Source organism: Salmo trutta, chromosome 36 (assembly GCF_901001165.1).
Source record: "Salmo trutta chromosome 36, fSalTru1.1, whole genome shotgun sequence".
Classification (NCBI taxonomy): domain Eukaryota; kingdom Metazoa; phylum Chordata; class Actinopteri; order Salmoniformes; family Salmonidae; genus Salmo; species Salmo trutta.
This window is the reverse complement of record NC_042992.1, coordinates 25,264,643-25,406,613: the sequence shown is the minus strand read 5'-3', so window position 1 is coordinate 25,406,613 and position 141,971 is coordinate 25,264,643. Positions and strand designations below refer to the sequence as shown.

Below are 141,971 nucleotides of genomic sequence, written 5' to 3'. Positions count from 1 at the left end.
GTCCCATTTCGACAATTTCCAATAAAAATGCAGAGTGCCAAATTCAAATTAAATTACTATAAATATTAAACTTTAATGAAATCACAAGTGCAAAAGATCAAAATAAAGCTTAACTTGTTGTTAATCCAGCCGCCGTGTCAGATTTCAAAAAGGCTTTACGGCGAAAGCAAACCATGCGATTATCTGAGGACAGCGCCCAGCACACAAATGCATAACAAATAATTTTCAACCAGGGAGTTGCGACACGAAAGTCAGAAATAGCGATATAATATATGCCTTACCTTCTTCTGTTGGCTCTCCAAAAGGTCCCAAGTTACATTACAAATGGTCCTTTTGTTCGATAATGTCCTTCTTTATATCCATAAATACTCAGTTTAGCTGGCGCGCTTCAGTCAATAATCCACTCGGTTTCCCTCCTTCAAAATGCATACAAAATGAATCCCAAACGTTACCAATAAACTTATCCAAACAAGTCAATCAACGTTTATAATCAAACAATAGGTACCCTAATACGTAAATAAACGATAAAATTTAAGATGGAGAATCGTTATTGTCTTTACCGGAGAAAAATACCAAAGAACTCGCTCTCATTCACGTGCTTGGAAACACTACAGCCAAAATGGGAGCCACCTAGAAAAACTACAATTTCTGGCTCATTTTTCCAAATACCAGCCTGAAACTCTTTCTAAAGACTGTTGACATCTAGTGGAAGCCCTAGGAACTGCAATCAGGCAGAATTTCGCCCTATTATAAAAGTGCCAGCCATTGAAATCAATGGAGAGATGATTTTTTTTGGGGGGGATGGTTTGTCCTCGGAGTTTCGCCTGCCATTTCAGTTCTGTTATACTCACAGACATTATTTTAACAGTTTTAGAAACCTTAGAGTATTTTCTATCCACATCTACCAATTATATGCATATCCTAGCTTCTGGGCCTGAGTAACAGGCAGTTTACTTTGGGTACGCTTTTCATCCGGACATCAAAATACCGCCCCCTATCCCAAAGAAGTTAATGTGAGAAAATTGTATTCCCTTTAAAGTTTAACTAAGTCACTGGCCTGCTCCTGTGAGCACAGACATGATCAGGCATCATAGAACTGCCTTTTCTACTGTTATGCATAAAACCCCCTCCTGAGGGAATCCTCTTCAGACCATGCATATCGGGGTGTAAGCGGAGGTGGCACAGGTTTGAGTACCAAGACTAAGCAAACCCACAGCGTAATCTGTGATTGTGAATAGTTATTGAATTCCTAACCATACCACGTGGAGCATTGGCTACACGCCTGGAAATGGTTCAACTCTGAGACTATTGATCCCTACAGAATAAGAGCAAATCTAAGATACTAATTACTAGTCTGCAGCTAGAAATGATGTAAACCTGGGATGCAAAGACTGACAACCGCCGAAACAACTATTCTATGGTAACATTTCTGAATGGTATCCATTCTAACCACAAAAGACTTTGATCTTCAGGGAAGCAGAGAGAGAGAGAGAAAGAGACGTGGATGAACTAACTCTCCAACAGACGGACCAGGTTGCAACAGAAAAGATCAGGAAACATGGGTGTAAATATATATATTGATTGCAATTATTCCCGAATGAGTGAGTGTTCATGTGCAAAGGATTAGCATTTCAATTAATATAATTATAGTAGTACTGTGTGTAGTGATCCCTCTGGTCTTTCCCGCTCTCGCTCAGTCCACACACACTTCCATTTGTCAACCAAGCCACCATATCGGCTTAGCCCACTAGGGAATCCCTATCATTTGTTAGTAACATACAGTTGAAGTCAGAAGTTTACATAAACTTAGGTTGGTGTCATTAAAACTCGTTTTTCAACCAATCCACAAATTTCTTGTTAACAAAATACAGTTTTGTCAAGTGAGTTAGGACATCTACTTTGTGCATGACACAAGTAATTTTTTCCAACAATTGGTAACAGACAGATTATTTCACTTATAATTCACTGTATCACAACTCCAGTGGGTCAGAAGTTTACATACACTAAGTTGACTGTGCCTTTATACAGCTTGAAAAATTGCAGAAAATGATGTCATGGCTTTAGAAGCTTCTGATAGGCTAATTGACATCATTTGAGTCAATTGGAGATGTGCCTGTGGATGTATTTCAATGCTTACCTTCAAATTCAGAGCCTAAGTGCTTGACATCATGGGAAAATCTAAAGAAATCAGCTAAGAAATCTGAAAATAAATTGTAGACCTCCACAAGTCTGACTCATCCTTGGGAGCATTTTCCAAGTGCCTGAAGGTACCATGTTCATCTGTACAAACAATAGTATGCAAGTATAAACACCATGGGACCACGCAGCCATCATACTACTCAGGAAGGATACGCGTTCTGTCTCCTAGAAATGAACGTACTTTGGTGCGAAAAGTGCAAATCAGTCCCAGAACAACAGCAAAGGCCCGTGTGAAGATGCTGGAGGAAACAGATACAAACGTATCTATTTCCACAGTAAAATGAGTCCAATATCGACATAACCTGAAAGGCCGCTCAGTAAGGAAGAAGCCACTGCTCCAAAACTGGCATAAAAAAGCCAGACTACATTTTTCAGCTGCACATGGGGACAAAGATCGTACTTTTTGGAGAAATGTCCTCTGGTCTGATGAAACAAAAATAGAACTGTTTGGCCATAATGACCATCGTTATGTTTGGAGGAAAAAGGAGGAAGCTTGCAAGCCGAAGAACACCATCCCAACCGTGAAGCACGGGGGGGGCAGCATCATGTTGTGGGGGTCCTTTGCTGCAGGAGGGACTGGTGCACTTCACAAAATATATGGCATCATGAGGGAGGAAAATTATGTGGATATATTGAAGCAAAATCTCAAGACATCAGTCAGGAAGTTAAAGCTTGGTCGCAAATGGGTCTTCCAAATGGACAATGACCCCAAGCAGACTTCCAAAGTTGTGGCAAAAAGGACAACAATGTCAAGATATTGGAGCCGCCCGCCAGCCCGGTGAGTCCTGTGCCTGCGCCTAGGGCCAGGCCTCTTACATGTCTCCTCAGCCTGGTGAATCCTGGGTCAGTGCCGCCGGAGCCGCCAGGGACGCCCGCCAGCCGGGCGCAACCAGGGTCGCCCGCCAGCCGGACGCAGTCATCGCCGCCCGCCAGCCGGGCGCAACCATCACCGCCCGCCAGCCGGGCGCAACCAGGGTCGCCTGCCAGCTGGGCGCAGCCATCGCCGCCCGCCAGCCGGGCGCAGCTATCACCGCCCGCCAGCCGGGCGCAGTCAGGGTCGCCCACCAGACCTTCGGCGCGGTCAGGTGCGCCACCTAAGAGGGCGACGCCGAGGGTGGAGCAGAGGCCACGTCCCGCACCTGAGCCGCCGCTGTAAGGCCCACCCGGACCCTCCCCTTCAGAGTCAGGTTTTGCGGTCGGAGTTCGCACCTTGGGGGGGGGGGGTACTGTAACGCCCTGGCCATAGAGAGGGGTTTTTGTTCTTTATTTTGGTTAGGCCAGGGTGTTACATTGGGTGGGCGTTCTATGTGCATTTTTCTATGTTGGTTTGTTTCATTGATTTTGGCTGTGTGGCTTCCAATCAGGCACAGCTGTAGAGTGTTGTTGCTGATTGGGAGTCACACATAAGGAGCATGTTTTTCCTTTGGGTTTTGTGGGTAATTGTTTCTGTTAGTGTTTTGCACCTGACAGGACTGTTTGGCTGTCGGTTTTGTTTCGTATAGTGTTCTTTCTGTTATTAAATGCAATGATGAACACTAACTTCGCTGCACCTTGGTCTACTCTCTCTCACGACAGCCGTTACAGAATTACCCACCACAAGAAGACCAAGCAGCGGAGAAGAGGGCAGATGGAAGTCAAGGAGGACTATAGGAAGCAGCGCGCTCGGGAGGAGATGGCATCCTGGTTGCTGGAAGTATTGGAGGCAAGACAAGACTGGACTTGGGAACAGCTATTTGACCATTGCAGCAACCTGCCGGGGAAGCAGGTGGAGGTGAAGAGGCAGCCCCAAAAATAATTTGGGGGGGGGGGCACACGGGGAGATTGGCGGAGTCAGGCGTTAGACCTGAGCCAACTCCCCGTGCTTACCGGAAGCAGCGTGGTACTGGTCAGGCGCCGTGTTATGCGGTGGAGCGCATGGTGTCTCCAGTGCGCGCTCATAGCCAGGTGCGCTACATCCCAGCCCCCCGCAAGTGCCATGCGAGGATGGAACCAGAGCCAGTCGGGGTGAAGCTGGAGGTGAACGAAGGGAGCGAAGCAGAGACAGTGAAGGAGTTGATGGGGAGATTGGAGGAGAGAGATATGAGAGAGCTGCTGTGTTGGTGCATGAGGCACGACATTCACCCTACGGAGCGTGTCCTCGAGTTGATGTCACCTGAGTCAGCTCTCCATACTCGTCCTGAGGTGCGTGCTAGCCATCTGGTGAAGACTGTGCCAGCCCAACGCACCAGACCTCCTGTGCACCTCTCCAGCCCTGCACGTCCTGTGCCTGTGCCCAGAACCAGGCCTCCTGCATGTCTCCCCAGCCTGGTGAATCCTGTGCCGCCTCCACGGACCAGGCCTCCAGTGGGTCTCCCCATCCTGGTCTCTCCTGTGCCGCTTCCACGGACCAGGCCTCCAGTGGGTCTCCCCATCCTGGTCAGTCCTGTGCCTGCTCCACGGACCAGGCCTCCAGTGGGTCTCCGAATCCTGGTCTCTCCTGTGCCGCTTCCACGGACCAGGCCTCCAGTGGGTCTCCCCATCCTGGTCAGTCCTGTGCCTGCTCCACGGACCAGGCCTCCAGTGGGTCTCCCCATCCTGGTCTCTCCTGTGTCGCCTCCACGGACCAGGCCTCCAGTGGGTCTCCCCATCCTGGTTAAGCCTGTGCCTCCTCCACGGACCAGGCCTCCAGTGGGTCTCCCCATCCTGGTCTCTCCTGTGCCGCCTCCATGGACCAGGCCTCCAGTGGGTCTCCCCATCCTGGTTAAGCCTGTGCCGCCTCCTAGGACTAGGCCTCCAGTGGGTCTCGCCAGTCCAAAGCCGCCAGAGCTGCCCGCCAGTCCGGAGCCGCCAGAGCCGCCCGCCTGTCCGGAGCCGCCAGAGCCTCCCGCCAGTCCGGAGCCGCCAGAGCCGCCCGCCAGTCCGGAACCGCCAGAGCCGCCCGCCAGTCAGGAGCCGCCAGAGCCGCCCGCCTGTCCGGAGCCGCCAGAGCCGCCCGCCAGTCAGGAGCTGCCAGAGCCGCCCGCCAGTCAGGAGCCGCCAGAGCCGCCCGCCAGTCCGAAGCCGCCAGAGCCGCCCGCCAGTCCGGAGCCGCCAGAGCCGCCCGCCAGTCCGAAGCCGCCAGAGCCGCCCGCCAGTCAGGAGCCGCCAGAGCCGCCCGCCTGTCCGGAGCCGCCAGAGCCGCCCGCCAGTCAGGAGCCGCCAGAGCCGCCCGCCAGTCCGGAGCCGCCAGAGCCGCCCGCCTGTCCGGAGCCGCCAGAGCCGCCCGCCAGTCAGGAGCCGCCAGAGCCGCCCGCCAGTCCGGAGCCGCCAGAGCCGCCCGCCAGTCCGAAGCCGCCAGAGCCGCCCGCCAGTCCGGAGCCGCCAGAGCCGCCCGCCAGTCCGGAGCCGCCAGAGCCGCCCGCCTGTCCGGAGCCGCCAGAGCCGCCCGCCAGTCAGGAGCCGCCAGAGCCGCCCGCCAGTCCGGAGCCGCCAGAGCCGCCCGCCAGTCCGAAGCCGCCAGAGCCGCCCGCCAGTCCGGAGCCGCCAGAGCCGCCCGCCAGTCAGGAGCCGCCAGAGCCGCCCGCCAGTCAGGAGCCGCCAGAGCCGTCCGCCAGTCAGGAGCTGCCAGAGCCGCCCGCCTGTCCGGAGCAGTCAGAGCCGCCCGCCAGCCCGGTGAGTCCTGTGCCTGCGCCTAGGGCCAGGCCTCTTACATGTCTCCTCAGCCTGGTGAATCCTGGGTCAGTGCCGCCGGAGCCGCCAGGGACGCCCGCCAGCCGGGCGCAACCAGGGTCGCCTGCCAGCTGGGCGCAGCCATCGCCGCCCGCCAGCCGGGCGCAGCTATCACCGCCCGCCAGCCGGGCGCAGTCAGGGTCGCCCACCAGACCTTCGGCGCGGCCAGGTGCGCCACCTAAGAGGGCGACGCCGAGGGTGGAGCAGAGGCCACGTCCCGCACCTGAGCCGCCGCTGTAAGGCCCACCCGGTCCCTCCCCTTCAGAGTCAGGTTTTGCGGTCGGAGTTCGCACCTGGGGGGGGGGGGGGGGGTACTGTAACGCCCTGGCCATAGAGAGGGGTTTTTGTTCTTTATTTTGGTTAGGCTAGGGTGTTACATTGGGTGGGCGTTCTATGTGCATTTTTCTATGTTGGTTTGTTTCCTTGATTTTGGCCGTGTGGCTTCCAATCAGGCACAGCTGTAGTGTTGTTGCTGATTGGGAGTCACACATAAGGAGCATGTTTTTCCTTTGGGTTTTGTGGGTAATTGTTTCTGTTAGTGTTTTGCACCTGACAGGACTGTTTGGCTGTCGGTTTTCCTGTTTTGTTTCGTATAGTGTTCTTTCTGTTATTAAATGCAATGATGAACACTAACTCCGCTGCACCTTGGTCTACTCTCTCTCACGACAGCCGTTACACCACCACAAAGCCCTGACCTCAATTCTATAGAACATTTGTGGGCAGAACTGAAAAAGTGTGTGCGAGCAAGGAGCCCTACAAACCTGACTCAATTACACCAGCTCTGTCAGGAGAAATGGGCCAAAATTCACCCAACTTATTGTGGGAAGCTTGTGGAAGGCTACCAGAAATGTTTGACCCAAGTTAAACAATTTAAAGGCAATGCTACCAAATACTAATTGAGTGTATGTAAACTTCTGACCCACTGGGAATGTGATGAAAGAAATAAAAGCTGAAATAAATCGTTCTCTCTACTGTTATTCTGACATTTCACATTCTTAAAATAAAGGTGTGATCCTAACTGACCTACGACAGGGAATTTTTACTAGGATTAAATGTCAGGAATTGTGAAAAACTGAGTTGAAATGTATTTGGCTAAGGTGTATGTACTATGGCGTATGTAAACTTCTGAATTGAACTGTATCTACTGTGTTGTTTGTCCACCATGCCGTAATATCGGCTTAGCCCACTAGGGATCCTCCCCTATCATATCCTTTGTTAGTAACCATATCTACTATTGTTTGTTTATGCATTTCTGTGGTTATTTAGTTCATTAATAAGTAAATGATTAAGCCAATTGGTGTATGAGTGCTTCATAGTACAGGCTGGGTTTGTGCAGATAACCAACAATTTATGACGTTTGGAATGAGACTGACATGAGGTAAATAATAATTCATTAATAAGAAGACTAATTGATCAGATATTAAAATATCTGAAGAGTTATATTAGGAAAATTATAACTTTGTAATCTGAAGATTTTCCTTGGTGCCCCGACTTCCTAGTTAATTACATTTACATGATTAGTTTAATCACATAATAATAATTGCAGAGAATTGATTTGATAAAATAACAGTCTTCACTTTTAATGATGCCAAAGACATGACATTATGGTGCCTCCTGTGAGGAATCTAAGATAGAACTGGACTTTGCTGTTGAATTATAAATATATATATATGGTGCAAACAGAATTGTACAAACAGATTGCATTGTATACAGATTGGTTATGTGTGTGTTTCCATTTGACAAGCTACGGGGAGTGCCTCCGGTGTCGATAGCATCAGAATAATGAGTTGTAAATTCCAGATTTAGTCCGTTTGGCCAAAAGGTACTATTTCTGTCAGTCAATATTAATTTCTAGAGCAAGGGCATCGAGCCAGTAATGTTCAAAATTAGAGTGATCTGTTCTGTGACAGTGTGAGTAGGCCACGGGCATATCTGTTTTGATGTACTATGCACTCCTGTAATATAATGCTAGCAAATAGTATGCCGAATGGGTTAATGTGAGACGTCACTAATAAACCCCCTTTTCATGGTGAAGGGGACCTTATTTTGTGCTTGGAATTGAGATTTCTGAACAGATAGGATTAGCTTAGGCAGAGGTGCTAAACTAACAAAGGTTAAACATCATTTTCTTTTTCCTGTGTCACGTTGAATTCCTCCGCCTTGCAGACGGAAGTCCCGCCCTTTGTACTTCCGTTTGAGTTCAGATTTCTGTGCTCAGTGATCCCTGGTTGTGAAGAATCGGCAGTACATTTTCTTCAAAAGGAATTAGGTAACACCCTGTTATAGTGTGGACACTATATAAATAATTACATGGTTATTATTGGCATTGACCGTGACCTTTCCCCTTTGATGATGTCATCCCTAAGAGTGAGTTCTGTGCAATGTGATTCTACCACCGGTTGAGTGGGCTACATAGTTCTGCTATATTTGTACCGTTTGTACCTGGCTGTACACCTTTTAGTTATTGGGTTGAAAGTAAAGGAAAGTAATATAGAAATGTGTGTGGGCATTCCTTGTCAAGTTACTACACACCCAAACATGGATCACATTAAAATATCCAGCCAATCGCAATTGACTGGATCTCGATGTCTCATTCAATTGAACTAATAAGTAGAATCTCCAGATTTCCCTTTTCAGGTGGATCTTTTAAATAATATCCAAATTTATTGGTTTCCTACAATGTGACAATTTAAAGTTTTGATTTATCATTTAAATTGATCAATCAGTAAAATCTCCTTTTTCAAAGCACATTCAGTAAACCCCAGTACTGACGGAAGTCCCGCATCCAGCGGGAATCCCATGTGGCTTCGGCCTTAGGGAGAGGTGAACCGAGTGGTGAATGTAACCTAACATTTAAACTACTGTTTATTTTATGATAATCCAGACAATCCTAATTGATTGGATACCATCGTCTCATTCAATTTCATAAGTTAAATTGTCGAACATACCTTTTAGGTTCTTTCAAATTAAATGAAACATTTTAAACTTTGCAATAGTAACCTAGATGAAACAACTTCCCAGGTTAAGTAAAGTTTAATTCACAGATAGCATATCCAGGTATGATTAATTACTTCAATTTGCTTTTGCAAATTAATTCACGCCCAACTCCCATATTACTGGTACAGTACTGATGGTTCATTAACGTCTATAAATAGATTAAAATCGTCTTTGCAGCTTCCAACATGTTCCAAACCAAACTTTGGAAAATTAGGAAATGTGCAAGCTATCAGAGGGGGTAGTCCCCACTCACCCGCTAATTAGTGAACCTCCACTCATAAAATGATTGATCTCTGACCTCAGCAGCGATGCCAACCCTAATTATCCCATTAGTGGAAAAACAGCAGACATGGTGAACAACGCTCTCCAAAATCAACAATCGGGCGCAGGCCTTGTAAAGTTCTCTCCAGTCTAGCCCGGATGTCTTGCCATCCGAGATTGGCATCGGTCCATTTCCGCAGTGCACAGCTGAAGCACGAGTAGGTAACGGTAGACATAAAGGGGCAGGTGGAGAGAACCGAGAAACCAATGACAAATGCAGAAAAGGAAAAATTTCTGCTAGCTATGGAACTGCGTTTGAAAACGTAACAATTAAATGTAATTGCAAAAACGTATGATCATGAACAAGCACAAACTCTTCAACAAAATTGTCCTCTACAGGAACAAAATCGTATGTTTCAGGAACAACTCAATTTGGCCAAAACTAAATACGATGTCCACGCCAAACTAGGTAAATCTGAAGAGTTATCTACAAACAGGAGCGCTCAACTTGATAACATGCATGCAGTTTTGTTGAACGTTACTCAAAGTAACACGGTTCTACTCAAAAGGCTGCAGACCAAAGACGATCAGTTAATGAACACAGGTTGGTGCAGAATCGGATCCAAGGCGATATTACGATATCTCGACACAATCCATCAGCAAACCTGATTTAACATTCTTTTCATGATTTCGAGCCAGCGGTCTCTGTGAATGAGCAACTTCCCTCCTCCTTGCAGTCGTGCAATACAGTAGTTTAGATCAACTTTTCTTGCCCTTCGGACACTTCCACAAGCACTGTGGCCGTCTCAGCAATAAAAACATTGATGCACAGAGTGTACTCTGCTTCCGATGATACACCTCCCGCTTTGTGGGGGACTGCCACCCCTTACAATGACACTAATGGCATCAGTCCAGCAACTGACCCGATGCCTCCCACTGTTGAAACACTTTGCGATATCACAGACCGATATCCTCATCTCAGTTCGCAGGTACTGAAGAGGTTGCCACACGTGGACGCTGTGGTGACTGACAGGCCTCGACAGCCACTGAGCGTTTTGAAGCATAAACCCCAGGAGATTTGGTTGAAAGGTTACAGCCATTCTTATAACAACACGGCCACTGACAACTCGTACATAGGGTCTGACCTTTTTGTTTGTGCCTCGGGTACCAACACCACCCACTGGTGGTGTGGTCCCGAGACACAAAGGAGGGGAATAGTAGGCTAGACCCATGATGAGCCTGGTTGGTTGGGGGGGGGGGGGGTCGAGACTACGTGCAACACCGTACAAGACCGCCAGAGCATAAAACAAATTTAGTTGTAAACTCCCCTATGAGAACAGTGAGGAGCAGACAGGCCCCTAGACGGGGATAATCTTAGAACACATCTAAGATATTACTGAGGTGTACCACACTGATCGTAGAAGAAGTCCAGTGGACTTCCACCTCAAACAAATGCCAAAAATAGTCATGCCTGGCCATGTGTAGGTTCAACTACATTACAACTAGTAAAATGCTCTAATCATGTGTTCCGGTAGGATAATATTTCAGAATAAATCGGTAGGATAACTGGTCCCCTTGAGTACCAGTACCAATGCCAGCAACAGTCAGACCAGCTACAATCAGTAAGAAGGTTAGATACCTAACCAATCAAATTACCCTTGACAACAGCGACAGAGTAGTTAGGAGTCACTCAGAGTGCAACACGGGGAAGGGGATCTCCAGTGCACTCTTCCAATGGTTAACACACATGCCACTAATAAATAGAACCCTCCATTCAGGAGGAAAGTTATTAGAAGTCATGAACCATGATCACACCACGTACGACTGGTCCAATACTTAAAGAGTACTTCCGTCGTGAGGTTAGCTCCTCTGTGGATTACATAGCTATGAAATAGACTTCTTCATACCTATCGCCACTACAATAGTGGAAGACACAGTGACTCGTAGTAAATTCACTAGACTCCCTCGACACCAATTCTGACTGACCTCAAGGCATTGACCTGAAAAGTACCTGATTACATCAGACTCATTCTGAACAAATTGTAGTCTGCAGGATACTTGGTTTTCTTCCCTTGACATTCGCGCTTGTGTAAGCATAAACGCACATGTACAACTGAACATTCAATTAGGATTTATGCTAGGATCCAAACAAAATACCAGCCAAAGTAAAGTTGAACATTTATTTTGAGGAATTTTACTCTGCAGCTACAGTACTCACCAGTTTTTCCCAGCGAGTTGGCACGTTATATTCTATACCAGAGAGTTGCCCGGTTATATACTGAAAGTTGCCAGGTAATGTTCTATAACAGAGAGTTGCCATGTTATATAATATGTCAGAGAGTTGCCTGGTTATATACCATACTAGAAAGTTGCCAGGTTAAAAACTATAGCAGAGGGTTTTCAAGTTATATGCTGAGAGATGCCACGTTGAATACAGAGTTGCCAGGTTATATACTATACCAGAGAGTTGCCAGGGGGCCTTTCTATACAAGAGTTGCCAGGTTAAATTATACTGCTCAAAAAAATAAAGGGAACACTTAAACAACACAATGTAACTCCAAGTCAATCACACTTCTGTGAAATCAAACTGTCCACTTAGGAAGCAACACTGATTGACAATAAATGTCACATGCTGTTGTGCAAATGGAATAGACAACAGGTGGAAATTATAGGCAATTAGCAAGACACCCCCAATAAAGGAGTGGTTCTGCAGGTGGTAACCACAGACCACTTCTCAGTTCCTATGCTTCCTGGCTGATGTTTTGGTCACTTTTGAATGCTGGCGGTGCTTTCACTCTAGTGGTAGCATGAGACGGAGTCTACAACCCACACAAGTGGCTCAGGTAGTGCAGCTCATCCAGGATGGCACATCAATGCGAGCTGTGGCAAGAAGGCTTGCTGTGTCTGTAAGCGTAGTGTCCAAAGCATGGAGGAACTACCAGGAGACAGGCCAGTACATCAGGAGACGTGGAGGAGGCCGTAGGAGGGCAACAACCCAGCAGCAGGACCGCTACCTCCGCCTTTGTGCAAGGAGGAGCAGGAGGAGCACTGCCAGAGCCCTGCCAAATGACCTCCAGCAGGCCACAAATGTGCATGTGTCTGCTCAAACGGTCAGAAACAGACTCCATGGGGTGGTATGAGGGCCCGACGTCCATAGGTGGGGGTTGTGCTTACAGCCCAACACCGTGCAGGACGTTTGGCATTTGCCAGAGAACACCAAGATTGGCAAATTCGCCACTGGCGCCCTGTGCTCTTCACAGATGAAAGCAGGTTCACACTGAGCACGTGACAGACGTGACAGTCTGGAGATGCCGTGGAGAACGTTCTGCTGCCTGCAACATCCTCCAGCATGACCGGTTTGGCGGTGGGTCAGTCATGGTGTGGGGTGGCATTTCTTTGGGGGGCCGCACAGTCCTCCATGTGCTCGCCAGAGGTAGCCTGACTGCCATTAGGTACCGAGATGAGATCCTCAGACCCCTTGTGAGACCATATGCTGGTGCGGTTGGCCCTGGGTTCCTCCTAATGCAAGACAATGCTAGACCTCATGTGGCTGGAGTGTGTCAACAGTTCCTGCAAGAGGAAGGCATTGATGCTATGGACTGGCCCGCCTGTTCCGCAGACCTGAATCCAATTGAGCACATCTGGGACATCATGTCTCGCTGGAGGCCATACACACACTACTGAGCCTCATTGTGACTTGTTTTAAGGACATTACATCAAAGTTGGATCAGCCTGTAGTGTGGTTTTCCACTTTAATTTTGAGTGTGACTCCAAATCCAGACCTACATGGGTTGATAAATTGGATTTCCATTGATTATTTTTGTGTGATTTTGTTGTCAGCACATTCAACTATGTAAAGAAAGAAGTATTTAATAAGATTATTTCATTCATTCAGATCTAGGATGTGTTATTTTAGTGTTCCCTTTATTTTTTTGAGCAGTGTACTAAAAATGTTCCGTTTTTTCTATACGAAAGAGTTACCTGGTTATATTCTATTAATGAGAGTTGCCAGGTTAAATTCTAAACCAGAGAGTTGCCAGGTTGTATACTACACCAGACAGTTGCCACGTTATATTCAATTCCTGAGAGTTGCCAGGTTATATACTGAAAGTTGCCAGGTTATATACACTATACCAGATAATTGCCATGTTATATACTATATCAGAGAGGAGACAGGTTATTTTCTATACCAGAGAGGAGCCAGGTTATTTTCTATACAAGAGATGTGCAAGGTTATTTACTGAAAGTTGCCAGGTTATATTCTATACCAGAGAGTTGCCAGGTTATATACTGAGAGTTGCCAGGATATATTCACTACCAGAGAGTTGCCAGAGTATATACACTAAACCAGAGAGTTGCCAGGTTATATTCTATACCCCAGAGTTGCCAGGTCATATTCTATACCAGATTATATACTGAGAATTGTCAGGTTATATTCTATATCAGAGAGGAGCCAGGTTATTTTCTATACCAGAGAGGAGCCAGGTTATTTTCTATACCAGAGAGGAGCCAGGTTATTTTCTATACCAGAGATGTGCAAGGTTATTTACTGAAAGTTGCCAGGTTATATTCTATACCAGAGAATTGCCAGATTTTATACTGAGAGTTAGCACGTTATATTCACTACCAGAAAGTTGACTAGTTAATTCTATACCAGAGAGGTGTGAGGTTATATTCTGAGAGTTGCCAGGTTGTATACTACACCAGAGAGTTGCCAGGTGAATTTATATACCAGTTAGTTGCCAGGTTAAATTGAAGGTTATATACCAGAGAGCTGCCAGGTGTTATACTATACCGGAGTTATGAAGTTAATAATCTATACCAGAGTTATGAAATTATATTCTACACCAGAGAGTTACCAGGTTATATTCTATACCAGAGAGGTGTATGGTTATATACTGAAAGTTGGCAGGTTATATTCTATACCAGAGTTGCCAGGTTATATTCTCTTCCAGAGAGTTGCCAGGTTTAATTCTGAGAGTTGCCTTGTTATATGCTATACCACAGAGTTGCCAGGTTAAATACTATAACAGAGTGGCCAGGTTATATTCTATACCAGAGAGTTGTCAGGTTATATTCTCTACCAGAGAGTTGACAGGTTATATCCTATACCAGAGAGTTGCCTAGTTAATTCTATACCAGAGAGGTGCCAGGTTGTATTGTATATTCTATAACAGAGAATTGCCATGTTATATAATATTCCAGAGTTGCCTGGTCATATACCATACCAGAAAGTTGCCAGGTTATATAATGACAGTTGCCTGTTTATATACCATACAAGAGAGGTGCCAGGTTTTATACTGAAAGTATAAATATATATATATATTTATACACACACACACACACACACACACACACACAGTTGAAGTCGGAAGTTTACATACACTTAGGTTGGAGTCATTAAAACTCATTTTTCAACCACTCCACAAGTTACTTGTTAACTATAGTTTTTGCAAGTCAGTTAGGACATCAACTTTGTGCATGACACAAGTAATTTTCCCAACAATTGTTAACAGATTATTTCACTGTATCACAATTCCAGTGGGTCAGAAGTTTACATACACTAAGTTGACTGTGCAGCTTGGAAAATTCCAGAAAATGTCATGCTTTAGAAGCTTCTGATAGGCTAATTGACATAATTTGAGTCAATTGGAGGTGTACCTGTGGATGTATTTCAAAGCCTACCTTCAAATTCAGAGCCTCTTTGCTTGACATCATGGGAAAATCTAAAGAAATCAGCCAAGACATCAGAAAAAAAATTGTAGGCCTCCACAAGTCTGGTTCATCCTTGGGAGCATTTTCCAAACACCTGAAGGTACCACGTTCATTTGTACAAATAATAGTATGCAAGTATAAACACCATGGGACCACGCAGCCGTCATACCGCTCAGGAAGGAGACGTATTCTGTCTCCTAGAGATGAATGTACTTTGGTGCGAAAAGTGCAAATCAATCCCAGAACAACAGCAAAGGACCTTGTGAAGATACTGGAGGTAACTGGAACAAAAGTATTTATATCCACAGTAAAACAAGTCCTATATCGACATAACCTGAAAGGTTGCTCAGCAAGGAAGAAGCCACTGCTCCAAAACCGCCATAAAAAAAGCCAGACTGCAGTTTGCAACTGCACATGGGGACAAAGATCGTACTTTTTGGAGAAATGTCCTCTAGTCTGATGAAACAAAAATAGAACTGTTTGACCATAATGACCATCGTTATGTTTGGAGGAAAAAGGGGGAGGCTTGTAAGCCGAAGAACACCATCCCAACTGTTAAGCAAGGGGGTGGCAGCATCATGTTGTGGGGGTGCTTTGCTGCAGGAGGGACTGGTGAACTTCACAAAATAGATGGCATCATGAGGCAGGAAAATTATGTGGATATATTGAAGCAAAATCTCAAGACATCAGTCTGGAAGTTAAAGCTTGGTCGCAAATGGGTCTTCCAAAGGGACAATGGCCCCAAGCATACTTCCAAAGTTGTGGCAAAATGGCTTTAAGACAACAATGTCAAGGTATTGGAGTGTCCATCACAAAGCCCTGACCTCAATCCCATAAAACATTTGTGGCCAGAACTGAATAGGAGTGTACGAGCAAGGAGGCTTACAAACCTGACTCAGTTACACCAGCTCTGTCAGGAGGAATGGGCCAAAATTCACCCAACTTATTGTGGGAAGCTTGTGAAAGGCTCCCCGAAACGTTTGACCCAAGTTAAACAATTTAAAGGCAATGCTACCAAATACTAATTGAGTGCATGTAAACTTCTGACCCACTGGGAATGTGATGAAAGAAAAAAAAGCTGAAATAAATCATTCTCTCTACTATTATTCTGAGATTTCACATTCTTAAAATAAAGTGGTGATCCTAACTGACCTACGACAGAGAATTTTTACTAGGATTAAATGTCAGGAATTGTGAAAAACTGAGTTTAAATGTATTTGGCTAAGGTGTATGTAAACTTCCAACTTCAACTGTATATATTCTCTACCAGAGAGGTGCCAGGTTATAATCTCTACCAGAGAGTTGCCAGGTTGTATACTATACCAGAGTTGCCAGGTTATTTTCTATACCAGAGAGTTGCCAGGTTATATACTATACCAGAGAGTTGGCAGGTTGTATACTATACAAGAGAGTTGCCAGGGGATATTCTATACCAGAGTTGTCAGGTTATATTCTATACCAGAGAGTTGCCAGGTTATATATTATACCAGAGAGTTGGCAGGTTGTATACTATACAAGAGAGTTGCCAGGTGAATTTCTATACCAGAGTTGTCAGGTTATATACTATACCAGAGAGTTACCAGGTTATTTTCTATACTTGAGAGTTGCCCATTTATATCCTATAGTGCATTCGGAAAGTATTCAGAACATTTTGACTTTTTCCACATTTTGTTACATTACAGCCTTATTCGAAAATTGATTAAATTGTTTTTTCCCCCCTCATCAAATCTACACCCAATTCCCAATCAAGACAAAACAAAAACAGGTTTTTAGTAAGTTTTGCTAATGTATTTAAAATAAAAAAACAGAGATTTCACATTAGTATTCACACCCTTTACTCAGTACTTTGTTGAAGCACCTTTGGCAGCGATTACAGCCTCGAGTCTTCTTGGGCATGACCATACAAGCTTGGCACACCTGTATTTGGGGAGTTTCTCCCATTCTTCTCTGCAAATCCTCTCAAGCTCTGTCAGGTTGGATGGGGAGCATCGCTGCACAGCTATCTTCAGGTCTCTCCAATCGGGTTCAAGTCCGGGTTCTGGCTGGGTCAGTCAAGGACATTCAGAGACTTGTCCCGAAGCTTCTCCTGCATTGTCTTGACTGTGTGCTTAGGGTCATTGTCCTGTTGGAAAGTGAACCTTCGTGCCAGTCTGAGATCGAGCGCTCTGGAGCAGGTTTCATCAAGGATCTCTCTGTACTTTGCTGTTAATCTTTCCCTCGATCCTGACTAGTCTCCCAGTCCCAGCCACTGAAAAGCATCCTCAAAGCATGATGCTGCCACCACCATGCTTCACCGTATTGATGGTGCCAGGTTTCCACCAGACTTGACATTTGGCATTCAGGACAAATAATACAATCTTGGTTTCATCAGACCAGAGAATCTTGTTTCTCAGGGTCTGAGAGTCCTTTATTTGCCTTTTGGCAAACTCCAAGCAGGCTGTGATGTGGCTTTTATTGAGGAGTGGCTTCTGTCTGGCCACTACCTTAAAAGGCCCGATTGGTAGAGTGCTGCAGAGATGGTTTTCCTTCTGGAAGGTTTGCCCATCTCCACAGAGGAACTCTGGAGCTCTGTCAGAGTAGCCATCGGGTTCTTGGTCACCTCCCTGACCAAATCTCATAGCGAAGGGTCTGAATACTTAAATAATGTAAATAAGGTATTTCTGATTTTATTTAGAATAATGCTGTAACAAAATGTGGAAAAAGTCAAGGGGTCTGAATAATTTCCGAAAGCACTGTGTACCAGAGAGTTGCAAGGTTACATACTTAGAGCTGCCAGGTTAACCTGCCAAGCCACTGGTATAGATTATAACCTGACAGTAGCTCTCTATACTGAGAGTTGCCGGGTTATATTCTATACCTGAGTTGCCAGGTTATATTCTATCCCAGATAGTTGCCAATTAATCCTCCTCCTGGGGTGCTAGTAGCTATCCTCCCTCCTGCATGAATCTGGTCTGACCCTACTACACACGTGATTCTAAATCTATAGTATTAGATCGATGACCTTGAGTAACTGAATCTGGAGTGTCAGAGGTTCTGGTGAAAACCTACAAAACGGTAGCTCTCCAGGAACTGGATTGTACAGCACTGCTCTAGAATATACATTTTCCCTCTACCTGTGTTCACCTGAACCTACAGGATGTATCCAGATGCATGGGAGTGCTCATCCCCAGTGAGAGCATGATCCTAACTGATTTATGCAACAGACCTTTCCCGGATTCTCTCCTCTACCGCACCACAGTGGAGGCCCCAGACAGTCATGGCGTGTTCCCTCAGCCAGGCAGTTATATAACAGCATTATGTAGGCTAGGTCTGCATGCCTGCTGTGAGGGGAACTCCACCACTATCGAAGTTTGTCACAGAGACCCAGGATCACCACACTAAATAGGTCACCCACTCATCAAGATTATATAAATATAATTACTAGTCCACAGGACTGAAAAACACTCAGATATTTCCTATAAAAGAGCGAAAGGAAGGATCTCAGTGATTAAAATGAAAGCATGTGCACATAAGCCCAAACTTAACAGACCACCATAAAGCAGTCAGCTGAAATGAATATGGCATGGCACTATTTTCCACTGTCTGTACTTCAGTGTGTGTCAGTGTTTATTCTGCTATGCGTAAACTAACACTCAAAAATCGGTCTGACGGCAGTGATTTGATTCAAGGACTGGCTACAGACCCATCTCGCTGTGTTCCTCCTCCCCAGCCAAACCCATTTGGTCCTCAATAAATACACCGTTGGGCTTGTGTAAAACCCCCTCATGCCGATCTTGTGATGGGAACTCTCCCTCCTTCGAGAGAGAAATCCTGCGTCACAAGGAAATAAGAATAATCCTGTTCGAGCGTGATTGTGGTGAGGTGATCAGGGTGATGGAATGAAGCCAGAGGCTATGGGAGGTTCTGGAATCCCTGTTGGCTTAGACTGATGACATCATGTGATGACGTCTTTGGTCTGTTTCCTTTACTTCTGTGTTGGAATGTCCCACTGACTGAATGAAGTAGGAGTAGTGTTGAACAGAGTAAAGCACTCGATTGCTGCAGCCATTACATGGGAAATGCTATTTCATTAGTGGACGGCATTAGTTGTCCTGGTGAATTGAGCTAACATTTTTCACTTTTGACGGAGAATGGCAGAGACACAATTCTTAAATATGTCCCAAAAGAAGCACTAAGGGCACTTTCTACTTATATGAAAAGAGGTACATAGAACTAATCATCTCAAAGAGAATCATGCAGAAATAGAGTAATTTGAGGGCCAACAGTCCAACCTACAGGACACCATGAACACTTAAAATAGAACACGAAGACATTTCAGAGATCAGATTTATTACATTTCATTATAATAAGGAGGCATTATAGATACAACTCTGTTAAGGTATGACAAGACATATACAAATTTGAATATAAAAGCTAGTTTGTGTAGGAAATCTGTAGGTTTAAAAGGCACTTTTACATTTTAGTAGATTCGCTGACCAGATATGTTAAGAAATATTATTAAAGCATCAAACCAAGCTCATTATTTTTATATGTATATAAAAAAACAGAATGATAAAACCAACCTCAAGTATGGCTAACAACAACCTGGACTCATAGGTAGACTTAAAATAGTAAACGGAAAACAAATTAGTATGATGTTTGGTATTCATTTGTGTATGTCAATCATCTATTTCGTATGATTTTATGAATTTCAATTTGTATACATGTTACCAATTGTAATTTGTACAATATGTTACGAATATGCAAGGTTACAAATTCCAATTTGTGACTAATGTTAACTAGGTGGCTAACGTTAGCTAGGCTAGTGGTTACCCCCTACAGTAGACATCCTCACCCCCGCGGAAATCTAGTTAGCATAATAATTTCAACAAAAAACCCCACCAAAGCTGTCTGTTAAAGATACGTTTTTTTTGCGTGGGCTAAGACTCAATCCACCACACACCAATGGCAGCCTTCTGCATTTGTGGTGGAAGGTTGCCAAGCTGGAGGTGTTTGCCAGACCATGAGACATCCTTGGGAAAAAATAAAAAGTCTGTAGCGGCCGAACGGGCCGGCCTAGAAACTAATATGACCACCACAGAAAGATGACTCATTAACACAATCCCCACGGGACTTGTCTGAAGTGACTAATATGACCCCTCGATGAAGAAGTGACTCTCCCGAACACGTCGGTTGTTTTGCTCTAGGATGCCCACAAGCCTCGTCTGAAGGTAGCTCGGTACCAGTAAAAACATTTATGGAAGTATGCAATGTGTAACTTTTTGGGCTACCCGGCCAAATTCACATAGAAAAGTGACAGATCTATACCACACTTCTGTGTGTGCCATTTCTATGTTTCCCATTCTGAAGTTTAATTTGTGTGTTACTTTCGGTTTTATACACCATCTTCAAAACAGCTGAAAATACAATATATTTTGTTATGGAAAAAAGTATATTTCACAGCGGTTTAGATGTTACATTGATTCTCTACACCAGGGTTTCCCAAACTCGGTCTTCGGGATCCCAAGGGGTGCACGTTTTGGTTTTTGCCCAAGCACTACACACCTGATTCAAATAATTAAAGCTTGATTTCATTATTTTATGTATACCGAAAGGGGTCCTAAAATTCTAAATCAAGTTGCTAAATGATCCTTGGTATGGCTATCTAGACGCTTAAGGATTAAGGTTAAAGGTAGCTAGCATGCTAAGTACTTGCAAAGTAGCTAAAAAGTATTAAGTAGTCGCAAAGTTGCCAATTAGCTAAAATTGTCTGTGATGATTCACCCACCCAGCCAACCACCCTCCTTTCGTTTTTGCCTTAAATACCGGTTTTATGTAATCATACCAAATGTTGCATATACTCATTTGAGTGTCCCAGATTCTCGTTTAATATGTTACGTCTAGTCAATGAGACAAGCCTGGACGTTAAACATTTTTTTTTAAATGACAGTGGTCCCCTTTTTCAAGCAGCACAATGAAAATGTTTTTACCCAGTAGTGTGACTCAAAACATGCCAAACAGTAAAGCAAATCTGAAAAGACACCCACCCTATTCCTACTTAGGAATTAAGGTACCATTTGGGACAGCCCTGGATGGAATGTGTATGCCTTTAGTTGAAGTCTCGGTTAGAGAGGATGAGAGGAGCTACCAAGGTCCAGAGGTAGAGAGCCAAGCCTATCCAGCTAGAGCTAATCTTCACCCACACTGCTGGCATACTGCTCTGCATGGCCTGGTAGTCTGCGTCAGGTCTGGGGAGAAATCAGGATCAATCACATTTTATTTACCATCTCAAAAACACAGACGATGTGTTGCGTTTATATTTTTTTAATTTTAAAATCGGGTTGTCTGAGTACCACAAGACTGTTAGCCTGCTGACCTAAAGCCCTGGCATTAAATTGGGGAGCTGACGCATGTATTCAGGTCTTAAACAACGTGAATCACCTCAGTTATACCTGTACACATTCCTATTCCTCTATCCCATCACATATAACCAAAGAAAAACAGAGCTACTTACTGGTACCAGTTGGTGAGTGTCATCATGATGTATAGGGAGGCCAGGCACAGGCTGAAATGGAAGAAGGAGTAAGAGTAGGTGACCGCATCTTCCTCATTGTCCACAGCCCGTCTGACCCCGTCCTCCCCTGTGGCCGCCTCATGGTCGTCTGCAGCCAGACCCTGGTCCTCCTCTGTCTGCATCAGCCGGTTTACCTGGGTGTTGTTGGATGAACGGATACTGCAGGCGAGGAGAGGGAAAGAGCAGGAAACCCGTCAGGAAAAAAAGGTAAGTGATGTGGACAGGTTTGAAGGGTCTGGATTTCATTTGAAAGAGCTCTGAACCAGTGTTTCTCAAATCCAGTCCTGAGGATCCACAGGCTTAATCAAGCACAGTACTTCGATCAGGTGTCTCTGGTCTGGGCTGCTACAAAGAGTACCTGGTCCAGTCCTGTAAAGTAACAAAGTATTTCTACTTTGTTACTGTACTTAAGTAGTTTAGGGTATCTGTACTTTACAAATTTATACACTGCTCAAAAAAAATAAAGGGAACACTTAAACAACACAATGTAACTCCAAGTCAATCACACTTCTGTGAAATCAAACTGTCCACTTAGGAAGCAACACTGATTGACAATACATTTCACATGCTGTTGTGCTAATGGAATAGACAACAGGTGGAAATTATAGGCAATTAGCAAGACACCCCCAATAAAGGAGTGGTTCTGCAGGTGGGGACCAAAGACCACTTCTCAGTTCCTATGCTTCCTGACTGATGTTTTGGTCACTTTTGAATGCTGGCGGTACTTTCACTCTAGTGGTAGCATGAGACGGAGTCTACAACCCACACAAGTGGCTCAGGTAGTGCAGCTCATCCAGGATGGCACATCAATGCGAGCTGTGGCAAGAAGTAGTGTCCAGAGCATGGAGGCGCTACCAGGAGACAGGCCAGTACATCAGGAGACGTGGAGGAGGCCGAAGGAGGGCAACAACCCAGCAGCAGGACCGCTACCTCTGCCTTTGTGCAAAGAGGAGTAAGAGAAGCACTGCCAGAGCCCTGCAAAATGACCTCCAGCAGGCCACAAATGTGCATGCGTCTGCTCAAACAGTCAGAAACAGACTCCATGAGGGTGGTATGAGGGCCCGACGTCCACAGGTGGGGGTTGTGCTTACAGCCCAACACCGTGCAGAACGTTTGGCATTTGCCAGAGAACACCAAGATTGGCAAATTCACCACTGGCGCCCTGTGCTCTTCACAGATGAAAGCAGGTTCACACTGAGCACGTGACAGACGTGACAGCGTCTGGAGACGCCGTGGAGAACGTTCTGCTGCCTGCAACATCCTCCAGCATGACCGGTTTGGCGGTGGGTCAGTCATGGTGTGGGGTGGCATTTCGTTGGGGGGGCCGCACAGCCCTCCATGTGCTCGCCAGAGGTAGCCTGACTGCCATTAGGTACCGAGATGAGATCCTCAGACCCCTTGTGAGACCATATGCTGGTGCGGTTGGCCCTGGGTTCCTCCTAATGCAAGACAAATGCTAGACCTCATGTGGCTGGAGTGTGTCAGCAGTTCCTGCAAGAGGAAGGCATTGATGCTATGGACTGGCCCGCCCGTTCCCCAGACCTGAATCCAATTGAGCACATCTGGGACATCATGTCTCGCTCCATCCACCAACGCCACGTTTCACCACAGACTGTCCAGGAGTTGGCGGATGCTTTAGTCCAGGTCTGGGAGGAGATCCCTCAGGAGACCATCCGCCACCTCATCAGGAGCATGCCCAGGCGTTGTAGGGAGATCATACAGGCACGTGGAGGCCATACACACTACTGAGCCTCATTTTGACTTGTTTTAAGGACATTACATCAAAGTTGGATCAGCCTGTAGTGTGGTTTTCCACTTTAATTTTGAGTGCGACTCCAAATCCAGACCTCCATGGGTTGATAAATTGGATTTCCATTGATTATTTTTGTGTGCTTTTGTTGTCAGCACATTCAACTATGTAAAGAAAAAAGTATTTAACCTGTTTAGGATAGGGGGCAGTATTTTCACGGCCGGATAAAAAACGTACCCGATTTAATCTGGTTATTACTCCTGCCCAGAAACTAAAATATGCATATAATTGTTTGATTTGGATAGAAAACACCCTAAAGTTTCTAAAACTGTTTGAATGGTGTCTGTGTATAACAGAACTCATATGGCAGGCCAAAACCTGAGAAGATTGCATACAGGAAGTGCCCTCTGACCATTTCTTGGCCTTCTATAGCCTCTTTATGGAAAATAGAGGATCTCTGCTATAAGGTGACATTTTCTAAGGCTCCCATAGGCTCTCAGAAGGCGCCAGAATGGGGAATGATGACTCTGCAGTCCCTGGCTGAAAAACAGTAGCGCATTTTGATAGTGGTCGATCTGAGAACAATGAAACGGGTGTGCGCGTGAAGAGTCCATTTTACATTTTCAGTCTTTGAACGAAAACAACGTCGCCCGGTCGGAATATTATCGCTATTTTACGAGAAAAATCGCATAAAAATTGATTTTAAACAGCATTTGACATGCTTCGAAGTACAGTAATGGAATATTTTGAATTTTTTTGTCACGATACGCGCCGGCGCGTCACCCTTCGGATAGTGTTTTGAACGCAAGAACAAAACGCCGCTATTTGGATACAACTATGGATTATTTGAAACCAAAACAACATTGGGTGTAAACTAGAAGTCCTGGGAGTGCATTCTGACGAAGAACAGCAAAGGTAATCCAATTTTTCTTATAGTAAATCTGAGTTTGGTGAGTGCCAAACTTGGTGGGTGTCAAAATAGCTAGCCATGATGGCCATGCTATCTACTCAGAATATTGCAAAATGTGCTTTCACCGAAAAGCTATTTTAAAATCTGACACCGCGATTGCATAAAGGAGTTCTGTATCTATAATTCTTAAGTTTTTTGTGAACGTTTATCGTGAGTAATTTTGTAAATTCACCGAAAGTTTTCGGTGGGTATGCTAGTTCTGAACATCACATGCTAATGTAAAAAGCTGGTTTTTGATACAAATATGAACTTGATTGAACAAAACATGCATGTATTATATAACATAATGTCCTAGGAGTGTCATCTGATGAAGATCAAAGGTTAGTGCTGCATTTAGCTGTGGTTTTGGTTTTTGTGACATTATATGTTAGCTTGAAAAATGGGTGTTTGATTATTTCTGGCTGGGTACTCTCCTGACAATCTAATGTTTTGCTTTTGTTGTAAAGCCTTTTTGAAATCGGACAATGTGGTTAGATAAAGGAGAGTCTTGTCTTTAAAATGGTGTAAAATAGTCATATGTTTGAAAAATGGAAGTTTGGGGATTTCTGACGTGTTTGTAATTCGCGCCACGCCCCATCATTGGATATTGGAGCGGTGTTCCGCTAGCGGAACATCTAGATGTAAGAGGTTAATGAGATTATTTCATTCATTCAGATCTAGGATGTGTTATTTTAGTGTTCCCTTTATTTTTTTGAGCAGTGTATTTATGCACGCGCGCAGCCGGTTTCGTGAGGACGAACACCCTTGGCTGTATCTAAAATAAAATGTTTTATTTTCTCAGGATGAATGCTTTATTCCATTGGAGGAAATGTCTTATGTTCACCAAAAGTTCAGGAAATACTAGCGTCAAAGAACTCGCCATTATTAGCTAAACTAACTGGCCCATGTTTGCTAATGCAACAAGCAGTGTTAGTTGATGCTAGCTAATCCTATACCTAAATAGTTTAACTACCTACTTTAGCTGGCTAAAAATGTGCCCAGATTTGGGGAGCTTTGTTAACGCAATCGAACTGACATAGCCAATTCCCCCCCCAACATCAGACAGCCCACAACTTGACACACTAGCGGTTGGAGGACTAAGTAAACTTGAGCGCAACGTTTAAAATGGACTGGAAAATAACATTACGTTTTGTGACTAAAGACACCCTTCTAGATTTTATTGCAATTTATGTAAGTTGAGTTTTCAAAAAAGTAAAATGTATACACATTGTTGGACACGCTGTATATTGCAAAATTCAACTGCTCGACATACCACACATTTAATATTGAATGTTTTACCTCTGACATACAGCTAACGGATTTGCTAATGTTGGTATCAAAAAGCTGATAGTTGTATTTCCACTGAAATGTCAAACATGCTAATTGCTAACCCCTTAGCTAACATTTTTACAACACCAATAATCACAAAACATTGATGGCTTGATCACAAGATTACCAACAGTTATGTTTCTTAAACAATGTTAAAAATACCGGGTACTACGCTAGTCCGAATCGGGTCACATTTCCGTCAGCTAACATGGAACCCAAACTGGCTGTGCGCGTGCGCCATCATACATTAATTTGGTCCCCCCACACCAAAGGTGATCACGACACGCAGGTTTAAATACCAAAACAAACTCTGAACCAATTCTATTAATTTGGGGACAGTTCGAAAAGCATTAAACATTTATGGCAATTTAGCTAGTTAGCTTGCACTTGCTAGTTAATTTGTCCTATTTAGCTAGCTTGCTGTTGCTAGCTAATTTGTTATTTTACCTGAAATGCACAAGGTCCTCTACTCTGCCAATTAAGCCACATAAAACCGGCAACCGAATCGTTTCTAGTCATCCGTCTTCCTTCCAGGCCCTTAATTCTCTTGACTTTATATTGCGATTGGCACCTTTCATAAATTAGGTGCATTACCGCCCCCGACCTCATTCGTCTTTGTCACCCACGTGGGTATAACCAATGAGAAGATGGCACGTGGGTACCTTTTTCTATAAACCAATGGGGAGATGGGAGAAGCAGGACTTGCAGCGCGATGTGCGTCAGAAATAGAACCGATTTCTATTTTAGCCCTTGGCAACGCAGACGCTCGTTGGCGCGTGCGAGCAGTGTGGGTGTAATAATTGAATAAAATAGATTTGTAAATTTATTTTGCGGTGTGGTCAGCCTGTGACGTTAGTCAAGCCAAATACCCGTTTCTCTAAAACACTCCTGGTCAAGCTAGCTAACGTTAGCAAACATTTGGAAACCTAACACCCACTAGTTTAGCTAGAAATGTTATTCCTTGTGTTAGTTTATAAAGTTGTTCTGCTCACCTAGCTAATTACTGTAGACTTACATTAGCTAGATCAATGAACATTGTTTTTTCCTCATTGTAATATTCATATGTCAAACTCAGTTAACTAAATGTTGTTTATAGCGTTAAAATTAGGATCCTATACCTTAAGTATTTGGTGATGGTAGTTACCTAGTTAAGTAACTGTCTTTTATTATTATTATTATTATTATTATTATTATTATTATTATTATTATTATTATTATTATTATTATTATTAAAGCATGCACACCATCTTAGGAACTGACAGCAAACACACTAAAGAGAACATGCCTCTGACACTCCCTCCACCATCAAGCAGAGCACATTACTGAAGGCAGCATCTCAAATCCATCGACAAAGCTGTGGTGAAGTATATGGTCCAAGGGCTCCAACCAGTCGCTGTAGTAGAACAAGGACCATTCAGTTTGCAGGATCTGCAGCCTAACTCAACGATAATGTCAAGGCCCACACTGCACTCCAGCATTAATGAAGCATCCAAGGAAATGAAGGTGACTGAGGCCATGAGAGGAGTTGACCACGTCGCCACCACCGACTGCTGATAGACCCTGACAGTCTCAGATGCTCTGCAGCCTCGGCCTGTAAACAATTGAGAGGATCGCACACCTTTGATGTGTTGGCAGGCGCCCTAAATGACATCCATTCTGAGTTCGAAATCCGGAGTAAGATTGTCTGTTCTCACAATGACTACCTTATTCAAAGCTTTCCAAGTTTTTGGAGAAGGTGAAAACAACGAGGCAGTCGAAGCAGTGGGTGGTGGTGAGGCAGCTAGCCAGGACGATGGTGAAGAGGAACAAGAGGAGATTGAAGTGAAGTTTGATGTGGCAACGATCCTGAATGAAGATGGTTGAAAGCACCAGCTGCTGAAGCACCAGTGTTGTGCTTGCTACCTACTCAACTAAGGCTCTACAGGCAATGCCCTGAAAGCAACATCCAGTGAGGCTTAAAAAATAAAAAGTCTTCTGTTCAACATTTGGCAAGTGCCACACACTTTAGAACAAATGCAGATCTACACTTGCAGCCGAAACCATTGAAGATAATTGCGACCTTCAGCTGCTACGCCCGAATGCTACAAGGTGGAACTCCTGGTTCATGGTTGTAGAAAGACTCCTGAGGATCATCAAAGGAGAGGCGGCCGTCAGTTCTTTGCACAGACTTCAAGGTTCCAATGTAAGTAAGGATTGTATTTTATAATGTAAGGTCTTGATTATCATAAATATGTTGCAGTGTTTCCTGACCCTTTGCTTGGGGACTAATAACCGTTTCACATATTGTAGCCATACACTATCATTTAGTCAACTACTCATCCAGCCATTGATTACGGTTGTTAAATCAGGCAAAATGGTTAGTGGTCCCCTTTGTAGGTTAGGAAACAGTAGTATTTTTTATTTTTTTCTTCCGCAGGTTCAATCCAGCTGAACTCACCTTTCTCACAGAGTATGCTGCCCCTGGGCTCATGGTGGCAAAGGCCATCAACATCCTGCAGGCTGAAACCAATGTCCAGGTGGGGTGGCTACTTCCAGCTATCAACTTGCTGATCACAAAACTTGACCGAATCAAGGTTGTCCCTGAAGTACTGTAAGCCTCTAGTGGATGCGCTAAAGCTGGGACTGAAGAAGCACGTCAGCCACGTTTCAAGACCCTGAGCTGATCGCAGCTGCAATCCTTTTCCCCAAATTCACAACAACTTGGAAGAAGGATGACGCCACCATCAGAATGGTTAAGACAAAAATGTGGTTAATTAACAATATTTTATTCATAAACAACTTTTCTATCGTGTACATTTTGACACTTCATAGATTTGAGAAGCAGCCATTTAAACTACAAACCTGACTTTGTAGTTCAGTCCAATGGGTAGCCTACTTAGCCTTGTTGCTTGATTTATATAGATGGGGGATGGATTAATGTAGGCTCACAAAAAACATAACTGCATGATTTCTATTGTCATCTTCCTTGTATTTCAGGAATGTACTACATCAAGGACCACATGGAAGAACCCTGCAGCTAGGTGATGGCACCAGTTCAACAGAAGGACTTCTCTGCCATGAAGGTATCTCAAGCACAATAAAGCTCCAAACAGCTGGACAGATACCTGGCCTGTTCAGCTGATCATAGGGAGTTTCTCAAGTCCTTCCCAGCAGTCTGTAAGCTGTCTGAGGTTGAACACACCCTTACCTGCCTCAGCTGCCTGTGAAAGGCTGTTCAGCATTGCAGGACTTGTTTTCAGCCCCAGGAGAGCAGGGCTGGATTCCAGAAACTTTGAAAACCATCTTTTACTGAAGATGAACAGCAAATTCTTCAACTTCAAGTAATAACACCTTAATGCTAGCAAGCCCAAGGAAAGGGATGCCTTATGCGTTTTGTTAAGTCACATTTAAAATTCACAAGTTATAGGTGTCCATGTTAAAGGTATGACCTGACACACTGATTTCTAATACAGTTCCATCAGTGGTGATGTCCTCATATTCCTACAGTGAGGCTGTGTGCAGATCTGTACATGTACTTTTGATGAGTTACCTTAACACAATGTATAGGGTACTATACTTTTTTTCTCAAGCAAAGCGACTGATTGTAACTGCTTATGTTTAGTGGCTATATTTTGTCTGTAAGATGTATTTTTAAGTGTTATCTGAGCACTTTTTGCATCCGTAAGACTTACCTTTCAGAAAAGCTCAAACCAAATAAAAGATCTGTCTGTTCTGCTTTTCGGATTTACGGCTCTTACGTTTCATACTTAAAGTAGCTGATATTAAAATGTACTTCAAGACTTTTACTCAAGTAATAGTCTAATGAGTGACTTTTCTTCTAATGAGTCGTTTTCCAGTAAGGTATCTTTACTTTTACTCAAGTATGGCTTTTGGGTACCTTTTCCACCACTACCTGTGGGAGAGAACTGGAGAACCTTATTCCAGGTTGTGATGTCATACCTGGCATACAGAGTGCAGAAGAAGAAGATGACCAGTCCTATGATGCCCTGTGCATCCCACCACTGGACCGCTTGTCCTGGGGCAGGTGTAGGGCTGGGGGTGTTGTTGACCAGACTCAGCAGGCTGGGGTTACACTTACGGTCTGTAGGAAGAAAGATAATACTGCCATACCGATGTTGGCCAAAATGTTATGCTTTTAACCGAGAGAGTCACATCTATTTTTCTATTTCTCGTGATTTTTGTCTGCAACTCATTTCATGTTGGATGAAGTGATCACTGACCCAAGCTGATCTTTCAGGTAAAATATGCTTCTTCACATAGTCTTTGTTGCAGACTTCCCATTAAGTGAATTCCATGAGTCAGTATGCAGCCATGTGAGTCAGGGTTACGAGCATTGTGAACCATGATTACGAACAGGGTCATCAGTAGGGTCGTGATGAAACTTACTGGGGTTGTTGGTCATGGCAGACCATGTGACATACATTGTGTAGAGGGAGATGAGGGAGGCCTGGAGCAGGCCTGAGCTAGGCTGGGCCTCCTGGGGGAAAATAAATACATAAATAAGTAAATAAACAAGACAGACACACCACACATTAGTCTAACGCTGTTCAACAAAATTCACATGAACAAATTGTTCACAGGTGCAATATGCAGAAATTGCACCGCCATTTCCTGGTTGCTAAAATTCAAACAGTTCACCAACTTCTGTGTGAAACACAAGCAGTCATTGTGTAGAAAATCCTTGTATCACTACAGTTGTGAAATATAATTTCCATGACCAAAAATATTGTATTTTCAGCTGTTTGAAACTGGTGTACAAAATCAAAAGTAAAAGACATAAACGAAACTTAAGCATAGAAATAGCGTAGATCTACCACTTAAACGTGCTTTCAATGAGAATAACAGATCTATAACTCAGATATTGTAGTTAACATTTTGATGATCTTTGCTAATTGCAAACATTGCTAATATTTACACTCCAGAATGAACTTCAGTATGTGTATGCATTTCAAAGAGTGCAGGCTGTTTCAGTCTTGTTCCTCAAAGAAACATTGTACTCGATAAAACTGTGGGAACTTTCAGTGTGCATGTTTCGATCTTTCGAGACTGAAACCTCACCTGAACTTTGGGCAGGACTGCAACAATGGAGATGATGATGCAAAAGATTAAATTAAGGCTGATGAAGATCTTGTGTTCAGTGCAGTCATCTCCCGTGGTGTAATAGACATAGAACAACACCACAGCAGAGAAGGCCAGGGCATAGTGTAGCACCGTGAATGACAGGAGAGCTGTGGGAGGGGAAACATAAGAATATCACATTATAATGTTATGAAATTATTTTTCATTTCCACTAGAAAACCAGGGTCAGGGTCAATTTCACTTCAATTCAGGAATTAAACTGAAATAGCCATTTTTGTCAGGAACTTTCTCAGGGAAATGTCAGTTTACTTCCTGAACTGACTGAATAAAAATAGAACTGACCCCAAACCTGGAGAAAACATTGACAAAATGTGAATTTAAATGGAGGTAGACAACACCAATTTAAAATTAGCAGACTGTATTAACGATCAGTACCTGCAAACCAGCACTTGCTGTTTCCCTCCTCAGCATTCTCCAGCCAGGACTGGTTCCAGGTGTGAGAAAAATCCACCAGCAGGATCAGTTGGATGATGATGAAGATGAAGGAACCCACTATGCCAAAGTAGAACCACACTGGAACACACACGGTGAGTTGTTAAAAGACAAAATGTGCAATGGGTGATTAATTGACTACACGTTATTGGCAGTGGCGTTGCATCAGTTGGGCCGGGCCCACCAATATCCAGGAGATTTGCATGCAATTCTGTTATTTCATGTCACAATAATATATCAGTTAGCAAACAATTTAATTGTATTTAAAAAAAATTGCTTGATCTAATAAAGTATATGTGGTCGCTTTCCCATTGTATTGGTACATTTTCGTTGAGTCAGGCAGCCCCAAAATGCAACTGTTCCAGCCTCGTTCAGTGCTTTCTGTGGTGGAGGGTCAGACAAAGAAAGTACAGAGCGCAGGCGTCGTTGAACTTCTGGTTGCGCGTGATTGGCTGAGGGTATGGCCACTCATGGGGACACTACCTGACCGCAGCACCTGCTGGGAGAGCTAGCCATCAAAAGCCCTTATTCAGTGCTCCACTGATTTACAGTAGAAGTGCCAACCCATGAAGGCTCATTGCTATTGGCCACAGATAAAGCAAGGTCTTATGCTGTGTAATTTTGATTGGACTGATGTGTCAACATCATAGCTAGCTAGTTGTTTACCATGTCTTCAAACTAGGTGAAACATGTCAACTAGCTTTGCCATCTCCTAGCAAATAATTTTCAAACTTAGCATTATGTGGTTGGTGGTGGATCATGAAGCAGTGGCTAACATCTATTTTGAGGTAGGCTAGCTATAATATCCTATAGGCTATATGTCTTATTGTTGATGTTTGATGGCAAACTAATACCCATGGAACCACATGTAGAAGAAGAGTTATAAATCTCTTTGATAGAACTGTAACTGTTCAATAGATGAACGGAATAGCATTATAAATGTTGCATATTGTTAACCAGGCCCCTTTGTAACAGGCAGGCAGACACACGCAGTGTTGCAGACCGATTACTAGCCAAGTTTACTCTATAAAAGTATGCATGACTACTGTGGTCTTTCGTACAATATGAGCTAAAGATAGGTGAAGTAGCCATAAACTGTTCATAACCCAAATGTTGTAACATTTGTGTGGCTCAAAACTAATTTCTGGGATTGGTTATTAGTGCATTCTATGTGTAGCCAGTGTAGTAGTTTTGATGCACGAGCTTCGTCGATTGCGTTTTTCCCACCAATATTTTTGTTAAAATTGCCACTGGTTAGTGTTTAGAGGAAGCTATTTAACATTGAAGTAATATAATAGAGTATACCTGTGTTGAATGTCCCATCTGGAATGAAGAAGGCTCCTACAGTTATCCCCACCAGTATAAGGAACTTGAAGAACCAGAATCTGAGAGGACAAAGCCACAGGCATTCATTCAATACATCACTTCATACAAAAAACAAGTCCTGTGTCTGTGAGCCATTAACAACAACAAAAAACTGGTCATATTTTATAGGGGAATATCACAATGTTTTTTCCATGGCTAAAAAAAATGAATTTAGCAGACCAACCTATTTGCTCCTGCTGTATGTAAAACATTTTGTGCTATAGGTTGGAAAATAAACAAATGTGACTCTGGATGAGACCACAATTTTGTTTCCAACATTAGTGTTTTTTTCCTAAAGTTAAATCCACTTTGTGTTTTGTTTCCTTGCCATGATACAAACGAGAATGCAATATTTTATACTGGTACGTAAACAAAAGGGTGTGGGGGGGATGCTTCACTGCCCTGGCCTGGCCAGCAGAGGGCAATGTAATCCCGAAGATCATTATCCACTACTATAAAAGTCGGCTACATACCCGTTCTGTATTGAGGCTCGGGGGTCCTTGCTGCTGCGAACACGGATCATGATGATGGAGAACAGGAAGAAGAAGCAGGCCATGGCAAAGCACATGCGGTACACAGACTTGTAGCCCACGATGACATCACAGTTCACCTTGTTTTCAATGCCTGGTATGGTTATGGAAGTTCCACCAACACAGAACCCTGGTATCTGATAGATCAGTGAAGAAACAGTAAGAATTGAACCAACAAGCTACGTAACACAGGTCAAAACGTTGTCAACCACAGGGCCTTCTACACCAGCTTGTGACACCAACTGGGTTCGATCCAGAGTCTCCTGCAAGCCACAAGTCTGTGTTAGCCCGCTGAGCTAAAACCTTGGCACTAGTTCAGGGAGCTAACACATGTGTAGGTTTCAGGCAAGGCTCCACATCAAGCAACCAAGACCAGGGTTGTGTTATGTGGTGTTACCTTCTTGAGCTGAGCCTCCATGCCAGGTAGGATCATGATGACAGAGACCAGGGACCCCAGCAGCAGCAAGAAGGAGAAGGCCAGCCGGGACACAGTGGAGTTGTAGGTGGAGGGACAGCATCCTGACAGCAGACAGGGAGCGGAGCCACACAGACATGATGCCTAGATAGATTGCACAGACAAGTCACATTTTTGGTGTGCCAGAGAGAGATGGCATAATCTGGCAAATACATGCATGGTTTGTGTGTTTGCAACTAATCTACTGTGCGCCACTGCCTGTTATTCCCTTTCTACAGCTCCATTCTTGTGCATTTTCTTCCTCGTGTAGGTTACCATTTTATATTAAACTCTGCATTGTTGGGAAAGGTTCCTAAGCAAGAGTTTCACTGTAAAGTGACATAAAATTTGATAAACTTTTTTTTTGTCATGGCAACCATTGCATTTCCCATCCAAATGAGCTCGGACAACTGTTAGTTGTATTGAAGGTAATCCGGCCAGTGACAATGACAGAGGCTGCCACTCATACAATTACAGTACAGCAATGAACACTAACACAGCCCCTGTCTGACGCGTGCTCTTTCTCAAGAAACATCTTTCCACGATTCCTTGTCTTCCCTCATAACATATTGGTGGAGATCCAAGGTCCCTTTTCAATGCGTTTTAAGAAGAAGCGTGGAGAGGATGGGAGCAATCAGGACAGATGAATTGAGGAAGACCCCAGTGGTGTGTATGTGTTGTATGAGGTCACAGAAGGATAATGCTCCTTGGGAGGCATCTCTGCTCTCTGATGATTCATGAAGACTGTCAAGTCAAGAGATGCTGTGTGAACTATTGGGGCATAGGCTAGATCAGCCCAGAGCTGGGTGAAGCATAGTTTAGTTGAGCACAGCCTACGATGTGGTAGCTGGGAAGGATCAGCCATCCGTCATTAAATGATTGCAAGTTACAGTGCATTCAGAAAATGTGATTATTCCCCCCTTGTCAACCTACACACACACTCCCCATAATGACAAAGCAAAAAAGCAAGTTTAGAAATGTATATAACATAAAAATCTCACATTTACATAAGTACTCAGACCCTTTACTCAGTACTTCGTGGGGGGGGGGGCAGATCAAGGAAGAATCTTGGTGGTTCCAAACATCTTACATTTAAGAATGATGGAGGCCAGTGTTCTTGGGGACCTTCATTGCTGCAGAAATGTTTTGTTACCTTTCCCCAGATCTGTGCCTCGACACAATCTTGTCTCAGAGCTGTCAACTGTGGGACCTTATAAACTGGTGTATGCCTTTCCAAAACATGTCCAATCAATTGAATTTATCACAGGTGGGCTCCAATCAAGTTGTAGAAACATCTCAAGGATGATCAATGGGAATAGGATGCACCTGAGCTCAAGTCTCATAGCAAAGGTACTGAATAAATATGTAAATAAGGTATGTTTATTTTGAATACATTTGAAAAAATGTCTAAAAACCTGTTTTCACTTTGTCATTATGGGGTATTGTGTGTAGATTGAGATTTTTTTTAATCAATTTTAGAATAAGGCTGTCACGTAACAAAATGTGGACCATGTCAAGTGTCTGAATTCTTTCCAAATGCAGGCGGTATGCACCAGGATAGGACATGAAGTGGCGCAGTAGTTACAAGCTTTTTCTCAGAGGGTGTAACCATTGTAGGTAAATCAGATACAGGGCTTTATGGTGAAGTGAGAATGTGGTATAAACTCTTCAATAGAAAGGGTTAATAGGCCTATAACCCTGTGCATGGTAATTTTAGGGGTGTGGGGTCCCCAAAATTGGATGAAATTCAAGTTCTATTGCTCAAGTAGGCTTAGAAAACGTTCAGTGACTGTCAAATATACTAAACATGATTATGGAACTCGCCCGCAACATGGCATTAAACATGAAAAGGAATCATTTTAGTCACGCAGATGATTTGGGGTGGGAGAGGTCAGCGTGACGCACTGAAACTGTATAGAAACCGGAAGTTAGCCTAACATGAAACTGCTGACTTGTTCAGCAAATAAAACCATGTTAATTGACCGACAAAACAAGTGTCTGTTTACCAAACGAAAGTATTTAAAACCACTTCAGATCAACATAACATATTAGAATATACTGGGAAAACAGTGTCTGTGTTTACATAAGCCCTCAAAAACAAACGTCGTTGCACACTCTCTAACAAAGTGAGCAAAATGACAAATAGGAAGTTAAATAATTTATACTTACACAGCTGGCGATTGAACACAATGCCATACACGCTCCCATTTCAGTTTAGAACGAATACCCCAGTCCTAATTAAACGTAGAAAACCCCAAAACATCAACAAGTTAGACTTGAAAACGTTGTTGAACTAAAATGTGTAATTTCCTTCAATGCCAGCCAAGCAGCAACAGGGCGTGTCTGGAGAATTAGGTACACCCTTTTGTTCGTCGGTAACTCAACACCGTCTACGGTGATAGGACCATGGGTGTCTTCAATCCAACTTCTGGACTAATCAGCTGCTGATGCGTTTAATCATTTAATCATATAAATAGCTCACATTCTAACTGAGGCTTAAAGTTCAGAATTACATTTTTATATTAAAAACAACCGTATACTGTAATAAGTGGTAGACATACACATATAAATCATCTTCATGCTTGTTGATAAATCCTGGACAGTCAATGTGTAAATCACCTCTTTTCCTGATTATTCAACATCAGAAAGGAGAAGCATCAGCATTAAAACGGTCCATTTACCCCAGTTGGACTTGTTTGCACTTGACACTTGATGTTATGTTGTTAGAGTAGTTAAGAAGTAATCTGTAGCAGCTACTTACAGATTCCTTACTCAACTGAAAAATCTATCTATAGTAATTGGGCTGGCAAATGAATAGGCAGGGGCAATTTCTCAGATTGTTCTGGCAATTCTCAAAAATAGGAACATCATGAGAGTTAGGATGTTTGATATGCTTTTTCATGTATTGTAACAAAGTCAATAAAATAGAAAAACATGATAAAAGTGGCCATTTTAGGACTATACGTTCCCCCTGTAAGACCAATGATCTGTGAACTTACAGTTGAAGTCAGAAGTTAACATACACTTAGGTTGGAGTCATTGAAACTCGTTTTTCAACCACTCCACACATTTCTTGTTAACAAACTATAGTTTTGTCAAGTTGGTTAGGACATCTACTGTGTGCATGACACAAGTCATTTTTCCAACAATTGTTTACAGACAGATTATTTCACTTATAACTCACTGTATCACAATGACAGTGGGTCAGAATTTACATACACTAAATTGACTGTGCCTTTAAACAGCTTGGTAAATTCCAGAAAATGTCATGCTTTAGAAGCTTCTGATAGGCTAATTGACATAATTTGAGTCAATTGGAGGTGTATATGTGGATGTATTTCAAGGCCTACCTTCAAATTCAGAGCTTCTTTGCTTGAGATCATGGGAGAATCTAAAGAAATCAGCCAAGACCTCCACAAGTTTGCTTCATCCTTGAGAGCAATTTCCAAACGCCTGAAGGTACCACATTCATCTGTACAAACAATAGTACGAAAGTATAAACACCATGGGACCACACAGCCGTTATACCGCACAGGAAGGAGACGCATTCTGTCTCCTAGAGATGAACATACTTTGGTGTGAAAAGTGCAAATCAATCCCAGAACAACAGCAAAGGACCTTGTGAAGATACTGGAAGAAACGGGTACAAAAGTATCTATATCCACAATAAAACAAGTCCTATATCGACATAACCTGAAAGGCCACTCAGCAAGGAAGAAGCCCCTGCTCCAAAACCACCATAACAAAAGCCAGACTACGGTTTGCAACTACACATGGGGACAAAGATTATACTTTTAGGAGAAATCTCTGGTATAACGAAACAAAAATAGAACTGTTTGGCCATAATGACCATTATGTTTGGAGGAAAAATATGAACGCTTGCAAGCTGAAGAACACCATCCCAACTGTGAAGTACGGGGGTGGCAGCATCATGTTGTGGGGGTGGCAGCATCATGTTGTGGGGGTGCTTTACTGCAGGAGGGACTGGTGCACTTCACAAAATAGATGGCATCATGAGGCAGGAAAATTGTGGATATATTGAAGCAAAATCTCAAGACATCAGTCTGGAAGTTAAAGCTTGGTCGCAATTGGGTCTTCCAAATGGACAATGACCCCAAGCAGACTTCCAAAGTTGTGGCAAAAAGGACAACAATGTCAAGATATTGGAGTGGCCATCACAAAGCCCTAACCTCAATCCTATAGAAAATTTGTGGCCAGAACTGAAAAAGCATGTGTGAGCAAGGAGGCCTACAAACCTGACTCAGTTACACCAGCTCTGTCAGGAGGAATGGGCCAAAATTCACCCAACTTATTGTGGGAAGCTTGTGGAAGGCTACCTGAAATGTTTGACCCAAGTTAATCAATTAAAAGACAGTGCTACCAAATACACTCAATTAGTATGTCAACTTCTGACCCACTGGGAATGTGATGAAAGAAATAAAAGCTGAAATAAATCATTCTCTCTACTATTATTCTGAGATTTCACATTCTTAAAATAAAGTGGTGATCCTAACTGACCTAAGACAGGGAATTTTTACTAGGATTAAATGTCAGGAATTGTGAAAAACTGAGTTTACATACACCTTAGCAAAATACATTTCAACTCCGGACTTCAACTGTATATGATACAGACAACACCTTGGTGTCATTATACTCCTAATTGTGTGCTCTAAATATGGAGTATCACTACATTCTGAAATACAATTTTACACATGAATTTATTCAACACGAATCCCCCTGGTGATGACATTATCTGGAACTTGTGAGAACACCAACTTGTTTGAGTAGACCATAGAATCTGAGGGTTCCATAAAGAGAATTGAGATCATGAGGGGTTTTGAATTCTGAGAGCCATTTTGTTCTGTGACCTAAAAATGGGTGTATTCATTAGTCGGATTCCATTGCAAAACATTGTCTGTTACTCCAAACGGAAAACGTTCCGTTTGTGCTGTTTGGTTCCTAGAGTAAATGATAAACGGTTTTCCGTTGCAAAACGTTTTGCGACAGACAAAATGTTTAGCAACGGAATCCGACTACTGAATACAGCCCAGTTCATCCAGAGACACATTGTGGCCATTGCTGTTGAGGTACGAGTTTATCGATATGATCATAGTCGTCCTCAGTATATTCTACACAGACGGTGTAAGCCCCAATTGACGGCACTCCTTGACCTTCTTCAAAATGCTTCAGTTAGGTTACTTTATTTTCTCTGTCCATGCATCTATCATCGGCCCATCTTTGCAACAAACGAATGCAGCTTTCTACACTAAATGCCAATGACAAAATGAACACCTCAATGATGACAAGTTCATACATCCTCATACTTTTCTTCACCAGCAACATAAGCAAAAGAAAACAATAGAAAGTGATTAAGAATTAGACAGTGGTTTCTTCAATGGAACAACACTCCTAATCTAAAGTATAAACTCTCCAGTCAATACAAAGAACAATGAGTGTCCAATTGTATTTGATGAGGGAGAAAATATTCTGATACCCTGCCACACATGAATGTTTGACGAAACCAATGCCGGTGTGGGTGAAGGCTTTTTGTTCCAGCAAGCACTAACACAACTGATACCAATCAAGTCGTGAATGATGACTATGGTTGACAGAATCTGGGGTGTTGCTGATTGGCACTCAACTGCTTACACTGTCCCTAGAGTTCAGGGCCTGTATTCACATAGCTTCTTAGATTGAAGTGACTCAAATCCTATTCTTTTGTATATCTGATTCGAATCGGTTCATTTTCCTGCAGTCTGAACAGCCAAAAATCACATGGAATCAGATATTTCAAGCCACATTTCGAACCACCTTCGTCTATCCTTTTGTGGGCCCTAAGCGAGATTTGGTGGTGGGGCAATCTTTTTTGTGCCCACCTGTTGACAGCAGAGAGAAACATTTGTCTTTTAAAGTTTTTCCTGTAATTCTACATATTTTGCCATGGGGCGTAGAGAAAACGTTGCAGTTTTAAAGGAAGTCTTCTGCAGTTCTACACATTTTGCCATGGGGCGGAGAGAAAATGTAGCAGTTCTAAAGCAAATTTCCTGCAATTCTACACATTTTGCCATGACTTATGCCAGTTGTAAATGAGAACTTGTTCTCAACTAGCTTACCTGGTTAAATAAAGGTGAAATAAAAAACATACAAAAAATGATATCTGAGTGAGAGTGACTAACAAAATCAATGGAGCCCCATGGAAGTCAGGGCTCCTGTGCACATGCCCTGCGTGCCCAGTTGGTATTAGGCCATGATTACAAGTTTAGATAACTGGGGAGACTAATTTACCAATCAATTTGAATTTGCTGACATGGCTAATTGAGTGACTGTCAGTGACTGACAAAACAAGACAAAAACTGCTGATGCACAAACAAATGTCAAACTTGCACTTTGTGTATTCTACTATTCTAACTCTCAACAGTAAATTGAGTCTGACTAAGTTCCCCAAAAAATATATACAGTATCAGTCAAAAGTTTGAACACACCTACTCATTGAAGGATTTTTCTTTATTTTTACTATTTTCTGTATTGTAGAATAATATTGAAGACATCAAAACTATGAAATATGGAATCATGTAGTAACCAAAAAAGTATTAAACAAATCAAAATCTATTTTATATTTGAGATTCTTCAAAGTAGCCACCCTTTGCCTTGATAACAGCATTGCACACTCTTGACATTCTCTCAACCAGCGTCACCTGGAATGCTTTTCCAGCAGTCTTGAAGGAGTTCCCACATATGCTGACCACTTGTTGGCTGCTTTTCCTTCACTCTGCGGTTCAACTCATCCAAAACCATCTAAATTGTGTTGAGGTTGGGTGATTGTGGAGGCCAGATCATCTGATGCAGCAATCGATCACTCTCCTTAGTCAAATAGCCCTTGCACAGCCTGGAGGTGTGTTTGGTTATTGTCCTGTTGAAAAACAAAACAAATCAAATGTTATTGGTCACATGCACGTGTTTATCAGATGTTATTGCAGGTGTAGCGAAATGCCTGTGTTTCTAGCTCCAACAGTGCAATAATATCTAACAAGTAATATTTAACAATTTCACAACATATACCCAATACACAGAAATCTAAGTAAAGGAATGTAATTAAGAATATATAAATATATGTACGAGCAATGTCAGAGCGGCATAGACTAAGATACAGTAGAATAGAATACAGTATATACACTACCGTTCAAAAGTTTGGGGTCAGTTAGAAATGTCCTTGTTTTTGAAAGAAAAGCAAATAACATCAAATTGATCAAAAATGCAGTGTAGACATTGTTAACCTCTCTAGGGTCGGCGGGACGAAATCGTCCTTTCAAAATTTTTACAAAATAAAATAAATTACCAACTATTAATGTTGTAAATGACTATTGTAGCTGGAAATGGCAGATTATCTATGGAATACCTACATAGGTGTACAGAGGCTTATTATCAGCAACCATCACTCCTGTGTTCCAATGGCGTGTTGTGTTAGCTAAGAAGCTAATTGATCACTTGAAAACCCTTTTGCAATTATGTTAGCACTGCTGAAAACTGTTGTGCTGATGCAATAAAACTGGCCTTTAGACTAGTTGAGTATCTGGAGCAGCAGCATTTGTGGGTTTGATTAAAGGCTCAAAATGGCCAGAAACAAAGAACTTTCTTCTGAAACTTGTCAGTCTATTCTTGTTCTGAGAAATGAAGGCTATTCCATGCGAGAAATTGCCAAGAAACTGAAGATCTCGTTCAACGCTGTGTACTACTCCCTTCACAGAACAGAGCAAACTGGCTCTAACCAGAATAGAAAGAGGAGTGGGAGGCCCTGGTGCACAACTGAGCAAGAGGACAAGTACATTAGAGTGTCTAGTTTGAGAAACAGATGCCTTACAATTTCTTTACTGACTGCCTCATTAAATAGTACATGCAAAACACCAGTCTCAACGTCAACAGTGAAGTGGCGACTCTGGGATGCTGGCCTTCTAGGCAGAGTTGCAAAGAAAAAGCCATATCTCAGACTGGCCAATAAAAATAAAATATTAAGATGGGCAAAAGAACACAGACACTGGACAGAGGAAGATTGGAAAAAAGTGTTATGGACAGACAAATCTAAGTTTGAGGTGTTCGGATCACAAAGAAGAACATTCGTGAGATGCAGAAAAAATGTAAAGATGCTGGAGGAGTGCTTGATGCCATCTGTCAAGCATGGTGGAGGCAATGTGATGGGCTGGGGGGTGCTTTGGTGGCGGTAAAGTGGGAGATTTGTACAGGGTAAAAGAGATCTTGAGGAAGGAAGGCTATCACTCCATTTTGCAATGTCATGCCATACCCTGTGGACGGCTCTCAATTGGAGCCAATTTCCTCCTACAACAGGACAAAGACCCAAAGCACAGCTCCAAACTATGCAAAAATGATTTAGGGAAGTAGCAGTCAGCTGGTATTCTGTCTATAATGGAGTGGCCAGCACAGTCACTGGATCTCAACCCTATTGAGATGTTGTGGGAGTAGCTTGACCGTATGGTACATAAGAAGTGTCCATCAAGCCAATCCAATATGTGGGAGGTGCTTCAGGATGCATGGGGTGAAATCTCTTCAGATTACCTCAACATATTGACAACTAGAATGGCAAAGGCTTGCAAAGCTGTAATTGCTGCAAAGGTAGGATTCTTTGACGAAAGCAAAGTTTGAAGGACACAATTATTATTTCAATTAAAAATTATTATTTATAACCTTGTCAAGGTCTTGACTATATTTCCTACTCATTTTGCAACTCATTTCATGTATGTTTTGATGGAAAACAAGGACAATTTCTAAGTGACCCCAAGCTTTTGAACGGTAGTGTACATATGAGTAATGCAAAATATGTAAACATTATTAGTGACTAGTGTTCCATTTATTAAAGTGGCCAGTGATTTCAAGTCTATGTATAATGGCAGCAGCCGCTAATGTGCTAGTGATGGCTATTTAACAGTCTGATGGCCTTGAGATAGCAGCTGTTTTTCAGTTTCTCGGTCCCAGCTTTGATGCACCTGTACTGACCTGGCCTTCTGGATGATAGCAGGGTGAACAGACAGTGGCTCAGGTGGTTGTTATCCTTGATAATCTTTTTGGCCTTCCTGTGACATTGGGTGCTGTAGGTGTCCTGGAGGGCACGTAGTTTGCCCCCGGTGATGCATTGGGCAGACCGTACAACCCTCTGGAGAGCCCTGAGGTTGCGGACGGTGCAGTTGCCGTACCAGGTTGTGATACAGCCCAACAGGATGCTCTCAATTGTGCATCTGTAAAAGTTTGTGAGGGTTAAAGTGCCAAGACAAATTTCTTCAGCCTCCTGAAGTTGAAGAGGGTGCTTTTGCGCCTTCTTCACCACACTGTCTCTGTGAGTGGACCATTTCAGTTTGTCAGTGATGTGTACGCCAAGGAACTTTTAGCATTCCACCTTCTCCACTGCAGTCCCGTTGACGTGGATAGGGGTGCTCCCTCAGCGGTTTCCAGAAATCCACGATCATCAGGTTATTTTCCTGCCACCACACTCCCAGAGCCCTCAACTCCTCCCTGAGGGCTGTCTCATCATTGTTGGTAATCAAGCCTACTACTGTTGTGTCGTCTACAACTTGATGATTGAGTTGGAGGCGTGCGTGGCCACGCAGTCATGGGTGAACAGGGAGTACAGGAGGGGGCTGAGCACGCACCCTTGTGGGGCCCCAGTGTTGAGGATCAGCGAAGTGGAGGTGTTGTTTCCTACCTTCACCACCTGGAGGTGGCCCGTCAGGAAGTTCAGGAGCCTGCTGCAGAGGGTAGGGTTGAGACCCAGGGACTCAAACTTAACGATGAGCTTGGAAAGTACTATGGTGTTGAATGGAGTTCAAAATGGAGTTGTGGTCAGATTTGCCGAAAGGAGGGCGTAGGAGGGCCTTTTAGGTATCCTGGAACTTGGTGTAGCGGTGGTCGAGTGTTTTAGCAGCGCGAGTACTACAGTCAAAGTGTTGATAGAACTTCCGCAGCCTTTTTCTCAAATTTGCTTTGTTAAAATCCGCAGCTACAATAAATGCGGCTTCAGGATATGTGGTTTCCAGTTTGCATAAAATCCAGGGAAGTTCCTTGAGGGCCGTTGTGGTTTTGGCTTGAGGGGGGATATACACGACTGTTAATATAACCGAAGAGAACTCTCTTGGGAAATAACACGTTCGGCATTTGATTGTGAGGTATTCTAGGTCGGGTGAACAAAAGGACTTTAGTTCCTGTATGTTATCACAATCACATCATGAGTCGTTAATCATGAAGCATACACCCCCGCCCTTCTTCTTCCTGGTGATATATTTATTCCTGTCTGCGCGATGAACTTAGATCACAGCTGGCTGGACAGACACAGACAGTATATCCCAAGAGAGCCATGTTTCTGTGAAACAGAGTATGTTACAATCCCTGATGTCTCTCTGGAAAGAAATTCTCGCCCTGAGCTCGGCATCTTTATTGATCAGAGACTGAACATTAGTGAATAGTATACTCGGAAACGGTGGGTGGTGTGCGCGCGTCCTAAGTCGGACTAGAAACCACTCCAAGTAACTCGTGGAATCAGTTCAATTGCCCTGGGGGGTGCGAACAAAGGATCTGATTTGGGAAAGTCGTATTCCTGGTCGTAATGGTGAGTTACCGCCTCTCTGATATCCAAAAGTTCTTCTTGGCTTTATGTAATAACAGAAAACGTTTTCTGGGCTAATAATGTAAGAAATAATACATAAAAAAATGAAATACTGCAAAGTTTCCTAAGAGCTAGAAGCACGGAAGCTCTCTGTCGGCGCCATTTTCAGGACACAAAGTGCAAACCAGATGGAAAGGCGTATCGCTGCAGAATGCTGTGGTGGCCATGCTGGTTAAGTGTGCCTTGAATTCTAAATAAATCACAGTGTAACCAGCAAAGCACCCCCACACCTCCATGCTTCACAGTGGGAACCACACATGCGGAGATCATTCGTTCACCTACTCTGCGTCTCACAAAGACATGGCTGTTGGAACCAAAAATCTAAAATTTGGATTCATCAGACCAAAGGACATATTTTCACTGGTCTAATGTCCATTGCTCGTGTTTCTTGGCACAAGCAAGTCTCTTCTTATTATTGGTGTCCTTTAGTAGTAGTTTCTTTGCAGCAATTTGACCATGAACGCCTGATTCACACAGCCTCCTTTGAACAGTTGATGTTGAGGTGTGTCTGCAATCTGAGGTGCGATTAACTCAAATGAACTTATCCTCTACAGCAGAGGTAACTCTGGGTCTTCCTTTCCTATGGCGGTCCTCATGAGAGCCAGTTTCATCATAGCGATTCATGGTTTTTGCGACTGCACTTGAAGAAATGTTCAAAGTTCTTGAAATTTTCCAGATTGACTGACCTTTATGTCTTAAAGTAACGATGGACTGTCCTTTCTCTTTGATGATTTGAGCTTTTCTTGCCATAATATGGACTTGGTCTTTTACCAAATTGGGCTATCTACGTTGTCACAACACAACTGATCGGCTCAAACGCATTAAGAAGGAAAGAAATTCCACAAATGTACTTTTAACAAGGCACACCTGTTAAATGAAATGCATTCCAGGTGACTACCTCATAAAGCTAGTTGAGAGAATGCCAAGAGAATGCCAAGAGTGTGCAATGCTGTCATCAAGGCAAAGGGTGGCTACTTTGAAGAATCTCAAATATAAATGGATTTGATTAACACCATTTTGGTTACTGCATGATTCCATATGTGTTATTTCATAGATTTGATGTCTTCACTATTATTCTAAAAATAGGAAAAAATAAAAATAAATCCTTGAATGAGTAGGTGTGTCCAAACTTTTGACTGGTACTGTATATATGTATAAACCTTTTTGGGTCGGGGGCCCCTAAGCGACCGCTTATGTCTGGACCTGGCCCTGACCTTCCAAGGTGGTTTGAAATCAGATACAAATTTGATTCCCGGCCATGCGACTTGTGTCTAGCGATCAAATCTGATCTATTTGCCCTCGTGGTTTTTAGACTGCTATTTTACATATCTTGTTGCTTGCTAGTTACTCGGTTGACAGTTTGACAAGAACATGTATTGCTTACAGACAAATTAGTGAATGTGCTAGAAAGCTACCTAGCTAGCTAGTTGACTGCTGTGGTGAGCCATAAAGGACTCGTATTGAAAATAGTTTAATTGTCCTTTGAGGCTTTAAGTGTTCTAACACTATGATTTTGAACATTCAAAGAAACTGGGAACATCCATGGTAGGCTTTGTTATCACCTTAGCTTGGAGAGTCAGCATTCCAAAACACAGCAGCACCCACCTGTAGCACATGCTCCAGCAGATATATTTCACTGGTCACCCCCAAAGCCAATTCCTCATTTGGTCACCTTCCCTTTCAGTTCTCTGCTGCCAATGACTGGAACGAATTGCAAAAGTCACTGAAGCTGGAGACTCATATCTCCCTCACTAACTTTAAGCACCAGCTGTCAGTGCAGCTCACAGATCACTGCACCTGTACATAGCTCATCTGTAAATAGCCCATCCAACTACCTCATCCCCATACTGTTATATTTTGTTGGTCCTTTGCACCCCAGTATCTCTACTTGCACATCTATCACTCGTGTTTAATTGCTAAATTGTAATTATTTTGCCACTATGGCCTATTTATTGCCTTACTTCCCTTGCACAAATTGTATATAGACTTTTTTTCCTATTGTGTTATTGACTGCATGTTTGATTATTCCATGTGTAACTCCGTGTTGTCTCACTGCTTTGCTTTATCTTGGCCAGGTTGCAGTTGTAAATGAGAACTTGTTCTCAACTAGCCTACCTGGTTCAAAAGGTGAAATAAAAAATACATGTAAGACAGATGTGAGCACTAGGCCTTGCAGTGTGGCCTAAAAGGCAAAACCGATCCATTGATAAGCTGTTCTATCCTCCGATGCGCTTTGGGAATATGGGCCTAGAACCCTAAGGCCATTGGCTGCATTTAAACAGGCAGCCCAATTCTGATCCTTTTTTCACTAATTGGCCTTTTGACCAATCCGATCTGAAAAAACATCTTTTGCGATTGGTCTTGACCAATTAGTAGAAAAAGATCAGAATTGTGCTGCCTGTCTAAATGCAGCCATATAAATTGTGTGAATTGGCACCCGATCATTTCTCATCTCTTGTTGAAATCAGAATAGGTGCTGTGGCAATCTCGTGCGCATTTCTGACCGTAACGCCTGCCCAACTAGATGCTTAAGCGTTGCATCCAGTGGTTGTGCCGCGTCCAACAGTGCATCAGATTGCTGTATGTGGTTAGCCGAGTTAAATACATTACCAGGCATTTTAAGATCTGGCATACATCTGCAATGTAGTCAGGGAGGAACGTGACCAAAGCCTTTCCATTGACTGAGGCTAGGCGTACACCAGACGAAACCCCAAAACGTGGGTTTTAGCACTAAATTATCCTTGTGGATAATAATGGAAGTCTCACAAAGGGGCGGGGTTTAAGGAAAAGGACCAGTTAGAAGTGCCAGTGCCGATTTCTGGTTCCAGGCCGCCAGTGGAGGTTGAGGCAAACACGGGTTTGATACCATTCCACTGCAGTTACCACAAGCCCGGTCTCCCCAATTAAGGGGCCACCAACCTCCTGTGCAGTCCACCCATTCATCAGACCCTTTATAGCTGGAGTTCACATTGCAAGCCCAATTTCTCAGAATGCCCTGTAACTTACATGCTCAATCAGGAACCTTGGGACAGAGTCACACTAATCCAGGATGTGATGTCTGGCTATGCAAACACCAATACAGACCAAAGACTACGCTAGGAAATGTCAGTTGGCAGCAACAGTGAAGGGGTTCCATACCAAGTGCAACATTCTTGTTGGTTGAGCCTACTACTGAATATGCGTTGCCCTTCTACATTGCTGGGCACTCACTTTAACAAATGAAGGCAATATTTCAGATTACTCTAGCATGTAGTGCATAATGGTGAAGACAGAAAGTCAGTCGAAGTAGCATTAAATCATTTATTTTTCAAAGAGATTAACAGGCATCATCTCAGTGTTGTGGTAGTCCCTTCACTGGTTGAGTTCGCCAGGAGCAGATGTGGTGGTGCTCATGTCACTTTGTTGTAGGGGCATCCTTGTGTGCTGGGACATCAGGACTGGCACCAACCTCAGTGAGTTGGTGTGCTGCTGCTTGGAGCAAGTCTATTATGGGCCACCACGACAACAGCGCCTTCCAGTTCTAGAAATAGATAGTGGACTGGGAACATATTCCTTCTTTATGAAACACATCAAAAGCTCTGAAGTCAGATATTTTAAAGTGATACTGGCAAGTGCCATGTGCAGGTTGACATTTATCGAGACGGTATTGTCCTGGAGGCAGAACTTAGCGATTACCACTAGATGGAAAGTCAAAGTTGGCTACATTGTAACAATGTATGCTTTTAATTTAATGTTAAGCATTAGGGTTGGCAGTGAGGTTAATGTTTAAAAATCATATTTTATTACTTTGTGGCTGTGCCAGCTAGTGAACATTCTGCGGAGCCATCCCAATAAGTGCTAACCTGCTTGCCATGTGCAGGTTATTTAACTCTAAAATAGCAGTACCATCATCCCATACATACCCTTTCAATAGGTTCCAATCTCATTCTGATCCTTCTCTTCACCCAGACCCTCTTTCTCTGTGGTAACCTCAAGGTCTCCAATGGGCTCAGGTGTAGGAATCAACTCAGGGTCTGGGGTGGCCTCCAGCTCTGAGAACAGACTATTTAGCACAGAGCCTACATGCAATTATCATACATGCAAAACAGTAAAGTACTGTCATTACCTCTTTGGGCGATTAGTTCTTTCTGCTTGATGAAGCCATCATATGTTGCAGAGCTAACGAGACCGTGCTTGTTGTTGGGTCCAAACCTCAGGCCCAAGGGACTAGCCGCATTTTGGGATTGGGCGAAATAAGGTCCTGGAATTAAATGGAACAGATTAACACAGCCAGTGTTGGCAGAATTGCTAGCCTATAGGGATAGGAAAAGACAGGTGTCCGAAGTGGCACCCGATGACCTATAGAGTGCACTACTTTTGGCCAGTGCATCATGGTCTGGGCAATAGTCGAGACATCCTGGTTGCCTCCCACACATTTTAAAAACTGGCTTTACACTTCTGTACCTACTGGAATGTGAGTTTGGCATAGAGGAACTAAGTCTGCCTATGTCACTACCTGATCCGCTTGAATACATACAAAATAGTAGCTGCAAGATGGAGATCAGTTCTTTTTAATGAGTGCATTATGCAAGTGGCTAGTTTGCCTCAACTACCTTCACTAAAACCACTGCAAAGGTATTCCCTGCAAAATTTGGTTTCAAATCATGACCTTCTGCTATGTCTGCCTCGTGATTTGTTGGGAGAAGTTGCCAAACGAGTCAGTCATTGAAACCAGACCCTAGTCACTGCTGTTGCCTAGGGTTGGGTTATCAAGACTACCTGTTCAAAGGTAGTGCACTACATAAGGAATAAGATTATGCCTTGTCAGAGTCAAATTACCTCTCTTGAAGTCCATGCCACTCCAACGACTGCCAGGTGATACGGGCTTCCTGTCCCCTGTTGAGGCAGGGAAGCCAGGTATATCGATACCTCCACTCATCCGTGGAGATAGAGGTGTACTCTTCTGTTTACTTGGGAGGACCATCATGGGGCCCAAAGTAGTATCCTGGTCCCATACTAAAAGGACAACACATTAATTAAACACATGCAAGCACACACCTTTGCAGTCAAGACACTTTCAATTAGTCTTCTCCAATATGGTTGAGATGGAAATTGAGGGAAGGTCCCAACCCTGCAATGTGTTTTGAGAAGGTGGTGACAGAATAGAGGGATTAAGATGTCAAATACACCTTTCTTGGCCTTCATCCCAATACTCCAATTGTCACCAGAGACTGGGGGTTTGTTGCGGTAGACACGAGGTTCAAGTTGGCTACCACCTAGTCTTGGACTGAGGGGACGTTGTGCTGGAGCTTGATCAACCCCCTTCTGTCTACTCAGGCTTAGACAACGCCCACATAGCAAATCATTCTCATCAGCAGACCTCCATCTGAAATGTATGAAAGATCTACTCATGGACCAAGAACACAGCATTTTTTTTAAATGGTATGGTTATTCCAGTGAATAGGTCACAGCAGCTAAGGAAATATGACTTATCCCACCTGCCATCAATGAAGGAGCATGCCTTGTTGCTAGGCTCTGCATGGTCCATGACAGGGACTGCCATAAGGTGGCAGGTGATGTACAGCTGTAAAAAACAGGATGAGCAAAACAAAGATGCAGAATCACAGTAGCCTACATAATGTCTGTAAATTATGTTACTGTAGAATAATTTTACTACAGTACCCGTAATGGCCTCTACAACATCTGTTCTTTTTTTAAATACCGCCCTCACCTCTGCCCTGTCCTCCTGGTAGAACCTAAAGGCATCAATGTGGAACCCGAGCTTGTTGTCCTGGGTTCTACGCATGAAACCAGAGCGGGAACCAGGCAGCTGGGAATCCGTCAAGCACCTGGAGGGAGATACATATTGGGGCATCTGCCTTAGTAACCAATTAAGAAGTCTCAAAGAAACCACCAAGCACCAGTTGACTACTTTAAAAATGGTGGAAGCCCTCAAATGGCATATTCTATCGTTCTCTACGGGCCAGCCGGAGAATAGTCGTTCTAAGCCATTTTCCCCCCTGCTTACCCATCACTCTCAATGAAGACATATCTGGGGACAGAGTTGCTATCAGGGTCCAGTGTGGCCACGCAGCTGCTAACAAAGACCCTGAGCCTGGTGTGGTGAGCAACCCTGACAGACGCCTCAATGTTGATGGGATCACCCAGGAAGTAGACTCCAGAACCCCGCTCATAGAGCCAGTCACCTGGAAAGGAAATGGCAGTAAAGACAGGTTATCCAATAATCAACTAAAGGAGCCTAACATTACTCCTTATAGTCCAAGGACCATCTGTTTAGATGTGACGTGGCCCTGGCAGCTAAAGCCTCTATTGCAGTATAGTTCAAGAAACAAAGCCCTCTTGCATATCGCATCAAAATCACTTCACACGCGCAACACTTAGTTACTCTACACCATTTAGTTGTAGCCGACAGTATTTCAGTGACAACACGTTTGTGGCGTCAATCTTCCGTTTATACACAGGTGTTTGAAGACGCAGATAACTAATTAGCACAGGTACGCCTCTGTCTTCTGTATGTCAACCACGAAAATGTGTCGCTGATGTGAAAGACCGTACTGCAAGCGATGCGTTTTAAAGTTACGAACGCGAGTCGCTATTAAAACTACCCCGGCCAGAACTTATTGTCAATAGGCGCTAAACTAGTGAGCATCTAATAATGGATTCAAATGAGGGGTTTGTTAACAGGGCCATGTTTAGTATGCAAACTGTATAACATTGCAGACAGAAGTGTCCCCCATAAGTTGTCTGATGTGATTCCGTATTTTGCATGTCAGAAGAGCATTTGTGCTACATAGTACATTTATATCTGAACATTCAATTCACGGGTTTTACCAAGCTTCTGGGAGAGCGCCATTGTACCCTTTAGATTATCTGAATGTTCAACAAAATAGTACCCTGCGAAGCGCAGCCCAGGATTCATATACCCACTTGTCATAAGCTTCAATGAGAACTGCAGGGTGTCTTCAGCAGACACTGTGGCGGTGAAAGGGATCCAGGTCGGCTGGAGAGAATAACTGTCCAAACTGTACTTCCTGAAACAGAAAGTACAGGCCGGTAAATAAACCAATAGGTCAACGCAGGATTCATATGATCATCATACAACAGTATAGCCTAAACTCACATTTCATAATGACACTCAATTGGGATTACAGCACCATCCATTCGAATAACCCCATCTGGTGTGGTTCTGGGTGTATATCTGAGGAGGTTTGTGTAGATCAATGAGTCTTCGGTTATCTGTGGATTCACAAAGCAGCATTTAAGAGAAGGTTGTTTCAAGAAGTCAACTACTGAAAAAAATATATATATATATATATTACCAGGTTCTTGGTTCCACAGTCCGAAAGTGCTGCAAATATTCTGTACTCATCTCCGGCTGCTGACGCTGTTGCCCTACAGGGCTCTTGGTCTTGGTACTGTTCAACTCCAAGTCGCAGGTCATCCACGTCGATTGGATTACCGAGTTGAAACAGATCAGCCTTCACGACTATCTCCATGTAGTCTGAATGGCACGTCACAGCGACAGTTTCTACTCGAACTGGCCTTGAAACTGTTTGTTGGAGTGGAGGCTGTTTAAAGCGGGGACGATTGTCAAATTGCCTTGGAAGTTGTTGCCATGTGTCAGTGCTAGAAGTATATGACAAAGCAGGAGAGATTAAGAAGTTTTCCACAAGTAAAAACCAAACCAGTTGCTTGAACAATAACCTGAGCGCGTTTGCCATCATGAGTCCCATGCCAACAACTAATGTGACTCTGTAGGTTAGAGGACAGCGTGCCTCTGCTATGCTACAATTGATGAAACTGAGGTAGCTTTTAACAACCAACCAGGCTGCACACCTGGGCTGGATTATGCCCTAATTGGGCCTTGCATCTGATTAGTCAAGATCTTTAATTGGCACGCATGTTCAAATCAAATCACATTTTATTTGTCACATACACATGGTTAGCAGATGTTAATGCGAGTGTAGCGAAATGCTTGTGCTTCTGCTTCCGACAGTGCAGTAATATCTACCAAGTAATCTAACAGTTCCCCAACAACTACAACTAATACACACAAATCTAAAAGGGGTGAATGAGAATATGTACATAGAAATATATGGATGAACGATGGCTAAGGTGCAATAGATGGTATAAAATACAGTACATAAATATGATATGAGTAATGTAAGATATGTAAACATTATTAAGTGGTATGGTTTAAAGTGACTAGTGATTGGGTCTCGATTGGGTCCACGATCTTCTCCTTTTTTTTGTTGATGTTGAGTGAGACGTTGTTTTCCTGACACCACACTCCGAGTGCCCTCACCTCCTCCCTGTAGGCTGCCTCGTCGTTTTTGGTAATCAAGCCCACTACTGTTATGTCGTCTGCAAACTTGATGGTTCTGTTGGAGGCGTGCATGGCCACGCCGTCGTGGGTGAACAGGGAGTACAGGAGGGGGCTGAGCACGCACCCGTGTGGGGCCCCAGTGTTCAGGGTCAGCGAGGTAGAGATGTTGTTTCTTACATTCACCACCTGGGGGCGGCCCGTCAGAAAGTCCAGGACCCAATTGCACAGGCGGGGTTGAGGCCCAGGGCCTCCAGCTTGACGATGAGCTTGGAGGGTACTATGGTGTTGAATGCTGAGCTGTAGTCAATGAACATCATTCTTACATAGGTATTCCTCTTGTCCAGATGGGATAGGGAAATGTGCAGTGTGATGGCGATTGCATCGTCTGTGGACCTGTTTGGGCAGTATGCAAACTGAAGTGGGTCTAGGGTGGCTGGAAGGTGGAGATGATATGATCCTTGACTAGTCTCTTAAAACCTGTTGGGGATAGGGGGCAGTGTTTGCACGGTCAGATAAAAAACGTACCCGATTTAATCTGGTTACTACTCCTGCCCAGTAACTAGAATATGCATATAATTGTTTGATTTGGATAGAAAACACCCTAAAGTTTCTAAAACTGTTCGAATGGTGTCTGTGAGTATAACAGAACTCATATGGCAGGCCAAAACCTGAGAAGATTCCAAACAGGAAGCGCCCTCTCTGACCATTACTTGGCCTTCTTGATCATCTCTATCCAAAACAAAAGATCTCTGCTGTAACGTGACATTTTCCACGGCTCCCATAGGCTCTCAGAAGGCGCCAGAACGTTGAATGATGACTCTCCAGTCTCTGGCTGAAAAACAGTAGCGCATTTGGTAAGTGGTCGATCTGAGAACAATGAGACTGGTGTGCGCGTGCACGAGACGACTCCATGTTTTCATTTTCAGTCTTTGAACGAAAACAACGACTCCCGGTGGGAATAGTATCGCTTTTTTAAGAGAAAAATGGCATAAAAATTTATTTTAAACAGCGTTTGACATGCTTCGAAGTACGGTAATGGAATATTTTGACATTTTTTGTCACGAAACGCGCCAGCCGCGCCACCCTTCTTTACCCTTCGGATAGTGTCTTGAACGCACGAACAAAACGCCGCTATTTGGATATAACTATGGATTATTTGGAACCAAACCAACATTTGTTATTGAAGTAGAAGTCCTGGGAGTGCATTCTGACGAAGAACAGCAAAGGTAATCCAATTTTTATTATAGCAAATCTGAGTTTGGTGAGTACCAAACTTGGTGGGTGTCAAAATAGCTAGCCTGTGATGGCCGGGCTATCTACTGCAATCAATATGCTGATAGAATTTAGGTAGCCTTGTTCTCAAATTTGCTTTGTTAAAATCCCCAGCTACAATAAATGCAGCCTCAGGATATATGGTTTCCAGTTTACATAGAGTCTAGTGAAGTTCCTTTAGGGCCATCTTGGTGTCTGCTTGAGGGGGAATGTACACAGCTGTGAAGATAACTGACGAGAATTCTCTTGGAAGGTAATATTGCCGGCATTTGATTGTGAGGAATTCTAGTTTGGGTGAGCAGAAGGACTTGAGTTGCTGTATGTTGTTATGATTACACCATGAGTCGTTAATCATGAAGCATACACCTCTGTCCTTCCTCTTCCCAGAGAGGTGTTTATCTCTGTCGGCGCGATGCATGGAGAAATCCGATGGCTGAACCGATTCCGACAACATATCCCGAGAGAGCCATGTTTCCGTGAAACAGAGAATGTTACAATCTCTGATCTCTTTCTGAAAGGCAACCCTTTCTCGAATTTTGTCTACCTTGTTGTAGTATACTCGGGAGCGGTGGGTGATGTGCACGTTTACGGAGCCTGACCAGGAAGCCGCTCCGTCTGCCCTTTCTGCGGCGCCGTTGTCTTGGGTCAGCTTCTGGGATCAGATCCATTGTCCTGGGTGGTGGTCCAAACAGAGGATCCGCTTCGGGAAAGTCATATTCCTGGTCGTAATGTTGGTAAATTGGCGTCGCTCTTACATCCAGTAGTTCTTCCCGGCTGTATGTAATAAGACTTAAGACTTCCTGGGCTAAGAAATAATACATTAAAAAAATAAAATACTGCATAGTTTCCTAAGGACTTCAAGCGAGCCGACCATCTCTGTCGGCACCATCAGAGGAACGCGTTCTTGTTGGCCACGTTCCTCTGCCCAGGCGTGGCACGTGATACGTGGCAGATCTTAAAACGCCTGGATAGGTATTTTACATATCAGCTAACACATCATATGTTATAGCAATCTGTAGTGATGGGAAACCAAATCTTTCTGTAGGCTTCAGCGCTTTCACCAAATTGGGCCCAAAAACGGTTAATTACTCGGAGCGTCATTGTCTGTTCACAATGCACATTAGTGACATCTGCTGGTCAGCAATAAATATTTTAGATTCTTCAAAGTAGCCACCCTTTGCCTTGATGACACCTTTGCACACTCTTGGCATTCTCTCAACCAGCTTCACCTGGATGCTTTTTCTTGAAGAAGTCTTGAAGGAGTTCCCACATATGCTGAGCACTTGTTGGCTGCTTTTCCTTCACTCTGCAGTCCAACTCATCCCAAACCATCTCAATTGGGTTGAGGTCGAGTGATTGTTGAGGCCAGGTCATCTGATGCAGCACTCCATCACTCTCCTTCTTGGTCAAAAAGCCCTTACACAGCCTGGAGGTGTGTTGGGTCATTGCCCTGTTGAAAAACAAATGATAGTCCCACTGAGCGCAAACCAGATGGGATGGCTTATTGCTGCAAAATGCTGTGGTAGCCATGCTGGTTAAGTGTGCCTTGAATTCTAAATAAATCACAGACAGTGTCACCAGCAAAGCACCATCACACCTCCTCCTCCATGCATCACGGTGGGAACCACACGTGGAGATTTCCGTTCACCTACTCTGTGTCTGACAAAATCGCGGCGGTTGGAACCAAAAATCTCAAATTTGGACCATTGCTCGTGTTTCTTGGCCCAAACAAGTCTGTTCTTCTTATTGGTGTCCTTTTGTAGTGGTTTCTTTGCAGCAATTCAACCCTGAAGGCCTGATTAACGCAGTCTCCTCTGAACAGTTGATGTTGAGATGTGTCTGTTACTTGAACTCTGTGAAGCATTTATTTGGGCTGCAATTTCTAAGGCTGGTAAGTCTAATAAACTTATCCTCTGCAGCAAAGGTAACTCTGGGTCTTCCTTTCCTGTGGCGGTCCTCATGAGAGCCAGTTTCATCATAGCGCTTTATGGTTCTTGCGACTGCACTTGAAGAAATGTTCAAAGTTCTTGAAATGTTCCAGATTGACTGACCTTCATGTCTTAAAGTAATGACGTCCTTTCTCTTTGCTTATTTGAGCTGTTCTTGCCATAATATGGACTTGGTCTTTCACCAAATTGGGCTATCTTCTGTATACCACCCCTACCTTGTCACAACACAACTGATTGGCTCAAACGCATTAAGGAAAGAAATTCCACAAATGAACTTTTAACAAGGCGGCAGGTAGCCTAGTGGTTAGAGCGTTGGACTTGTAACCGAAAGGTTGCAAGATCGAATTCCCGAGCTGACAAGGTAAAAATCTGTCGTTCTGCCCCTGAACAAGGCAGTTAACCCAGTGTTCCTAGGCCATCATTGAAAATAAGAATGTGTTCTTATCTGGCTTGCCTAGTTAAATAAAGGTAGAAAAAAAGGTACACCTGTTGATTGAAATGCATTCCAGGTGACTACCTCATGGAGCTAGGTGAGAGAATGCCAAGAGTGTGCAATGCTGTCATCAAGGTGGCTACTTTGAAGAATATAAAATATATTTGTTTAACACCTTTTTGGTTATTCCATGTGTTATTTCATAGTTTTGATGTCTTCACTATTATTCTACAATGTAGAAAATAGTAAAAAATTAAGAAAAACCCTTGAATGAGTAGGTGTGTCCAAACTTTTGACTGGTACTGTATATATGTATAAACCTTTTTTGGTCGGGGGCCCCTAAGCGACCGCTTATGTCTGGAGCTGGCCCTGACCTTCCAAGGTGGTTTGAAATCAGATACAAATTTGATTCCCGGCCATGCGACTTGTGTCTAGCGATCAAATCTGACCTATTTGCCCTCGTGGTTTTTAGACTGCTATTTTACATATCTTGTTGCTTGCTAGTTACTCGGTTGACAGTTTGACAAGAACATGTATTGCTTACAGACAAATTAGTGAATGTGCTAGAAAGCTACCTAGCTAGCTAGTTGACTGCTGTGGCGAGCCATAAAGGACTCGTATTGAAAATAGTTTCACTTTCCTTTGAGGCTTTAAGTGTTCTAACACTATGACTTTGAACATTCAAAGTAACTGGGAACATCCATGGTAGGCTTTGTTGTCACCTTAGCTTGGAGAGTCAGCATTCCAAAACAACACAGCAGCACCCACCCGTAGCACGTGCTCCAGCAGGTATATTTCACTGGTCACCCCCAAAGCCAATTCCTCATTTGGTCGCCTTTCGTTCCAGTTCTCTGCTGCCAATGACTGGAACGAATTGCAAAAGTCACTGAAGCTGGAGACTCATATCTCCCTCACTAACTTTAAGCACCAGCTGTCAGTGCAGCTCACAGATCACTGCACCTGTACATAGCTCATCTGTAAAGAGCCCATCCAACTACCTCATCCCCATACTGTTATATTTTGTTAGTCCTTTGCACCCCAGTATCTCTACTTGCACATCTATCACTCGTGTTTAATTGCTAAATTGTAATTATTTTGCCACTATGGCCTATTTATTGCCTTACTTCCCTTGCACAAATTGTATATAGACTTTTTTTCCTATTGTGTTATTGACTGCATGTTTGATTATTCCATGTGTAACTCCGTGTTGTCTCACTGCTTTGCTTTATCTTGGCCAGGTTGCAGTTGTAAATGAGAACTTGTTCTCAACTAGCCTACCTGGTTCAAAAGGTGAAATACATGTATTTTTTAAGACAGATGTGAGCACTAGGCCTTGCAGTGTGGCCTAAAAGGCAAAACCGATCCATTGATAAGCTGTTCTATCCTCCGATGCGCTTTGGGAATATGGGCCTAGAACCCTAAGGCCATTGGCTGCATTTAAACAGGCAGCCCAATTCTGATCCTTTTTTCACTAATTGGCCTTTTGACCAATCCGATCTGAAAAAACATCTTTTGCGATTGGTCTTGACCAATTAGTAGAAAAAGATCAGAATTGTGCTGCCTGTCTAAATGCAGCCATATAAATTGTGTGAATTGGCACCCGATCATTTCTCATCTCTTGTTGAAATCAGAATAGGTGCTGTGGCAATCTCGTGTGCATTTCTGACCGTAACGCCTGCCCAACTAGATGCTTAAGCGTTGCATCCAGTGGTTGTGCCGCGTCCAACAGTGCATCAGATTGCTGTATGTGGTTAGCCGAGTTAAATACATTACCAGGCATTTTAAGATCTGGCATACATCTGCAATGTAGTCAGGGAGGAACGTGACCAAAGCCTTTCCATTGACTGAGGCTAGGCGTACACCAGACGAAACCCCAAAACGTGGGTTTTAGCACTAAATTATCCTTGTGGATAATAATGGAAGTCTCACAAAGGGGCGGGGTTTAAGGAAAAGGACCAGTTAGAAGTGCCAGTGCCGATTTCTGGTTCCAGGCCGCCAGTGGAGGTTGAGGCAAACACGGGTTTGATACCATTCCACTGCAGTTACCACAAGCCCGGTCTCCCCAATTAAGGGGCCACCAACCTCCTGTGCAGTCCACCCATTCATCAGACCCTTTATAGCTGGAGTTCACATTGCAAGCCCAATTTCTCAGAATGCCCTGTAACTTACATGCTCAATCAGGAACCTTGGGACAGAGTCACACTAATCCAGGATGTGATGTCTGGCTATGCAAACACCAATACAGACCAAAGACTACGCTAGGAAATGTCAGTTGGCAGCAACAGTGAAGGGGTTCCATACCAAGTGCAACATTCTTGTTGGTTGAGCCTACTACTGAATATGCCCCCTGATAATGTGTTGCCCTTCTACATTGCTGGGCACTCACTTTAACAAATGAAGGCAATATTTCAGATTACTCTAGCATGTAGTGCATAATGGTGAAGACAGAAAGTCAGTCGAAGTAGCATTAAATCATTTATTTTTCAAAGAGATTAACAGGCATCATCTCAGTGTTGTGGTAGTCCCTTCACTGGTTGAGTTCGCCAGGAGCAGATGTGGTGGTGCTCATGTCACTTTGTTGTAGGGGCATCCTTGTGTGCTGGGACATCAGGACTGGCACCAACCTCAGTGAGTTGGTGTGCTGCTGCTTGGAGCAAGTCTATTATGGGCCACCACGACAACAGCGCCTTCCAGTTCTAGAAATAGATAGTGGACTGGGAACATATTCCTTCTTTATGAAACACATCAAAAGCTCTGAAGTCAGATATTTTAAAGTGATACTGGCAAGTGCCATGTGCAGGTTGACATTTATCGAGACGGTATTGTCCTGGAGGCAGAACTTAGCGATTACCACTAGATGGAAAGTCAAAGTTGGCTACATTGTAACAATGTATGCTTTTAATTTAATGTTAAGCATTAGGGTTGGCAGTGAGGTTAATGTTTAAAAATCATATTTTATTACTTTGTGGCTGTGCCAGCTAGTGAACATTCTGCGGAGCCATCCCAATAAGTGCTAACCTGCTTGCCATGTGCAGGTTATTTAACTCTAAAATAGCAGTACCATCATCCCATACATACCCTTTCAATAGGTTCCAATCTCATTCTGATCCTTCTCTTCACCCAGACCCTCTTTCTCTGTGGTAACCTCAAGGTCTCCAATGGGCTCAGGTGTAGGAATCAACTCAGGGTCTGGGGTGGCCTCCAGCTCTGAGAACAGACTATTTAGCACAGAGCCTACATGCAATTATCATACATGCAAAACAGTAAAGTACTGTCATTACCTCTTTGGGCGATTAGTTCTTTCTGCTTGATGAAGCCATCATATGTTGCAGAGCTAACGAGACCGTGCTTGTTGTTGGGTCCAAACCTCAGGCCCAAGGGACTAGCCGCATTTTGGGATTGGGCGAAATAAGGTCCTGGAATTAAATGGAACAGATTAACACAGCCAGTGTTGGCAGAATTGCTAGCCTATAGGGATAGGAAAAGACAGGTGTCCGAAGTGGCACCCGATGACCTATAGAGTGCACTACTTTTGGCCAGTGCATCATGGTCTGGGCAATAGTCGAGACATCCTGGTTGCCTCCCACACATTTTAAAAACTGGCTTTACACTTCTGTACCTACTGGAATGTGAGTTTGGCATAGAGGAACTAAGTCTGCCTATGTCACTACCTGATCCGCTTGAATACATACAAAATAGTAGCTGCAAGATGGAGATCAGTTCTTTTTAATGAGTGCATTATGCAAGTGGCTAGTTTGCCTCAACTACCTTCACTAAAACCACTGCAAAGGTATTCCCTGCAAAATTTGGTTTCAAATCATGACCTTCTGCTATGTCTGCCTCGTGATTTGTTGGGAGAAGTTGCCAAACGAGTCAGTCATTGAAACCAGACCCTAGTCACTGCTGTTGCCTAGGGTTGGGTTATCAAGACTACCTGTTCAAAGGTAGTGCACTACATAAGGAATAAGATTATGCCTTGTCAGAGTCAAATTACCTCTCTTGAAGTCCATGCCACTCCAACGACTGCCAGGTGATACGGGCTTCCTGTCCCCTGTTGAGGCAGGGAAGCCAGGTATATCGATACCTCCACTCATCCGTGGAGATAGAGGTGTACTCTTCTGTTTACTTGGGAGGACCATCATGGGGCCCAAAGTAGTATCCTGGTCCCATACTAAAAGGACAACACATTAATTAAACACATGCAAGCACACACCTTTGCAGTCAAGACACTTTCAATTAGTCTTCTCCAATATGGTTGAGATGGAAATTGAGGGAAGGTCCCAACCCTGCAATGTGTTTTGAGAAGGTGGTGACAGAATAGAGGGATTAAGATGTCAAATACACCTTTCTTGGCCTTCATCCCAATACTCCAATTGTCACCAGAGACTGGGGGTTTGTTGCGGTAGACACGAGGTTCAAGTTGGCTACCACCTAGTCTTGGACTGAGGGGACGTTGTGCTGGAGCTTGATCAACCCCCTTCTGTCTACTCAGGCTTAGACAACGCCCACATAGCAAATCATTCTCATCAGCAGACCTCCATCTGAAATGTATGAAAGATCTACTCATGGACCAAGAACACAGCATTTTTTTTAAATGGTATGGTTATTCCAGTGAATAGGTCACAGCAGCTAAGGAAATATGACTTATCCCACCTGCCATCAATGAAGGAGCATGCCTTGTTGCTAGGCTCTGCATGGTCCATGACAGGGACTGCCATAAGGTGGCAGGTGATGTACAGCTGTAAAAAACAGGATGAGCAAAACAAAGATGCAGAATCACAGTAGCCTACATAATGTCTGTAAATTATGTTACTGTAGAATAATTTTACTACAGTACCCGTAATGGCCTCTACAACATCTGTTCTTTTTTTAAATACCGCCCTCACCTCTGCCCTGTCCTCCTGGTAGAACCTAAAGGCATCAATGTGGAACCCGAGCTTGTTGTCCTGGGTTCTACGCATGAAACCAGAGCGGGAACCAGGCAGCTGGGAATCCGTCAAGCACCTGGAGGGAGATACATATTGGGGCATCTGCCTTAGTAACCAATTAAGAAGTCTCAAAGAAACCACCAAGCACCAGTTGACTACTTTAAAAATGGTGGAAGCCCTCAAATGGCATATTCTATCGTTCTCTACGGGCCAGCCGGAGAATAGTCGTTCTAAGCCATTTTCCCCCCTGCTTACCCATCACTCTCAATGAAGACATATCTGGGGACAGAGTTGCTATCAGGGTCCAGTGTGGCCACGCAGCTGCTAACAAAGACCCTGCGCCTGGTGTGGTGAGCAACCCTGACAGACGCCTCAATGTTGATGGGATCACCCAGGAAGTAGACTCCAGAACCCCGCTCATAGAGCCAGTCACCTGGAAAGGAAATGGCAGTAAAGACAGGTTATCCAATAATCAACTAAAGGAGCCTAACATTACTCCTTATAGTCCAAGGACCATCTGTTTAGATGTGACGTGGCCCTGGCAGCTAAAGCCTCTATTGCAGTATAGTTCAAGAAACAAAGCCCTCTTGCATATCGCATCAAAATCACTTCACACGCGCAACACTTAGTTACTCTACACCATTTAGTTGTAGCCGACAGTATTTCAGTGACAACACGTTTGTGGCGTCAATCTTCCGTTTATACACAGGTGTTTGAAGACGCAGATAACTAATTAGCACAGGTACGCCTCTGTCTTCTGTATGTCAACCACGAAAATGTGTCGCTGATGTGAAAGACCGTACTGCAAGCGATGCGTTTTAAAGTTACGAACGCGAGTCGCTATTAAAACTACCCCGGCCAGAACTTATTGTCAATAGGCGCTAAACTAGTGAGCATCTAATAATGGATTCAAATGAGGGGTTTGTTAACAGGGCCATGTTTAGTATGCAAACTGTATAACATTGCAGACAGAAGTGTCCCCCATAAGTTGTCTGATGTGATTCCGTATTTTGCATGTCAGAAGAGCATTTGTGCTACATAGTACATTTATATCTGAACATTCAATTCACGGGTTTTACCAAGCTTCTGGGAGAGCGCCATTGTACCCTTTAGATTATCTGAATGTTCAACAAAATAGTACCCTGCGAAGCGCAGCCCAGGATTCATATACCCACTTGTCATAAGCTTCAATGAGAACTGCAGGGTGTCTTCAGCAGACACTGTGGCGGTGAAAGGGATCCAGGTCGGCTGGAGAGAATAACTGTCCAAACTGTACTTCCTGAAACAGAAAGTACAGGCCGGTAAATAAACCAATAGGTCAACGCAGGATTCATATGATCATCATACAACAGTATAGCCTAAACTCACATTTCATAATGACACTCAATTGGGATTACAGCACCATCCATTCGAATAACCCCATCTGGTGTGGTTCTGGGTGTATATCTGAGGAGGTTTGTGTAGATCAATGAGTCTTCGGTTATCTGTGGATTCACAAAGCAGCATTTAAGAGAAGGTTGTTTCAAGAAGTCAACTACTGAAAAAAATATATATATATATATATTACCAGGTTCTTGGTTCCACAGTCCGAAAGTGCTGCAAATATTCTGTACTCATCTCCGGCTGCTGACGCTGTTGCCCTACAGGGCTCTTGGTCTTGGTACTGTTCAACTCCAAGTCGCAGGTCATCCACGTCGATTGGATTACCGAGTTGAAACAGATCAGCCTTCACGACTATCTCCATGTAGTCTGAATGGCACGTCACAGCGACAGTTTCTACTCGAACTGGCCTTGAAACTGTTTGTTGGAGTGGAGGCTGTTTAAAGCGGGGACGATTGTCAAATTGCCTTGGAAGTTGTTGCCATGTGTCAGTGCTAGAAGTATATGACAAAGCAGGAGAGATTAAGAAGTTTTCCACAAGTAAAAACCAAACCAGTTGCTTGAACAATAACCTGAGCGCGTTTGCCATCATGAGTCCCATGCCAACAACTAATGTGACTCTGTAGGTTAGAGGACAGCGTGCCTCTGCTATGCTACAATTGATGAAACTGAGGTAGCTTTTAACAACCAACCAGGCTGCACACCTGGGCTGGATTATGCCCTAATTGGGCCTTGCATCTGATTAGTCAAGATCTTTAATTGGCACGCATGTTCAAATCAAATCACATTTTATTTGTCACATACACATGGTTAGCAGATGTTAATGCGAGTGTAGCGAAATGCTTGTGCTTCTGCTTCCGACAGTGCAGTAATATCTACCAAGTAATCTAACAGTTCCCCAACAACTACAACTAATACACACAAATCTAAAAGGGGTGAATGAGAATATGTACATAGAAATATATGGATGAACGATGGCTAAGGTGCAATAGATGGTATAAAATACAGTACATAAATATGATATGAGTAATGTAAGATATGTAAACATTATTAAGTGGTATGGTTTAAAGTGACTAGTGATTGGGTCTCGATTGGGTCCACGATCTTCTCCTTTTTTTTGTTGATGTTGAGTGAGACGTTGTTTTCCTGACACCACACTCCGAGTGCCCTCACCTCCTCCCTGTAGGCTGCCTCGTCGTTTTTGGTAATCAAGCCCACTACTGTTATGTCGTCTGCAAACTTGATGGTTCTGTTGGAGGCGTGCATGGCCACGCCGTCGTGGGTGAACAGGGAGTACAGGAGGGGGCTGAGCACGCACCCGTGTGGGGCCCCAGTGTTCAGGGTCAGCGAGGTAGAGATGTTGTTTCTTACATTCACCACCTGGGGGCGGCCCGTCAGAAAGTCCAGGACCCAATTGCACAGGCGGGGTTGAGGCCCAGGGCCTCCAGCTTGACGATGAGCTTGGAGGGTACTATGGTGTTGAATGCTGAGCTGTAGTCAATGAACATCATTCTTACATAGGTATTCCTCTTGTCCAGATGGGATAGGGAAATGTGCAGTGTGATGGCGATTGCATCGTCTGTGGACCTGTTTGGGCAGTATGCAAACTGAAGTGGGTCTAGGGTGGCTGGAAGGTGGAGATGATATGATCCTTGACTAGTCTCTTAAAACCTGTTGGGGATAGGGGGCAGTGTTTGCACGGTCAGATAAAAAACGTACCCGATTTAATCTGGTTACTACTCCTGCCCAGTAACTAGAATATGCATATAATTGTTTGATTTGGATAGAAAACACCCTAAAGTTTCTAAAACTGTTCGAATGGTGTCTGTGAGTATAACAGAACTCATATGGCAGGCCAAAACCTGAGAAGATTCCAAACAGGAAGCGCCCTCTCTGACCATTACTTGGCCTTCTTGATCATCTCTATCCAAAACAAAAGATCTCTGCTGTAACGTGACATTTTCCACGGCTCCCATAGGCTCTCAGAAGGCGCCAGAACGTTGAATGATGACTCTCCAGTCTCTGGCTGAAAAACAGTAGCGCATTTGGTAAGTGGTCGATCTGAGAACAATGAGACTGGTGTGCGCGTGCACGAGACGACTCCATGTTTTCATTTTCAGTCTTTGAACGAAAACAACGACTCCCGGTGGGAATAGTATCGCTTTTTTAAGAGAAAAATGGCATAAAAATTTATTTTAAACAGCGTTTGACATGCTTCGAAGTACGGTAATGGAATATTTTGACATTTTTTGTCACGAAACGCGCCAGCCGCGCCACCCTTCTTTACCCTTCGGATAGTGTCTTGAACGCACGAACAAAACGCCGCTATTTGGATATAACTATGGATTATTTGGAACCAAACCAACATTTGTTATTGAAGTAGAAGTCCTGGGAGTGCATTCTGACGAAGAACAGCAAAGGTAATCCAATTTTTATTATAGCAAATCTGAGTTTGGTGAGTACCAAACTTGGTGGGTGTCAAAATAGCTAGCCTGTGATGGCCGGGCTATCTACTGCAATCAATATGCTGATAGAATTTAGGTAGCCTTGTTCTCAAATTTGCTTTGTTAAAATCCCCAGCTACAATAAATGCAGCCTCAGGATATATGGTTTCCAGTTTACATAGAGTCTAGTGAAGTTCCTTTAGGGCCATCTTGGTGTCTGCTTGAGGGGGAATGTACACAGCTGTGAAGATAACTGACGAGAATTCTCTTGGAAGGTAATATTGCCGGCATTTGATTGTGAGGAATTCTAGTTTGGGTGAGCAGAAGGACTTGAGTTGCTGTATGTTGTTATGATTACACCATGAGTCGTTAATCATGAAGCATACACCTCTGTCCTTCCTCTTCCCAGAGAGGTGTTTATCTCTGTCGGCGCGATGCATGGAGAAATCCGATGGCTGAACCGATTCCGACAACATATCCCGAGAGAGCCATGTTTCCGTGAAACAGAGAATGTTACAATCTCTGATCTCTTTCTGAAAGGCAACCCTTTCTCGAATTTTGTCTACCTTGTTGTAGTATACTCGGGAGCGGTGGGTGATGTGCACGTTTACGGAGCCTGACCAGGAAGCCGCTCCGTCTGCCCTTTCTGCGGCGCCGTTGTCTTGGGTCAGCTTCTGGGATCAGATCCATTGTCCTGGGTGGTGGTCCAAACAGAGGATCCGCTTCGGGAAAGTCATATTCCTGGTCGTAATGTTGGTAAATTGGCGTCGCTCTTACATCCAGTAGTTCTTCCCGGCTGTATGTAATAAGACTTAAGACTTCCTGGGCTAAGAAATAATACATTAAAAAAATAAAATACTGCATAGTTTCCTAAGGACTTCAAGCGAGCCGACCATCTCTGTCGGCACCATCAGAGGAACGCGTTCTTGTTGGCCACGTTCCTCTGCCCAGGCGTGGCACGTGATACGTGGCAGATCTTAAAACGCCTGGATAGGTATTTTACATATCAGCTAACACATCATATGTTATAGCAATCTGTAGTGATGGGAAACCAAATCTTTCTGTAGGCTTCAGCGCTTTCACCAAATTGGGCCCAAAAACGGTTAATTACTCGGAGCGTCATTGTCTGTTCACAATGCACATTAGTGACATCTGCTGGTCAGCAATAAATATTTTAGATTCTTCAAAGTAGCCACCCTTTGCCTTGATGACACCTTTGCACACTCTTGGCATTCTCTCAACCAGCTTCACCTGGATGCTTTTTCTTGAAGAAGTCTTGAAGGAGTTCCCACATATGCTGAGCACTTGTTGGCTGCTTTTCCTTCACTCTGCAGTCCAACTCATCCCAAACCATCTCAATTGGGTTGAGGTCGAGTGATTGTTGAGGCCAGGTCATCTGATGCAGCACTCCATCACTCTCCTTCTTGGTCAAAAAGCCCTTACACAGCCTGGAGGTGTGTTGGGTCATTGCCCTGTTGAAAAACAAATGATAGTCCCACTGAGCGCAAACCAGATGGGATGGCTTATTGCTGCAAAATGCTGTGGTAGCCATGCTGGTTAAGTGTGCCTTGAATTCTAAATAAATCACAGACAGTGTCACCAGCAAAGCACCATCACACCTCCTCCTCCATGCATCACGGTGGGAACCACACGTGGAGATTTCCGTTCACCTACTCTGTGTCTGACAAAATCGCGGCGGTTGGAACCAAAAATCTCAAATTTGGACCATTGCTCGTGTTTCTTGGCCCAAACAAGTCTGTTCTTCTTATTGGTGTCCTTTTGTAGTGGTTTCTTTGCAGCAATTTAACCATGAAGGCCTGATTAACGCAGTCTCCTCTGAACAGTTGATGTTGAGATGTGTCTGTTACTTAAACTCTGTGAAGCATTTATTTGGGCTGCAATTTCTAAGGCTGGTAAGTCTAATAAACTTATCCTCTGCAGCAAAGGTAACTCTGGGTCTTCCTTTCCTGTGGCGGTCCTCATGAGAGCCAGTTTCATCATAGCGCTTTATGGTTCTTGCGACTGCACTTGAAGAAATGTTCAAAGTTCTTGAAATGTTCCAGATTGACAGACCTTCATGTTTTAAAGTAATGACGTCCTTTCTCTTTGCTTATTTGAGCTGTTCTTGCCATAATATGGACTTGGTCTTTCACCAATTGGGCTATCTTCTGTATACCACCCCTACCTTGTCACAACACAACTGATTGGCTCAAACGCATTAAGGAAAGAAATTCCACAAATGAACTTTTAACAAGGCGGCAGGTAGCCTAGTGGTTAGAGCGTTGGACTTGTAACCGAAAGGTTGCAAGATCGAATTCCCGAGCTGACAAGGTAAAAATCTGTCGTTCTGCCCCTGAACAAGGCAGTTAACCCAGTGTTCCTAGGCCATCATTGAAAATAAGAATGTGTTCTTATCTGGCTTGCCTAGTTAAATAAAGGTAGAAAAAAAGGTACACCTGTTGATTGAAATGCATTCCAGGTGACTACCTCATGGAGCTAGGTGAGAGAATGCCAAGAGTGTGCAATGCTGTCATCAAGGTGGCTACTTTGAAGAATATAAAATATATTTGTTTAACACCTTTTTGGTTATTCCATGTGTTATTTCATAGTTTTGATGTCTTCACTATTATTCTACAATGTAGAAAATAGTAAAAAATCAAGAAAAACCCTTGAATGAGTAGGTGTGTCCAAACTTTTGACTGGTACTGTATATATGTATAAACCTTTTTTGGTCGGGGGCCCCTAAGCGACCGCTTATGTCTGGAGCTGGCCCTGACCTTCCAAGGTGGTTTGAAATCAGATACAAATTTGATTCCCGGCCATGCGACTTGTGTCTAGCGATCAAATCTGATCTATTTGCCCTCGTGGTTTTTAGACTGCTATTTTACATATCTTGTTGCTTGCTAGTTACTCGGTTGACAGTTTGACAAGAACATGTATTGCTTACAGACAAATTAGTGAATGTGCTAGAAAGCTACCTAGCTAGCTAGTTGACTGCTGTGGCGAGCCATAAAGGACTCGTATTGAAAATAGTTTCACTTTCCTTTGAGGCTTTAAGTGTTGTAACACTATGACTTTGAACATTCAAAGTAACTGGGAACATCCATGGTAGGCTTTGTTGTCACCTTAGCTTGGAGAGTCAGCATTCCAAAACAACACAGCAGCACCCACCCGTTGCACGTGCTCCAGCAGGTATATTTCACTGGTCACCCCCAAAGCCAATTCCTCATTTGGTCGCCTTTCGTTCCAGTTCTCTGCTGCCAATGACTGGAACGAATTGCAAAAGTCACTGAAGCTGGAGACTCATATCTCCCTCACTAACTTTGAGCACCAGCTGTCAGTGCAGCTCACAGATCACTGCACCTGTACATAGCTCATCTGTAAATAGCCCATCCAACTACCTCATCCCCATACTGTTATATTTTGTTGGTCCTTTGCACCCCAGTATCTCTACTTGCACATCTATCACTCGTGTTTAATTGCTAAATTGTAATTATTTTGCCACTATGGCCTATTTATTGCCTTACTTCCCTTGCACAAATTGTATATAGACTTTTTTTCCTATTGTGTTATTGACTGCATGTTTGATTATTCCATGTGTAACTCCGTGTTGTCTCACTGCTTTGCTTTATCTTGGCCAGGTTGCAGTTGTAAATGAGAACTTGTTCTCAAATAGCCTACCTGGTTCAAAAGGTGAAATACATGTATTTTTTAAGACAGATGTGAGCACTAGGCCTTGCAGTGTGGCCTAAAAGGCAAAACCGATCCATTGATAAGCTGTTCTATCCTCCGATGCGCTTTGGGAATATGGGCCTAGAACCCTAAGGCCATTGGCTGCATTTAAACAGGCAGCCCAATTCTGATCCTTTTTTCACTAATTGGCCTTTTGACCAATCCGATCTGAAAAAACATCTTTTGCGATTGGTCTTGACCAATTAGTAGAAAAAGATCAGAATTGTGCTGCCTGTCTAAATGCAGCCATATAAATTGTGTGAATTGGCACCCGATCATTTCTCATCTCTTGTTGAAATCAGAATAGGTGCTGTGGCAATCTCGTGCGCATTTCTGACCGTAACGCCTGCCCAACTAGATGCTTAAGCGTTGCATCCAGTGGTTGTGCCGCGTCCAACAGTGCATCAGATTGCTGTATGTGGTTAGCCGAGTTAAATACATTACCAGGCATTTTAAGATCTGGCATACATCTGCAATGTAGTCAGGGAGGAACGTGACCAAAGCCTTTCCATTGACTGAGGCTAGGCGTACACCAGACGAAACCCCAAAACGTGGGTTTTAGCACTAAATTATCCTTGTGGATAATAATGGAAGTCTCACAAAGGGGCGGGGTTTAAGGAAAAGGACCAGTTAGAAGTGCCAGTGCCGATTTCTGGTTCCAGGCCGCCAGTGGAGGTTGAGGCAAACACGGGTTTGATACCATTCCACTGCAGTTACCACAAGCCCGGTCTCCCCAATTAAGGGGCCACCAACCTCCTGTGCAGTCCACCCATTCATCAGACCCTTTATAGCTGGAGTTCACATTGCAAGCCCAATTTCTCAGAATGCCCTGTAACTTACATGCTCAATCAGGAACCTTGGGACAGAGTCACACTAATCCAGGATGTGATGTCTGGCTATGCAAACACCAATACAGACCAAAGACTACGCTAGGAAATGTCAGTTGGCAGCAACAGTGAAGGGGTTCCATACCAAGTGCAACATTCTTGTTGGTTGAGCCTACTACTGAATATGCCCCCTGATAATGTGTTGCCCTTCTACATTGCTGGGCACTCACTTTAACAAATGAAGGCAATATTTCAGATTACTCTAGCATGTAGTGCATAATGGTGAAGACAGAAAGTCAGTCGAAGTAGCATTAAATCATTTATTTTTCAAAGAGATTAACAGGCATCATCTCAGTGTTGTGGTAGTCCCTTCACTGGTTGAGTTCGCCAGGAGCAGATGTGGTGGTGCTCATGTCACTTTGTTGTAGGGGCATCCTTGTGTGCTGGGACATCAGGACTGGCACCAACCTCAGTGAGTTGGTGTGCTGCTGCTTGGAGCAAGTCTATTATGGGCCACCACGACAACAGCGCCTTCCAGTTCTAGAAATAGATAGTGGACTGGGAACATATTCCTTCTTTATGAAACACATCAAAAGCTCTGAAGTCAGATATTTTAAAGTGATACTGGCAAGTGCCATGTGCAGGTTGACATTTATCGAGACGGTATTGTCCTGGAGGCAGAACTTAGCGATTACCACTAGATGGAAAGTCAAAGTTGGCTACATTGTAACAATGTATGCTTTTAATTTAATGTTAAGCATTAGGGTTGGCAGTGAGGTTAATGTTTAAAAATCATATTTTATTACTTTGTGGCTGTGCCAGCTAGTGAACATTCTGCGGAGCCATCCCAATAAGTGCTAACCTGCTTGCCATGTGCAGGTTATTTAACTCTAAAATAGCAGTACCATCATCCCATACATACCCTTTCAATAGGTTCCAATCTCATTCTGATCCTTCTCTTCACCCAGACCCTCTTTCTCTGTGGTAACCTCAAGGTCTCCAATGGGCTCAGGTGTAGGAATCAACTCAGGGTCTGGGGTGGCCTCCAGCTCTGAGAACAGACTATTTAGCACAGAGCCTACATGCAATTATCATACATGCAAAACAGTAAAGTACTGTCATTACCTCTTTGGGCGATTAGTTCTTTCTGCTTGATGAAGCCATCATATGTTGCAGAGCTAACGAGACCGTGCTTGTTGTTGGGTCCAAACCTCAGGCCCAAGGGACTAGCCGCATTTTGGGATTGGGCGAAATAAGGTCCTGGAATTAAATGGAACAGATTAACACAGCCAGTGTTGGCAGAATTGCTAGCCTATAGGGATAGGAAAAGACAGGTGTCCGAAGTGGCACCCGATGACCTATAGAGTGCACTACTTTTGGCCAGTGCATCATGGTCTGGGCAATAGTCGAGACATCCTGGTTGCCTCCCACACATTTTAAAAACTGGCTTTACACTTCTGTACCTACTGGAATGTGAGTTTGGCATAGAGGAACTAAGTCTGCCTATGTCACTACCTGATCCGCTTGAATACATACAAAATAGTAGCTGCAAGATGGAGATCAGTTCTTTTTAATGAGTGCATTATGCAAGTGGCTAGTTTGCCTCAACTACCTTCACTAAAACCACTGCAAAGGTATTCCCTGCAAAATTTGGTTTCAAATCATGACCTTCTGCTATGTCTGCCTCGTGATTTGTTGGGAGAAGTTGCCAAACGAGTCAGTCATTGAAACCAGACCCTAGTCACTGCTGTTGCCTAGGGTTGGGTTATCAAGACTACCTGTTCAAAGGTAGTGCACTACATAAGGAATAAGATTATGCCTTGTCAGAGTCAAATTACCTCTCTTGAAGTCCATGCCACTCCAACGACTGCCAGGTGATACGGGCTTCCTGTCCCCTGTTGAGGCAGGGAAGCCAGGTATATCGATACCTCCACTCATCCGTGGAGATAGAGGTGTACTCTTCTGTTTACTTGGGAGGACCATCATGGGGCCCAAAGTAGTATCCTGGTCCCATACTAAAAGGACAACACATTAATTAAACACATGCAAGCACACACCTTTGCAGTCAAGACACTTTCAATTAGTCTTCTCCAATATGGTTGAGATGGAAATTGAGGGAAGGTCCCAACCCTGCAATGTGTTTTGAGAAGGTGGTGACAGAATAGAGGGATTAAGATGTCAAATACACCTTTCTTGGCCTTCATCCCAATACTCCAATTGTCACCAGAGACTGGGGGTTTGTTGCGGTAGACACGAGGTTCAAGTTGGCTACCACCTAGTCTTGGACTGAGGGGACGTTGTGCTGGAGCTTGATCAACCCCCTTCTGTCTACTCAGGCTTAGACAACGCCCACATAGCAAATCATTCTCATCAGCAGACCTCCATCTGAAATGTATGAAAGATCTACTCATGGACCAAGAACACAGCATTTTTTTTAAATGGTATGGTTATTCCAGTGAATAGGTCACAGCAGCTAAGGAAATATGACTTATCCCACCTGCCATCAATGAAGGAGCATGCCTTGTTGCTAGGCTCTGCATGGTCCATGACAGGGACTGCCATAAGGTGGCAGGTGATGTACAGCTGTAAAAAACAGGATGAGCAAAACAAAGATGCAGAATCACAGTAGCCTACATAATGTCTGTAAATTATGTTACTGTAGAATAATTTTACTACAGTACCCGTAATGGCCTCTACAACATCTGTTCTTTTTTTAAATACCGCCCTCACCTCTGCCCTGTCCTCCTGGTAGAACCTAAAGGCATCAATGTGGAACCCGAGCTTGTTGTCCTGGGTTCTACGCATGAAACCAGAGCGGGAACCAGGCAGCTGGGAATCCGTCAAGCACCTGGAGGGAGATACATATTGGGGCATCTGCCTTAGTAACCAATTAAGAAGTCTCAAAGAAACCACCAAGCACCAGTTGACTACTTTAAAAATGGTGGAAGCCCTCAAATGGCATATTCTATCGTTCTCTACGGGCCAGCCGGAGAATAGTCGTTCTAAGCCATTTTCCCCCCTGCTTACCCATCACTCTCAATGAAGACATATCTGGGGACAGAGTTGCTATCAGGGTCCAGTGTGGCCACGCAGCTGCTAACAAAGACCCTGCGCCTGGTGTGGTGAGCAACCCTGACAGACGCCTCAATGTTGATGGGATCACCCAGGAAGTAGACTCCAGAACCCCGCTCATAGAGCCAGTCACCTGGAAAGGAAATGGCAGTAAAGACAGGTTATCCAATAATCAACTAAAGGAGCCTAACATTACTCCTTATAGTCCAAGGACCATCTGTTTAGATGTGACGTGGCCCTGGCAGCTAAAGCCTCTATTGCAGTATAGTTCAAGAAACAAAGCCCTCTTGCATATCGCATCAAAATCACTTCACACGCGCAACACTTAGTTACTCTACACCATTTAGTTGTAGCCGACAGTATTTCAGTGACAACACGTTTGTGGCGTCAATCTTCCGTTTATACACAGGTGTTTGAAGACGCAGATAACTAATTAGCACAGGTACGCCTCTGTCTTCTGTATGTCAACCACGAAAATGTGTCGCTGATGTGAAAGACCGTACTGCAAGCGATGCGTTTTAAAGTTACGAACGCGAGTCGCTATTAAAACTACCCCGGCCAGAACTTATTGTCAATAGGCGCTAAACTAGTGAGCATCTAATAATGGATTCAAATGAGGGGTTTGTTAACAGGGCCATGTTTAGTATGCAAACTGTATAACATTGCAGACAGAAGTGTCCCCCATAAGTTGTCTGATGTGATTCCGTATTTTGCATGTCAGAAGAGCATTTGTGCTACATAGTACATTTATATCTGAACATTCAATTCACGGGTTTTACCAAGCTTCTGGGAGAGCGCCATTGTACCCTTTAGATTATCTGAATGTTCAACAAAATAGTACCCTGCGAAGCGCAGCCCAGGATTCATATACCCACTTGTCATAAGCTTCAATGAGAACTGCAGGGTGTCTTCAGCAGACACTGTGGCGGTGAAAGGGATCCAGGTCGGCTGGAGAGAATAACTGTCCAAACTGTACTTCCTGAAACAGAAAGTACAGGCCGGTAAATAAACCAATAGGTCAACGCAGGATTCATATGATCATCATACAACAGTATAGCCTAAACTCACATTTCATAATGACACTCAATTGGGATTACAGCACCATCCATTCGAATAACCCCATCTGGTGTGGTTCTGGGTGTATATCTGAGGAGGTTTGTGTAGATCAATGAGTCTTCGGTTATCTGTGGATTCACAAAGCAGCATTTAAGAGAAGGTTGTTTCAAGAAGTCAACTACTGAAAAAAATATATATATATATATTACCAGGTTCTTGGTTCCACAGTCCGAAAGTGCTGCAAATATTCTGTACTCATCTCCGGCTGCTGACGCTGTTGCCCTACAGGGCTCTTGGTCTTGGTACTGTTCAACTCCAAGTCGCAGGTCATCCACGTCGATTGGATTACCGAGTTGAAACAGATCAGCCTTCACGACTATCTCCATGTAGTCTGAATGGCACGTCACAGCGACAGTTTCTACTCGAACTGGCCTTGAAACTGTTTGTTGGAGTGGAGGCTGTTTAAAGCGGGGACGATTGTCAAATTGCCTTGGAAGTTGTTGCCATGTGTCAGTGCTAGAAGTATATGACAAAGCAGGAGAGATTAAGAAGTTTTCCACAAGTAAAAACCAAACCAGTTGCTTGAACAATAACCTGAGCGCGTTTGCCATCATGAGTCCCATGCCAACAACTAATGTGACTCTGTAGGTTAGAGGACAGCGTGCCTCTGCTATGCTACAATTGATGAAACTGAGGTAGCTTTTAACAACCAACCAGGCTGCACACCTGGGCTGGATTATGCCCTAATTGGGCCTTGCATCTGATTAGTCAAGATCTTTAATTGGCACGCATGTTCAAATCAAATCACATTTTATTTGTCACATACACATGGTTAGCAGATGTTAATGCGAGTGTAGCGAAATGCTTGTGCTTCTGCTTCCGACAGTGCAGTAATATCTACCAAGTAATCTAACAGTTCCCCAACAACTACAACTAATACACACAAATCTAAAAGGGGTGAATGAGAATATGTACATAGAAATATATGGATGAACGATGGCTAAGGTGCAATAGATGGTATAAAATACAGTACATAAATATGATATGAGTAATGTAAGATATGTAAACATTATTAAGTGGTATGGTTTAAAGTGACTAGTGATTGGGTCTCGATTGGGTCCACGATCTTCTCCTTTTTTTTGTTGATGTTGAGTGAGACGTTGTTTTCCTGACACCACACTCCGAGTGCCCTCACCTCCTCCCTGTAGGCTGCCTCGTCGTTTTTGGTAATCAAGCCCACTACTGTTATGTCGTCTGCAAACTTGATGGTTCTGTTGGAGGCGTGCATGGCCACGCCGTCGTGGGTGAACAGGGAGTACAGGAGGGGGCTGAGCACGCACCCGTGTGGGGCCCCAGTGTTCAGGGTCAGCGAGGTAGAGATGTTGTTTCTTACATTCACCACCTGGGGGCGGCCCGTCAGAAAGTCCAGGACCCAATTGCACAGGCGGGGTTGAGGCCCAGGGCCTCCAGCTTGACGATGAGCTTGGAGGGTACTATGGTGTTGAATGCTGAGCTGTAGTCAATGAACATCATTCTTACATAGGTATTCCTCTTGTCCAGATGGGATAGGGAAATGTGCAGTGTGATGGCGATTGCATCGTCTGTGGACCTGTTTGGGCAGTATGCAAACTGAAGTGGGTCTAGGGTGGCTGGAAGGTGGAGATGATATGATCCTTGACTAGTCTCTTAAAACCTGTTGGGGATAGGGGGCAGTGTTTGCACGGTCAGATAAAAAACGTACCCGATTTAATCTGGTTACTACTCCTGCCCAGTAACTAGAATATGCATATAATTGTTTGATTTGGATAGAAAACACCCTAAAGTTTCTAAAACTGTTCGAATGGTGTCTGTGAGTATAACAGAACTCATATGGCAGGCCAAAACCTGAGAAGATTCCAAACAGGAAGCGCCCTCTCTGACCATTACTTGGCCTTCTTGATCATCTCTATCCAAAACAAAAGATCTCTGCTGTAACGTGACATTTTCCACGGCTCCCATAGGCTCTCAGAAGGCGCCAGAACGTTGAATGATGACTCTCCAGTCTCTGGCTGAAAAACAGTAGCGCATTTGGTAAGTGGTCGATCTGAGAACAATGAGACTGGTGTGCGCGTGCACGAGACGACTCCATGTTTTCATTTTCAGTCTTTGAACGAAAACAACGACTCCCGGTGGGAATAGTATCGCTTTTTTAAGAGAAAAATGGCATAAAAATTTATTTTAAACAGCGTTTGACATGCTTCGAAGTACGGTAATGGAATATTTTGACATTTTTTGTCACGAAACGCGCCAGCCGCGCCACCCTTCTTTACCCTTCGGATAGTGTCTTGAACGCACGAACAAAACGCCGCTATTTGGATATAACTATGGATTATTTGGAACCAAACCAACATTTGTTATTGAAGTAGAAGTCCTGGGAGTGCATTCTGACGAAGAACAGCAAAGGTAATCCAATTTTTATTATAGCAAATCTGAGTTTGGTGAGTACCAAACTTGGTGGGTGTCAAAATAGCTAGCCTGTGATGGCCGGGCTATCTACTGCAATCAATATGCTGATAGAATTTAGGTAGCCTTGTTCTCAAATTTGCTTTGTTAAAATCCCCAGCTACAATAAATGCAGCCTCAGGATATATGGTTTCCAGTTTACATAGAGTCTAGTGAAGTTCCTTTAGGGCCATCTTGGTGTCTGCTTGAGGGGGAATGTACACAGCTGTGAAGATAACTGACGAGAATTCTCTTGGAAGGTAATATTGCCGGCATTTGATTGTGAGGAATTCTAGTTTGGGTGAGCAGAAGGACTTGAGTTGCTGTATGTTGTTATGATTACACCATGAGTCGTTAATCATGAAGCATACACCTCTGTCCTTCCTCTTCCCAGAGAGGTGTTTATCTCTGTCGGCGCGATGCATGGAGAAATCCGATGGCTGAACCGATTCCGACAACATATCCCGAGAGAGCCATGTTTCCGTGAAACAGAGAATGTTACAATCTCTGATCTCTTTCTGAAAGGCAACCCTTTCTCGAATTTTGTCTACCTTGTTGTAGTATACTCGGGAGCGGTGGGTGATGTGCACGTTTACGGAGCCTGACCAGGAAGCCGCTCCGTCTGCCCTTTCTGCGGCGCCGTTGTCTTGGGTCAGCTTCTGGGATCAGATCCATTGTCCTGGGTGGTGGTCCAAACAGAGGATCCGCTTCGGGAAAGTCATATTCCTGGTCGTAATGTTGGTAAATTGGCGTCGCTCTTACATCCAGTAGTTCTTCCCGGCTGTATGTAATAAGACTTAAGACTTCCTGGGCTAAGAAATAATACATTAAAAAAATAAAATACTGCATAGTTTCCTAAGGACTTCAAGCGAGCCGACCATCTCTGTCGGCACCATCAGAGGAACGCGTTCTTGTTGGCCACGTTCCTCTGCCCAGGCGTGGCACGTGATACGTGGCAGATCTTAAAACGCCTGGATAGGTATTTTACATATCAGCTAACACATCATATGTTATAGCAATCTGTAGTGATGGGAAACCAAATCTTTCTGTAGGCTTCAGCGCTTTCACCAAATTGGGCCCAAAAACGGTTAATTACTCGGAGCGTCATTGTCTGTTCACAATGCACATTAGTGACATCTGCTGGTCAGCAATAAATATTTTAGATTCTTCAAAGTAGCCACCCTTTGCCTTGATGACACCTTTGCACACTCTTGGCATTCTCTCAACCAGCTTCACCTGGATGCTTTTTCTTGAAGAAGTCTTGAAGGAGTTCCCACATATGCTGAGCACTTGTTGGCTGCTTTTCCTTCACTCTGCAGTCCAACTCATCCCAAACCATCTCAATTGGGTTGAGGTCGAGTGATTGTTGAGGCCAGGTCATCTGATGCAGCACTCCATCACTCTCCTTCTTGGTCAAAAAGCCCTTACACAGCCTGGAGGTGTGTTGGGTCATTGCCCTGTTGAAAAACAAATGATAGTCCCACTGAGCGCAAACCAGATGGGATGGCTTATTGCTGCAAAATGCTGTGGTAGCCATGCTGGTTAAGTGTGCCTTGAATTCTAAATAAATCACAGACAGTGTCACCAGCAAAGCACCATCACACCTCCTCCTCCATGCATCACGGTGGGAACCACACGTGGAGATTTCCGTTCACCTACTCTGTGTCTGACAAAATCGCGGCGGTTGGAACCAAAAATCTCAAATTTGGACCATTGCTCGTGTTTCTTGGCCCAAACAAGTCTGTTCTTCTTATTGGTGTCCTTTTGTAGTGGTTTCTTTGCAGCAATTTAACCATGAAGGCCTGATTAACGCAGTCTCCTCTGAACAGTTGATGTTGAGATGTGTCTGTTACTTAAACTCTGTGAAGCATTTATTTGGGCTGCAATTTCTAAGGCTGGTAAGTCTAATAAACTTATCCTCTGCAGCAAAGGTAACTCTGGGTCTTCCTTTCCTGTGGCGGTCCTCATGAGAGCCAGTTTCATCATAGCGCTTTATGGTTCTTGCGACTGCACTTGAAGAAATGTTCAAAGTTCTTGAAATGTTCCAGATTGACAGACCTTCATGTTTTAAAGTAATGACGTCCTTTCTCTTTGCTTATTTGAGCTGTTCTTGCCATAATATGGACTTGGTCTTTCACCAAATTGGGCTATCTTCTGTATACCACCCCTACCTTGTCACAACACAACTGATTGGCTCAAACGCATTAAGGAAAGAAATTCCACAAATGAACTTTTAACAAGGCGGCAGGTAGCCTAGTGGTTAGAGCGTTGGACTTGTAACCGAAAGGTTGCAAGATCGAATTCCCGAGCTGACAAGGTAAAAATCTGTCGTTCTGCCCCTGAACAAGGCAGTTAACCCAGTGTTCCTAGGCCATCATTGAAAATAAGAATGTGTTCTTATCTGGCTTGCCTAGTTAAATAAAGGTAGAAAAAAAGGTACACCTGTTGATTGAAATGCATTCCAGGTGACTACCTCATGGAGCTAGGTGAGAGAATGCCAAGAGTGTGCAATGCTGTCATCAAGGTGGCTACTTTGAAGAATATAAAATATATTTGTTTAACACCTTTTTGGTTATTCCATGTGTTATTTCATAGTTTTGATGTCTTCACTATTATTCTACAATGTAGAAAATAGTAAAAAATCAAGAAAAACCCTTGAATGAGTAGGTGTGTCCAAACTTTTGACTGGTACTGTATATATGTATAAACCTTTTTTGGTCGGGGGCCCCTAAGCGACCGCTTATGTCTGGAGCTGGCCCTGACCTTCCAAGGTGGTTTGAAATCAGATACAAATTTGATTCCCGGCCATGCGACTTGTGTCTAGCGATCAAATCTGATCTATTTGCCCTCGTGGTTTTTAGACTGCTATTTTACATATCTTGTTGCTTGCTAGTTACTCGGTTGACAGTTTGACAAGAACATGTATTGCTTACAGACAAATTAGTGAATGTGCTAGAAAGCTACCTAGCTAGCTAGTTGACTGCTGTGGCGAGCCATAAAGGACTCGTATTGAAAATAGTTTCACTTTCCTTTGAGGCTTTAAGTGTTGTAACACTATGACTTTGAACATTCAAAGTAACTGGGAACATCCATGGTAGGCTTTGTTGTCACCTTAGCTTGGAGAGTCAGCATTCCAAAACAACACAGCAGCACCCACCCGTTGCACGTGCTCCAGCAGGTATATTTCACTGGTCACCCCCAAAGCCAATTCCTCATTTGGTCGCCTTTCGTTCCAGTTCTCTGCTGCCAATGACTGGAACGAATTGCAAAAGTCACTGAAGCTGGAGACTCATATCTCCCTCACTAACTTTGAGCACCAGCTGTCAGTGCAGCTCACAGATCACTGCACCTGTACATAGCTCATCTGTAAATAGCCCATCCAACTACCTCATCCCCATACTGTTATATTTTGTTGGTCCTTTGCACCCCAGTATCTCTACTTGCACATCTATCACTCGTGTTTAATTGCTAAATTGTAATTATTTTGCCACTATGGCCTATTTATTGCCTTACTTCCCTTGCACAAATTGTATATAGACTTTTTTTCCTATTGTGTTATTGACTGCATGTTTGATTATTCCATGTGTAACTCCGTGTTGTCTCACTGCTTTGCTTTATCTTGGCCAGGTTGCAGTTGTAAATGAGAACTTGTTCTCAAATAGCCTACCTGGTTCAAAAGGTGAAATACATGTATTTTTTAAGACAGATGTGAGCACTAGGCCTTGCAGTGTGGCCTAAAAGGCAAAACCGATCCATTGATAAGCTGTTCTATCCTCCGATGCGCTTTGGGAATATGGGCCTAGAACCCTAAGGCCATTGGCTGCATTTAAACAGGCAGCCCAATTCTGATCCTTTTTTCACTAATTGGCCTTTTGACCAATCCGATCTGAAAAAACATCTTTTGCGATTGGTCTTGACCAATTAGTAGAAAAAGATCAGAATTGTGCTGCCTGTCTAAATGCAGCCATATAAATTGTGTGAATTGGCACCCGATCATTTCTCATCTCTTGTTGAAATCAGAATAGGTGCTGTGGCAATCTCGTGCGCATTTCTGACCGTAACGCCTGCCCAACTAGATGCTTAAGCGTTGCATCCAGTGGTTGTGCCGCGTCCAACAGTGCATCAGATTGCTGTATGTGGTTAGCCGAGTTAAATACATTACCAGGCATTTTAAGATCTGGCATACATCTGCAATGTAGTCAGGGAGGAACGTGACCAAAGCCTTTCCATTGACTGAGGCTAGGCGTACACCAGACGAAACCCCAAAACGTGGGTTTTAGCACTAAATTATCCTTGTGGATAATAATGGAAGTCTCACAAAGGGGCGGGGTTTAAGGAAAAGGACCAGTTAGAAGTGCCAGTGCCGATTTCTGGTTCCAGGCCGCCAGTGGAGGTTGAGGCAAACACGGGTTTGATACCATTCCACTGCAGTTACCACAAGCCCGGTCTCCCCAATTAAGGGGCCACCAACCTCCTGTGCAGTCCACCCATTCATCAGACCCTTTATAGCTGGAGTTCACATTGCAAGCCCAATTTCTCAGAATGCCCTGTAACTTACATGCTCAATCAGGAACCTTGGGACAGAGTCACACTAATCCAGGATGTGATGTCTGGCTATGCAAACACCAATACAGACCAAAGACTACGCTAGGAAATGTCAGTTGGCAGCAACAGTGAAGGGGTTCCATACCAAGTGCAACATTCTTGTTGGTTGAGCCTACTACTGAATATGCCCCCTGATAATGTGTTGCCCTTCTACATTGCTGGGCACTCACTTTAACAAATGAAGGCAATATTTCAGATTACTCTAGCATGTAGTGCATAATGGTGAAGACAGAAAGTCAGTCGAAGTAGCATTAAATCATTTATTTTTCAAAGAGATTAACAGGCATCATCTCAGTGTTGTGGTAGTCCCTTCACTGGTTGAGTTCGCCAGGAGCAGATGTGGTGGTGCTCATGTCACTTTGTTGTAGGGGCATCCTTGTGTGCTGGGACATCAGGACTGGCACCAACCTCAGTGAGTTGGTGTGCTGCTGCTTGGAGCAAGTCTATTATGGGCCACCACGACAACAGCGCCTTCCAGTTCTAGAAATAGATAGTGGACTGGGAACATATTCCTTCTTTATGAAACACATCAAAAGCTCTGAAGTCAGATATTTTAAAGTGATACTGGCAAGTGCCATGTGCAGGTTGACATTTATCGAGACGGTATTGTCCTGGAGGCAGAACTTAGCGATTACCACTAGATGGAAAGTCAAAGTTGGCTACATTGTAACAATGTATGCTTTTAATTTAATGTTAAGCATTAGGGTTGGCAGTGAGGTTAATGTTTAAAAATCATATTTTATTACTTTGTGGCTGTGCCAGCTAGTGAACATTCTGCGGAGCCATCCCAATAAGTGCTAACCTGCTTGCCATGTGCAGGTTATTTAACTCTAAAATAGCAGTACCATCATCCCATACATACCCTTTCAATAGGTTCCAATCTCATTCTGATCCTTCTCTTCACCCAGACCCTCTTTCTCTGTGGTAACCTCAAGGTCTCCAATGGGCTCAGGTGTAGGAATCAACTCAGGGTCTGGGGTGGCCTCCAGCTCTGAGAACAGACTATTTAGCACAGAGCCTACATGCAATTATCATACATGCAAAACAGTAAAGTACTGTCATTACCTCTTTGGGCGATTAGTTCTTTCTGCTTGATGAAGCCATCATATGTTGCAGAGCTAACGAGACCGTGCTTGTTGTTGGGTCCAAACCTCAGGCCCAAGGGACTAGCCGCATTTTGGGATTGGGCGAAATAAGGTCCTGGAATTAAATGGAACAGATTAACACAGCCAGTGTTGGCAGAATTGCTAGCCTATAGGGATAGGAAAAGACAGGTGTCCGAAGTGGCACCCGATGACCTATAGAGTGCACTACTTTTGGCCAGTGCATCATGGTCTGGGCAATAGTCGAGACATCCTGGTTGCCTCCCACACATTTTAAAAACTGGCTTTACACTTCTGTACCTACTGGAATGTGAGTTTGGCATAGAGGAACTAAGTCTGCCTATGTCACTACCTGATCCGCTTGAATACATACAAAATAGTAGCTGCAAGATGGAGATCAGTTCTTTTTAATGAGTGCATTATGCAAGTGGCTAGTTTGCCTCAACTACCTTCACTAAAACCACTGCAAAGGTATTCCCTGCAAAATTTGGTTTCAAATCATGACCTTCTGCTATGTCTGCCTCGTGATTTGTTGGGAGAAGTTGCCAAACGAGTCAGTCATTGAAACCAGACCCTAGTCACTGCTGTTGCCTAGGGTTGGGTTATCAAGACTACCTGTTCAAAGGTAGTGCACTACATAAGGAATAAGATTATGCCTTGTCAGAGTCAAATTACCTCTCTTGAAGTCCATGCCACTCCAACGACTGCCAGGTGATACGGGCTTCCTGTCCCCTGTTGAGGCAGGGAAGCCAGGTATATCGATACCTCCACTCATCCGTGGAGATAGAGGTGTACTCTTCTGTTTACTTGGGAGGACCATCATGGGGCCCAAAGTAGTATCCTGGTCCCATACTAAAAGGACAACACATTAATTAAACACATGCAAGCACACACCTTTGCAGTCAAGACACTTTCAATTAGTCTTCTCCAATATGGTTGAGATGGAAATTGAGGGAAGGTCCCAACCCTGCAATGTGTTTTGAGAAGGTGGTGACAGAATAGAGGGATTAAGATGTCAAATACACCTTTCTTGGCCTTCATCCCAATACTCCAATTGTCACCAGAGACTGGGGGTTTGTTGCGGTAGACACGAGGTTCAAGTTGGCTACCACCTAGTCTTGGACTGAGGGGACGTTGTGCTGGAGCTTGATCAACCCCCTTCTGTCTACTCAGGCTTAGACAACGCCCACATAGCAAATCATTCTCATCAGCAGACCTCCATCTGAAATGTATGAAAGATCTACTCATGGACCAAGAACACAGCATTTTTTTTAAATGGTATGGTTATTCCAGTGAATAGGTCACAGCAGCTAAGGAAATATGACTTATCCCACCTGCCATCAATGAAGGAGCATGCCTTGTTGCTAGGCTCTGCATGGTCCATGACAGGGACTGCCATAAGGTGGCAGGTGATGTACAGCTGTAAAAAACAGGATGAGCAAAACAAAGATGCAGAATCACAGTAGCCTACATAATGTCTGTAAATTATGTTACTGTAGAATAATTTTACTACAGTACCCGTAATGGCCTCTACAACATCTGTTCTTTTTTTAAATACCGCCCTCACCTCTGCCCTGTCCTCCTGGTAGAACCTAAAGGCATCAATGTGGAACCCGAGCTTGTTGTCCTGGGTTCTACGCATGAAACCAGAGCGGGAACCAGGCAGCTGGGAATCCGTCAAGCACCTGGAGGGAGATACATATTGGGGCATCTGCCTTAGTAACCAATTAAGAAGTCTCAAAGAAACCACCAAGCACCAGTTGACTACTTTAAAAATGGTGGAAGCCCTCAAATGGCATATTCTATCGTTCTCTACGGGCCAGCCGGAGAATAGTCGTTCTAAGCCATTTTCCCCCCTGCTTACCCATCACTCTCAATGAAGACATATCTGGGGACAGAGTTGCTATCAGGGTCCAGTGTGGCCACGCAGCTGCTAACAAAGACCCTGAGCCTGGTGTGGTGAGCAACCCTGACAGACGCCTCAATGTTGATGGGATCACCCAGGAAGTAGACTCCAGAACCCCGCTCATAGAGCCAGTCACCTGGAAAGGAAATGGCAGTAAAGACAGGTTATCCAATAATCAACTAAAGGAGCCTAACATTACTCCTTATAGTCCAAGGACCATCTGTTTAGATGTGACGTGGCCCTGGCAGCTAAAGCCTCTATTGCAGTATAGTTCAAGAAACAAAGCCCTCTTGCATATCGCATCAAAATCACTTAACACGCGCAACACTTAGTTACTCTACACCATTTAGTTGTAGCCGACAGTATTTCAGTGACAACACGTTTGTGGCGTCAATCTTCCGTTTATACACAGGTGTTTGAAGACGCAGATAACTAATTAGCACAGGTACGCCTCTGTCTTCTGTATGTCAACCACGAAAATGTGTCGCTGATGTGAAAGACCGTACTGCAAGCGATGCGTTTTAAAGTTACGAACGCGAGTCGCTATTAAAACTACCCCGGCCAGAACTTATTGTCAATAGGCGCTAAACTAGTGAGCATCTAATAATGGATTCAAATGAGGGGTTTGTTAACAGGGCCATGTTTAGTATGCAAACTGTATAACATTGCAGACAGAAGTGTCCCCCATAAGTTGTCTGATGTGATTCCGTATTTTGCATGTCAGAAGAGCATTTGTGCTACATAGTACATTTATATCTGAACATTCAATTCACGGGTTTTACCAAGCTTCTGGGAGAGCGCCATTGTACCCTTTAGATTATCTGAATGTTCAACAAAATAGTACCCTGCGAAGCGCAGCCCAGGATTCATATACCCACTTGTCATAAGCTTCAATGAGAACTGCAGGGTGTCTTCAGCAGACACTGTGGCGGTGAAAGGGATCCAGGTCGGCTGGAGAGAATAACTGTCCAAACTGTACTTCCTGAAACAGAAAGTACAGGCCGGTAAATAAACCAATAGGTCAACGCAGGATTCATATGATCATCATACAACAGTATAGCCTAAACTCACATTTCATAATGACACTCAATTGGGATTACAGCACCATCCATTCGAATAACCCCATCTGGTGTGGTTCTGGGTGTATATCTGAGGAGGTTTGTGTAGATCAATGAGTCTTCGGTTATCTGTGGATTCACAAAGCAGCATTTAAGAGAAGGTTGTTTCAAGAAGTCAACTACTGAAAAAAATATATATATATTACCAGGTTCTTGGTTCCACAGTCCGAAAGTGCTGCAAATATTCTGTACTCATCTCCGGCTGCTGACGCTGTTGCCCTACAGGGCTCTTGGTCTTGGTACTGTTCAACTCCAAGTCGCAGGTCATCCACGTCGATTGGATTACCGAGTTGAAACAGATCAGCCTTCACGACTATCTCCATGTAGTCTGAATGGCACGTCACAGCGACAGTTTCTACTCGAACTGGCCTTGAAACTGTTTGTTGGAGTGGAGGCTGTTTAAAGCGGGGACGATTGTCAAATTGCCTTGGAAGTTGTTGCCATGTGTCAGTGCTAGAAGTATATGACAAAGCAGGAGAGATTAAGAAGTTTTCCACAAGTAAAAACCAAACCAGTTGCTTGAACAATAACCTGAGCGCGTTTGCCATCATGAGTCCCATGCCAACAACTAATGTGACTCTGTAGGTTAGAGGACAGCGTGCCTCTGCTATGCTACAATTGATGAAACTGAGGTAGCTTTTAACAACCAACCAGGCTGCACACCTGGGCTGGATTACGCCCTAATTGGGCCTTGCATCTGATTAGTCAAGATCTTTAATTGACACGCATGTTCAAATCAAATCACATTTTATTTGTCACATACACATGGTTAGCAGATGTTAATGCGAGTGTAGCGAAATGCTTGTGCTTCTGCTTCCGACAGTGCAGTAATATCTACCAAGTAATCTAACAGTTCCCCAACAACTACAACTAATACACACAAATCTAAAAGGGGTGAATGAGAATATGTACATAGAAATATATGGATGAACGATGGCTAAGGTGCAATAGATGGTATAAAATACAGTACATAAATATGATATGAGTAATGTAAGATATGTAAACATTATTAAGTAGTATGGTTTAAAGTGACTAGTGATTGGGTCTCGATTGGGTCCACGATCTTCTCCTTTTTTTTGTTGACGTTGAGTGAGATGTTGTTTTCCTGACACCACACTCCGAGTGCCCTCACCTCCTCCCTGTAGGCTGCCTCGTCGTTTTTGGTAATCAAGCCCACTACTGCAAACTTGATGGTTCTGTTGGAGGCGTGCATGGCCACGCCGTCGTGGGTGAACAGGGAGTACAGGAGGGGGCTGAGCACGCACCCGTGTGGGGCCCCAGTGTTCAGGGTCAGCGAGGTAGAGATGTTGTTTCTTACATTCACCACCTGGGGGCGGCCCGTCAGAAAGTCCAGGACCCAATTGCACAGGCGGGGTTGAGGCCCAGGGCCTCCAGCTTGACGATGAGCTTGGAGGGTACTATGGTGTTGAATGCTGAGCTGTAGTCAATGAACATCATTCTTACATAGGTATTCCTCTTGTCCAGATGGGATAGGGAAATGTGCAGTGTGATGGCGATTGCATCGTCTGTGGACCTGTTTGGGCAGTATGCAAACTGAAGTGGGTCTAGGGTGGCTGGAAGGTGGAGATGATATGATCCTTGACTAGTCTCTTAACCTGTTGGGGATAGGGGGCAGTATTTGCACGGTCGGATAAAAAACGTACCCGATTTAATCTGGTTACTACTCCTGCCCAGTAACTAGAATATGCATATAATTGTTTGATTTGGATAGAAAACACCCTAAAGTTTCTAAAACTGTTCGAATGGTGTCTGTGAGTATAACAGAACTCATATGGCAGGCCAAAACCTGAGAAGATTCCAAACAGGAAGCGCCCTCTCTGACCATTACTTGGCCTTCTTGATCATCTCTATCCAAAACAAAAGATCTCTGCTGTAACGTGACATTTTCCAAGGCTCCCATAGGCTCTCAGAAGGCGCCAGAACGTTGAATGATGACTCTCCAGTCTCTGGCTGAAAAACAGTAGCGCATTTGGTAAGTGGTCGATCTGAGAACAATGAGACTGGTGTGCGCGTGCACAAGACGACTCCATGTTTTCATTTTCAGTCTTTGAACGAAAACAACGACTCCCGGTGGGAATATTATCGCTTTTTTAAGAGAAAAATGGCATAAAAATTTATTTTAAACAGCGTTTGACATGCTTCGAAGTACGGTAATGGAATATTTTGACATTTTTTGTCACGAAACGCGCCGGCCGCGCCACCCTTCTTTACCCTTCGGATAGTGTCTTGAACGCACAAACAAAACGCCGCTATTTGGATATAACTATGGATTATTTGGAACCAAACCAACATTTGTTATTGAAGTAGAAGGCCTGGGAGTGCATTCTGACGAAGAACAGCAAAGGTAATCCAATTTTTATTATAGTAAATCTGAGTTTGGTGAGTACCAAACTTGGTGGGTGTCAAAATAGCTAGCCTTTGATGGCCGGGCTATCTACTGCAATCAATATGCTGATAGAATTTAGGTAGCCTTGTTCTCAAATTTGCTTTCTTAAAATCCCCAGCTACAATAAATGCAGCCTCAGGATATATGGTTTCCAGTTTACATAGAGTCTAGTGAAGTTCCTTTAGGGCCATCTTGGTGTCTGCTTGAGGGGGAATGTACACAGCTGTGAAGATAACTGACGAGAATTCTCTTGGAAGGTAATATTGCCGGCATTTGATTGTGAGGAATTCTAGTTTGGGTGAGCAGAAGGACTTGAGTTGCTGTATGTTGTTATGATTACACCATGAGTCGTTAATCATGAAGCATACACCTCTGTCCTTCCTCTTCCCAGAGAGGTGTTTATCTCTGTCGGCGCGATGCATGGAGAAATCCGATGGCTGAACCGATTCCGACAACATATCCCGAGAGAGCCATGTTTCCGTGAAACAGAGAATGTTACAATCTCTGATCTCTTTCTGAAAGGCAACCCTTTCTCGAATTTTGTCTACCTTGTTGTAGTATACTCGGGAGCGGTGGGTGATGTGCACGTTTACGGAGCCTGACCAGGAGGCCGCTCCGTCTGCCCTTTCTGCGGCGCCGTTGTCTTGGGTCAGCTTCTGGGATCAGATCCATTGTCCTGGGTGGTGGTCCAAACAGAGGATCCGCTTCGGGAAAGTCATATTCCTGGTCGTAATGTTGGTAAATTGGCGTCGCTCTTACATCCAGTAGTTCTTCCCGGCTGTATGTAATAAGACTTAAGACTTCCTGGGCTAAGAAATAATACATTAAAAAAATAAAATACTGCATAGTTTCCTAAGGACTCGAAGCGAGCCGACCATCTCTGTCGGCACCATCAGAGGAACGCGTTCTTGTTGGCCACGTTCCTCTGCCCAGGCGTGGCACGTGATACGTGGCAGATCTTAAAACGCCTGGATAGGTATTTTACATATCAGCTAACACATCATATGTTATAGCAATCTGTAGTGATGGGAAACCAAATCTTTCTGTAGGCTTCAGCGCTTTCACCAAATTGGGCCCAAAAACGGTTAATTACTCGGAGCGTCATTGTCTGTTCACAATGCACATTAGTGACATCTGCTGGTCAGCAATAAATATTTTCGATTTTAGATTCTTCAAAGTAGCCACCCTTTGCCTTGATGACACCTTTGCACACTCTTGGCATTCTCTCAACCAGCTTCACCTGGATGCTTTTTCTTGAAGAAGTCTTGAAGGAGTTCCCACATATGCTGAGCACTTGTTGGCTGCTTTTCCTTCACTCTGCAGTCCAACTCATCCCAAACCATCTCAATTGGGTTGAGGTCGAGTGATTGTTGAGGCCAGGTCATCTGATGCAGCACTCCATCACTCTCCTTCTTGGTCAAATAGCTCTTACACAGCCTGGAGGTGTGTTGTGTCATTGCCCTGTTGAAAAACAAATGATAGTCCCACTGAGCGCAAACCAGATGGGATGGCTTATTGCTGCAGAATGCTGTGGTAGCCATGCTGGTTAAAACCTGTTAGGGTATAGGGGGCAGTATTGAGACTTTTTTGAAAAAAGATGTGCCCATTTTTAAATGCCTCCTACACCTACCCAGTAACTACAATATGCATATACTTATTATATATGGATAGAAAACACCCTAAAGTTTCAAAAACTGTTTGAATGGTGTCTGTGAGTATAACAGAACTCATTTGGCAGGCAAAACCCTGAGACAGATTCTGACAGGAAGTGGATACCTGATGTGTTGAATTGACTTTGAGCCTCTGCCATTGAAAAACAAAGGGGGTGAAGTATATTCTGGCACTTCCTATTGCTTCCACAAGATGTCCCCAGCCTTTACAAAGTGTTTTGAGTGTTCTACAGTGAGATCTGACCGAATAAGAGCCATGGAACGTGATGGTCCATCATTCACCCTGGCGCGCGATTTGATGGTGGGTACTCTCATTCCGAAACGTTTTAAAAGAAAACCCAATGGTCCGCCTTGAATTTTATTCATGTTCTGGTTAAAAAAGGCCCTAATGATTTATGCGATACAACGTTTGACATGTTTGAACGAACGGAAATATATTTTTTCCGTTCTTGAAGTGAAGTGAAGTCCGGCTGGCTTAGATCATGCGCTACAACACGGAGGTTTTTCGACATAAATGATGAGCTTTTTTGAACAAAACTACATTCGTTATGGACCTGGGACTCTTTGGAAGTGACATCTGATGAAGAGAATCAAAGGTAATGGATTATTTATATAGTATTTTCGATTTTAGATTCCTCCAACATGGCGGTTAGTCTGTATCGCGATGCGTATTTTTCTGGCGCAGTGCTCAGATTATTGCAAAGTGTGATTTCCCAGTAAGGTTAATTTAAAATCTGACAAGTCCATTGCGTTCAAGAGATGTAAATCTATAATTCTTTGAATGACAATATAATATTTTAGCAATGTTTTCTAATATTAATTAATTATTTTGTCGTCATGACTTGACTGCCGGTATTGGAGGGAAACGATTTCCTGAACATCAACGCCATAGTAAAACACTCTTTTTAGATATAAATATGAACTTGATAGAACTAAAAATGCATGCATTGTCTAACAAAATGTCCTAGGAGTGTCATCTGATGGAGATTGTAAAAGGTTAGTGCATAATTTTAGCTGATTGTATGGTTTTGGTGACGCATGTCTTTGAATCGACAATGCATTGCACACAGCTATTGTCAATGTACTCTCCTAACATAACCTAACTTTATGCTTTCCCCGTAAAACCTTTTTGAAATCGGTAAACGTGGTTAGATTAAGAAGATGTTTATCTTTCAAAGGCTGTAAGTTAGTTGTATGTTTGAGAAATTTGAATTTGTACATTTATTTGGTTTCAAATTTGCCGCTCTTGAAATGCACCTGCTGTTGATAGGGTGCGCCACAGGTGGCACGCTAACGTCCCAGGTAGCCTCAAGAAGTTTTTAAGTGTGCCTTGAATTCTAAATAAATCACAGACAGTGTCACCAGCAAAGCACCATCACACCTCCTCCTCCATGCTTCCCGGTGGGAACCACACGTGGAGATTTCCGTTCACCTACTCTGTGTCTGACAAAATCGCGGCGGTTGGAACCAAAAATCTCAAATTTGGACCATTGCTCGTGTTTCTTGGCCCAAACAAGTCTGTTCTTCTTATTGGTGTCCTTTTGTAGTGGTTTCTTTGCAGCAATTTAACCATGAAGGCCTGATTAACGCAGTCTCCTCTGAACAGTTGATGTTGAGATGTGTCTGTTACTTAAACTCTGTGAAGCATTTATTTGGGCTGCAATTTCTAAGGCTGGTAAGTCTAATAAACTTATCCTCTGCAGCAAAGGTAACTCTGGGTCTTCCTTTCCTGTGGCGGTCCTCATGAGAGCCAGTTTCATCATAGCGCTTTATGGTTCTTGCGACTGCACTTGAAGAAATGTTCAAAGTTCTTGAAATGTTCCAGATTGACAGACCTTCATGTTTTAAAGTAATGACGTCCTTTCTCTTTGCTTATTTGAGCTGTTCTTGCCATAATATGGACTTGGTCTTTCACCAAATTGGGCTATCTTCTGTATACCACCCCTACCTTGTCACAACACAACTGATTGGCTCAAACGCATTAAGGAAAGAAATTCCACAAATGAACTTTTAACAAGGCGGCAGGTAGCCTAGTGGTTAGAGCGTTGGACTTGTAACCGAAAGGTTGCAAGATCGAATTCCCGAGCTGACAAGGTAAAAATCTGTCGTTCTGCCCCTGAACAAGGCAGTTAACCCAGTGTTCCTAGGCCATCATTGAAAATAAGAATGTGTTCTTATCTGGCTTGCCTAGTTAAATAAAGGTAGAAAAAAAGGTACACCTGTTGATTGAAATGCATTCCAGGTGACTACCTCATGGAGCTAGGTGAGAGAATGCCAAGAGTGTGCAATGCTGTCATCAAGGTGGCTACTTTGAAGAATATAAAATATATTTGTTTAACACCTTTTTGGTTATTCCATGTGTTATTTCATAGTTTTGATGTCTTCACTATTATTCTACAATGTAGAAAATAGTAAAAAATCAAGAAAAACCCTTGAATGAGTAGGTGTGTCCAAACTTTTGACTGGTACTGTATATATGTATAAACCTTTTTTGGTCGGGGGCCCCTAAGCGACCGCTTATGTCTGGAGCTGGCCCTGACCTTCCAAGGTGGTTTGAAATCAGATACAAATTTGATTCCCGGCCATGCGACTTGTGTCTAGCGATCAAATCTGATCTATTTGCCCTCGTGGTTTTTAGACTGCTATTTTACATATCTTGTTGCTTGCTAGTTACTCGGTTGACAGTTTGACAAGAACATGTATTGCTTACAGACAAATTAGTGAATGTGCTAGAAAGCTACCTAGCTAGCTAGTTGACTGCTGTGGCGAGCCATAAAGGACTCGTATTGAAAATAGTTTCACTTTCCTTTGAGGCTTTAAGTGTTGTAACACTATGACTTTGAACATTCAAAGTAACTGGGAACATCCATGGTAGGCTTTGTTGTCACCTTAGCTTGGAGAGTCAGCATTCCAAAACAACACAGCAGCACCCACCCGTTGCACGTGCTCCAGCAGGTATATTTCACTGGTCACCCCCAAAGCCAATTCCTCATTTGGTCGCCTTTCGTTCCAGTTCTCTGCTGCCAATGACTGGAACGAATTGCAAAAGTCACTGAAGCTGGAGACTCATATCTCCCTCACTAACTTTGAGCACCAGCTGTCAGTGCAGCTCACAGATCACTGCACCTGTACATAGCTCATCTGTAAATAGCCCATCCAACTACCTCATCCCCATACTGTTATATTTTGTTGGTCCTTTGCACCCCAGTATCTCTACTTGCACATCTATCACTCGTGTTTAATTGCTAAATTGTAATTATTTTGCCACTATGGCCTATTTATTGCCTTACTTCCCTTGCACAAATTGTATATAGACTTTTTTTCCTATTGTGTTATTGACTGCATGTTTGATTATTCCATGTGTAACTCCGTGTTGTCTCACTGCTTTGCTTTATCTTGGCCAGGTTGCAGTTGTAAATGAGAACTTGTTCTCAAATAGCCTACCTGGTTCAAAAGGTGAAATACATGTATTTTTTAAGACAGATGTGAGCACTAGGCCTTGCAGTGTGGCCTAAAAGGCAAAACCGATCCATTGATAAGCTGTTCTATCCTCCGATGCGCTTTGGGAATATGGGCCTAGAACCCTAAGGCCATTGGCTGCATTTAAACAGGCAGCCCAATTCTGATCCTTTTTTCACTAATTGGCCTTTTGACCAATCCGATCTGAAAAAACATCTTTTGCGATTGGTCTTGACCAATTAGTAGAAAAAGATCAGAATTGTGCTGCCTGTCTAAATGCAGCCATATAAATTGTGTGAATTGGCACCCGATCATTTCTCATCTCTTGTTGAAATCAGAATAGGTGCTGTGGCAATCTCGTGCGCATTTCTGACCGTAACGCCTGCCCAACTAGATGCTTAAGCGTTGCATCCAGTGGTTGTGCCGCGTCCAACAGTGCATCAGATTGCTGTATGTGGTTAGCCGAGTTAAATACATTACCAGGCATTTTAAGATCTGGCATACATCTGCAATGTAGTCAGGGAGGAACGTGACCAAAGCCTTTCCATTGACTGAGGCTAGGCGTACACCAGACGAAACCCCAAAACGTGGGTTTTAGCACTAAATTATCCTTGTGGATAATAATGGAAGTCTCACAAAGGGGCGGGGTTTAAGGAAAAGGACCAGTTAGAAGTGCCAGTGCCGATTTCTGGTTCCAGGCCGCCAGTGGAGGTTGAGGCAAACACGGGTTTGATACCATTCCACTGCAGTTACCACAAGCCCGGTCTCCCCAATTAAGGGGCCACCAACCTCCTGTGCAGTCCACCCATTCATCAGACCCTTTATAGCTGGAGTTCACATTGCAAGCCCAATTTCTCAGAATGCCCTGTAACTTACATGCTCAATCAGGAACCTTGGGACAGAGTCACACTAATCCAGGATGTGATGTCTGGCTATGCAAACACCAATACAGACCAAAGACTACGCTAGGAAATGTCAGTTGGCAGCAACAGTGAAGGGGTTCCATACCAAGTGCAACATTCTTGTTGGTTGAGCCTACTACTGAATATGCCCCCTGATAATGTGTTGCCCTTCTACATTGCTGGGCACTCACTTTAACAAATGAAGGCAATATTTCAGATTACTCTAGCATGTAGTGCATAATGGTGAAGACAGAAAGTCAGTCGAAGTAGCATTAAATCATTTATTTTTCAAAGAGATTAACAGGCATCATCTCAGTGTTGTGGTAGTCCCTTCACTGGTTGAGTTCGCCAGGAGCAGATGTGGTGGTGCTCATGTCACTTTGTTGTAGGGGCATCCTTGTGTGCTGGGACATCAGGACTGGCACCAACCTCAGTGAGTTGGTGTGCTGCTGCTTGGAGCAAGTCTATTATGGGCCACCACGACAACAGCGCCTTCCAGTTCTAGAAATAGATAGTGGACTGGGAACATATTCCTTCTTTATGAAACACATCAAAAGCTCTGAAGTCAGATATTTTAAAGTGATACTGGCAAGTGCCATGTGCAGGTTGACATTTATCGAGACGGTATTGTCCTGGAGGCAGAACTTAGCGATTACCACTAGATGGAAAGTCAAAGTTGGCTACATTGTAACAATGTATGCTTTTAATTTAATGTTAAGCATTAGGGTTGGCAGTGAGGTTAATGTTTAAAAATCATATTTTATTACTTTGTGGCTGTGCCAGCTAGTGAACATTCTGCGGAGCCATCCCAATAAGTGCTAACCTGCTTGCCATGTGCAGGTTATTTAACTCTAAAATAGCAGTACCATCATCCCATACATACCCTTTCAATAGGTTCCAATCTCATTCTGATCCTTCTCTTCACCCAGACCCTCTTTCTCTGTGGTAACCTCAAGGTCTCCAATGGGCTCAGGTGTAGGAATCAACTCAGGGTCTGGGGTGGCCTCCAGCTCTGAGAACAGACTATTTAGCACAGAGCCTACATGCAATTATCATACATGCAAAACAGTAAAGTACTGTCATTACCTCTTTGGGCGATTAGTTCTTTCTGCTTGATGAAGCCATCATATGTTGCAGAGCTAACGAGACCGTGCTTGTTGTTGGGTCCAAACCTCAGGCCCAAGGGACTAGCCGCATTTTGGGATTGGGCGAAATAAGGTCCTGGAATTAAATGGAACAGATTAACACAGCCAGTGTTGGCAGAATTGCTAGCCTATAGGGATAGGAAAAGACAGGTGTCCGAAGTGGCACCCGATGACCTATAGAGTGCACTACTTTTGGCCAGTGCATCATGGTCTGGGCAATAGTCGAGACATCCTGGTTGCCTCCCACACATTTTAAAAACTGGCTTTACACTTCTGTACCTACTGGAATGTGAGTTTGGCATAGAGGAACTAAGTCTGCCTATGTCACTACCTGATCCGCTTGAATACATACAAAATAGTAGCTGCAAGATGGAGATCAGTTCTTTTTAATGAGTGCATTATGCAAGTGGCTAGTTTGCCTCAACTACCTTCACTAAAACCACTGCAAAGGTATTCCCTGCAAAATTTGGTTTCAAATCATGACCTTCTGCTATGTCTGCCTCGTGATTTGTTGGGAGAAGTTGCCAAACGAGTCAGTCATTGAAACCAGACCCTAGTCACTGCTGTTGCCTAGGGTTGGGTTATCAAGACTACCTGTTCAAAGGTAGTGCACTACATAAGGAATAAGATTATGCCTTGTCAGAGTCAAATTACCTCTCTTGAAGTCCATGCCACTCCAACGACTGCCAGGTGATACGGGCTTCCTGTCCCCTGTTGAGGCAGGGAAGCCAGGTATATCGATACCTCCACTCATCCGTGGAGATAGAGGTGTACTCTTCTGTTTACTTGGGAGGACCATCATGGGGCCCAAAGTAGTATCCTGGTCCCATACTAAAAGGACAACACATTAATTAAACACATGCAAGCACACACCTTTGCAGTCAAGACACTTTCAATTAGTCTTCTCCAATATGGTTGAGATGGAAATTGAGGGAAGGTCCCAACCCTGCAATGTGTTTTGAGAAGGTGGTGACAGAATAGAGGGATTAAGATGTCAAATACACCTTTCTTGGCCTTCATCCCAATACTCCAATTGTCACCAGAGACTGGGGGTTTGTTGCGGTAGACACGAGGTTCAAGTTGGCTACCACCTAGTCTTGGACTGAGGGGACGTTGTGCTGGAGCTTGATCAACCCCCTTCTGTCTACTCAGGCTTAGACAACGCCCACATAGCAAATCATTCTCATCAGCAGACCTCCATCTGAAATGTATGAAAGATCTACTCATGGACCAAGAACACAGCATTTTTTTTAAATGGTATGGTTATTCCAGTGAATAGGTCACAGCAGCTAAGGAAATATGACTTATCCCACCTGCCATCAATGAAGGAGCATGCCTTGTTGCTAGGCTCTGCATGGTCCATGACAGGGACTGCCATAAGGTGGCAGGTGATGTACAGCTGTAAAAAACAGGATGAGCAAAACAAAGATGCAGAATCACAGTAGCCTACATAATGTCTGTAAATTATGTTACTGTAGAATAATTTTACTACAGTACCCGTAATGGCCTCTACAACATCTGTTCTTTTTTAAATACCGCCCTCACCTCTGCCCTGTCCTCCTGGTAGAACCTAAAGGCATCAATGTGGAACCCGAGCTTGTTGTCCTGGGTTCTACGCATGAAACCAGAGCGGGAACCAGGCAGCTGGGAATCCGTCAAGCACCTGGAGGGAGATACATATTGGGGCATCTGCCTTAGTAACCAATTAAGAAGTCTCAAAGAAACCACCAAGCACCAGTTGACTACTTTAAAAATGGTGGAAGCCCTCAAATGGCATATTCTATCGTTCTCTACGGGCCAGCCGGAGAATAGTCGTTCTAAGCCATTTTCCCCCCTGCTTACCCATCACTCTCAATGAAGACATATCTGGGGACAGAGTTGCTATCAGGGTCCAGTGTGGCCACGCAGCTGCTAACAAAGACCCTGAGCCTGGTGTGGTGAGCAACCCTGACAGACGCCTCAATGTTGATGGGATCACCCAGGAAGTAGACTCCAGAACCCCGCTCATAGAGCCAGTCACCTGGAAAGGAAATGGCAGTAAAGACAGGTTATCCAATAATCAACTAAAGGAGCCTAACATTACTCCTTATAGTCCAAGGACCATCTGTTTAGATGTGACGTGGCCCTGGCAGCTAAAGCCTCTATTGCAGTATAGTTCAAGAAACAAAGCCCTCTTGCATATCGCATCAAAATCACTTCACACGCGCAACACTTAGTTACTCTACACCATTTAGTTGTAGCCGACAGTATTTCAGTGACAACACGTTTGTGGCGTCAATCTTCCGTTTATACACAGGTGTTTGAAGACGCAGATAACTAATTAGCACAGGTACGCCTCTGTCTTCTGTATGTCAACCACGAAAATGTGTCGCTGATGTGAAAGACCGTACTGCAAGCGATGCGTTTTAAAGTTACGAACGCGAGTCGCTATTAAAACTACCCCGGCCAGAACTTATTGTCAATAGGCGCTAAACTAGTGAGCATCTAATAATGGATTCAAATGAGGGGTTTGTTAACAGGGCCATGTTTAGTATGCAAACTGTATAACATTGCAGACAGAAGTGTCCCCCATAAGTTGTCTGATGTGATTCCGTATTTTGCATGTCAGAAGAGCATTTGTGCTACATAGTACATTTATATCTGAACATTCAATTCACGGGTTTTACCAAGCTTCTGGGAGAGCGCCATTGTACCCTTTAGATTATCTGAATGTTCAACAAAATAGTACCCTGCGAAGCGCAGCCCAGGATTCATATACCCACTTGTCATAAGCTTCAATGAGAACTGCAGGGTGTCTTCAGCAGACACTGTGGCGGTGAAAGGGATCCAGGTCGGCTGGAGAGAATAACTGTCCAAACTGTACTTCCTGAAACAGAAAGTACAGGCCGGTAAATAAACCAATAGGTCAACGCAGGATTCATATGATCATCATACAACAGTATAGCCTAAACTCACATTTCATAATGACACTCAATTGGGATTACAGCACCATCCATTCGAATAACCCCATCTGGTGTGGTTCTGGGTGTATATCTGAGGAGGTTTGTGTAGATCAATGAGTCTTCGGTTATCTGTGGATTCACAAAGCAGCATTTAAGAGAAGGTTGTTTCAAGAAGTCAACTACTGAAAAAAATATATATATATTACCAGGTTCTTGGTTCCACAGTCCGAAAGTGCTGCAAATATTCTGTACTCATCTCCGGCTGCTGACGCTGTTGCCCTACAGGGCTCTTGGTCTTGGTACTGTTCAACTCCAAGTCGCAGGTCATCCACGTCGATTGGATTACCGAGTTGAAACAGATCAGCCTTCACGACTATCTCCATGTAGTCTGAATGGCACGTCACAGCGACAGTTTCTACTCGAACTGGCCTTGAAACTGTTTGTTGGAGTGGAGGCTGTTTAAAGCGGGGACGATTGTCAAATTGCCTTGGAAGTTGTTGCCATGTGTCAGTGCTAGAAGTATATGACAAAGCAGGAGAGATTAAGAAGTTTTCCACAAGTAAAAACCAAACCAGTTGCTTGAACAATAACCTGAGCGCGTTTGCCATCATGAGTCCCATGCCAACAACTAATGTGACTCTGTAGGTTAGAGGACAGCGTGCCTCTGCTATGCTACAATTGATGAAACTGAGGTAGCTTTTAACAACCAACCAGGCTGCACACCTGGGCTGGATTATGCCCTAATTGGGCCTTGCATCTGATTAGTCAAGATCTTTAATTGGCACGCATGTTCAAATCAAATCACATTTTATTTGTCACATACACATGGTTAGCAGATGTTAATGCGAGTGTAGCGAAATGCTTGTGCTTCTGCTTCCGACAGTGCAGTAATATCTACCAAGTAATCTAACAGTTCCCCAACAACTACAACTAATACACACAAATCTAAAAGGGGTGAATGAGAATATGTACATAGAAATATATGGATGAACGATGGCTAAGGTGCAATAGATGGTATAAAATACAGTACATAAATATGATATGAGTAATGTAAGATATGTAAACATTATTAAGTGGCATGGTTTAAAGTGACTAGTGATTGGGTCTCCATGTAGGCAGCAGCCTCTCTGAGTTAGTGACTGCTGTTTAGCATTCTGATGGCCTTGAGATAGAAGCTGTTCTAAAGTCTCTCGGTCCCAGCTTCGATGCACCTGTACTGACCTCACCTTCTGGATGGTAGCGGTGTGAACAGGCAGTGGCTCGGGTTGCTGTTGTCTTTGATTATCTGTTTTTTGCCTTCCTGTGGTTGAAGAGGCGCTGTCTGTGTGGGTGGACCATTTCAGTTTGTCGTTGATGTGTACGCTGAGGAACTTAAAACGTTCCACTTTCTCCACTGTTGTCGCTTCGATGTAGATGGTGGGGGTGCTCCCTCTGCTGTTTCCTGAAGTCCACGATCATCTCCTTTTTTTGTTGACGTTGAGTGAGAAGTTGTTTTCCTGACACACTCCGAGTGACCTCACCTCCTCCCTGTAGACTGCCTCGTCGTTTTTGGTAATCAAGCCCACTACTGTTGTGTCGTCTGCAAAGTTGATGGTTCTGTTGAAGGCGTGCATGGCCACGCCGTCGTGGGTGAACAGGGAGTACAGGAGGGTGCTGAGCACGCACCCGTGTGGGGCCCCAGTGTTCATGGTCAGCGAGGTAGAGGTGTTGTTTCTTACATTCACCACCTGGGGGCGGCCCGTCAGAAAGTCCAGCACCCAATTGCACAGGCGGGGTTGAGGCCCAGGGCCTCCAGCTTGACGATGAGCTTGGAGGGTACTATGGTGTTGAATGCTGAGCTGTAGTCAATGAACATCATTCTTACATAGGTATTCATCTTGTCCAGATGGGATAGGGAAGTGTGCAGTGTGATGGCGATTGCATCGTCTGTGGACCTGTTTGGGCGGTATGCAAACTGAAGTGGGTCTAGGGTGGCCGGAAGGTGGAGATGAAATGATCCTTGACTAGTCTCTTAAAGCACTTCAGGATGACAGAAGTGAGTGCTATGGGGCGGTAGTCATTTAGTTCAATTATATTTGCCTTCTTGGGTCCAGGAACAATGGTGGCCATCTTGAAGCATGTGGGGATAGCAGACTGGGATAGGGAGCGATTGAATATGTCTGTAACACACCAGCCAGCTGGTCTGCGCATGCTCTGAGGACGCGGCTAGGTATTCCGTCTGGGCGGAATACCAGCCCTGCGAGGGTTAACACGTTTAAATGTTTTACTCACGTCGGCCACGGAGAAGGAGAGGCGCGGCACAGTTCTTGTTAGCGGCCCGCGGCGGTGGCACTGTATTATCCTCAAAGCGGGCAAAGAAGGTGTTTAGTTTGTCTGGAAGCGTGACGTCGGTGTCCGTGACGTGGCTGGTTTTCTTTTTGTAGTTCGTGATTTCCTGTAGACCCTGCCACATACGTCTCATGTCTGAGCCGTTGAATTGGGCCTCCACTTTGTCCCTGTACCGGCATTTTGCTTGTTTGATTGCCTTGCGGAGGGAATAACTACACTGTTTATATTCAGCCATATTCCCAGACCTCTTTCCATGGTTAAATGCGATGGTTCGTGCTTTCAGTTTTGCGCGAATGCCGCCATCCATCCACGGTTTCTGGTTAGGGTAGGTTTAACCTCTTACATCTAGACGTTCTGCTAGCGGAACACCTGCTCCAATTGCCAATGATGGGCGTGGCGCGAATTACAAATTCCTCAAAAATACAAAAACTAAAATTTTTCAAACATATGACTATTTTACACCATTTTAAAGACAAGACTCTCCTTTATCTAACCACACTGTCCGATTTCAAAAGGCTTTACAACGAAAGCAAAACATTAGATTATGTCAGCAGAGTACGCAGCCAGAAATAATCAGACACCCATTTTTCAAGCTAGCATATAATGTTACATAAATCCAAACCACAGCTAAATGCAGCACTAACCTTTGATGATCTTCATCAGATGACACCCCTAGGACATTATGTTATACAATACATGCATGTTTTGTTCAGTCAAGTTCATATTTATATCAAAAACCAGCTTTTTACATTAGCATGTGACGTTCAGAACTAGCATACCCCCGCAAACTTCCGGTGAATTTACTAAATTACTCACGATAAACGTTCACAAAAAACATAACAATTATTTTAAGAATTATAGATACAGAACTCCTCTATGCACTCGCTATGTAAGCACATTTTGCCATATTCTCAGTAGATAGCCCGGCAACACAGGGCTAGCCATTTAGACACCGACCAAGTTTAGCCCTGAGGAAAGTCAGATTTACTATAAGAAAAATGTTATTACCTTTGCTGTCTTCGTCAGAATGCACTCCCAGGACTTCTACTTCAATAACAAATGTTGGTTTGGTTCAAAATAATCCATAGTTATGTTCAAATATCCTCTGTTTTGGTTCGTGCGTTCAAGACACTATCCGAATGGTAAAGAAGGGTGATGAGCACGACGCATTTCGTGACAAAAAAAATCGAAATATTCCATTACTGTACTTCGAAGCATGTCAACCGCTGTTTAAAATCAATTTTTATGCCATTTTTCTCGTAAAAAAGCGATAATATTCCGACCGGGAAATCGTTTTTAGTACAAAGAGAGAGAAAATAAAAGCATGGGATCCCCTCGTAATTATATGCATATTCTAGTTTCTGGGCAGGAGTAATAATCAGATTAAATCGGGTACGTTTTTTATCCGGCCGTGAAAATACTGCCCCCTAGCCATAACAGGTTAATGGTCACAGTGGGTCCAACATCTCCAATGCACTTCCTTATAAATTCACTCACCGAGTCAACGTATAGGTCGATGTTATTCTCTGAGGCTGACCGGAACATATCCCAGTCTGCGTGATCAAAACAATCTTGAAGCGTGGATTTCGATTGGTCAGAACAGCGTTGAATAGTTCTAGTCACTGGTACATCCTGTTTGAGTTTCTGCCTATAAGACAGTAGGAGCAAGATGGCGTCGTGGTTGGATTTGCCGAAGGGAGGGCTTTGTATGCATCGCGGAAGTTAGAGTAGCAGTGGTCGAGTGTATTAACCCCGCGCAAAGTGCAATCAATATGCTGATAGAATTTAGGTAGCCTTGTTCTCAAATTTGCTATGTTAAAATCCCAAGCTACAAAAAATGCAGCCTCAGGATATATGGTTTCCAGTTTACATAGAGTCTAGTGAAGTTCCTTTAGGGCCATCTTGGTGTCTGTTTGAGGGGAATGTACACAGCTGTGAAGATAACTGACGAGAATTCTCTTGGAAGGTAATATGGCCGGCATTTGATTGTGAGGAATTCTAGTTTGGGTGAGCAGAAGGTCTTGAGTTGCTGTATGTTGTTATGATTACACCATGAGTCGTTAATCATGAAGCATACACCTCCGTCCTTCCTCTTACCAGAGAGGTGTTTTTTTCTGTCGGCGCGATGCATGGAGAAATCCGGTGGCTGAACCGATTCCGACAACATATCCCGAGAGAGCCATGTTTCCGTGAAACAGAGAATGTTACAATCTCTGATCTCTTTCTGAAAGGCAACCCTTTCTCGAATTTTGTCTACCTTGTTGTCAAGACACTGGACATTGGCATGTAGTATACTCGGGAGCGGTGGGGCGATGTGCACGTTTACGGAGCCTGACCAGGAGGCCGCTCCGTCTGCCCTTTCTGCGGCGCCGTTGTCTTGGGTCAGCTTCTGGGATCAGATCCATTGTCCTGGGTGGTGGTCCAAACAGAGGATCCGCTTCGGGAAAGTCATATTCCTGGTCGTAATGTTAGTAAATTGGCGTCGCTCTTACATCCAGTAGTTCTTCCCGGCTGTATGTAATAAGACTTAAGACTTCCTGGGCTAAGAAATAATACATAAAAAAACTAAATACTGCATAGTTTCCTAAGGACTCGAAGCGAGCCGACCATCTTTGTCGGCACCATCAGAGGAAGGCGTTCTTGTTGGCCACATTCCTCTGCCCAGGCGTGGCACGTGATACGTGGCAGATCTTAAAACGCCTGGATAGGTATTTTACATATCAGCTAACAAACACATCATATGTTATAGCAATCTGTAGTGATGGGAAACCAAATCTTTCTGTAGGCTTCAGCGCTTTCACCAAATTGGGCCCAAAAACTGTTAATTACTCGGAGCGTCATTGTCTGTTCACAATGCACATTAGTGACATCTGCTGGTCAGCAATAAATATTTTAGATTTTAGATTCTTCAAAGTAGCCACCCTTTGCCTTGATGACACCTTTGCACACTCTTGGCATTCTCTCAACCAGCTTCACCTGGATGTTTTTTCTTGAAGAAATCTTGAAGGAGTTCCCACATATGCTGAGCACTTGTTGGCTGCTTTTCCTTCACTCTGCGGTCCAACTCATCCCAAACCATCTCAATTGGGTTGAGGTCGGGTGATTGTTGAGGCCAGGTCATCTGATGCAGCACTCCATCACTCTCCTTCTTGTTCAAATAGCCCTTACACAGCCTGGAGGTGTGTTGGGTCATTGCCCTGTTGAAAAACAAATGATAGTCCCACTGAGCGGAAAACCAGATGGGATGGCTTATTGCTGCAGAATGCTGTGGTAGCCATCCATGCTGGTTAAGTGTGCCTTGAATTCTAAATAAATCACAGACAGTGTCACCAGCAAAGCACCATCACACCTCCTCCTCCATGCTTCACGGTGGGAACCACACGTGGAGATTTCCGTTCACCTACTCTGTGTCTGACAAAATCGCGGCGGTTGGAACCAAAAATCTCAAATTTGGACCATTGCTCGTGTTTCTTGGCCCAAACAAGTCTGTTCTTCTTATTGGTGTCCTTTTGTAGTGGTTTCTTTGCAGAAATTCGACCATGAAGGCCTGATTAATGCAGTCTCCTCTGAACAGTTGATGTTGAGATGTGTCTGTTACCTGAACTCTGTGAAGCATTTATTTGGGCTGCAATTTCTAAGGCTAGTAAGTCTAATAAACTTATCCTCTGCAGCAAAGGTAACTCTGGGTCTTCCTTTCCTGTGGCGGTCCTCATGAGAGCCAGTTTCATCATAGCGCTTTATGGTTCTTGCGACTGCACTTGAAGAAATGTTCAAAGTTCTTGAAATGTTCCAGATTGACTGACCTTCATGTCTTAAAGTAATGACGTCCTTTCTCTTTGCTTATTTGAGCTGTTCTTGCCATAATATGGACTTGGTCTTTCACCAAATTGGGCTATCTTCTGTATACCACCCCTACCTTGTCACAACACAACTGATTGGCTCAAACGCATTAAGGAAAGAAATTCCACAAATGAACTTTAACAAGGCGGCAGGTAGCCTAGTGGTTAGAGCGTTGGACTTGTAACCGAAAGGTTGCAAGATCGAATCCCCGAGCTGACAAGGTAAAAATCTGTCGTTCTGCCCCTGAACAAGGCAGTTAACCCAGTGTTCCTAGGCCATCATTGAAAATAAGAATGTGTTCTTCTCTGGCTTGCCTAGTTAAATAAAGGTAGAAAGAAAGGTACACCTGTTGATTGAAATGCATTCCAGGTGACTACCTCATGAAGTTAGGTGAGAGAATGCCAAGAGTGTGCAATGCTGTCATCAAGGTGGCTACTTTGAAGAATATAAAATATATTTGTTTAACACCTTTTTGGTTATTCCATGTGTTATTTCATAGTTTTGATGTCTTCACTATTATTCTACAATGTAGAAAATAGTAAAAAATTAAGAAAAACCCTTGAATGAGTAGGTGTGTCCAAACTTTTGACTGGTACTGTATATATGTATAAACCTTTTTTGGTCGACCGCTTATGTCTGGAGCTGGCCATGACCTTCCAAGGTGGTTTGAAATCAGATACACATTTGATTCCCGCCATGCGACTTGTGTCTAGCGATCAAATCTGATCTATTTGCCCTCGTGGTTTTTCGGCTGCTATTTTACATATCTTGTTGCTTGCTAGTTACTCGGTTGACAGTTTGACAAGAACATGTATTGCTTACAGACAAATTAGTGAATGTGCTAGAAAGCTACCTAGCTAGCTAGTTGACTGCTGTGGCGAGCCATAAAGGACTCGTATTGAAAATAGTTTCACTTTCCTTTGAGGCTTTAAGTGTTCTAACACTATGACTTTGAACATTCAAAGTAACTGGGAACATCCATGGTAGGCTTTGTTGTCACCTTAGCTTGGAGAGTCAGCATTCCAAAACAACACAGCAGCACCCACCCGTAGCACGTGCTCCAGCAGGTATATTTCACTGATCACCCCCAAAGCCAATTCCTCATTTGGTCGCCTTTCGTTCCAGTTCTCTGCTGCCAATGACTGGAACGAATTGCAAAAGTCACTGAAGCTGGAGACTCATATCTCCCTCGCTAACTTTAAGCACCAGCTGTCAGTGCAGCTCACAGATCACTGCACCTGTACATAGCTCATCTGTAAAGAGCCCATCAACTACCTCATCCCCATACTGTTATATTTTTGTTAGTCCTTTGCACCCCAGTATCTCTACTTGCACATCTATCACTCGTGTTTAATTGCTAAATTGTAATTATTTTGCCACTATGGCCTATTTATTGCCTTACTTCCCTTGCACAAATTGTATATAGACTTTTTTTCCTATTGTGTTATTGACTGCATGTTTGATTATTCCATGTGTAACTCCGTGTTGTCTCACTGCTTTGCTTTATCTTGGCCAGGTTGCAGTTGTAAATGAGAACTTGTTCTCAACTAGCCTACCTGTTTCAAAAGGTGAAATAAAAAATACATGTAAGACAGATGTGAGCACTAGGCCTTGCAGTGTGGCCTAAAAGGCAAAACCGATCCATTGATAAGCTGTTCTATCCTCCGATGCGCTTTGGGAATATGGGCCTAGAACCCTAAGGCCATTGGCTGCATTTAAACAGGCAGCCCAATTCCTGATCCTTTTTTCACTAATTGGCCTTTTGACCAATCCGATCTGAAAAAACATCTTTTGCGATTGGTCTTGACCAATTAGTAGAAAAAGATCAGAATTGTGCTGCCTGTCTAAATGCAGCCATATAAATTGTGTGAATTGGCACCCGATCATTCTCATCTCTTGTTGAAATCAGAATAGGTGCTGTGGCAATCTCGTGCGCATTTCTGACCGTAAACGCCTGCCCACTAGATGCTTAAGCGTTGCATCCAGTGGTTGTGCCGCGTCCAACAGTGCATCAGATTGCTGTATGTGGTTAGCCGAGTTAAATACATTACCAGGCATTTAAGATCTGGCATACATCTGCAATGTAGTCAGGGAGGAACGTGACCAAAGCCTTTCCATTGACTGAGGCTAGGCGTACACCAGACGAAACCCCAAAACGTGGGTTTTAGCACTAAATTATCCTTGTGGATAATAATGGAAGTCTCACAAAGGGGCGGGGTTTAAGGAAAAGGACCAGTTAGAAGTGCCAGTGCCGATTTCTGGTTCCAGGCCGCCAGTGGAGGTTGAGGCAAACACGGGTTTGATACCATTCCACTGCAGTTACCACAAGCCCGGTCTCCCCAATTAAGGGGCCACCAACCTCCTGTGCAGTCCACCCATTCATCAGACCCTTTATAGCTGGAGTTCACATTGCAAGCCCAATTTCTCAGAATGCCCTGTAACTTACATGCTCAATCAGGAACCTTGGACAGAGTCACACTAATCCAGGATGTGATGTCTGGCTATGCAAACACCAATACAGACCAAAGACTACGCTAGGAAATGTCAGTTGGCAGCAACAGTGAAGGGGTTTCCATACCAAGTGCAACATTCTTGTTGGTTGAGCCTACTACTGAATATGCCCCCTGATAATGTGTTGCCCTTCTACATTGCTGGGCACTCACTTTAACAAATGAAGGCAATATTTCAGATTACTCTAGCATGTAGTGCATAATGGTGAAGACAGAAAGTCAGTCGAAGTAGCATTAAATCATTTATTTTTCAAAGAGATTAACAGGCATCATCTCAGTGTTGTGGTAGTCCCTTCACTGGTTGAGTTCGCCAGGAGCAGATGTGGTGGTGCTCATGTCACTTTGTTGTAGGGGCATCCTTGTGTGCTGGGACATCAGGACTGGCACCAACCTCAGTGAGTTGGTGTGCTGCTGCTTGGAGCAAGTCTATTATGGGCCACCACGACAACAGCGCCTTCCAGTTCTAGAAATAGATAGTGGACTGGGAACATATTCCTTCTTTATGAAACACATCAAAAGCTCTGAAGTCAGATATTTTAAAGTGATACTGGCAAGTGCCATGTGCAGGTTGACATTTATCGAGACGGTATTGTCCTGGAGGCAGAACTAGCGATTACCACTAGATGGAAAGTCAAAGTTGGCTACATTGTAACAATGTATGCTTTTAATTTAATGTTAAGCATTAGGGTTGGCAGTGAGGTTAATGTTTAAAAATCATATTTTATTACTTTGTGGCTGTGCCAGCTAGTGAACATTCTGCGGAGCCATCCCAATAAGTGCTAACCTGCTTGCCATGTGCAGGTTATTTAACTCTAAAATAGCAGTACCATCATCCCATACATACCCTTTCAATAGGTTCCAATCTCATTCTGATCCTTCTCTTCACCCAGACCCTCTTTCTCTGTGGTAACCTCAAGGTCTCCAATGGGCTCAGGTGTAGGAATCAACTCAGGGTCTGGGGTGGCCTCCAGCTCTGAGAACAGACTATTTAGCACAGAGCCTACATGCAATTATCATACATGCAAAACAGTAAAGTACTGTCATTACCTCTTTGGGCGATTAGTTCTTTCTGCTTGATGAAGCCATCATATGTTGCAGAGCTAACGAGACCGTGCTTGTTGTTGGGTCCAAACCTCAGGCCCAAGGGACTAGCCGCATTTGGGATTGGGCGAAATAAGGTCCTGGAATTAAATGGAACAGATTAACACAGCCAGTGTTGGCAGAATTGCTAGCCTATAGGGATAGGAAAAGACAGGTGTCCGAAGTGGCACCCGATGACCTATAGAGTGCACTACTTTTGGCCAGTGCATCATGGTCTGGGCAATAGTCGAGACATCCTGGTTGCCTCCCACACATTTTAAAAACTGGCTTTACACTTCTGTACCTACTGGAATGTGAGTTTGGCATAGAGGAACTAAGTCTGCCTATGTCACTACCTGATCCGCTTGAATACATACAAAATAGTAGCTGCAAGATGGAGATCAGTTCTTTTTAATGAGTGCATTATGCAAGTGGCTAGTTTGCCTCAACTACCTTCACTAAAACCACTGCAAAGGTATTCCCTGCAAAATTTGGTTTCAAATCATGACCTTCTGCTATGTCTGCCTCGTGATTTGTTGGGAGAAGTTGCCAAACGAGTCAGTCATTGAAACCAGACCCTAGTCACTGCTGTTGCCTAGGGTTGGGTTATCAAGACTACCTGTTCAAAGGTAGTGCACTACATAAGGAATAAGATTATGCCTTGTCAGAGTCAAATTACCTCTCTTGAAGTCCATGCCACTCCAACGACTGCCAGGTGATACGGGCTTCCTGTCCCCTGTTGAGGCAGGGAAGCCAGGTATATCGATACCTCCACTCATCCGTGGAGATAGAGGTGTACTCTTCTGTTTACTTGGGAGGACCATCATGGGGCCCAAAGTAGTATCCTGGTCCCATACTAAAAGGACAACACATTAATTAAACACATGCAAGCACACACCTTTGCAGTCAAGACACTTTTCAATTAGTCTTCTCCAATATGGTTGAGATGGAAATTGAGGGAAGGTCCCAACCCTGCAATGTGTTTTGAGAAGGTGGTGACAGAATAGAGGGATTAAGATGTCAAATACACCTTTCTTGGCCTTCATCCCAATACTCCAATTGTCACCAGAGACTGGGGGTTTGTTGCGGTAGACACGAGGTTCAAGTTGGCTACCACCTAGTCTTGGACTGAGGGGACGTTGTGCTGGAGCTTGATCAACCCCCTTCTGTCTACTCAGGCTTAGACAACGCCCACATAGCAAATCATTCTCATCAGCAGACCTCCATCTGAAATGTATGAAAGATCTACTCATGGACCAAGAACACAGCATTTTTTTTAAATGGTATGGTTATTCCAGTGAATAGGTCACAGCAGCTAAGGAAATATGACTTATCCCACCTGCCATCAATGAAGGAGCATGCCTTGTTGCTAGGCTCTGCATGGTCCATGACAGGGACTGCCATAAGGTGGCAGGTGATGTACAGCTGTAAAAAACAGGATGAGCAAAACAAAGATGCAGAATCACAGTAGCCTACATAATGTCTGTAAATTATGTTACTGTAGAATAATTTTACTACAGTACCCGTAATGGCCTCTACAACATCTGTTCTTTTTTAAATACCGCCCTCACCTCTGCCCTGTCCTCCTGGTAGAACCTAAGGCATCAATGTGGAACCCGAGCTTGTTGTCCTGGGTTCTACGCATGAAACCAGAGCGGGAACCAGGCAGCTGGGAATCCGTCAAGCACCTGGAGGGAGATACATATTGGGGCATCTGCCTTAGTAACCAATTAAGAAGTCTCAAAGAAACCACCAAGCACCAGTTGACTACTTTAAAAATGGTGGAAGCCCTCAAATGGCATATTCTATCGTTCTCTACGGGCCAGCCGGAGAATAGTCGTTCTAAGCCATTTTCCCCCCTGCTTACCCATCACTCTCAATGAAGACATATCTGGGGACAGAGTTGCTATCAGGGTCCAGTGTGGCCACGCAGCTGCTAACAAAGACCCTGAGCCTGGTGTGGTGAGCAACCCTGACAGACGCCTCAATGTTGATGGGATCACCCAGGAAGTAGACTCCAGAACCCCGCTCATAGAGCCAGTCACCTGGAAAGGAAATGGCAAGTAAAGACAGGTTATCCAATAATCAACTAAAGGAGCCTAACATTACTCCTTATAGTCCAAGGACCATCTGTTTAGATGTGACGTGGCCCTGGCAGCTAAAGCCTCTATTGCAGTATAGTTCAAGAAACAAAGCCCTCTTGCATATCGCATCAAAATCACTTAACACGCGCAACACTTAGTTACTCTACACCATTTAGTTGTAGCCGACAGTATTTCAGTGACAACACGTTTGTGGCGTCAATCTTCCGTTTATACACAGGTGTTTGAAGACGCAGATAACTAATTAGCACAGGTACGCCTCTGTCTTCTGTATGTCAACCACGAAAATGTGTCGCTGATGTGAAAGACCGTACTGCAAGCGATGCGTTTTAAAGTTACGAACGCGAGTCGCTATTAAAACTACCCCGGCCAGAACTTATTGTCAATAGGCGCTAAACTAGTGAGCATCTAATAATGGATTCAAATGAGGGGTTTGTTAACAGGGCCATGTTTAGTATGCAAACTGTATAACATTGCAGACAGAAGTGTCCCCCATAAGTTGTCTGATGTGATTCCGTATTTTGCATGTCAGAAGAGCATTTGTGCTACATAGTACATTTATATCTGAACATTCAATTCACGGGTTTTACCAAGCTTCTGGGAGAGCGCCATTGTACCCTTTAGATTATCTGAATGTTCAACAAAATAGTACCCTGCGAAGCGCAGCCCAGGATTCATATACCCACTTGTCATAAGCTTCAATGAGAACTGCAGGGTGTCTTCAGCAGACACTGTGGCGGTGAAAGGGATCCAGGTCGGCTGGAGAGAATAACTGTCCAAACTGTACTTCCTGAAACAGAAAGTACAGGCCGGTAAATAAACCAATAGGTCAACGCAGGATTCATATGATCATCATACAACAGTATAGCCTAAACTCACATTTCATAATGACACTCAATTGGGATTACAGCACCATCCATTCGAATAACCCCATCTGGTGTGGTTCTGGGTGTATATCTGAGGAGGTTTGTGTAGATCAATGAGTCTTCGGTTATCTGTGGATTCACAAAGCAGCATTTAAGAGAAGGTTGTTTCAAGAAGTCAACTACTGAAAAAAATATATATATATTACCAGGTTCTTGGTTCCACAGTCCGAAAGTGCTGCAAATATTCTGTACTCATCTCCGGCTGCTGACGCTGTTGCCCTACAGGGCTCTTGGTCTTGGTACTGTTCAACTCCAAGTCGCAGGTCATCCACGTCGATTGGATTACCGAGTTGAAACAGATCAGCCTTCACGACTATCTCCATGTAGTCTGAATGGCACGTCACAGCGACAGTTTCTACTCGAACTGGCCTTGAAACTGTTTGTTGGAGTGGAGGCTGTTTAAAGCGGGGACGATTGTCAAATTGCCTTGGAAGTTGTTGCCATGTGTCAGTGCTAGAAGTATATGACAAAGCAGGAGAGATTAAGAAGTTTTCCACAAGTAAAAACCAAACCAGTTGCTTGAACAATAACCTGAGCGCGTTTGCCATCATGAGTCCCATGCCAACAACTAATGTGACTCTGTAGGTTAGAGGACAGCGTGCCTCTGCTATGCTACAATTGATGAAACTGAGGTAGCTTTTAACAACCAACCAGGCTGCACACCTGGGCTGGATTACGCCCTAATTGGGCCTTGCATCTGATTAGTCAAGATCTTTAATTGACACGCATGTTCAAATCAAATCACATTTTATTTGTCACATACACATGGTTAGCAGATGTTAATGCGAGTGTAGCGAAATGCTTGTGCTTCTGCTTCCGACAGTGCAGTAATATCTACCAAGTAATCTAACAGTTCCCCAACAACTACAACTAATACACACAAATCTAAAAGGGGTGAATGAGAATATGTACATAGAAATATATGGATGAACGATGGCTAAGGTGCAATAGATGGTATAAAATACAGTACATAAATATGATATGAGTAATGTAAGATATGTAAACATTATTAAGTAGTATGGTTTAAAGTGACTAGTGATTGGGTCTCGATTGGGTCCACGATCTTCTCCTTTTTTTTGTTGACGTTGAGTGAGATGTTGTTTTCCTGACACCACACTCCGAGTGCCCTCACCTCCTCCCTGTAGGCTGCCTCGTCGTTTTTGGTAATCAAGCCCACTACTGCAAACTTGATGGTTCTGTTGGAGGCGTGCATGGCCACGCCGTCGTGGGTGAACAGGGAGTACAGGAGGGGGCTGAGCACGCACCCGTGTGGGGCCCCAGTGTTCAGGGTCAGCGAGGTAGAGATGTTGTTTCTTACATTCACCACCTGGGGGCGGCCCGTCAGAAAGTCCAGGACCCAATTGCACAGGCGGGGTTGAGGCCCAGGGCCTCCAGCTTGACGATGAGCTTGGAGGGTACTATGGTGTTGAATGCTGAGCTGTAGTCAATGAACATCATTCTTACATAGGTATTCCTCTTGTCCAGATGGGATAGGGAAATGTGCAGTGTGATGGCGATTGCATCGTCTGTGGACCTGTTTGGGCAGTATGCAAACTGAAGTGGGTCTAGGGTGGCTGGAAGGTGGAGATGATATGATCCTTGACTAGTCTCTTAACCTGTTGGGGATAGGGGGCAGTATTTGCACGGTCGGATAAAAACGTACCCGATTTAATCTGGTTACTACTCCTGCCCAGTAACTAGAATATGCATATAATTGTTTGATTTGGATAGAAAACACCCTAAAGTTTCTAAAACTGTTCGAATGGTGTCTGTGAGTATAACAGAACTCATATGGCAGGCCAAAACCTGAGAAGATTCCAAACAGGAAGCGCCCTCTCTGACCATTACTTGGCCTTCTTGATCATCTCTATCCAAAACAAAAGATCTCTGCTGTAACGTGACATTTCCAAGGCTCCCATAGGCTCTCAGAAGGCGCCAGAACGTTGAATGATGACTCTCCAGTCTCTGGCTGAAAAACAGTAGCGCATTTGGTAAGTGGTCGATCTGAGAACAATGAGACTGGTGTGCGCGTGCACAAGACGACTCCATGTTTTCATTTTCAGTCTTTGAACGAAAACAACGACTCCCGGTGGGAATATTATCGCTTTTTTAAGAGAAAAATGGCATAAAAATTTATTTTAAACAGCGTTTGACATGCTTCGAAGTACGGTAATGGAATATTTTGACATTTTTTGTCACGAAACGCGCCGGCCGCGCCACCCTTCTTTACCCTTCGGATAGTGTCTTGAACGCACAAACAAAACGCCGCTATTTGGATATAACTATGGATTATTTGGAACCAAACCAACATTTGTTATTGAAGTAGAAGGCCTGGGAGTGCATTCTGACGAAGAACAGCAAAGGTAATCCAATTTTTATTATAGTAAATCTGAGTTTGGTGAGTACCAAACTTGGTGGGTGTCAAAATAGCTAGCCTTTGATGGCCGGGCTATCTACTGCAATCAATATGCTGATAGAATTTAGGTAGCCTTGTTCTCAAATTTGCTTTCTTAAAATCCCCAGCTACAATAAATGCAGCCTCAGGATATATGGTTTCCAGTTTACATAGAGTCTAGTGAAGTTCCTTTAGGGCCATCTTGGTGTCTGCTTGAGGGGGAATGTACACAGCTGTGAAGATAACTGACGAGAATTCTCTTGGAAGGTAATATTGCCGGCATTTGATTGTGAGGAATTCTAGTTTGGGTGAGCAGAAGGACTTGAGTTGCTGTATGTTGTTATGATTACACCATGAGTCGTTAATCATGAAGCATACACCTCTGTCCTTCCTCTTCCCAGAGAGGTGTTTATCTCTGTCGGCGCGATGCATGGAGAAATCCGATGGCTGAACCGATTCCGACAACATATCCCGAGAGAGCCATGTTTCCGTGAAACAGAGAATGTTACAATCTCTGATCTCTTTCTGAAAGGCAACCCTTTCTCGAATTTTGTCTACCTTGTTGTAGTATACTCGGGAGCGGTGGGTGATGTGCACGTTTACGGAGCCTGACCAGGAGGCCGCTCCGTCTGCCCTTTCTGCGGCGCCGTTGTCTTGGGTCAGCTTCTGGGATCAGATCCATTGTCCTGGGTGGTGGTCCAAACAGAGGATCCGCTTCGGGAAAGTCATATTCCTGGTCGTAATGTTGGTAAATTGGCGTCGCTCTTACATCCAGTAGTTCTTCCCGGCTGTATGTAATAAGACTTAAGACTTCCTGGGCTAAGAAATAATACATTAAAAAAATAAAATACTGCATAGTTTCCTAAGGACTCGAAGCGAGCCGACCATCTCTGTCGGCACCATCAGAGGAACGCGTTCTTGTTGGCCACGTTCCTCTGCCCAGGCGTGGCACGTGATACGTGGCAGATCTTAAAACGCCTGGATAGGTATTTTACATATCAGCTAACACATCATATGTTATAGCAATCTGTAGTGATGGGAAACCAAATCTTTCTGTAGGCTTCAGCGCTTTCACCAAATTGGGCCCAAAAACGGTTAATTACTCGGAGCGTCATTGTCTGTTCACAATGCACATTAGTGACATCTGCTGGTCAGCAATAAATATTTTCGATTTTAGATTCTTCAAAGTAGCCACCCTTTGCCTTGATGACACCTTTGCACACTCTTGGCATTCTCTCAACCAGCTTCACCTGGATGCTTTTTCTTGAAGAAGTCTTGAAGGAGTTCCCACATATGCTGAGCACTTGTTGGCTGCTTTTCCTTCACTCTGCAGTCCAACTCATCCCAAACCATCTCAATTGGGTTGAGGTCGAGTGATTGTTGAGGCCAGGTCATCTGATGCAGCACTCCATCACTCTCCTTCTTGGTCAAATAGCTCTTACACAGCCTGGAGGTGTGTTGTGTCATTGCCCTGTTGAAAAACAAATGATAGTCCCACTGAGCGCAAACCAGATGGGATGGCTTATTGCTGCAGAATGCTGTGGTAGCCATGCTGGTTAAAACCTGTTAGGGTATAGGGGGCAGTATTGAGACTTTTTTGAAAAAAGATGTGCCCATTTTTAAATGCCTCCTACACCTACCCAGTAACTACAATATGCATATACTTATTATATATGGATAGAAAACACCCTAAAGTTTCAAAAACTGTTTGAATGGTGTCTGTGAGTATAACAGAACTCATTTGGCAGGCAAAACCCTGAGACAGATTCTGACAGGAAGTGGATACCTGATGTGTTGAATTGACTTTGAGCCTCTGCCATTGAAAAACAAAGGGGGTGAAGTATATTCTGGCACTTCCTATTGCTTCCACAAGATGTCCCCAGCCTTTACAAAGTGTTTTGAGTGTTCTACAGTGAGATCTGACCGAATAAGAGCCATGGAACGTGATGGTCCATCATTCACCCTGGCGCGCGATTTGATGGTGGGTACTCTCATTCCGAAACGTTTTAAAAGAAAACCCAATGGTCCGCCTTGAATTTTATTCATGTTCTGGTTAAAAAAGGCCCTAATGATTTATGCGATACAACGTTTGACATGTTTGAACGAACGGAAATATATTTTTTCCGTTCTTGAAGTGAAGTGAAGTCCGGCTGGCTTAGATCATGCGCTACAACACGGAGGTTTTTCGACATAAATGATGAGCTTTTTTGAACAAAACTACATTCGTTATGGACCTGGGACTCTTTGGAAGTGACATCTGATGAAGAGAATCAAAGGTAATGGATTATTTATATAGTATTTTCGATTTTAGATTCCTCCAACATGGCGGTTAGTCTGTATCGCGATGCGTATTTTTCTGGCGCAGTGCTCAGATTATTGCAAAGTGTGATTTCCCAGTAAGGTTAATTTAAAATCTGACAAGTCCATTGCGTTCAAGAGATGTAAATCTATAATTCTTTGAATGACAATATAATATTTTAGCAATGTTTTCTAATATTAATTAATTATTTTGTCGTCATGACTTGACTGCCGGTATTGGAGGGAAACGATTTCCTGAACATCAACGCCATAGTAAAACACTCTTTTTAGATATAAATATGAACTTGATAGAACTAAAAATGCATGCATTGTCTAACAAAATGTCCTAGGAGTGTCATCTGATGGAGATTGTAAAAGGTTAGTGCATAATTTTAGCTGATTGTATGGTTTTGGTGACGCATGTCTTTGAATCGACAATGCATTGCACACAGCTATTGTCAATGTACTCTCCTAACATAACCTAACTTTATGCTTTCCCCGTAAAACCTTTTTGAAATCGGTAAACGTGGTTAGATTAAGAAGATGTTTATCTTTCAAAGGCTGTAAGTTAGTTGTATGTTTGAGAAATTTGAATTTGTACATTTATTTGGTTTCAAATTTGCCGCTCTTGAAATGCACCTGCTGTTGATAGGGTGCGCCACAGGTGGCACGCTAACGTCCCAGGTAGCCTCAAGAAGTTTTTAAGTGTGCCTTGAATTCTAAATAAATCACAGACAGTGTCACCAGCAAAGCACCATCACACCTCCTCCTCCATGCTTCCCGGTGGGAACCACACGTGGAGATTTCCGTTCACCTACTCTGTGTCTGACAAAATCGCGGCGGTTGGAACCAAAAATCTCAAATTTGGACCATTGCTCGTGTTTCTTGGCCCAAACAAGTCTGTTCTTCTTATTGGTGTCCTTTTGTAGTGGTTTCTTTGCAGCAATTTAACCATGAAGGCCTGATTAACGCAGTCTCCTCTGAACAGTTGATGTTGAGATGTGTCTGTTACTTAAACTCTGTGAAGCATTTATTTGGGCTGCAATTTCTAAGGCTGGTAAGTCTAATAAACTTATCCTCTGCAGCAAAGGTAACTCTGGGTCTTCCTTTCCTGTGGCGGTCCTCATGAGAGCCAGTTTCATCATAGCGCTTTATGGTTCTTGCGACTGCACTTGAAGAAATGTTCAAAGTTCTTGAAATGTTCCAGATTGACAGACCTTCATGTTTTAAAGTAATGACGTCCTTTCTCTTTGCTTATTTGAGCTGTTCTTGCCATAATATGGACTTGGTCTTTCACCAAATTGGGCTATCTTCTGTATACCACCCCTACCTTGTCACAACACAACTGATTGGCTCAAACGCATTAAGGAAAGAAATTCCACAAATGAACTTTTAACAAGGCGGCAGGTAGCCTAGTGGTTAGAGCGTTGGACTTGTAACCGAAAGGTTGCAAGATCGAATTCCCGAGCTGACAAGGTAAAAATCTGTCGTTCTGCCCCTGAACAAGGCAGTTAACCCAGTGTTCCTAGGCCATCATTGAAAATAAGAATGTGTTCTTATCTGGCTTGCCTAGTTAAATAAAGGTAGAAAAAAAGGTACACCTGTTGATTGAAATGCATTCCAGGTGACTACCTCATGGAGCTAGGTGAGAGAATGCCAAGAGTGTGCAATGCTGTCATCAAGGTGGCTACTTTGAAGAATATAAAATATATTTGTTTAACACCTTTTTGGTTATTCCATGTGTTATTTCATAGTTTTGATGTCTTCACTATTATTCTACAATGTAGAAAATAGTAAAAAATCAAGAAAAACCCTTGAATGAGTAGGTGTGTCCAAACTTTTGACTGGTACTGTATATATGTATAAACCTTTTTTGGTCGGGGGCCCCTAAGCGACCGCTTATGTCTGGAGCTGGCCCTGACCTTCCAAGGTGGTTTGAAATCAGATACAAATTTGATTCCCGGCCATGCGACTTGTGTCTAGCGATCAAATCTGATCTATTTGCCCTCGTGGTTTTTAGACTGCTATTTTACATATCTTGTTGCTTGCTAGTTACTCGGTTGACAGTTTGACAAGAACATGTATTGCTTACAGACAAATTAGTGAATGTGCTAGAAAGCTACCTAGCTAGCTAGTTGACTGCTGTGGCGAGCCATAAAGGACTCGTATTGAAAATAGTTTCACTTTCCTTTGAGGCTTTAAGTGTTGTAACACTATGACTTTGAACATTCAAAGTAACTGGGAACATCCATGGTAGGCTTTGTTGTCACCTTAGCTTGGAGAGTCAGCATTCCAAAACAACACAGCAGCACCCACCCGTTGCACGTGCTCCAGCAGGTATATTTCACTGGTCACCCCCAAAGCCAATTCCTCATTTGGTCGCCTTTCGTTCCAGTTCTCTGCTGCCAATGACTGGAACGAATTGCAAAAGTCACTGAAGCTGGAGACTCATATCTCCCTCACTAACTTTGAGCACCAGCTGTCAGTGCAGCTCACAGATCACTGCACCTGTACATAGCTCATCTGTAAATAGCCCATCCAACTACCTCATCCCCATACTGTTATATTTTGTTGGTCCTTTGCACCCCAGTATCTCTACTTGCACATCTATCACTCGTGTTTAATTGCTAAATTGTAATTATTTTGCCACTATGGCCTATTTATTGCCTTACTTCCCTTGCACAAATTGTATATAGACTTTTTTTCCTATTGTGTTATTGACTGCATGTTTGATTATTCCATGTGTAACTCCGTGTTGTCTCACTGCTTTGCTTTATCTTGGCCAGGTTGCAGTTGTAAATGAGAACTTGTTCTCAAATAGCCTACCTGGTTCAAAAGGTGAAATACATGTATTTTTTAAGACAGATGTGAGCACTAGGCCTTGCAGTGTGGCCTAAAAGGCAAAACCGATCCATTGATAAGCTGTTCTATCCTCCGATGCGCTTTGGGAATATGGGCCTAGAACCCTAAGGCCATTGGCTGCATTTAAACAGGCAGCCCAATTCTGATCCTTTTTTCACTAATTGGCCTTTTGACCAATCCGATCTGAAAAAACATCTTTTGCGATTGGTCTTGACCAATTAGTAGAAAAAGATCAGAATTGTGCTGCCTGTCTAAATGCAGCCATATAAATTGTGTGAATTGGCACCCGATCATTTCTCATCTCTTGTTGAAATCAGAATAGGTGCTGTGGCAATCTCGTGCGCATTTCTGACCGTAACGCCTGCCCAACTAGATGCTTAAGCGTTGCATCCAGTGGTTGTGCCGCGTCCAACAGTGCATCAGATTGCTGTATGTGGTTAGCCGAGTTAAATACATTACCAGGCATTTTAAGATCTGGCATACATCTGCAATGTAGTCAGGGAGGAACGTGACCAAAGCCTTTCCATTGACTGAGGCTAGGCGTACACCAGACGAAACCCCAAAACGTGGGTTTTAGCACTAAATTATCCTTGTGGATAATAATGGAAGTCTCACAAAGGGGCGGGGTTTAAGGAAAAGGACCAGTTAGAAGTGCCAGTGCCGATTTCTGGTTCCAGGCCGCCAGTGGAGGTTGAGGCAAACACGGGTTTGATACCATTCCACTGCAGTTACCACAAGCCCGGTCTCCCCAATTAAGGGGCCACCAACCTCCTGTGCAGTCCACCCATTCATCAGACCCTTTATAGCTGGAGTTCACATTGCAAGCCCAATTTCTCAGAATGCCCTGTAACTTACATGCTCAATCAGGAACCTTGGGACAGAGTCACACTAATCCAGGATGTGATGTCTGGCTATGCAAACACCAATACAGACCAAAGACTACGCTAGGAAATGTCAGTTGGCAGCAACAGTGAAGGGGTTCCATACCAAGTGCAACATTCTTGTTGGTTGAGCCTACTACTGAATATGCCCCCTGATAATGTGTTGCCCTTCTACATTGCTGGGCACTCACTTTAACAAATGAAGGCAATATTTCAGATTACTCTAGCATGTAGTGCATAATGGTGAAGACAGAAAGTCAGTCGAAGTAGCATTAAATCATTTATTTTTCAAAGAGATTAACAGGCATCATCTCAGTGTTGTGGTAGTCCCTTCACTGGTTGAGTTCGCCAGGAGCAGATGTGGTGGTGCTCATGTCACTTTGTTGTAGGGGCATCCTTGTGTGCTGGGACATCAGGACTGGCACCAACCTCAGTGAGTTGGTGTGCTGCTGCTTGGAGCAAGTCTATTATGGGCCACCACGACAACAGCGCCTTCCAGTTCTAGAAATAGATAGTGGACTGGGAACATATTCCTTCTTTATGAAACACATCAAAAGCTCTGAAGTCAGATATTTTAAAGTGATACTGGCAAGTGCCATGTGCAGGTTGACATTTATCGAGACGGTATTGTCCTGGAGGCAGAACTTAGCGATTACCACTAGATGGAAAGTCAAAGTTGGCTACATTGTAACAATGTATGCTTTTAATTTAATGTTAAGCATTAGGGTTGGCAGTGAGGTTAATGTTTAAAAATCATATTTTATTACTTTGTGGCTGTGCCAGCTAGTGAACATTCTGCGGAGCCATCCCAATAAGTGCTAACCTGCTTGCCATGTGCAGGTTATTTAACTCTAAAATAGCAGTACCATCATCCCATACATACCCTTTCAATAGGTTCCAATCTCATTCTGATCCTTCTCTTCACCCAGACCCTCTTTCTCTGTGGTAACCTCAAGGTCTCCAATGGGCTCAGGTGTAGGAATCAACTCAGGGTCTGGGGTGGCCTCCAGCTCTGAGAACAGACTATTTAGCACAGAGCCTACATGCAATTATCATACATGCAAAACAGTAAAGTACTGTCATTACCTCTTTGGGCGATTAGTTCTTTCTGCTTGATGAAGCCATCATATGTTGCAGAGCTAACGAGACCGTGCTTGTTGTTGGGTCCAAACCTCAGGCCCAAGGGACTAGCCGCATTTTGGGATTGGGCGAAATAAGGTCCTGGAATTAAATGGAACAGATTAACACAGCCAGTGTTGGCAGAATTGCTAGCCTATAGGGATAGGAAAAGACAGGTGTCCGAAGTGGCACCCGATGACCTATAGAGTGCACTACTTTTGGCCAGTGCATCATGGTCTGGGCAATAGTCGAGACATCCTGGTTGCCTCCCACACATTTTAAAAACTGGCTTTACACTTCTGTACCTACTGGAATGTGAGTTTGGCATAGAGGAACTAAGTCTGCCTATGTCACTACCTGATCCGCTTGAATACATACAAAATAGTAGCTGCAAGATGGAGATCAGTTCTTTTTAATGAGTGCATTATGCAAGTGGCTAGTTTGCCTCAACTACCTTCACTAAAACCACTGCAAAGGTATTCCCTGCAAAATTTGGTTTCAAATCATGACCTTCTGCTATGTCTGCCTCGTGATTTGTTGGGAGAAGTTGCCAAACGAGTCAGTCATTGAAACCAGACCCTAGTCACTGCTGTTGCCTAGGGTTGGGTTATCAAGACTACCTGTTCAAAGGTAGTGCACTACATAAGGAATAAGATTATGCCTTGTCAGAGTCAAATTACCTCTCTTGAAGTCCATGCCACTCCAACGACTGCCAGGTGATACGGGCTTCCTGTCCCCTGTTGAGGCAGGGAAGCCAGGTATATCGATACCTCCACTCATCCGTGGAGATAGAGGTGTACTCTTCTGTTTACTTGGGAGGACCATCATGGGGCCCAAAGTAGTATCCTGGTCCCATACTAAAAGGACAACACATTAATTAAACACATGCAAGCACACACCTTTGCAGTCAAGACACTTTCAATTAGTCTTCTCCAATATGGTTGAGATGGAAATTGAGGGAAGGTCCCAACCCTGCAATGTGTTTTGAGAAGGTGGTGACAGAATAGAGGGATTAAGATGTCAAATACACCTTTCTTGGCCTTCATCCCAATACTCCAATTGTCACCAGAGACTGGGGGTTTGTTGCGGTAGACACGAGGTTCAAGTTGGCTACCACCTAGTCTTGGACTGAGGGGACGTTGTGCTGGAGCTTGATCAACCCCCTTCTGTCTACTCAGGCTTAGACAACGCCCACATAGCAAATCATTCTCATCAGCAGACCTCCATCTGAAATGTATGAAAGATCTACTCATGGACCAAGAACACAGCATTTTTTTTAAATGGTATGGTTATTCCAGTGAATAGGTCACAGCAGCTAAGGAAATATGACTTATCCCACCTGCCATCAATGAAGGAGCATGCCTTGTTGCTAGGCTCTGCATGGTCCATGACAGGGACTGCCATAAGGTGGCAGGTGATGTACAGCTGTAAAAAACAGGATGAGCAAAACAAAGATGCAGAATCACAGTAGCCTACATAATGTCTGTAAATTATGTTACTGTAGAATAATTTTACTACAGTACCCGTAATGGCCTCTACAACATCTGTTCTTTTTTTAAATACCGCCCTCACCTCTGCCCTGTCCTCCTGGTAGAACCTAAAGGCATCAATGTGGAACCCGAGCTTGTTGTCCTGGGTTCTACGCATGAAACCAGAGCGGGAACCAGGCAGCTGGGAATCCGTCAAGCACCTGGAGGGAGATACATATTGGGGCATCTGCCTTAGTAACCAATTAAGAAGTCTCAAAGAAACCACCAAGCACCAGTTGACTACTTTAAAAATGGTGGAAGCCCTCAAATGGCATATTCTATCGTTCTCTACGGGCCAGCCGGAGAATAGTCGTTCTAAGCCATTTTCCCCCCTGCTTACCCATCACTCTCAATGAAGACATATCTGGGGACAGAGTTGCTATCAGGGTCCAGTGTGGCCACGCAGCTGCTAACAAAGACCCTGAGCCTGGTGTGGTGAGCAACCCTGACAGACGCCTCAATGTTGATGGGATCACCCAGGAAGTAGACTCCAGAACCCCGCTCATAGAGCCAGTCACCTGGAAAGGAAATGGCAGTAAAGACAGGTTATCCAATAATCAACTAAAGGAGCCTAACATTACTCCTTATAGTCCAAGGACCATCTGTTTAGATGTGACGTGGCCCTGGCAGCTAAAGCCTCTATTGCAGTATAGTTCAAGAAACAAAGCCCTCTTGCATATCGCATCAAAATCACTTCACACGCGCAACACTTAGTTACTCTACACCATTTAGTTGTAGCCGACAGTATTTCAGTGACAACACGTTTGTGGCGTCAATCTTCCGTTTATACACAGGTGTTTGAAGACGCAGATAACTAATTAGCACAGGTACGCCTCTGTCTTCTGTATGTCAACCACGAAAATGTGTCGCTGATGTGAAAGACCGTACTGCAAGCGATGCGTTTTAAAGTTACGAACGCGAGTCGCTATTAAAACTACCCCGGCCAGAACTTATTGTCAATAGGCGCTAAACTAGTGAGCATCTAATAATGGATTCAAATGAGGGGTTTGTTAACAGGGCCATGTTTAGTATGCAAACTGTATAACATTGCAGACAGAAGTGTCCCCCATAAGTTGTCTGATGTGATTCCGTATTTTGCATGTCAGAAGAGCATTTGTGCTACATAGTACATTTATATCTGAACATTCAATTCACGGGTTTTACCAAGCTTCTGGGAGAGCGCCATTGTACCCTTTAGATTATCTGAATGTTCAACAAAATAGTACCCTGCGAAGCGCAGCCCAGGATTCATATACCCACTTGTCATAAGCTTCAATGAGAACTGCAGGGTGTCTTCAGCAGACACTGTGGCGGTGAAAGGGATCCAGGTCGGCTGGAGAGAATAACTGTCCAAACTGTACTTCCTGAAACAGAAAGTACAGGCCGGTAAATAAACCAATAGGTCAACGCAGGATTCATATGATCATCATACAACAGTATAGCCTAAACTCACATTTCATAATGACACTCAATTGGGATTACAGCACCATCCATTCGAATAACCCCATCTGGTGTGGTTCTGGGTGTATATCTGAGGAGGTTTGTGTAGATCAATGAGTCTTCGGTTATCTGTGGATTCACAAAGCAGCATTTAAGAGAAGGTTGTTTCAAGAAGTCAACTACTGAAAAAAATATATATATATTACCAGGTTCTTGGTTCCACAGTCCGAAAGTGCTGCAAATATTCTGTACTCATCTCCGGCTGCTGACGCTGTTGCCCTACAGGGCTCTTGGTCTTGGTACTGTTCAACTCCAAGTCGCAGGTCATCCACGTCGATTGGATTACCGAGTTGAAACAGATCAGCCTTCACGACTATCTCCATGTAGTCTGAATGGCACGTCACAGCGACAGTTTCTACTCGAACTGGCCTTGAAACTGTTTGTTGGAGTGGAGGCTGTTTAAAGCGGGGACGATTGTCAAATTGCCTTGGAAGTTGTTGCCATGTGTCAGTGCTAGAAGTATATGACAAAGCAGGAGAGATTAAGAAGTTTTCCACAAGTAAAAACCAAACCAGTTGCTTGAACAATAACCTGAGCGCGTTTGCCATCATGAGTCCCATGCCAACAACTAATGTGACTCTGTAGGTTAGAGGACAGCGTGCCTCTGCTATGCTACAATTGATGAAACTGAGGTAGCTTTTAACAACCAACCAGGCTGCACACCTGGGCTGGATTATGCCCTAATTGGGCCTTGCATCTGATTAGTCAAGATCTTTAATTGGCACGCATGTTCAAATCAAATCACATTTTATTTGTCACATACACATGGTTAGCAGATGTTAATGCGAGTGTAGCGAAATGCTTGTGCTTCTGCTTCCGACAGTGCAGTAATATCTACCAAGTAATCTAACAGTTCCCCAACAACTACAACTAATACACACAAATCTAAAAGGGGTGAATGAGAATATGTACATAGAAATATATGGATGAACGATGGCTAAGGTGCAATAGATGGTATAAAATACAGTACATAAATATGATATGAGTAATGTAAGATATGTAAACATTATTAAGTGGCATGGTTTAAAGTGACTAGTGATTGGGTCTCCATGTAGGCAGCAGCCTCTCTGAGTTAGTGACTGCTGTTTAGCATTCTGATGGCCTTGAGATAGAAGCTGTTCTAAAGTCTCTCGGTCCCAGCTTCGATGCACCTGTACTGACCTCACCTTCTGGATGGTAGCGGTGTGAACAGGCAGTGGCTCGGGTTGCTGTTGTCTTTGATTATCTGTTTTTTGCCTTCCTGTGGTTGAAGAGGCGCTGTCTGTGTGGGTGGACCATTTCAGTTTGTCGTTGATGTGTACGCTGAGGAACTTAAAACGTTCCACTTTCTCCACTGTTGTCGCTTCGATGTAGATGGTGGGGGTGCTCCCTCTGCTGTTTCCTGAAGTCCACGATCATCTCCTTTTTTTGTTGACGTTGAGTGAGAAGTTGTTTTCCTGACACACTCCGAGTGACCTCACCTCCTCCCTGTAGACTGCCTCGTCGTTTTTGGTAATCAAGCCCACTACTGTTGTGTCGTCTGCAAAGTTGATGGTTCTGTTGAAGGCGTGCATGGCCACGCCGTCGTGGGTGAACAGGGAGTACAGGAGGGTGCTGAGCACGCACCCGTGTGGGGCCCCAGTGTTCATGGTCAGCGAGGTAGAGGTGTTGTTTCTTACATTCACCACCTGGGGGCGGCCCGTCAGAAAGTCCAGCACCCAATTGCACAGGCGGGGTTGAGGCCCAGGGCCTCCAGCTTGACGATGAGCTTGGAGGGTACTATGGTGTTGAATGCTGAGCTGTAGTCAATGAACATCATTCTTACATAGGTATTCATCTTGTCCAGATGGGATAGGGAAGTGTGCAGTGTGATGGCGATTGCATCGTCTGTGGACCTGTTTGGGCGGTATGCAAACTGAAGTGGGTCTAGGGTGGCCGGAAGGTGGAGATGAAATGATCCTTGACTAGTCTCTTAAAGCACTTCAGGATGACAGAAGTGAGTGCTATGGGGCGGTAGTCATTTAGTTCAATTATATTTGCCTTCTTGGGTCCAGGAACAATGGTGGCCATCTTGAAGCATGTGGGGATAGCAGACTGGGATAGGGAGCGATTGAATATGTCTGTAAACACACCAGCCAGCTGGTCTGCGCATGCTCTGAGGACGCGGCTAGGTATTCCGTCTGGGCGGAATACCAGCCCTGCGAGGGTTAACACGTTTAAATGTTTTACTCACGTCGGCCACGGAGAAGGAGAGGCGCGGCACAGTTCTTGTTAGCGGCCCGCGGCGGTGGCACTGTATTATCCTCAAAGCGGGCAAAGAAGGTGTTTAGTTTGTCTGGAAGCGTGACGTCGGTGTCCGTGACGTGGCTGGTTTTCTTTTTGTAGTTCGTGATTTCCTGTAGACCCTGCCACATACGTCTCATGTCTGAGCCGTTGAATTGGGCCTCCACTTTGTCCCTGTACCGGCATTTTGCTTGTTTGATTGCCTTGCGGAGGGAATAACTACACTGTTTATATTCAGCCATATTCCCAGACCTCTTTCCATGGTTAAATGCGATGGTTCGTGCTTTCAGTTTTGCGCGAATGCCGCCATCCATCCACGGTTTCTGGTTAGGGTAGGTTTTAACCTCTTACATCTAGACGTTCTGCTAGCGGAACACCTGCTCCAATTGCCAATGATGGGCGTGGCGCGAATTACAAATTCCTCAAAAATACAAAAACTAAAATTTTTCAAACATATGACTATTTTACACCATTTTAAAGACAAGACTCTCCTTTATCTAACCACACTGTCCGATTTCAAAAAGGCTTTACAACGAAAGCAAAACATTAGATTATGTCAGCAGAGTACGCAGCCAGAAATAATCAGACACCCATTTTTCAAGCTAGCATATAATGTTACATAAATCCAAACCACAGCTAAATGCAGCACTAACCTTTGATGATCTTCATCAGATGACACCCCTAGGACATTATGTTATACAATACATGCATGTTTTGTTCAGTCAAGTTCATATTTATATCAAAAACCAGCTTTTTACATTAGCATGTGACGTTCAGAACTAGCATACCCCCGCAAACTTCCGGTGAATTTACTAAATTACTCACGATAAACGTTCACAAAAAACATAACAATTATTTTAAGAATTATAGATACAGAACTCCTCTATGCACTCGCTATGTAAGCACATTTTGCCATATTCTCAGTAGATAGCCCGGCAACACAGGGCTAGCCATTTAGACACCGACCAAGTTTAGCCCTGAGGAAAGTCAGATTTACTATAAGAAAAATGTTATTACCTTTGCTGTCTTCGTCAGAATGCACTCCCAGGACTTCTACTTCAATAACAAATGTTGGTTTGGTTCAAAATAATCCATAGTTATGTTCAAATATCCTCTGTTTTGTTCGTGCGTTCAAGACACTATCCGAATGGTAAAGAAGGGTGATGAGCACGACGCATTTCGTGACAAAAAAAATCGAAATATTCCATTACTGTACTTCGAAGCATGTCAACCGCTGTTTAAAATCAATTTTTATGCCATTTTTCTCGTAAAAAAGCGATAATATTCCGACCGGGAAATCGTTTTTTAGTACAAAGAGAGAGAAAATAAAAGCATGGGATCCCCTCGTAATTATATGCATATTCTAGTTTCTGGGCAGGAGTAATAATCAGATTAAATCGGGTACGTTTTTTATCCGGCCGTGAAAATACTGCCCCCTAGCCATAACAGGTTAATGGTCACAGTGGGTCCAACATCTCCAATGCACTTCCTTATAAATTCACTCACCGAGTCAACGTATAGGTCGATGTTATTCTCTGAGGCTGACCGGAACATATCCCAGTCTGCGTGATCAAAACAATCTTGAAGCGTGGATTTCGATTGGTCAGAACAGCGTTGAATAGTTCTAGTCACTGGTACATCCTGTTTGAGTTTCTGCCTATAAGACAGTAGGAGCAAGATGGCGTCGTGGTTGGATTTGCCGAAGGGAGGGCTTTGTATGCATCGCGGAAGTTAGAGTAGCAGTGGTCGAGTGTATTAACCCCGCGCAAAGTGCAATCAATATGCTGATAGAATTTAGGTAGCCTTGTTCTCAAATTTGCTATGTTAAAATCCCAAGCTACAAAAAATGCAGCCTCAGGATATATGGTTTCCAGTTTACATAGAGTCTAGTGAAGTTCCTTTAGGGCCATCTTGGTGTCTGTTTGAGGGGAATGTACACAGCTGTGAAGATAACTGACGAGAATTCTCTTGGAAGGTAATATGGCCGGCATTTGATTGTGAGGAATTCTAGTTTGGGTGAGCAGAAGGTCTTGAGTTGCTGTATGTTGTTATGATTACACCATGAGTCGTTAATCATGAAGCATACACCTCCGTCCTTCCTCTTACCAGAGAGGTGTTTTTTTCTGTCGGCGCGATGCATGGAGAAATCCGGTGGCTGAACCGATTCCGACAACATATCCCGAGAGAGCCATGTTTCCGTGAAACAGAGAATGTTACAATCTCTGATCTCTTTCTGAAAGGCAACCCTTTCTCGAATTTTGTCTACCTTGTTGTCAAGACACTGGACATTGGCATGTAGTATACTCGGGAGCGGTGGGCGATGTGCACGTTTACGGAGCCTGACCAGGAGGCCGCTCCGTCTGCCCTTTCTGCGGCGCCGTTGTCTTGGGTCAGCTTCTGGGATCAGATCCATTGTCCTGGGTGGTGGTCCAAACAGAGGATCCGCTTCGGGAAAGTCATATTCCTGGTCGTAATGTTAGTAAATTGGCGTCGCTCTTACATCCAGTAGTTCTTCCCGGCTGTATGTAATAAGACTTAAGACTTCCTGGGCTAAGAAATAATACATAAAAAAACTAAATACTGCATAGTTTCCTAAGGACTCGAAGCGAGCCGACCATCTTTGTCGGCACCATCAGAGGAAGGCGTTCTTGTTGGCCACATTCCTCTGCCCAGGCGTGGCACGTGATACGTGGCAGATCTTAAAACGCCTGGATAGGTATTTTACATATCAGCTAACAAACACATCATATGTTATAGCAATCTGTAGTGATGGGAAACCAAATCTTTCTGTAGGCTTCAGCGCTTTCACCAAATTGGGCCCAAAAACTGTTAATTACTCGGAGCGTCATTGTCTGTTCACAATGCACATTAGTGACATCTGCTGGTCAGCAATAAATATTTTAGATTTTAGATTCTTCAAAGTAGCCACCCTTTGCCTTGATGACACCTTTGCACACTCTTGGCATTCTCTCAACCAGCTTCACCTGGATGTTTTTTCTTGAAGAAATCTTGAAGGAGTTCCCACATATGCTGAGCACTTGTTGGCTGCTTTTCCTTCACTCTGCGGTCCAACTCATCCCAAACCATCTCAATTGGGTTGAGGTCGGGTGATTGTTGAGGCCAGGTCATCTGATGCAGCACTCCATCACTCTCCTTCTTGTTCAAATAGCCCTTACACAGCCTGGAGGTGTGTTGGGTCATTGCCCTGTTGAAAAACAAATGATAGTCCCACTGAGCGGAAACCAGATGGGATGGCTTATTGCTGCAGAATGCTGTGGTAGCCATCCATGCTGGTTAAGTGTGCCTTGAATTCTAAATAAATCACAGACAGTGTCACCAGCAAAGCACCATCACACCTCCTCCTCCATGCTTCACGGTGGGAACCACACGTGGAGATTTCCGTTCACCTACTCTGTGTCTGACAAAATCGCGGCGGTTGGAACCAAAAATCTCAAATTTGGACCATTGCTCGTGTTTCTTGGCCCAAACAAGTCTGTTCTTCTTATTGGTGTCCTTTTGTAGTGGTTTCTTTGCAGAAATTCGACCATGAAGGCCTGATTAATGCAGTCTCCTCTGAACAGTTGATGTTGAGATGTGTCTGTTACCTGAACTCTGTGAAGCATTTATTTGGGCTGCAATTTCTAAGGCTAGTAAGTCTAATAAACTTATCCTCTGCAGCAAAGGTAACTCTGGGTCTTCCTTTCCTGTGGCGGTCCTCATGAGAGCCAGTTTCATCATAGCGCTTTATGGTTCTTGCGACTGCACTTGAAGAAATGTTCAAAGTTCTTGAAATGTTCCAGATTGACTGACCTTCATGTCTTAAAGTAATGACGTCCTTTCTCTTTGCTTATTTGAGCTGTTCTTGCCATAATATGGACTTGGTCTTTCACCAAATTGGGCTATCTTCTGTATACCACCCCTACCTTGTCACAACACAACTGATTGGCTCAAACGCATTAAGGAAAGAAATTCCACAAATGAACTTTTAACAAGGCGGCAGGTAGCCTAGTGGTTAGAGCGTTGGACTTGTAACCGAAAGGTTGCAAGATCGAATCCCCGAGCTGACAAGGTAAAAATCTGTCGTTCTGCCCCTGAACAAGGCAGTTAACCCAGTGTTCCTAGGCCATCATTGAAAATAAGAATGTGTTCTTCTCTGGCTTGCCTAGTTAAATAAAGGTAGAAAGAAAGGTACACCTGTTGATTGAAATGCATTCCAGGTGACTACCTCATGAAGTTAGGTGAGAGAATGCCAAGAGTGTGCAATGCTGTCATCAAGGTGGCTACTTTGAAGAATATAAAATATATTTGTTTAACACCTTTTTGGTTATTCCATGTGTTATTTCATAGTTTTGATGTCTTCACTATTATTCTACAATGTAGAAAATAGTAAAAAATTAAGAAAAACCCTTGAATGAGTAGGTGTGTCCAAACTTTTGACTGGTACTGTATATATGTATAAACCTTTTTTGGTCGACCGCTTATGTCTGGAGCTGGCCATGACCTTCCAAGGTGGTTTGAAATCAGATACACATTTGATTCCCGGCCATGCGACTTGTGTCTAGCGATCAAATCTGATCTATTTGCCCTCGTGGTTTTTCGGCTGCTATTTTACATATCTTGTTGCTTGCTAGTTACTCGGTTGACAGTTTGACAAGAACATGTATTGCTTACAGACAAATTAGTGAATGTGCTAGAAAGCTACCTAGCTAGCTAGTTGACTGCTGTGGCGAGCCATAAAGGACTCGTATTGAAAATAGTTTCACTTTCCTTTGAGGCTTTAAGTGTTCTAACACTATGACTTTGAACATTCAAAGTAACTGGGAACATCCATGGTAGGCTTTGTTGTCACCTTAGCTTGGAGAGTCAGCATTCCAAAACAACACAGCAGCACCCACCCGTAGCACGTGCTCCAGCAGGTATATTTCACTGATCACCCCCAAAGCCAATTCCTCATTTGGTCGCCTTTCGTTCCAGTTCTCTGCTGCCAATGACTGGAACGAATTGCAAAAGTCACTGAAGCTGGAGACTCATATCTCCCTCGCTAACTTTAAGCACCAGCTGTCAGTGCAGCTCACAGATCACTGCACCTGTACATAGCTCATCTGTAAAGAGCCCATCCAACTACCTCATCCCCATACTGTTATATTTTGTTAGTCCTTTGCACCCCAGTATCTCTACTTGCACATCTATCACTCGTGTTTAATTGCTAAATTGTAATTATTTTGCCACTATGGCCTATTTATTGCCTTACTTCCCTTGCACAAATTGTATATAGACTTTTTTTCCTATTGTGTTATTGACTGCATGTTTGATTATTCCATGTGTAACTCCGTGTTGTCTCACTGCTTTGCTTTATCTTGGCCAGGTTGCAGTTGTAAATGAGAACTTGTTCTCAACTAGCCTACCTGTTTCAAAAGGTGAAATAAAAAATACATGTAAGACAGATGTGAGCACTAGGCCTTGCAGTGTGGCCTAAAAGGCAAAACCGATCCATTGATAAGCTGTTCTATCCTCCGATGCGCTTTGGGAATATGGGCCTAGAACCCTAAGGCCATTGGCTGCATTTAAACAGGCAGCCCAATTCTGATCCTTTTTTCACTAATTGGCCTTTTGACCAATCCGATCTGAAAAAACATCTTTTGCGATTGGTCTTGACCAATTAGTAGAAAAAGATCAGAATTGTGCTGCCTGTCTAAATGCAGCCATATAAATTGTGTGAATTGGCACCCGATCATTTCTCATCTCTTGTTGAAATCAGAATAGGTGCTGTGGCAATCTCGTGCGCATTTCTGACCGTAACGCCTGCCCAACTAGATGCTTAAGCGTTGCATCCAGTGGTTGTGCCGCGTCCAACAGTGCATCAGATTGCTGTATGTGGTTAGCCGAGTTAAATACATTACCAGGCATTTTAAGATCTGGCATACATCTGCAATGTAGTCAGGGAGGAACGTGACCAAAGCCTTTCCATTGACTGAGGCTAGGCGTACACCAGACGAAACCCCAAAACGTGGGTTTTAGCACTAAATTATCCTTGTGGATAATAATGGAAGTCTCACAAAGGGGCGGGGTTTAAGGAAAAGGACCAGTTAGAAGTGCCAGTGCCGATTTCTGGTTCCAGGCCGCCAGTGGAGGTTGAGGCAAACACGGGTTTGATACCATTCCACTGCAGTTACCACAAGCCCGGTCTCCCCAATTAAGGGGCCACCAACCTCCTGTGCAGTCCACCCATTCATCAGACCCTTTATAGCTGGAGTTCACATTGCAAGCCCAATTTCTCAGAATGCCCTGTAACTTACATGCTCAATCAGGAACCTTGGGACAGAGTCACACTAATCCAGGATGTGATGTCTGGCTATGCAAACACCAATACAGACCAAAGACTACGCTAGGAAATGTCAGTTGGCAGCAACAGTGAAGGGGTTCCATACCAAGTGCAACATTCTTGTTGGTTGAGCCTACTACTGAATATGCCCCCTGATAATGTGTTGCCCTTCTACATTGCTGGGCACTCACTTTAACAAATGAAGGCAATATTTCAGATTACTCTAGCATGTAGTGCATAATGGTGAAGACAGAAAGTCAGTCGAAGTAGCATTAAATCATTTATTTTTCAAAGAGATTAACAGGCATCATCTCAGTGTTGTGGTAGTCCCTTCACTGGTTGAGTTCGCCAGGAGCAGATGTGGTGGTGCTCATGTCACTTTGTTGTAGGGGCATCCTTGTGTGCTGGGACATCAGGACTGGCACCAACCTCAGTGAGTTGGTGTGCTGCTGCTTGGAGCAAGTCTATTATGGGCCACCACGACAACAGCGCCTTCCAGTTCTAGAAATAGATAGTGGACTGGGAACATATTCCTTCTTTATGAAACACATCAAAAGCTCTGAAGTCAGATATTTTAAAGTGATACTGGCAAGTGCCATGTGCAGGTTGACATTTATCGAGACGGTATTGTCCTGGAGGCAGAACTTAGCGATTACCACTAGATGGAAAGTCAAAGTTGGCTACATTGTAACAATGTATGCTTTTAATTTAATGTTAAGCATTAGGGTTGGCAGTGAGGTTAATGTTTAAAAATCATATTTTATTACTTTGTGGCTGTGCCAGCTAGTGAACATTCTGCGGAGCCATCCCAATAAGTGCTAACCTGCTTGCCATGTGCAGGTTATTTAACTCTAAAATAGCAGTACCATCATCCCATACATACCCTTTCAATAGGTTCCAATCTCATTCTGATCCTTCTCTTCACCCAGACCCTCTTTCTCTGTGGTAACCTCAAGGTCTCCAATGGGCTCAGGTGTAGGAATCAACTCAGGGTCTGGGGTGGCCTCCAGCTCTGAGAACAGACTATTTAGCACAGAGCCTACATGCAATTATCATACATGCAAAACAGTAAAGTACTGTCATTACCTCTTTGGGCGATTAGTTCTTTCTGCTTGATGAAGCCATCATATGTTGCAGAGCTAACGAGACCGTGCTTGTTGTTGGGTCCAAACCTCAGGCCCAAGGGACTAGCCGCATTTTGGGATTGGGCGAAATAAGGTCCTGGAATTAAATGGAACAGATTAACACAGCCAGTGTTGGCAGAATTGCTAGCCTATAGGGATAGGAAAAGACAGGTGTCCGAAGTGGCACCCGATGACCTATAGAGTGCACTACTTTTGGCCAGTGCATCATGGTCTGGGCAATAGTCGAGACATCCTGGTTGCCTCCCACACATTTTAAAAACTGGCTTTACACTTCTGTACCTACTGGAATGTGAGTTTGGCATAGAGGAACTAAGTCTGCCTATGTCACTACCTGATCCGCTTGAATACATACAAAATAGTAGCTGCAAGATGGAGATCAGTTCTTTTTAATGAGTGCATTATGCAAGTGGCTAGTTTGCCTCAACTACCTTCACTAAAACCACTGCAAAGGTATTCCCTGCAAAATTTGGTTTCAAATCATGACCTTCTGCTATGTCTGCCTCGTGATTTGTTGGGAGAAGTTGCCAAACGAGTCAGTCATTGAAACCAGACCCTAGTCACTGCTGTTGCCTAGGGTTGGGTTATCAAGACTACCTGTTCAAAGGTAGTGCACTACATAAGGAATAAGATTATGCCTTGTCAGAGTCAAATTACCTCTCTTGAAGTCCATGCCACTCCAACGACTGCCAGGTGATACGGGCTTCCTGTCCCCTGTTGAGGCAGGGAAGCCAGGTATATCGATACCTCCACTCATCCGTGGAGATAGAGGTGTACTCTTCTGTTTACTTGGGAGGACCATCATGGGGCCCAAAGTAGTATCCTGGTCCCATACTAAAAGGACAACACATTAATTAAACACATGCAAGCACACACCTTTGCAGTCAAGACACTTTCAATTAGTCTTCTCCAATATGGTTGAGATGGAAATTGAGGGAAGGTCCCAACCCTGCAATGTGTTTTGAGAAGGTGGTGACAGAATAGAGGGATTAAGATGTCAAATACACCTTTCTTGGCCTTCATCCCAATACTCCAATTGTCACCAGAGACTGGGGGTTTGTTGCGGTAGACACGAGGTTCAAGTTGGCTACCACCTAGTCTTGGACTGAGGGGACGTTGTGCTGGAGCTTGATCAACCCCCTTCTGTCTACTCAGGCTTAGACAACGCCCACATAGCAAATCATTCTCATCAGCAGACCTCCATCTGAAATGTATGAAAGATCTACTCATGGACCAAGAACACAGCATTTTTTTTAAATGGTATGGTTATTCCAGTGAATAGGTCACAGCAGCTAAGGAAATATGACTTATCCCACCTGCCATCAATGAAGGAGCATGCCTTGTTGCTAGGCTCTGCATGGTCCATGACAGGGACTGCCATAAGGTGGCAGGTGATGTACAGCTGTAAAAAACAGGATGAGCAAAACAAAGATGCAGAATCACAGTAGCCTACATAATGTCTGTAAATTATGTTACTGTAGAATAATTTTACTACAGTACCCGTAATGGCCTCTACAACATCTGTTCTTTTTTTAAATACCGCCCTCACCTCTGCCCTGTCCTCCTGGTAGAACCTAAAGGCATCAATGTGGAACCCGAGCTTGTTGTCCTGGGTTCTACGCATGAAACCAGAGCGGGAACCAGGCAGCTGGGAATCCGTCAAGCACCTGGAGGGAGATACATATTGGGGCATCTGCCTTAGTAACCAATTAAGAAGTCTCAAAGAAACCACCAAGCACCAGTTGACTACTTTAAAAATGGTGGAAGCCCTCAAATGGCATATTCTATCGTTCTCTACGGGCCAGCCGGAGAATAGTCGTTCTAAGCCATTTTCCCCCCTGCTTACCCATCACTCTCAATGAAGACATATCTGGGGACAGAGTTGCTATCAGGGTCCAGTGTGGCCACGCAGCTGCTAACAAAGACCCTGAGCCTGGTGTGGTGAGCAACCCTGACAGACGCCTCAATGTTGATGGGATCACCCAGGAAGTAGACTCCAGAACCCCGCTCATAGAGCCAGTCACCTGGAAAGGAAATGGCAGTAAAGACAGGTTATCCAATAATCAACTAAAGGAGCCTAACATTACTCCTTATAGTCCAAGGACCATCTGTTTAGATGTGACGTGGCCCTGGCAGCTAAAGCCTCTATTGCAGTATAGTTCAAGAAACAAAGCCCTCTTGCATATCGCATCAAAATCACTTCACACGCGCAACACTTAGTTACTCTACACCATTTAGTTGTAGCCGACAGTATTTCAGTGACAACACGTTTGTGGCGTCAATCTTCCGTTTATACACAGGTGTTTGAAGACGCAGATAACTAATTAGCACAGGTACGCCTCTGTCTTCTGTATGTCAACCACGAAAATGTGTCGCTGATGTGAAAGACCGTACTGCAAGCGATGCGTTTTAAAGTTACGAACGCGAGTCGCTATTAAAACTACCCCGGCCAGAACTTATTGTCAATAGGCGCTAAACTAGTGAGCATCTAATAATGGATTCAAATGAGGGGTTTGTTAACAGGGCCATGTTTAGTATGCAAACTGTATAACATTGCAGACAGAAGTGTCCCCCATAAGTTGTCTGATGTGATTCCGTATTTTGCATGTCAGAAGAGCATTTGTGCTACATAGTACATTTATATCTGAACATTCAATTCACGGGTTTTACCAAGCTTCTGGGAGAGCGCCATTGTACCCTTTAGATTATCTGAATGTTCAACAAAATAGTACCCTGCGAAGCGCAGCCCAGGATTCATATACCCACTTGTCATAAGCTTCAATGAGAACTGCAGGGTGTCTTCAGCAGACACTGTGGCGGTGAAAGGGATCCAGGTCGGCTGGAGAGAATAACTGTCCAAACTGTACTTCCTGAAACAGAAAGTACAGGCCGGTAAATAAACCAATAGGTCAACGCAGGATTCATATGATCATCATACAACAGTATAGCCTAAACTCACATTTCATAATGACACTCAATTGGGATTACAGCACCATCCATTCGAATAACCCCATCTGGTGTGGTTCTGGGTGTATATCTGAGGAGGTTTGTGTAGATCAATGAGTCTTCGGTTATCTGTGGATTCACAAAGCAGCATTTAAGAGAAGGTTGTTTCAAGAAGTCAACTACTGAAAAAAATATATATATATTACCAGGTTCTTGGTTCCACAGTCCGAAAGTGCTGCAAATATTCTGTACTCATCTCCGGCTGCTGACGCTGTTGCCCTACAGGGCTCTTGGTCTTGGTACTGTTCAACTCCAAGTCGCAGGTCATCCACGTCGATTGGATTACCGAGTTGAAACAGATCAGCCTTCACGACTATCTCCATGTAGTCTGAATGGCACGTCACAGCGACAGTTTCTACTCGAACTGGCCTTGAAACTGTTTGTTGGAGTGGAGGCTGTTTAAAGCGGGGACGATTGTCAAATTGCCTTGGAAGTTGTTGCCATGTGTCAGTGCTAGAAGTATATGACAAAGCAGGAGAGATTAAGAAGTTTTCCACAAGTAAAAACCAAACCAGTTGCTTGAACAATAACCTGAGCGCGTTTGCCATCATGAGTCCCATGCCAACAACTAATGTGACTCTGTAGGTTAGAGGACAGCGTGCCTCTGCTATGCTACAATTGATGAAACTGAGGTAGCTTTTAACAACCAACCAGGCTGCACACCTGGGCTGGATTACGCCCTAATTGGGCCTTGCATCTGATTAGTCAAGATCTTTAATTGACACGCATGTTCAAATCAAATCACATTTTATTTGTCACATACACATGGTTAGCAGATGTTAATGCGAGTGTAGCGAAATGCTTGTGCTTCTGCTTCCGACAGTGCAGTAATATCTACCAAGTAATCTAACAGTTCCCCAACAACTACAACTAATACACACAAATCTAAAAGGGGTGAATGAGAATATGTACATAGAAATATATGGATGAACGATGGCTAAGGTGCAATAGATGGTATAAAATACAGTACATAAATATGATATGAGTAATGTAAGATATGTAAACATTATTAAGTAGTATGGTTTAAAGTGACTAGTGATTGGGTCTCGATTGGGTCCACGATCTTCTCCTTTTTTTTGTTGACGTTGAGTGAGATGTTGTTTTCCTGACACCACACTCCGAGTGCCCTCACCTCCTCCCTGTAGGCTGCCTCGTCGTTTTTGGTAATCAAGCCCACTACTGCAAACTTGATGGTTCTGTTGGAGGCGTGCATGGCCACGCCGTCGTGGGTGAACAGGGAGTACAGGAGGGGGCTGAGCACGCACCCGTGTGGGGCCCCAGTGTTCAGGGTCAGCGAGGTAGAGATGTTGTTTCTTACATTCACCACCTGGGGGCGGCCCGTCAGAAAGTCCAGGACCCAATTGCACAGGCGGGGTTGAGGCCCAGGGCCTCCAGCTTGACGATGAGCTTGGAGGGTACTATGGTGTTGAATGCTGAGCTGTAGTCAATGAACATCATTCTTACATAGGTATTCCTCTTGTCCAGATGGGATAGGGAAATGTGCAGTGTGATGGCGATTGCATCGTCTGTGGACCTGTTTGGGCAGTATGCAAACTGAAGTGGGTCTAGGGTGGCTGGAAGGTGGAGATGATATGATCCTTGACTAGTCTCTTAACCTGTTGGGGATAGGGGGCAGTATTTGCACGGTCGGATAAAAAACGTACCCGATTTAATCTGGTTACTACTCCTGCCCAGTAACTAGAATATGCATATAATTGTTTGATTTGGATAGAAAACACCCTAAAGTTTCTAAAACTGTTCGAATGGTGTCTGTGAGTATAACAGAACTCATATGGCAGGCCAAAACCTGAGAAGATTCCAAACAGGAAGCGCCCTCTCTGACCATTACTTGGCCTTCTTGATCATCTCTATCCAAAACAAAAGATCTCTGCTGTAACGTGACATTTTCCAAGGCTCCCATAGGCTCTCAGAAGGCGCCAGAACGTTGAATGATGACTCTCCAGTCTCTGGCTGAAAAACAGTAGCGCATTTGGTAAGTGGTCGATCTGAGAACAATGAGACTGGTGTGCGCGTGCACAAGACGACTCCATGTTTTCATTTTCAGTCTTTGAACGAAAACAACGACTCCCGGTGGGAATATTATCGCTTTTTTAAGAGAAAAATGGCATAAAAATTTATTTTAAACAGCGTTTGACATGCTTCGAAGTACGGTAATGGAATATTTTGACATTTTTTGTCACGAAACGCGCCGGCCGCGCCACCCTTCTTTACCCTTCGGATAGTGTCTTGAACGCACAAACAAAACGCCGCTATTTGGATATAACTATGGATTATTTGGAACCAAACCAACATTTGTTATTGAAGTAGAAGGCCTGGGAGTGCATTCTGACGAAGAACAGCAAAGGTAATCCAATTTTTATTATAGTAAATCTGAGTTTGGTGAGTACCAAACTTGGTGGGTGTCAAAATAGCTAGCCTTTGATGGCCGGGCTATCTACTGCAATCAATATGCTGATAGAATTTAGGTAGCCTTGTTCTCAAATTTGCTTTCTTAAAATCCCCAGCTACAATAAATGCAGCCTCAGGATATATGGTTTCCAGTTTACATAGAGTCTAGTGAAGTTCCTTTAGGGCCATCTTGGTGTCTGCTTGAGGGGGAATGTACACAGCTGTGAAGATAACTGACGAGAATTCTCTTGGAAGGTAATATTGCCGGCATTTGATTGTGAGGAATTCTAGTTTGGGTGAGCAGAAGGACTTGAGTTGCTGTATGTTGTTATGATTACACCATGAGTCGTTAATCATGAAGCATACACCTCTGTCCTTCCTCTTCCCAGAGAGGTGTTTATCTCTGTCGGCGCGATGCATGGAGAAATCCGATGGCTGAACCGATTCCGACAACATATCCCGAGAGAGCCATGTTTCCGTGAAACAGAGAATGTTACAATCTCTGATCTCTTTCTGAAAGGCAACCCTTTCTCGAATTTTGTCTACCTTGTTGTAGTATACTCGGGAGCGGTGGGTGATGTGCACGTTTACGGAGCCTGACCAGGAGGCCGCTCCGTCTGCCCTTTCTGCGGCGCCGTTGTCTTGGGTCAGCTTCTGGGATCAGATCCATTGTCCTGGGTGGTGGTCCAAACAGAGGATCCGCTTCGGGAAAGTCATATTCCTGGTCGTAATGTTGGTAAATTGGCGTCGCTCTTACATCCAGTAGTTCTTCCCGGCTGTATGTAATAAGACTTAAGACTTCCTGGGCTAAGAAATAATACATTAAAAAAATAAAATACTGCATAGTTTCCTAAGGACTCGAAGCGAGCCGACCATCTCTGTCGGCACCATCAGAGGAACGCGTTCTTGTTGGCCACGTTCCTCTGCCCAGGCGTGGCACGTGATACGTGGCAGATCTTAAAACGCCTGGATAGGTATTTTACATATCAGCTAACACATCATATGTTATAGCAATCTGTAGTGATGGGAAACCAAATCTTTCTGTAGGCTTCAGCGCTTTCACCAAATTGGGCCCAAAAACGGTTAATTACTCGGAGCGTCATTGTCTGTTCACAATGCACATTAGTGACATCTGCTGGTCAGCAATAAATATTTTCGATTTTAGATTCTTCAAAGTAGCCACCCTTTGCCTTGATGACACCTTTGCACACTCTTGGCATTCTCTCAACCAGCTTCACCTGGATGCTTTTTCTTGAAGAAGTCTTGAAGGAGTTCCCACATATGCTGAGCACTTGTTGGCTGCTTTTCCTTCACTCTGCAGTCCAACTCATCCCAAACCATCTCAATTGGGTTGAGGTCGAGTGATTGTTGAGGCCAGGTCATCTGATGCAGCACTCCATCACTCTCCTTCTTGGTCAAATAGCTCTTACACAGCCTGGAGGTGTGTTGTGTCATTGCCCTGTTGAAAAACAAATGATAGTCCCACTGAGCGCAAACCAGATGGGATGGCTTATTGCTGCAGAATGCTGTGGTAGCCATGCTGGTTAAAACCTGTTAGGGTATAGGGGGCAGTATTGAGACTTTTTTGAAAAAAGATGTGCCCATTTTTAAATGCCTCCTACACCTACCCAGTAACTACAATATGCATATACTTATTATATATGGATAGAAAACACCCTAAAGTTTCAAAAACTGTTTGAATGGTGTCTGTGAGTATAACAGAACTCATTTGGCAGGCAAAACCCTGAGACAGATTCTGACAGGAAGTGGATACCTGATGTGTTGAATTGACTTTGAGCCTCTGCCATTGAAAAACAAAGGGGGTGAAGTATATTCTGGCACTTCCTATTGCTTCCACAAGATGTCCCCAGCCTTTACAAAGTGTTTTGAGTGTTCTACAGTGAGATCTGACCGAATAAGAGCCATGGAACGTGATGGTCCATCATTCACCCTGGCGCGCGATTTGATGGTGGGTACTCTCATTCCGAAACGTTTTAAAAGAAAACCCAATGGTCCGCCTTGAATTTTATTCATGTTCTGGTTAAAAAAGGCCCTAATGATTTATGCGATACAACGTTTGACATGTTTGAACGAACGGAAATATATTTTTTCCGTTCTTGAAGTGAAGTGAAGTCCGGCTGGCTTAGATCATGCGCTACAACACGGAGGTTTTTCGACATAAATGATGAGCTTTTTTGAACAAAACTACATTCGTTATGGACCTGGGACTCTTTGGAAGTGACATCTGATGAAGAGAATCAAAGGTAATGGATTATTTATATAGTATTTTCGATTTTAGATTCCTCCAACATGGCGGTTAGTCTGTATCGCGATGCGTATTTTTCTGGCGCAGTGCTCAGATTATTGCAAAGTGTGATTTCCCAGTAAGGTTAATTTAAAATCTGACAAGTCCATTGCGTTCAAGAGATGTAAATCTATAATTCTTTGAATGACAATATAATATTTTAGCAATGTTTTCTAATATTAATTAATTATTTTGTCGTCATGACTTGACTGCCGGTATTGGAGGGAAACGATTTCCTGAACATCAACGCCATAGTAAAACACTCTTTTTAGATATAAATATGAACTTGATAGAACTAAAAATGCATGCATTGTCTAACAAAATGTCCTAGGAGTGTCATCTGATGGAGATTGTAAAAGGTTAGTGCATAATTTTAGCTGATTGTATGGTTTTGGTGACGCATGTCTTTGAATCGACAATGCATTGCACACAGCTATTGTCAATGTACTCTCCTAACATAACCTAACTTTATGCTTTCCCCGTAAAACCTTTTTGAAATCGGTAAACGTGGTTAGATTAAGAAGATGTTTATCTTTCAAAGGCTGTAAGTTAGTTGTATGTTTGAGAAATTTGAATTTGTACATTTATTTGGTTTCAAATTTGCCGCTCTTGAAATGCACCTGCTGTTGATAGGGTGCGCCACAGGTGGCACGCTAACGTCCCAGGTAGCCTCAAGAAGTTTTTAAGTGTGCCTTGAATTCTAAATAAATCACAGACAGTGTCACCAGCAAAGCACCATCACACCTCCTCCTCCATGCTTCCCGGTGGGAACCACACGTGGAGATTTCCGTTCACCTACTCTGTGTCTGACAAAATCGCGGCGGTTGGAACCAAAAATCTCAAATTTGGACCATTGTTCGTGTTTCTTGGCCCAAACAAGTCTGTTCTTCTTATTGGTGTCCTTTTGTAGTGGTTTCTTTGCAGCAATTTAACCATGAAGGCCTGATTAACGCAGTCTCCTCTGAACAGTTGATGTTGAGATGTGTCTGTTACTTAAACTCTGTGAAGCATTTATTTGGGCTGCAATTTCTAAGGCTGGTAAGTCTAATAAACTTATCCTCTGCAGCAAAGGTAACTCTGGGTCTTCCTTTCCTGTGGCGGTCCTCATGAGAGCCAGTTTCATCATAGCGCTTTATGGTTCTTGCGACTGCACTTGAAGAAATGTTCAAAGTTCTTGAAATGTTCCAGATTGACAGACCTTCATGTTTTAAAGTAATGACGTCCTTTCTCTTTGCTTATTTGAGCTGTTCTTGCCATAATATGGACTTGGTCTTTCACCAAATTGGGCTATCTTCTGTATACCACCCCTACCTTGTCACAACACAACTGATTGGCTCAAACGCATTAAGGAAAGAAATTCCACAAATGAACTTTTAACAAGGCGGCAGGTAGCCTAGTGGTTAGAGCGTTGGACTTGTAACCGAAAGGTTGCAAGATCGAATTCCCGAGCTGACAAGGTAAAAATCTGTCGTTCTGCCCCTGAACAAGGCAGTTAACCCAGTGTTCCTAGGCCATCATTGAAAATAAGAATGTGTTCTTATCTGGCTTGCCTAGTTAAATAAAGGTAGAAAAAAAGGTACACCTGTTGATTGAAATGCATTCCAGGTGACTACCTCATGGAGCTAGGTGAGAGAATGCCAAGAGTGTGCAATGCTGTCATCAAGGTGGCTACTTTGAAGAATATAAAATATATTTGTTTAACACCTTTTTGGTTATTCCATGTGTTATTTCATAGTTTTGATGTCTTCACTATTATTCTACAATGTAGAAAATAGTAAAAAATCAAGAAAAACCCTTGAATGAGTAGGTGTGTCCAAACTTTTGACTGGTACTGTATATATGTATAAACCTTTTTTGGTCGGGGGCCCCTAAGCGACCGCTTATGTCTGGAGCTGGCCCTGACCTTCCAAGGTGGTTTGAAATCAGATACAAATTTGATTCCCGGCCATGCGACTTGTGTCTAGCGATCAAA

The 141,971-nt window shown here is 43.8% G+C and overlaps 8 protein-coding genes and 1 pseudogene across 8 annotated transcripts; all 9 read right to left on the bottom strand.

The window, feature by feature from the left end:
- Nucleotides 1-19,168: 19,168 nt before the first annotated feature.
- On the bottom strand, nt 19,169-35,708 carry LOC115175727 (serine incorporator 1). Its single transcript, XM_029735190.1, has 10 exons — nt 35,530-35,708; nt 33,304-33,465; nt 32,850-33,043; nt 32,317-32,396; nt 30,955-31,092; nt 30,499-30,668; nt 29,827-29,917; nt 29,380-29,521; nt 21,353-21,571; nt 19,169-21,086 (listed from the first exon to the last, which is right to left on the bottom strand). The coding sequence occupies exons 1-10, from the start codon at nt 35,566-35,568 to the stop codon at nt 20,948-20,950; spliced, it is 1,374 nt and encodes a 457-aa protein (XP_029591050.1). The 5' UTR covers nt 35,569-35,708; the 3' UTR covers nt 19,169-20,947.
- Nucleotides 35,709-47,312: 11,604 nt separating this feature from the next.
- Nucleotides 47,313-51,826, bottom strand: LOC115175726 (zona pellucida sperm-binding protein 3-like). Its single transcript, XM_029735189.1, has 11 exons — nt 51,346-51,826; nt 51,147-51,262; nt 50,954-51,057; nt 50,034-50,211; nt 49,737-49,854; nt 49,504-49,589; nt 49,195-49,391; nt 48,845-49,021; nt 48,132-48,266; nt 47,929-48,057; nt 47,313-47,564 (listed from the first exon to the last, which is right to left on the bottom strand). Exons 1-10 carry the CDS (start codon nt 51,757-51,759, stop codon nt 47,933-47,935), a joined length of 1,650 nt encoding a protein of 549 aa, XP_029591049.1. The 5' UTR covers nt 51,760-51,826; the 3' UTR covers nt 47,313-47,564; nt 47,929-47,932.
- Nucleotides 51,827-58,468: 6,642 nt separating this feature from the next.
- Nucleotides 58,469-62,982, bottom strand: LOC115175725 (zona pellucida sperm-binding protein 3). The gene is made up of 11 exons (XM_029735188.1): nt 62,502-62,982; nt 62,303-62,418; nt 62,110-62,213; nt 61,190-61,367; nt 60,893-61,010; nt 60,660-60,745; nt 60,351-60,547; nt 60,001-60,177; nt 59,288-59,422; nt 59,085-59,213; nt 58,469-58,720 (listed from the first exon to the last, which is right to left on the bottom strand). Exons 1-10 carry the CDS (start codon nt 62,913-62,915, stop codon nt 59,089-59,091), a joined length of 1,650 nt encoding a protein of 549 aa, XP_029591048.1. The 5' UTR covers nt 62,916-62,982; the 3' UTR covers nt 58,469-58,720; nt 59,085-59,088.
- Nucleotides 62,983-69,623: 6,641 nt separating this feature from the next.
- Nucleotides 69,624-74,135, bottom strand: LOC115175723 (zona pellucida sperm-binding protein 3-like). Its single transcript, XM_029735187.1, has 11 exons — nt 73,655-74,135; nt 73,458-73,573; nt 73,265-73,368; nt 72,345-72,522; nt 72,048-72,165; nt 71,815-71,900; nt 71,506-71,702; nt 71,156-71,332; nt 70,443-70,577; nt 70,240-70,368; nt 69,624-69,875 (listed from the first exon to the last, which is right to left on the bottom strand). The coding sequence occupies exons 1-10, from the start codon at nt 74,066-74,068 to the stop codon at nt 70,244-70,246; spliced, it is 1,650 nt and encodes a 549-aa protein (XP_029591047.1). The 5' UTR covers nt 74,069-74,135; the 3' UTR covers nt 69,624-69,875; nt 70,240-70,243.
- Nucleotides 74,136-80,777: 6,642 nt separating this feature from the next.
- Nucleotides 80,778-85,285, bottom strand: LOC115175722 (zona pellucida sperm-binding protein 3-like). Its single transcript, XM_029735186.1, has 11 exons — nt 84,805-85,285; nt 84,612-84,727; nt 84,419-84,522; nt 83,499-83,676; nt 83,202-83,319; nt 82,969-83,054; nt 82,660-82,856; nt 82,310-82,486; nt 81,597-81,731; nt 81,394-81,522; nt 80,778-81,029 (listed from the first exon to the last, which is right to left on the bottom strand). The coding sequence occupies exons 1-10, from the start codon at nt 85,216-85,218 to the stop codon at nt 81,398-81,400; spliced, it is 1,650 nt and encodes a 549-aa protein (XP_029591046.1). The 5' UTR covers nt 85,219-85,285; the 3' UTR covers nt 80,778-81,029; nt 81,394-81,397.
- An 8,078-nt stretch (nt 85,286-93,363) lies between these two features.
- Nucleotides 93,364-97,870, bottom strand: LOC115175721 (zona pellucida sperm-binding protein 3-like). The gene is made up of 11 exons (XM_029735185.1): nt 97,390-97,870; nt 97,197-97,312; nt 97,004-97,107; nt 96,084-96,261; nt 95,787-95,904; nt 95,555-95,640; nt 95,246-95,442; nt 94,896-95,072; nt 94,183-94,317; nt 93,980-94,108; nt 93,364-93,615 (listed from the first exon to the last, which is right to left on the bottom strand). Exons 1-10 carry the CDS (start codon nt 97,801-97,803, stop codon nt 93,984-93,986), a joined length of 1,650 nt encoding a protein of 549 aa, XP_029591045.1. The 5' UTR covers nt 97,804-97,870; the 3' UTR covers nt 93,364-93,615; nt 93,980-93,983.
- An 8,220-nt stretch (nt 97,871-106,090) lies between these two features.
- On the bottom strand, nt 106,091-110,596 carry LOC115175720 (zona pellucida sperm-binding protein 3-like; annotated as a pseudogene).
- Nucleotides 110,597-118,672: 8,076 nt separating this feature from the next.
- LOC115175719 (zona pellucida sperm-binding protein 3-like) lies at nt 118,673-123,180 on the bottom strand. Its single transcript, XM_029735184.1, has 11 exons — nt 122,700-123,180; nt 122,507-122,622; nt 122,314-122,417; nt 121,394-121,571; nt 121,097-121,214; nt 120,864-120,949; nt 120,555-120,751; nt 120,205-120,381; nt 119,492-119,626; nt 119,289-119,417; nt 118,673-118,924 (listed from the first exon to the last, which is right to left on the bottom strand). Exons 1-10 carry the CDS (start codon nt 123,111-123,113, stop codon nt 119,293-119,295), a joined length of 1,650 nt encoding a protein of 549 aa, XP_029591044.1. The 5' UTR covers nt 123,114-123,180; the 3' UTR covers nt 118,673-118,924; nt 119,289-119,292.
- An 8,224-nt stretch (nt 123,181-131,404) lies between these two features.
- Nucleotides 131,405-135,912, bottom strand: LOC115175718 (zona pellucida sperm-binding protein 3-like). Its single transcript, XM_029735183.1, has 11 exons — nt 135,432-135,912; nt 135,239-135,354; nt 135,046-135,149; nt 134,126-134,303; nt 133,829-133,946; nt 133,596-133,681; nt 133,287-133,483; nt 132,937-133,113; nt 132,224-132,358; nt 132,021-132,149; nt 131,405-131,656 (listed from the first exon to the last, which is right to left on the bottom strand). The coding sequence occupies exons 1-10, from the start codon at nt 135,843-135,845 to the stop codon at nt 132,025-132,027; spliced, it is 1,650 nt and encodes a 549-aa protein (XP_029591043.1). The 5' UTR covers nt 135,846-135,912; the 3' UTR covers nt 131,405-131,656; nt 132,021-132,024.
- Nucleotides 135,913-141,971: the final 6,059 nt, after the last annotated feature.

Coding starts and splice junctions, on each gene's coding strand:
- LOC115175727 (XM_029735190.1), bottom strand. CDS start 35,568: ATGGGAGCGTGTATGGCATTGTGTTCAATCGCCAGCTGT. Junction 31,093..32,316: donor AGATGGGACATTCAACACAG/GTATACTCTATT, acceptor TGTGTGTTCCAG/TGTGGTTCTACTTTGGCATA. Junction 21,087..21,352: donor ACACTCACCAACTGGTACCA/GTAAGTAGCTCT, acceptor ATTTCTCCCCAG/ACCTGACGCAGACTACCAGG.
- LOC115175726 (XM_029735189.1), bottom strand. CDS start 51,759: ATGGGACTCATGATGGCAAACGCGCTCAGGTTATTGTTCAAGCAACTG. Junction 51,058..51,146: donor ATTGAGTGTCATTATGAAAT/GTGAGTTTAGGC, acceptor TTTCTGTTTCAG/GAAGTACAGTTTGGACAGTT. Junction 49,022..49,194: donor TGGGATGAAGGCCAAGAAAG/GTGTATTTGACA, acceptor TTGTCCTTTTAG/TATGGGACCAGGATACTACT.
- LOC115175725 (XM_029735188.1), bottom strand. CDS start 62,915: ATGGGACTCATGATGGCAAACGCGCTCAGGTTATTGTTCAAGCAACTG. Junction 60,746..60,892: donor ACCAGGAGGACAGGGCAGAG/GTGAGGGCGGTA, acceptor TGTTTTTTACAG/CTGTACATCACCTGCCACCT. Junction 59,423..60,000: donor TGGCATGGACTTCAAGAGAG/GTAATTTGACTC, acceptor ATTTAATTCCAG/GACCTTATTTCGCCCAATCC.
- LOC115175723 (XM_029735187.1), bottom strand. CDS start 74,068: ATGGGACTCATGATGGCAAACGCGCTCAGGTTATTGTTCAAGCAACTG. Junction 72,523..73,264: donor CTCATTGAAGCTTATGACAA/GTGGGTATATGA, acceptor TTTCCTTTCCAG/GTGACTGGCTCTATGAGCGG. Junction 71,901..72,047: donor ACCAGGAGGACAGGGCAGAG/GTGAGGGCGGTA, acceptor TGTTTTTTACAG/CTGTACATCACCTGCCACCT.
- LOC115175722 (XM_029735186.1), bottom strand. CDS start 85,218: ATGGGACTCATGATGGCAAACGCGCTCAGGTTATTGTTCAAGCAACTG. Junction 83,055..83,201: donor ACCAGGAGGACAGGGCAGAG/GTGAGGGCGGTA, acceptor TGTTTTTTACAG/CTGTACATCACCTGCCACCT. Junction 82,487..82,659: donor TGGGATGAAGGCCAAGAAAG/GTGTATTTGACA, acceptor TTGTCCTTTTAG/TATGGGACCAGGATACTACT.
- LOC115175721 (XM_029735185.1), bottom strand. CDS start 97,803: ATGGGACTCATGATGGCAAACGCGCTCAGGTTATTGTTCAAGCAACTG. Junction 97,313..97,389: donor ACTGTGGAACCAAGAACCTG/GTAATATATATA, acceptor GTGAATCCACAG/ATAACCGAAGACTCATTGAT. Junction 95,073..95,245: donor TGGGATGAAGGCCAAGAAAG/GTGTATTTGACA, acceptor TTGTCCTTTTAG/TATGGGACCAGGATACTACT.
- LOC115175719 (XM_029735184.1), bottom strand. CDS start 123,113: ATGGGACTCATGATGGCAAACGCGCTCAGGTTATTGTTCAAGCAACTG. Junction 121,572..122,313: donor CTCATTGAAGCTTATGACAA/GTGGGTATATGA, acceptor TTTCCTTTCCAG/GTGACTGGCTCTATGAGCGG. Junction 120,752..120,863: donor TGCTCCTTCATTGATGGCAG/GTGGGATAAGTC, acceptor CATACATTTCAG/ATGGAGGTCTGCTGATGAGA.
- LOC115175718 (XM_029735183.1), bottom strand. CDS start 135,845: ATGGGACTCATGATGGCAAACGCGCTCAGGTTATTGTTCAAGCAACTG. Junction 134,304..135,045: donor CTCATTGAAGCTTATGACAA/GTGGGTATATGA, acceptor TTTCCTTTCCAG/GTGACTGGCTCTATGAGCGG. Junction 133,682..133,828: donor ACCAGGAGGACAGGGCAGAG/GTGAGGGCGGTA, acceptor TGTTTTTTACAG/CTGTACATCACCTGCCACCT.